A 144,179-nucleotide genomic window follows, 5' to 3' on the forward strand; every position below is an offset into this window, starting at 1 on the left:
AATTGTGAATGCTAGAAAGTGTCCTTACGCAGCAAAGTTGTTAAAGCTGTGGCTGGAAAATAGCAAAACAATCATTAGAATTAATTCCATTTTCCCCACAGGGCTGCACTACTCCTCCACTCTGCTGTTGCTATCTCTCTCCTTAATGGAGTTGGTCTCATTCTGTGGTGCTCAGAACTCAGGCCAAGGCAAGTGAAGAACCCTGAGGATAGTACTGTTCGTAAAAGCACGGCACATATCTACAGCAAACACTCGGGGCAAGTTACAAAGAGGAAAAGAAGTTAAAGTAGATGAAAAACTGGAAATCTGAAAGCAAATTGGAAAATGCTGCCATTAACATCTGTAAACCAAAATAAAATGGGACAATATTTCAAAAACATGCATTTTGTCTGAGTCGTCTGAAAGGTAGACTACGATTTCTTCCTAAACCTAAATCTTTTGTTTCGATAATGGAAATGTTCTGCCATTATCGCCAGAAACTCATAACTACTCGATATGTTTACAAACTAAGTACTTCTTGACTTTCCCTCAAACCATTGCATGATTAAACACCTTGCACTGCGATTGATTAATATATAGCAAAACACATTTAATAATTACTGCTAAAATCAAATCTTATTTCAGAGCCATTATTATGACCAGAATGCAGGCAAAGTACCCCAATTCATTCCATCTCCAGTCTACCCAAAACTATTAAGCTCCCAGCAGAGGAGGAACGGATTGGCTCCCCTCTTCATTCACTCAACCCTTCAGTTGGTGCAAACAAGGTTAATTTAAAAAGTACCCTCTCTCTTGTGGATACCTTTCTCCCAGACTATATGCACTTACGTTTTAAAAGGAACAAATTTAACCAGGGTTTCCTGAACTGGCAAAGAGTTTATCAATTACTAAAAGTGAGCTGAATTAATAATGCAACAGATGTGTAGATAGAGAAGAAATAAGACGTTAATCCAAAAAGACAAAAGTTAAAAAAACACAGATATATGATCAGTCTCTGAATTCTTCATGAAGAGCAGACAGTGGAATGTTACAGCCAATACATTGAATGCCACCAGTAGCGTTGGTGTTGATGGTTGGACAGTCAGCTTCACAGTCCTTTGCTTTGCATATTAGTTGAAATTCTTTGCTTCTGTTTCCTTTCATCTGTGATTGACTTCTTTCATTAAAGGTGAGAGAGAGTCCTTTGTTCCTTTTCCTCTTGTCGGGCAGTTAGCTAACTAACTTCTCTCACTCAGAGTGAGAAATTGTCTTTCCTTGCAACAGAAAGGTGACTATAGTATAGTTCTTTACATATGACCAACACAGCACACTAACATTCAAACCTAGACTGGTGTACATGCGACTGGTCAGTTCCATTGGTATACTCCAGTAGAGTTTAAACTGGCTTTTAACTGCTGTTCTTTTGTTTTCTTCATAGGATAAAATCAAAATTGCCCGCGGTTTGGTAGACAATCTGTAGGGCCTAGCTGCTGCTGCTATTGAGCAGGGCTTCATTAGCTCATTGTTACCTTTGCAGTTGGAGAAGATCTCAGACCAGTCTTTCTCACTTTGACATTCTGTAATCAGGATAGGGTCTCACTTTCCAGACAGCCACTTAGTTTACATTCTCAGCCATTCTAGGCCATGTTAGCACTCATTTAAAACACACTTCGAAATTTTAAGCTAAAAATGTCCAAAGTACTTTGGGGATCTGACCTACGATCATGACATCATTTCATTTCCTATTTGCAGTCCATTGCTAGCAGAGCCTGATTGGGATTCAATGATAAAGTCCGCTGAAATGTTAGAATAAAAAAAATTCTGTGAACTTTTCTGAGTAAGATGGCTCCTGCTTGCCTGCCTACCATCCCTGTCCCATGTTCTGGGGTGGGGACAATTTAAGTGGTGCTGTTTACTGTGCCAATCAGGTCTCTGTCTTGGAGTGATGTCATTGGAATGTAATTCCATTGTCCTGGGAAATAATAGTTATAAAAAAGGCATGAAATCATTATTCTGGTTTTCAAACAATCTTTTAACAATTTTAGACAACAGGGAGAGGCCTTTTTAAAAAGCATTTAGCACTTACTGCACTGAGTTTGATAGTTGTGGATTCAAGTCCCATTTCAGATTGCTTCAGTGTTTGTAAAGCACTTTAAGATAGTCTGAGGTCCTGACTTTTCTTTTTCTTTGTACTGAACATTATTTGGGCACATTTAATAAAATGTGACCAAATTTGTCTCTGATTATAACATATCTGACCATATTTGGCTAGGCAAATTACATTTTCACAATCTCCCACAATAACCTTTTTCCCATTTTCCATCTTATGATTCTGATGAGAAATTGAAGCATTTTTTTCAATTTTTCTTCCTCAGCAAATTGATAACAAATATCACGGGACCAAGCCATCAATATTGTCCAGTATCATATCATCATAATACCAGTACATGGGGTAGCAGAGTGAAACAGAGATGAGGAGAAATTATTTTTCTCAAAAAGTCGTGAATCTGTGGAGTTCACTACCCTAGAGTGTGGTGGATGCTTGGACGTTGAGTAAATTTGAAGAGGACATAGTCAGTTTTAATTAGTAATGGGTCGAAAGGTTGTGGAGAGTGAGCTGGAAAGTGGAGTTGAAGCTGAAGTGAGATCAGCCATGATAGTATCAAATAACAAAGCAGGCTTGAGGGGCTGAATTGTCTACTTCTGCTCCTGTTTCTTATGATTTTACAGAATCAAACATCTTAAACTCTATTATTCCTGCTGGCTTCAGTTAAACTCAGGATTTTAAGCCCTTTGTCTTCAAGTGGTCTTCTTGCTAATCAACATAGGGATTATCATAAAACAATCATAAAGGATTGGCCAAAACTATGCAATACAGTAATGTGCCACTTTAGGTCACTAGTGGACTATGCAAGCTTTATCTATGCTATTTCACCTTTGTCCACAGATTCCCTCTAGTGGTGGTAAATGTTAAAGTCAAATATGTTGTGAAAAGCTATGGCAAATTCCTGGTGAAGTAATATATAGTATTTCTATTAGGGCAAGGTTGCTTGAGAGAAATTTTAAAATTGGTCATGTTATAAGAAACAGTTTTCCTTTGTTCTAAACTCATAGACACAATCTTTAATGATTGAAACTGACATAAAAGTGCCGTACTGAATAAGCATGGAAATGTAGGAAGGGATATTTTGTGGATGAGATGTTAAACTGAGGCCAAGCTGCCACTTTGATTGATGTAAAGGCTCCCATTGCACTATTTCGAAAAACAGCAGTGGAGCTATCCAGGGGTTCTTGCTGTCATATATGCTGAGGAACCGGCTACTATCAGTGAATGGTTGAGATGGAGTGCTGCCTCCTTTCTACTCCTTTAAATCAACATTGAATAGATTACACAGCCCCTTTGGGGCACTGTAACAAAAAAATCAAAAAGTTATCAGAAAGTTAGTAAAATTAAATCAAAATGTCATTTCTGGATTGTGTCAATTGCACCCCAGTCCCTGTGGCACCTATAGGTTCTTAAAGGCCCCTACCACTTTGTGCTCTGCACCTCTACCAACACCCTGACACAGAAAGAGGGACCAACAGTTAGGAGCTATGTCACCACACTCCACTCTCCCTCGCCCACTGACTGGGTCTATTAATGGTCGCCTTGGCAAGGCTCCAGCAGGCCCATGAGGAGGGGTGTGGAGGTGGGGCTTGGGGGAAGGAAGCTGGAAAGACGATAGGTGGATGCATGTGGGAGGTAATTGTGATAGGTTGGAGGGGAGGGTGGAGCGGATTGGTGGGAAGGAAGATGGACAGGGAGCTCAAGTCAAGAGGACAGTGTTGAATTAGGGGGTTGGATCTGGGATGAGGTGGAGGGCGGGGGAGATTTGGCAACTGGTGAACTCAATGTTGATGCTGTATGGTTGTAGGGTCCCAAGGTGAAAGATGAAGACGAAAGCACACGTTACATGGCCTAGTTGGCCATGAGAACTAAGATTTTCAAAAGCCAGTGATATCACACCTGACCCCATCAGGATCTCGAACTAAGACTAAATGCTTGGCTGTATGATTAATGAGGAACAGGTTGGAAGATTGCACGAGACTAGTCTTCTGACCCATGGTTTACTGGATGCTGTGAATCGCACTTGATAAATCATTGTGAGTGAAAACTGGAAAATTCTGATCAGGTAATGCTATGTTGTAATTAAAATGCTTCACATTTTCAGAAGGACAGAAACATTAAAAAAACGAAAGGAGTTCTGCTGATTTGAGTTTCTAAACTAGAATGGGAAGATGGCACAGGGAGACTTGATTGTAACAAAATAGGGTGAGGTCAGAATGTGGAAGGTAGAATATTTCCAACTGAGGCAGAGAATGAGAGCATTTTCAGAGAAATATTTTGAATGGGTTCTTTAATCCTTAAGCTTGAAGTGACTCCCTAACTATTTACTTTCCAATAAGGAATGGTTTAATAGTTAACATCAATATCTCGTGCAGGCGTCACAAGAAATTTCCTATGTGCTCAGCTTGTGACTGATAAAGTTGCGAGACCTTCACATTTCACTGATAGCAGTGGAGGAAATGACAGAAGGCTCTTAATTTCCCTGTGCCAGAACACCAATCAATGGGTAGTATTAGGAACAGTTGCATTAACATTACTTCAGTGATACCAGATGCATTTACAGTTACATTTCCCATATTTTGGAGCACTGAGACCTTTAGTGTCATAGAGATATACAGCACGGAAACAGACCCTTCAGTCCAACCTGTCCATGCTGACCAGATATCCCAACCCAATCTACTCCCACCTGCCAACACCCGGCCCATATCCCTCCAAGCCCTTCCTATTCATATATCCATCCATATGCTTTTTAAATGTTGCAATTGTACCAGCCTCCACCACATCCTCTGGCAGCTCATTCCATACATGTACCACCTTCTGCGTAAAAAGGTAGCCCCTTCAGTCTCTTTTATATCTTTCCCCTCTCACCCTAAACCTATGCCCTCTAGTTCTGGACTCACCCACCCCAGGGAAAAGACTTTGTCTATTTATCCTATTCATGCCCCTCATGATTTTATAAACCTCTATAAGTTCACCCCTCAGCCTCCGACGCTCCAGGGAAACCAGCCCCAGCCTGTTCAGCCTCTCCCTGTAGCTCACATTCTCCAACCCTGGCAACATCCTTGTAAATCTTTTCTGAACCTTTTCAAGTTTCACAACATCTTTCTGATAGGAAGGAGACCAGAACTGCATGCAATATTCCAAAAGTGGCCTAACCAATGTCTTGTACAACTGCAACATGACCTCCCAACTCCTGTACTCAATACTCTGACCAATAAAGGAAAGCATACCAAATGCCTTCTTCACTATCCTATCTACCTGTGACTCCACTTTCAAGGAACTATGAACTTGCACTCCAAGGTCTCTTTGTTCAGCAACACTCCCCAGAATCTTATCATTAAATGTATAAGCCCTGCTAAGGTTTGCTTTTCCAAAATACAGCACCTCGCATTTATCTCCATCTACCACTTCTCAGCACATTGGTCCATCTGATCAAGATCCTGTTATAATCTGAGGTAACCTTCTTCACCGCCCACTACAACTACAATTTTGGTGCCATCTGCAAACTTATTAACAATACCTCTTATGCTCGCATCCAAATCATTTATATAAGTGATGAAAAGTAGTGGACCCAGCACCGATCCTTGTGGCACTCCACTGGGCACAGGCCTTCAGTCTGAAGTCCATAAATATATATCATTAATAACCTTGAGGTTGTAACATTATCCTATGTTATTGATTGGGAATTCTAAGTATGTGATAATGTGGATCAATTCAACACCTTTGGCTTTGGATAGTTTACCTCCTTTGACCTCTGTTTCTTCACAGACCTCAGCCAATTGCATCAACTCTGCTCCATTCCATCCCTGTCAGGTACAGCCTGTATGTCTCCGGTCCAGTTCCACTCTTTGATCTCAGATCAAGACACCCCTCAGTCTCCCTCGGTTATACTCTCTGCTCTCACCCCCATTCTCCCACGATGATGAGAAATGCTTCAGGAATTTAAATGAATAACTAAGAGGAAGTTAACATTTGATGCATAGTTTGAATTTGGTAAGATCTTTCTCCCAAATATAGAACATCAGATATTGGAAGTGTAGATTTATGAATTGGCAAAATTCACAATATGTTTAATATTTTAAAATTAACTTCACAGCCACCCATTCCAACTTCTCTACCAATAATCTCTTGTGTACACTCTTTTTTGACTAACTGGTGTGGCTTTCTTCCTAAGTCTTCTCCCTCTCTGTTCAGACCACTGTGCCAACAAGCAAAGTTAAGACACTGAAAGTGCCAGAGGCATATACAGTCATGTGCAGGTGTCCATTCAGTAGCCTGGTATGGACTGCTATGCAGTTATTTAAAGGATATCATGTAACAAAAAATACAAAATTTGCCCATTACCGAATGAACAAAAGTTGGTCAACACTTGAAGAATTGTAAAGGAGTTGATAAATGTGATGGGAATGCAAACTTTGCCAACCTACTGGCCTTTAATGTCACAGAGTCCTTTTTGGAGAGCCCTAGATCCCCATGTCATCAATTTTGTCATTTCTAGCTCCTGAATGTATTTATAATTATACCTAAGCAACTTGTATCTATTAGCACCAATGGCCTAGCGGTATTATAACCAACTGTTAATCCAGAGACCCAGGTAACATTCTGGGAGATCTCAGTTCGAATCCTACCATGGCAGGTGGCGGAATTTGAATTCAGTAAAGGAAAAATTGGGAATTAAGAGTTTCATGATTACCATAAATCTATTGTTGGAAAAACCAATCTGGTTCACTAATCCCCTTTAGGAAAGTAAACAGCCATCTCTACCTGGTCTGGCTTACATGTGACTCAAGACCCACAGCAATATTGTATGGTTAACTGTTAACTGCCCTCTGGGCAATTAGGGTTGGGCTATAAATGCTGGCCTCATCCAATGAATGAATGTAAAACCACTTCAAAAATACTCATGCTGTCATCCGCTGCTAGCAGTTTAACTGAGAATAAACTGCAAAACCTGTGGAAGGAATGGAAGGGCAAAAGCCATACTCAAGATTAAAATCTTCACCACTGAGCTGATATGAGGCACAGGAACAATGTAGGCGAGTAAGGTAATAAAACATCTAGACATACTTGACAGTTACAGAGTCCGTAGAGAAGGGGAATCTGAGCACAGTTCTGATTCAAGGTTTGGCTAATGTTAAGACGGACCCGCGGGGTCCCGTCTTTGCGTGTTCTTTCGGAAGGAGAGACTCACACTGGCAACTATGGTTAGACGTAGACAGCCGTTTATTCACAGAATCTTAACTGGTACAACGAATCTACAAGCATGCATTCATTGGAGAAGGCGTTCTCCCTTCTCGTTCAAACTTGACACAATTATACTTTGCGCTGCCTGGAGTCCCCGGTCAGTTCGCCTTCCCCATTGGTCCATTCATCTGCGCGTGCTGGGGATCCGTCCTCCTATTGGCCGCATCGAAGTGCCTGTCCAGCTCCTGCTGTGCTTGACAATGGCTCAGCCATCCCCGGGAGCGGTTCCGATCCCGTATTCAATAGTTCATTGTTTCAAGGAATTACTATGCGTCTGACCGGCTAGCCATTTTCAATAGTTTCAGTTTAACTAAATTGACAATTACACTTATCAACTTTAGACTTAAATAGAGCCATTCACACTTAACAGTTACATGTTCCGATAGAGCAATTCACACTTGTCTAACAGTTACAGATTCCGATCGGTTTCTTTATTAATCCCGAGTTTCGATGGGGCAATTGATACTGGCTGGTATTTACAGGCTCCAAGATTTAATTAACATTATGCATATCCCTTACAAGCTCCAGCCAGGTAGTCATGCAGTCGCCAGCAGCAGCTCGCTTGGCTGTTGTTAACCATTTCAGGGCTGGAACTAGAAGTGTCTGTTGCAGAACTAGTGTCACCCTCCCTAGCCCTACATTAAACACCCCAGTGAAATCTCCCCAACACTAAGAAGCAACTATTTTAGAACTCTGGGAATAAAATTAAAAATCCATGCAGCAATGGACAAAGGAAATGTTAAATTAATAGTTCAAAGGACCAGTTTGGAAAGAATAAAGACAAAAAGGAGCACTTACTGCTCACTGAGGGTATTTCCACAATTCAGAACTCATACAACAAGGAATAGCTTCAACAAGGTAGGCATGGACCCACTGTCTTAATTTCTACTGAGGTTGTAGAATGGGGTACATGTGGAGCAGATACAAAGTGAGAAAGGAGCAAGCAACAAAGGTCTTTCCCCAAGGGTTGGGGAGTTCTAAAATTGAGGGCATATTTCTAAGGTGAGAGGAGAAAGATTGAAAAAAGGCGTGAGGGACAACTTTTATACACAGAGAATGGTTTGTGTGTGGAATGAGCTTTCAGAGAAAGTGATAGATGCAAGTACAGTCACCATGTTTAAAAGACATTTGGATAACTTCATGAACAGGAAAAGTTTGAAGGGATACGGGCCAAATGCAGGCAAGTGGGACTAGTTTGGGAACATGATTGGCGTGGACTAGTTGGACCGAAGTGTCTGTATATGTGCTATATGACTCTAAGAAACAAAGTACTGCTATGTAATACAATTAAAGCTTTATTAGCAGGATAAATACAAAAATGTTGCAATACATAGTTTAAGAGCTTAAAGACACTTCAAAAACAAGGGAATTAAAGTAGCATTGTGCTGCTGCAATTTTAACGCAGATTTAAAGTATCAATAATAAACAACAATTTTAAGAAAAAATGACAGGCAAAGTGATAGCACAATAAAGGTTCCATGTCAGATTTGTGAAAATTGAGTCTTGGAATGCCAGTTATCATCCAGATACAAAGTAACCTTTTAAAGATGGCATGGGCCTTCTGCCTGTCTACTTTGGATTCCAGCATCTGCAGTTTTTTTTTTGTCTCCAACCATGGGCTCAAGGAATGTCAGTCTCTGGGCAGATATCCAGTGAATGGTGAATTGTGCTGGGAATGATGCATGGTAAGATGGGGATACGATTGGACAATACATGTTCAGTAAGGGTGAGGTAAATACTTAATAAGGCATGTTTTGTAAGATATGTAAGAAATCTCTCTAGACCTTACAGGAGAATTCCCTCCAAAAAACTTAACACAACTTGGACATAGCCAAAAATGTAAAATTTGCATATTTGACAGTCTTACCTCATTGCTATTGACTGTTTATCATGGTGGATAGAGGTAAGAAAATTATATACCAACAACACAGAAGCATTTCCCATGGTGTTGCATGAAATATTTGCCCACATAGGCTCGCTGCTGCAGTTGTTGTGTGAAAGTAGTTGACAGTTTGCTCGCAAATCTTTCTAGGTGAAAGTGAGGACTGCAGATGCTGGAGATTACAGTCGAGATTGTGGTGCTGGAAAAACATAGCAGGTCAGGTAGCATCCGAGGAGCAGGAAAATCAATGTTTCGGGTGAAAGCCCTTCATCACAATTTTTTCTACTGGTTTGCAGCACCTTCTAGATTTGAACATTTAACTAGCCACTTAGATATCCCTGGTGGAATAGAGAAGCTGAACATGGGGTCCACGCGGTCAAATCTCTTTTGAAGATAAACACTGACGTTTTAAATTACTTTGTTAAATTTCTGATCCACCCCTCTCCTGTGTGTCTCATCAGCCTCAGAATTGTTGCACTCTGTCCAACCACAGTCGATTGGTACTGCAGATGTATGACAGCCTCCACTTGTTGATATACTTAATTTGTAACTGTTATCTAGTAACGGACTCTTTTATTTAAACTGCCGCTTAAAGGCCCAAACACCAGTGAACCTCCTTGTGAAAACATTGGACTTAGTTCTGTAGAAATCACTTTAAATAGGTGCCTTCTGTCCCAGAAGTGGTCCCAATGCCCTAAGAATCTGAAGTCCCCTCTCCTGCACCAATGTTCAGCAATATATTGGCCCTCCCTGTTTTCCTGTTTCTACTCTGGCTAGTGCCCTGCACTGGAAGTAATCCCAGAGATTTCTCCCTTAGCTGCCTTAATTTTTAACTTCATCCTTAGCTCCTGAAAATCTGACGTTAGGAGCTCAATATCTGCTCTCTGTACGTCATTGGTGCCATTGTTTACCACAGTGGGGAGAAAGTGAGGTCTGCAGATGCTGGAGATCAGAGCTGAAAATGTGTTTCTGGAAAAGCGCAGCAGGTCAGGCAGCATCCAGGGAACAGGAGAATCGACGTTTCGGGCATAAGCCCTTCTTCAGGAATGGGGGCTTATGCCCGAAACGTCGATTCTCCTGTTCCCTGGATGCTGCCTGACTTGCTGCGCTTTTCCAGCAACATATTTTCAGCTCTTGTTTACCACAATGTTTGGCTCATTCCCACCCTTACTGTGGAATGCTCTCTGTGATGTCTTTTATCCTGACACCAGTGAGGCAAAACACCCATGTGGGACTCATGGTGATGGCTGTTTGTCTGTCCTCCTAACTGTGGAATCCTCTCAAACATTGTGTCGCTGTGTGCCTATACTCTGTTGTTCCCTCTTGTACAGCCCCTTGTCCCTTGGAGTCAATGTCTGGAATATACTCCTTCAGGTATTGTCACTCCCAGTAGTCTCAAGTTCCTGTTTGAGAGTGGCAGACATCTTGAAGACTCTTGCGCTTTCTACCCTTCCCATTCTTCTGGCTGTCTATTCAACTACTATCCTGATCTCGCACTGCCTTTTGGATGGCTACCTTCCAAACGGCATGATCCAGGAAACACTAATTCTCCCTGACACTCTACCATGTCTGCAGCTGCCAATCAAGTTTGGAAATCCTGAGCTGTACCTTCAGTAGCCGGGCACGTGTCAGATTCGCATAAAGTATCCTTGTTCCCAATGGCACAGGAATTGTATGTAACAGTTCTCAGATGCTCATCATTGATCCAAAAAACTTTGTCATTTATCAGTCTCTTTTCCAGCCCTGCATCTTTATACCCATCCATGATCTCACTGAGCATCCTCCTTTGGATCAGTCTTTTTAACTGGAGGGAAAAACATTGCAAAATTGAAAGAAAGAACTTGGTGTGGGATCAGCTGTTAGAGAGAAACATCAAGTCACGATGGACTCAATGGCCTCCTTCTATTCCATAACCATTTTATAATTCTATAATCACATGGTTTAGTAACAACTAAGCTTAATTTTCAACAAGCTCTTGTATCAAGATAGTGTAGTTAATTATTAATGACGCAATATCTATGATTCAAGGTCTCATTCTGTTTAGCTCACACTGAAAGCGGCGATGATCCCAGGCAGAACTTCATGCACAACTAAAGGAATACAGGGACTTAATAAATAGTTACTGATGTCTGTTGTGATGGAAGTGAATTCAGGTAAGAGTGGAAAAAGTAAGTGGGTCACCAAAAACGGTGCTACTCTGGCTGTTGCACCTCCCCAGGTAGTTACCTATCTGTCTGCCAAGGCATAATCTAACAATGCAGCTTGTGGTCACTGTGATGGGTGCATTGGAGAGGAGAAGCTATAGTATGGGGATAGAAGGAGCAATGAGAAATAATTTCAGATTTAATTCATTGTGAACAAACCATCAAAAGCAATGGAAATTTGAGGGATTCATTTCAGGGCTAGGTAGCTGAGTGCACTGAATGCTGTGATACAACGTTATCTGGTCAAGACTATCAGGCTGGGAAAATAAGCAGCAGCACCCATAAGCTACCCTTGCTATCATTTCATGGGCATCAGGGAGGGTGGCATCTGCCTGTGGCCTAATTGAGGTACTTGAGTGGGCAATTCATCTCTAATTAAGGGTCTCACCATATCGCCATCCAAACTGATTGGTGAAAGGAGTGGTCTGTGCCCGATGTGTAGCCCAGCAAGTTAGACCTTGAGGGCTACTGGTCAAAAAATGTTGGATGGCGTGTGATTCTGTTTACTAATCGCTCTGTGCCAATTGGAGGCCACCACCACTGTTTTAATTCTCCAAGTCCACCCTGCCTCTTGTCCTGTTGAATAAACCAACCCAGCACATAACCCAGTCAGGGCCTGCCAATTCTGGCTTGTCAGGGTCCTGACATTTAGGGACCTTCCATGGTTCCACTTACTCCCAGGGTTCATGCAATCCCAACAGGATAGCATGAACTCTTCAATGATGCTGACTGATGTGGAGAGCTGCTGCCATCTGACTGACTGGCCGCTCCATGAGGCAGGATGTCTTTCTTGAGGTGGGCAAAACTCCAACTTCATAACAATTAAAGAACTAGCATTTACAGCAATAAAGGGGGCTGCCCAGGAAGAGGATACAACTTGCTGTTGTGACAAAAAAATGTGTTCCCTGTTTATTTTGAGGTGAATACTTTTCAGTTTTGAAAATCTCTTTTGGTCAAGGATGGTATATTTATCTTTTTGTATTTTTCTTCTTGTGTATGCTTATATTTTTATATCATACCTGTTTTTATGTGTGTTTACGTGCATGTGTGGATGCATTTGTGTCAGGTTATAAATCCTATTGCCCAAAACATCGAAATATTACCCATTAGAGATACACATAATGACTAGATTAGATTACTTACAGTGTGGAAACAGGCCCTTTGGCTCAACAAGTCCACACCAACCCGTAACCCACCCAGACCCATTCCCCTTCACCTAACACTACGGGCAATTTAGCATGGCCAATTGACCTAACCTGCATATCTTTGGACTGTGGGAGGAGACCGGAGCAAACCTATGCAGACACGGGGAGAATGTGCAAACTCCACACAGCCTGAGGCGGGAAATGAACCCGGGTCTCTGGCGCTGTGAGGCAGCAGTGCTAACCACTGTGACACCGTGCCGTCCCAACCACTGTGCCACCGTGCCACCGTGCCACCCCTTTTTTAGTTGATGCAAAATAAAAATGGCATGAAGTTAATTGTTTAAGAGAGTCAGAGTAAGAATGAGTGAGCAGGTGATCTCCTTCATTGCGGAAATTTGATAGCACTGCAACAATAAAGTCAAAAAGATGTTGGAATCCAAGGTAAACAAGCAGGAGTTTGGGAGAAGACAGCAAGTCAGGCAGCATCAGGAGATGGAGAAGTAAATGTTTTGGGTGTAACCCTTTTTTCAGGACTAGTGGGTGGGTGTAAGGAGAGCTGCAGGTAAAGGTTGTGGGGAGAGGTGAGGGAGGGTCTTGGGTGGGAAGAGGGCAGAGTGGTGAGTTAATGATAGGTGAGCCCAGGTGGAGGGGATAACCTGGTTGGTCAATGGGAGGAAGGAATCCAGTTGGTAGCTGGAAGGAAGGGTCGGTCAGAGGAATCTGGAAGGAAGGGTCGTCAGAGGAATCTGGAAGGAAGGGTAGAGAGCCAGCTGGGTAACAGGTAAGGTGCTGAGTCGGTATGGTGTCAGGTGAGTAGGTTGTCAGGGTGTAAGGTTGAAAGGGGGCCAGGTAAGTGATGGAGTGTTGAAGTGTTTAAAACAGGTCAGAGTTGGTGGGAAATATTAAGTCCAGTCAGGGAGAGGTAGATGGTGTCAGGTGTCATGGGAGCAGGAGAATGTCAAATCCCTCAAAGGTTAGTGAGGGATGAAGTCAGGTCCCATTGAGGGTGGGTATATCCAGTGGACCGGAGGGGATGTGGGCTCTGGTGGCAGGGGAGGGGCTTGCCCAGGACAGTGGTGTGTTGGGCCACAGGGCAGTATGGTGGGGGTTCTGTTCCCTGGAGCAATGTGTTGGCGACACGGTCCAGAGGATAAGGTATGTGTTCGATCTGGTGGCAGGCATTGGGTCCCTAGGGAAGAGGGTACTATTGAGTTCTGGATGAAGAAGCTCATGGAGTGGTCTCTAGGCAGCGAAGAGGGGTCTGATGGCTGTTGGAGGAGCAGTGGATGAGAAGTCTGGTATCAGAGAGGGAGGGGAGTGTTGGGTCGTGGGGAGGTTTATAAGAATGATGAAGGGCTTGTTATATGAGGAGCGGTTGTGAACTCTGGGTCTGTACTCAATGGAGTTTAGAAGGATGAGGGGAGATCTAATTTAAATTTTCAGAATACTGAAAGGCCTGGCCATAGTAGACATGGAGAAGACGTTTCATTAGTAGGAAAGACTAGGACCCGAGGGCACATCCTCAGATTGAAGGGGTGACCCTTTAGAACTAAGATAAGGGGGAATGTCTTCAGCTAGAAGATGGTGAATCCATGGAACTCATTTCCATAGAAGGCTGTGGAGGCCAAGTCATTGGGTGTGTGTAAGACAGAGATAGATAGATCCTTGATTAGTAATAGGATCAAAGTTCATAAGATATGTGGGCATCGAGTCTGCTGGGCCACTCGATCATGGCTGATATGCTCCTCACCCCCATTTTCCTGCCTTCTCTCCATATCCCTTTAACCCATTACCAATTAAAAATCTGTGTAACTCCTCCTTAAATTTACTTACAGTCCCAGCATCCACCATGTTTTGGGGGAGCGAATTCCATAGATTCAGAACCCCTTTGAAGAAGTAGTTTCTCCTCAACTCTATTAAATTTGCTGCCCCTTATCCTAACACTGTGACCTCTCATCCTAGCATGTCCCACAATAGGAAGCTTCCACTTCATGTCCATTTTTTCCACGCCTTTGATCATCTTGAATAGCTCAATTTGATCTGCCCTCATTGTTCAAAATTCCAGAGAGTACAGACCTAAACTGTTCAATCTCTCTTTGTACAACAAATCCCACATCCCTGGGATCAATCTAGTGAACCTGCTCTGAACTGTCTCCAATGCCACTATATCTTTCCTCAAATAAGGGGACCAAAAATGTGCACAAGACCTCCAGCTGTGTTCTCACCAATGCCTTGTGTGGTTCCAACAATACTTTCTTTACCTTTATATTCTGTACCTTTAGCTAGAGAAGCCAACATTCCATTTGCCTTTCTTATTATCTGCTGTACCTGTATGCTAGTTTTCTGTGATCATGAATGAGTATACCTAGATCCCTCTGCACTGAAACACCCCAAAGCCTCTCTCCATTTAGATAATAGGTTGCCTTCGCATTTGTCCAACCAAAATGCATGATCTCACACTTATCCACATTAAGGTTTATGGGGAGGAAGCGGAGAATGGGTTTGAGAAATATCTCAGCCGTGATTAAATAGCAGAGCAGGCTCAGTGGGCTGAATGACCTGATTGTGCTCCTTTATCTGGCTCTGGTTTACAAGACTTGGTGAAGCGATGGTCGTTGAATCTCATGAGGATGGTGGATATGTCAAATGAGGTTCTGAACAGTGTGTAATGGGTCCAGGGAAAGTGAAGTTGGGTGTGTGTGTGTGGTAAGTTGGGGGTTAGTCAAATGTAGGAGAAAGTGAGGACTGCAGATGCTGGAGATCAGAGCTGAAAATGCGTTGCTGGAAAAGCGCAGCAGGTCAGGCAGCATCCAAGGAGCAGGAGAATCGACGTTTCGGGCATGAGCCCTACTTCAGGAATGAGGAAAGTGTGCTAAGCAGGCTAAGATAAAAGGTAGGGAGGAGGGACTTGGGGGAGGGGGGTTGGAAATGTGATAGGTGGAAGGAAGTTAAGGTGAGGGTGATAAGGTGAGGGTGATAGGCTGGAGTGGGGATAGGGGCGGAGAGGTCAGGAAAAAGATTGCAGGTTAGGAAGGTGGTGCTGAGTTCGAGGGTTGGGACTGAGACAAGGTGGGGGGAGGGGAAATGAGGAAACTGGAGAAAACTGAGTTCATCCCTTGTGGTTGGAGGGTTCCTAGGCGGAAGATGAGGTGCTCTTCCTCCAGCAGGCCTGCTGCTATGGTCTGGCGATGGAGGAGTCCAAGGACCTGCATGTCCTTGGTGGAGTGGGAGGGGGAGTTGAAGTGTTGAGCCACGGGGTGGTTGGGTTGGTTGGTCCGGGTGTCCCAGAGGTGTTCTCTGAAACGTTCTGCAAGTAGGCGGCCTGTCTCCCCAATATAGAGGAGGCCACATCGGGTTAGTCAAATGTATGTATGTATTTATTTATTTAACTAACAGACTATTATTTTCTGAGTAACAATTTAGTTCAATGCAGCAGAACTCTTTGAAATCTCCAATTTAAATTACTTTCTGAGAATTCTGGACATAGAGGAACTGTCCATCAGAATCTTATATTTCCTGGCAATTCTACTGCATTCCTCAGGGCTCCAGTGAGCGACCCCCAGCTATACTGCAGAAACACCTCTCCGGCGAGTGAAAATCTGAGTCATTATGTCTTGGTGGAATACCATCACACACAGTAATTTCCAGGACATAATCACTACTTATTAGTAAAACATATCAAACCTTGGTGTATTTGGACAGACATTTATATAATATTTTTATCTTGTCGTTCATGGCATGATAATGATTTTAGTGACATATAAAATATATGGTTTAAACAATGTTAAAATGATACAACTGTGATATCTGTCAATGAAGCAGGAATGTTGCTTATTGCTTTTACAAGAGAACTACCAATTGTTTTATGCACTTCCAATCTGAGAGTTATCAGTTACAATACTATAGCACATTTGCCTTCTGAATTCTGCTGAGCAAATTCTTAGATTATATTAAATCTGCATTCATGAAAACAATACACCAGCACTGCAGAGATTTAAAGCTATCCAATTTATTTCCATTTGCTGCAAACAGTAACAAGAATTTGTTCCTTTGTGTATTAAGTATCAAAGGAGAATTTTTGTTACTTACAGTAGTGAATAGATTTGACTGGACTTCTACGCATCACAATCCATGAAAAATGGTCAACATTAACTCTTACATTATCTGTTTGAAAACAGTTGATCTGTCTGTCATTCTCTTTTTGAACATACTGAAAATTATTTTCTCGTATTTTTTGAATCTCAGAATGTTGGACTTTTAGTTACATGTTAAAGCATCTGTGAAACATTGTGCAATGCTGATGTTAAGGAATGAAAAGTTACAATCTCCATTTTGAAGTATCTGAAAGCTATCTTAAAGCTGACCGAGTAACGATTAGCAATGTCCTACCTGGCTAAAATGAAGCAATTTATTATGATTTATGATTTATTATTGCCACATGTACTGAGATACAGTGAAGAGTATTGTTTTGCATGCTATCCAGGCAAATCATACCTTACATACATTCATCAGTGTAATAGAACAGAATGCAGAATACAGTGTTACAGCTACTGAGAAGGTGCAGAGAAAGACTAACTCCCATATATGAAAGGTCTGTTCATATATCTGATAACAACAGGGAAGGAACTATTTAACAAGTGTCCATTGCACAGGAAATTCAATAGAATTACACTGAATGAACAGCCCAGAAACTACCGTGTGCTGGCATTTATGACCACATAAACTTCTCTCAATTCCTCTTTATCTAATCAAATCAGTATAAGTTTTCAATCCTATCTCCCTCATTTGTTTAGTTAGTCTACGGTAGTTAGAGATCTGGTGGCACAGTGGTTACCTCCCTAATGCTGGGCCAGAATCTCTAGAGACACAACTCCAATATCCTGACATCTTGGCTATGAAAAGTGCTTTTGTAATGTAGCCAGACAAGTTGATTATCAGCCTATAAATCCTTGCTTGATGGTAGGTGTTAAGGGTGGAAGAGTCTTCTGTTTCATCATCCTGCAGATAACAATGACAGACCACTGAAATAATTTGCCCATAAGCAAGCAATAATCAAATGGAAGTCGATAGTCCAGCCCTTGGAAATGATGATGGAAGGAAAGAAACTCAAATATGGTACCTTCATGGATAACTACACCACAGAATCTCCAGCTCCTTTTATGGTAATAATCTGATGGTTTGACTGAAAACAGATGACCTGCTGAAGGAAAACTGTAAGAACTACGGATGCTGGAAATCAGACATGAAAACAGATATTGCTGAAAAAAGCTCAGCAGAACCGTTCTGAGGAAGGGTCACTGTGCCCAAAACATTATCGCTGCTTTCTCTCCACAGATGCTGCCAAACATGCTGAGGTTTTCCAGTATTTTCTGGTTTTGGCACCTACTGATGAGCTGAGACCTTTATATCTAATAGAGGCACACTACTTGTTTTGTTCAACTATGTATTTGAATGACGGCTCTTTCTCAGCTCGACGAGCAATATTAAACTTCTCTTTGCTCACTATCATCTTCGGAATGCATTTGGCTGGCTATCATTTTTAAATGTTAACCTCCAAAGGCAATTTGACACACTTCCATGGATGGTGAAAACGAAGAAGAATCATAGTGCAATATTTACTTTACCTCTCATTTTAATACAACATTTGTAAAGTATTCATTATTTTCTAATCAAGAGCCAGCAAAGCGTAATGGCTGCTGTACAAAATAATTTGCGTATCTGCTTTTTATCTATTCCAATAAACTTGCTGGCAGCGAAAATCTGAGTTAAAAGCTGGTATAATATTATTCTTCCACCTTCAGAAGATCACACAAGAAAACGAGTAACTGAAATAAATTGAGGATGGATTTGTATCCTTCATGAGTGCACTATAAATGTACATACAAGTGAAATATGCTTTTGAAATGGAGCATATGGCTTTTCCTTATGACTGGTTTGAAATATAGAAGCCAAAACAGTCAGGAATAAAAATATTGTTAAAAGAAGCTCCCCTGGAATTTAAAGTTATTCAAACATGCAACTACCATCATCAAGAATTTCATTTGGGATAAAACAGTCTGGAATTTTCACAACTATATTTAAAAGCCTGTAATATTTATTTGTAAAGATAAGAGGCGTTTCTTCATTGCTTACTGTTGTCAACAAAATGAAGCATATTTCAGAGTTTAATTTTCTTAAATTCTGCATCAAAATTTGCTTAGCATATACACATAAGAAGGTCTCCATGGTAATGTGTCAACTGGAATATGCCTGCCAATGTTACAGAAACTGGAAACACAGGAACTGGTTCATTTAATGTGCAACAGAAACTCACAACTATAAATTATTCTAAGACTATGACAGTCTTGAGCTAGAGATCCGTCACTTACACTGTTGCTTTGATTTGTAATTCCCTTCAGTGGCGTCCAATGCAGATCAACACCTGTTAGCAATGACCTTAAAACAATTTAAGATTGATCTGATAAGTTGTAAGAGCGATTGTTAAATTTGATAATTTAGAGGCAGGACCGTGTTTGTGATTAGCAATATGTGAATGCTAAACACTCATACAGAGCACTACTTCAATTATTCATGTTGTTTAAGGCAGTTAGCACCTCAAAGGGTTAACTGACATCATGAGGTAAATTCAGTCTATCAGACCATATTGGCACTGCTCCTCGGAGGAACTAAACCAGTGTTCAATATAATCTTGCTGTAAAAATATTTCTATAACAGTAAAGTGTACTCACTTAAAGTCAAGCCTTTTATCTCACAATATCTCAGATGTAATATTACTAAATATTAACTACCATGTTATAAATCTTTACTGTTTGTTAAGACTGATTAGCTTCTGCTGAAGTCTCCATGTGGGTATCCTGCCTACTTGGCATCAGTAACAAAGACTAATACCAATAAAGATAACATTACTGTTGCCATAGTCCTATTAGACCATAGGACTATTCTCTCATTAGCAAGAGGGCCATGTAGTGGTTTGATTGGTGGGAAACCGCACCTTAGACGAGGGAAGAGGTTGTGAAGAAGAGTCCTTCATGGTGACCTCAGCCAGTGTGGGCAATGAACCCATATTGGTGACATTATTGGTGACAGTTTGAGAAAAAGAACAGTCAGTAAGAAAATTATTAAAATGGCAATACATGTTGATTAATTAGACTGAAGAAAATGAAGGCAAAATTATTTAGTTGGCTGAGTTAGACCAAAAATCGGCTAATTGTCAATATTTGGGAATTTTCATGGAGGGTTACTCAGTCTGTGCTCTAGTGGGTTGTACAGTGCAATTTTATACTGCTGACCTCAGTATGTGTATATTAGATCTCTTTAATCCTCACTCTTGCTATCTGGTGCTCATCAGTAGCAAAAGTACTCACCACGGCTGGGACCTGCTAGGGTTTCCACTTTCGGCCCCCAAGTTAACATCAAGCTGTGCACAGGTTACTCACTGCCTGCAATAAACGGCCCTTTGAAATACATGTAAATGATTGAAGCCAATGATAAAATTTCTGAGGGCACATCAGTGACACAGGTGACCCTTCATTGCAAATAGAAGCTAACATTGTAAATGTGTTAAATCTTTACATCATCACCTGGTTGATTGACTGAAATTGTAATTACAACTACAATAATCAAGCTACATAGCCTGCCAATCCGTAGTGCCTTAAAACACTGTATAAAAGGGTGCTGCCCTTTCCCTAAGGCCCAGCATTGCACAACGTCTAGTCATTTTTCAGGATTCACTATGGCTAAGTTCCTCTGACAGAAGTTGAAGGACATCTCAGATTGATGAGTGACCAAATCCTTTACTGACAATTGTGTAGCCCCCGACCGATATTCCAGAGGTCTCCTACTTGGACTTACAGGACTGGTCATGACCCACTCCCTGGATTGTAATGTTGTGGAACCCTCTACCCTGATTACCCTAACACCAGGTCAATTGTATCCCAAGCCCCTAGACTGATACCAAATGATGTCCTTGACTTATTGCCTTGGTACATCTTGACGGATGACAGTCCCTTTTGTCTTGATTGAGGACTGTTCTCCTTAGACATTGAGACATGGTGATTTGATTGAAGCACATTCACAGTGTTTGCAGCACAACCTGCTGTCACATGACATAGCACTGGGCTGTTAAAATGACATATTCAGCCCGTTTACTGATCACTGCTGACAAACATGACAAGCTGCCTGACTTTGTGTCTGCACTTACAAGCGAAGTAAGACAGAAGCTGTAAATAAGAGGCAGCAATGTACAAAAAGGGGAGGCAAGGTAAAGATATTGTGAGAAAGTGAACATTAAGGGAACAAGCTATGAGCTCTGAGATGCACCCTTGATGCATGAGATGTGCACCCATCCCTGCACACAAAATGCCTGGCAGCAATATTAGAATGAAAGGAGTCATTGTGCTCCAAAATGCAGTGGTTTGATGTGGTAAACTGTATTCCAAATTTGTTTTAAATGTGTGAAGATGATGTGATGAGGCTGGTATGTGTCCAACATTAACTGGCACAATTGCTCAATGTTTAGCGCTGCCACCTCACAGCACCAGGGACCTGTGTTTGATCCTACGCTTGGGTGATTGTGTGGAATTTACACATTCTTCCCATGTCTGTACGGGTTTCCTCTGGGTGCTCTGGTTTCCTCTCAGTCCAAAGATGTGCAGCTTGGTTGGATTGGCCATGGCAAATTGATTGTAGTGTCCAGGGATGTGCAGGCTCAGTGGGTTAGCCATGGGGTATGTAGGGATAGGGTAGAAGGGGTGGGTCTGGGTGGGATGGTCCTCAGAGAGTTGGTGTAGACTTGATGGGTTGAATGGCCTGCTTCTATGCTGCAGGGATTCTATTCTATTCTGCATGGTGCAAATAGCAGCTGTCCATTGAAATGTTATGGATAACCATTGTAGGGCAGCATGGTGGCATAGTGGTTAGCACTGCTGCCTCAAAGCACAGGGACCCATGTTCAATTCCAGCCTCAGGTGACTGTCTGTGTGGAGTTTGCACATTCTCCCTGTGTCTGCGTGGTTTGCTCCGGTTTCCTCCCACAATCCAAAGATGTGCAGGTCAGGTGAATTGGCCATGCTAAATTGCCCATAGTGTTAGGTGCATTAGTCAGAGGGAAAATGGGTCTGGGTGAGTTACTCTTTGGAGGGTCGGTGTGGACTTTTTGGGCCGAAAGGCCTGTTTCCACACTGTAGGGAATCTAATCTACTCTAAAACCTGTCTGAGGTGGCAGTCTAGAGGAGCAAGCAATGAGCTGGAGTCACTAGATCCCTGCTCTGACTTTTATGTTGGGAATTGTTACGGTCTAGTTTTTCTCTGCCACCTGGAGATATTGCAAATAAATGAGCTGAGATTAGGGTTTTAATGCTGTGCCAATGGGCCTCTCCCTGTCCAGTGGAAAGATTTTTATCTCACTTTCAAACCCTCAGCAGAAAATCAGTGTTATTTTTCTCAATGTTAAGAACCTTACTTCTCCCAACTCGTCATATTTTCCCAACAAGCTTGTCTTTGTCTACATTGTTCAGGGCATGGAAAAGTCCCGCCTTCTATTTTGAGAGAAAAAGTTTTTTATTGAGCAACTGACAATTTTCTTTGATATGACAACATTTTCTTCTATCCAAAATGGTGCGAGTATCATACAAAAGAAATAGAAAGACAATGAACTGTCCATGTTAGTATGAAGGATGTAAAAGCATAATAAAAAGATGTAAATTCACAGGCTTTCCCCACCTTGGCAGGAAATAAGAATACAGCCTTTCTTCATTTTAATACACTTCAATGACCGTTAAGTATCTGAAAATTATTTTTCTGCATAACTGGAAACATAATTCTGAAAAGTTTAGAAACCCTTACATTTTAATTACAGTCACAATGAGAAAGGTATTATGCCTTCAAGAAGATTGAAAATTACAAAACTTTCAGACAAGGAATAACACTAGGTTATGTGGAAGAGACAGTCCTTGAGATTCAAACTTGTTTCAGGACTACAGAGGAGAACAAGTGGACACAATTCTTTATTCTGTCGCTCCAGACTCAGATCATGTTTTCAAATGAAGAGTGCAAGAGAAGCGGTAGATACCTTTGATAATATTGCAATAGCATTTGACAATTATTTTACATCAAGTAGCAATCATATAATGGAGAGAACAAGGTATTATAAGATTGCACAGTTTCTAGGAGTGCAGTTGGCAACTTTATTCAAAGTACTTAACACTTTGTCAGAATTTTGTGGATATGGTGATTTATAATCAAAACTAATTCCAGACAGAATTGCTATCGGAATTTCTGATACATGTCTTTCAGATGCGTCACCATCAAGAAGGATCTCAAATTGGGAAAAGCTATCTAGATAATACAAAAGCTAAAATCTAAGAATAGCACAAAAGAATGATGGAACCAGTAAACTGACTTAGATCAAGACGTTTATCAGATTTGGTCTACTTTTTAAAAGTACACAAACAAAGCATCACATGATAAACACATAATGTCTTTAATATCCCTTGATGCTAGATTGTATTGTTCCAGAAATGGAGCTTAAAAACAAACATGAAAACAGCAACAGTGTCTATTTGTCATGTCAATGTAATGCTAGTAAGAAACTTGGTCATTTCAAGCGAATGTGCAAGATTGAAAAACAACGATAGAAAGCATATAACCTCTTTGTGTGAGTGAGCATCTGCTATTTAACACTAACATTGTTAGCTAAGACCAGACCTGTTCATAATGCATTTGTAGCCAGGCTAGCCTTTTGGAAAGCTGAAATATCCTGATAGATTTGGGCCCAGGACCCGTTGGATGTGGGGATGAGATCAGGGATCCTTTGTGGAGCAAAGAGAAGGGTTAGGTAAAGATTGTTAAGACAAGATTTTGTTTAAAAAGTGCATGCACCCCTTGGAATGATCAAACCTGTTAAAGACCTGTTAAGAAGCGTAAAAACTTATCAAGCAGTCTCACTCTTGTCAAGACCTGTCAAGAAGAATCAAAATGTATTTTATGAATGAGAGTGTTTTTTTCAATTGAATATAATCTGCAGTATCGAACTTGAAGTAAAACTTGTTTTTTTTTCCTTGTGTGCATGTGTACTTGCAAATACTCGGTCTGTTCCAATTGGAGGAGCAGGGAAAAGGGATTATGGGTGTAAGTTGGCCTAAAGAGCGGCAAATGGATAGATCGCAATTGGCCAAATAGTTGCCTTCTGTGCTTCAATGTCCTTGTAACCTTCATTAGAACTGAACTGTAAGGATTACACATTCTATTTTCCTATTCCAAAATTTGAATTGATAAAAAGTAATTTCTTGTTAATAATATTCATAGAAAAAAGCTAAAATGGTTATGGTCAAAACTCCATTTCCTCAGTTTATGATGCCAGAAACACACATGATTGAGCACTGTTTAAGGAAAAACTTTCAAAAGACAATTTACAAAATTAAGAGTAATTTACAATTATGTTTTGTTCTGTAAGCAAGGGCAAAATGAATGACTTTTCTGAGGAATGCATTATTCAATGAATAGTAATATATCATTTTTCTTACTTACTGGATTGCTGAGTGGTGCTCTTTTCTCTGTCCCTAAAAAAACACCCTGGATAAGCAATAGAGTGTTTACAAGGATGGAGTTGAGAACATCATACTTTTCCTCGAGGGCTCCTGCTATGTTTTCCAGACGCAAGAGGAGCAAAACCATTCACAATCATTGATCATAAGCAACAGATGTTGAAAGCTATGACTGGAGCTGTACCACCTTTGATATAATGCAAGTTGGCCATCAACATTTCTGAATTATCTCTGGGATACCAGACGATGTACTCACACATTTCATAAAATATAAACTCCTGGAAAGCAACAGCCATGGAGAGAGAAACAGAGGTACATTTTAGGTTGATAACATATCATCAGAATCTGAAATATTAACTCTTTCGCCCTCTACAGATGCTGCCTGAGCTGGTGAATTTCTCTTTAAAATTTATTTAGTTTCAGGATGGGGGCATTGTTGCCCAGCATTTATTGGCTATCCTTAATTGTCCAGAGGACAGTTTAGAGTCAACCACATTGCTGTGAGTCTGCAGTTACATGTTGGCCAAACCAGGTAAGGACAGCAGATTTCCTTTCCCATAAGCAATTAATGAATCAGATGGGGTTTTATGACAATCAGCAGTGGTTACATGGTCATCATTAAGCCAGCTCTTCATTCCAGACTTTATTGAATTCAAATCTCAGTACCTGTTGTTGTGGGATTCTACCTATGTTCTCAGAACATTGACCTGGGATTCTAGAGCACTAGTCATGACATTAAGACTACACCATCAACTCCACACCACACCCCATCCCACCATCCCCTCAACACACACATGCACACACCTTGAATGCTTTCAAACTTCTTATTTTTTCTAATTCAGAATTTTAATATCTGCGGTATCTTACTTGTTTTTTGTGTATTTCAAATATTGTGTATTTCAATTCATTCATGGGATGATAGTGTCACTAACTAGGCAACATTTATTGTCCAGGGGGCAGTTATGAGTCAACCACATTGCTGTGGGTCTGGAATCACATGGTGGCCAGACCAGGTAATGTTGACTTGGACTTTAGTAAAACCTTTGACAAAGTTCTGCATGGTAGAATAATTAGGAAAGTTATATCACTTGTGATTCAGGGTGAGCTTGCTAATTGGACACAAACTTTGTTTTATAGTAGGAGACAGAGGGTAGTTTCTCAGACTGAAGGCCTGTGACCAACAGTTTTCCACAAGGATCCATACTGGGTTTATTTTGGTTTTCATTTATATAAATGATTTGAATGAGAATATAGGAGATATGGTTAATAAGTTTGCAGATGACACCAAAACTGATCTAGAATGGACAGTGAAGAGGTCATCTAAGATCACAAAGAGATCATGATCAGTTAGGTCAAAGAGCTGAGGAATGGCAGATAAAGTTTGTTTGGATAAATGTAAGGTATTGCATTTTGGTAATACAAACTAGGGCAGGATTTATATAATTACTGATAGGGCCCTGGGTAGTGTTGTAGAACAGAGACACCTAGGGATTCGGGTGCATAACTCTTTGAAGTTTGCGTCACAGGTAGGGTGATTATAAAGGCATTTAGCACATTTGCCATCATTGCTCAGACCTTTGAGTATAGGAGTTTGGACATTATGTTGAGATCGTACTCTTCTGGAGTACTTTGTGCAGTGCTGGTGGCCCTGTTGTAGGAAGGATATTATTGAACTGGAGAGGGTTCAGAAAAGATTTGCCATGATGTTGCCAGGAATGAAGGGTTTGAGACATAAAAATAGACTGGAAAGGCTGGGGCGATTTTCACTAGAGTGTATGGAGCGAGGGGTGACCTTATTGAGGTTTATAAAAGCAAGAGGGGTATAGATAAGGTGAATGACAACTGTCTTTTCCCTAGGGTCAGGGAGTTCAAAACCAGGGGGCGTACCTTTGAGCCGAAAGGAGAAAGATTTAAAAAGGACATAAGGGACACATTTTTACACAGAGAGTGGTCAGTGTGTGGAATGAACTTCCAGAGGAAGTGGTGGATGCAACTTTTAAAATGCATTTGGATAAGTACATGAATAGGAAGGGTTTGGATGGATATGGTTCAAGCGCAGGCAGAAGGGGCTAGTTTAGTTTGGGAACGTGGTCAGCGTGGACTAGTTGGATTGAAGGGTCTATTTCTATGCTATACAACTCCTTTGGTATTCACAACTATAGAGTAAATGCTTCCAAGTTGCTCAATTGTAAGGTATAATCCACACTAAAGTATCACTGTATGAACTCTGCCAAAAGTTTCTTCCCAAAGAAAGATAGAATACATCTGTCTGAGAAGTGAAAGGGACGCACCTTGAAATGTTGCTGTGCTGAGTCCATGTTTCAAAGATTTAAAAGGAATCATTGTTATAACATGATTGTTTTGAACTTAAAGTTACATGTAAGTCATACCAGTAATGACTTTTAATCACACTGAAATACTCGAACAGCAAAATCCCATTAACTGTAATATTGAAGCGATGTCTTTAGCATTAGCGTCTGGCAAAGATTTATGGCAGCTTCATACAATCAATCAAATGGCCTCAAGGATAATAGACAATGGCTTCAGGTAATCACTTGTGTTTCACTTCTGAAATGACTTACAGAAAGGTAGTGATTCATTTCCAAACTTGGAAACAATATCAAATGATAAATTTCTGCTAATATCTAGTATCTGATTTCAGTATTTCTTTCTCTGCCTTGGGCTCTTAGTTTCTATAAATAACTTGCATCACAGACATCGGACTGCATTAATACCGGTCGGCTTTAAATGTCAAGTTACAAGATTAGTATCTTTCGACAGCTATGATGGTAAAGATCGATGAACATTGGACAAACTTTTCCAGCCTGGAAATTATTCATCTCAGACTTTTGAGTGTTCACTGTACTTGCTCATTTATGTATCGAGAGACATTTTAAAAACTTATCCATTTGGATGTTATTCAGTGAATAAGAAAACAACAGAAAATTAAATAAAGATTCAGAGAAAACATATGTAGGTAATTTCTCCGTTACTCACTGAGGGAAGGTTGAAGTGTCAACTGAGAAAATGAAGCACTTTCAGCTCTAATGATGAACTTCACAACTTTCATGGCTGTTGTGATGATGAAAAAAAATACAATGGTTCCATAGGGAACCAAAAGGGAACTGTCTCTGGGGGCTAATCAAACAAATTAAAAGAAGAACAAAGAGAATTCCAAAGACAGTTCTGGAAATAAGGAAATGATGACTTCTCTACTAATCTTAGAGTTGCACAAATGTCTTTCTGTGGCTGCTAGTACCACTTCCCTTTCAGCTTGCTGTTGTTCCTCTGCTAACATCTTGGAAACACCACCAGAAAGCAAGAGTGCACTCTCGATTATCCTTGAGGCTATTTGATTGATTGTATGAAGCTGCCATAAATTTTTGCCAGAAGCTAATGCTAAAGACATCGCTTCAATATTACAGTTAATGGGATTTGGACATTGGACAGATTGTGACTCCCTTTGACCTGCATGGAGGTTGGTCTCTATAGGAAGATCCTGCTTAGTGCTGGGAGTTGCAGACTTGTCCGGAAGTTCAATATCAGGATCATATAATCCTTCTACAAGATCCTTACCAGTATTCCGAATGGTAGCCAGTCTTCAGCCACGCATAGTCAACAGTTCCATCTGATATTCTTGTAATCTCGTTACACGTAGGAGAGTATTTGTGCAGTCATTTACCATAATATGGGTATTTCCAGTACTGGAATCTTTGCAATATGTGAATAATGTGGCTTAACATTGCTCAATGACTGTTATTAGCTGGACTTCCAGCTTCAAAATCTTTCATAGACAGACTTTTCCAACTCTTACTTAATTTTAATATTTTCAGTTGACACTTAGCTTTAAGATTCTTTAAGGTACTTTGTAGGTCTCAGTTTATGCCTCTGCATTTAACTGAAAGAAAACTTAATGACTTCCCTGAATTGCTGATTAGTCTTAATCACAGACTTCAGCTGCCACCTAGGCAGTGTAATATCTATCAACATTCAATAATAACTCGATCCAATTTGGACTTGAGCCTTTCCTTTTCTCTGGTTAGACTTTACAAGTTGCTTGCAGTTATTGAACTATATTTCAAGAGTTTTTCATTTTTCTCTGAGTCTAATAAGTTTGTCTTAAAGTTCTTTGCTTTGTTGTAAATGCACTTCATGTAAAATTGATTTCTGCTAACAGAGTGGAACTCTATGAGGCATTGATATTTATGAATCTGTGGTGAAGGCTGAGACATTAATTAAACATAATTGACAATCCATTTTTTAGCCCCGTACAGTGAGTCTTCTCAGATATTGTGGCCACCTTGTGGCCTGCCTGTGGAGAATTCTGAAGTTCCTGTGGTGTTCATTAGTGTTATAACTATTATAAGGTTTTCTTCAACTGCTGTATCTTCATGGATGTCAATAATTTGTGCCTCTTCATTACTTTCATCTCATTTATCTCTAAAGGGTGGAGATGCAGCTGACAGAAGCTAAGACTCATTTGATTCTGGTTGCTGCTGTTGCTGACGGATGACATTTGTGGGTTTTAGTAAAGTAAGCCATTAAGTTACAATTTTGTTACCTTCTCCAATAAAGGGACAGTTCTCTTCCAAAAAGAGAGGGTTCATGCCCAATGCTAGTCCATTCTGAGAGTGTAAGGGCGGCAGTCCAAGGGCTCAGTGGTTAGCATTGATTCCACCTTTGGCCGATTGTCTGTTTGGAGTTTGCACGTTTTCCCTGTGTCTGCTTGTGTTTCTTCTGGTTGCTCTGGTTTCCTCCCACAATCCAAAAGATGTGCAGATTAGGTGGATTGGCCATGCTAAATTGTTCATAGTCCCCAGAGATGTGCAGGCTAAGGGAATTAGTCATGGAAAATGTAGGGTTACAAGGAGAAGGCAGGGGGTGGATTTGGGTAGGACTCTCTTTGGAAAGTCGGTGTAAACTCAATGGGCTGAATGGCCTGTTTCCACACTGTAAGGATTCTATGATGATATTAGTATAGAAAGATCCAGGACCCTTGCTTCCAGCAAATGAATGACAGCTTCATTCTGTCTCATCCTTTCCTGAAACAACAAAGAGTTTTTTTTCAGCTGGTTAGCTTCAAACTTGGTGCCTTTTTATCCCACTGTCTGTACTCTCTCTTCTAAGAGAGAAGAGAGTTCAGCACTATCTTCCTGTGGTTCTATGGCTGGTGATTCTGTGCTCAAGGCTGATACACAGTACACTGAAACAACTTCAGTTTCTGTTCAACAATTAAACAAACAAGATTCATAATCTCACAGCCATATCTGCTTAATAAAGAGAATCTGATTGGGGATGACATACAAAGTCTGTCAGTATAGAATGATTTTGATTCTGATTCGAACATTCCCACCACCCCAAAGCTGAATGGAAAATGGTTGGAGACATCTTAGCCTCAGTCATGAAAGTGAATCTGAGAGAATAAAAGTCATTTGTCCTGTTTCCAGTTATAAAATTAGTTTTCTTGCCAATAACTTTGACATTACATACAAAATTCATGCTGTGGTTTTGCTTTTTTAGGAATGCCATTATCCTGTATAGGATATAATCCTGACATACCCCAAGAATAATTTATCTGGATCTTCAGTGTCCCCAGACTTATAGATTGTTGAGGTCTGGTTTGAATTGTTTATGCTGTAGATCCAGACCTGATATAGTCTCTCCCTAGCACTCATGATCTTCTGGTTAGACAAAGTTCTCACCAATTAGATCATTTAATACCATTGACTGTATCCTTTTTCTGTTGCACTTTTTGCCAGCAGGCACTTCATATGCCTTTTTCATTTCCCATCTCTGTGAGCACCTCTAATCTGCAGTAACTGGGGCTGATTGAATTCTTCAGCTTGTGGTGTTTCCTGCTGTGGATTTTCCCCATGTCTTTTTCAGCACTGCCTGGCAATTCCCTCTCTGTGGTCTGTTGCCCAGTGTGACCTCAAAATCATTCTCACGATATGTCCTGTTGTTGTGAAGATGCTGTTAAAGTTTTTCCTCCTCTTTTATGGCCAGATTTATGGCATGTCTTGGTCCTTCACTCACTGCCCTATACTGCCATAAGGTTTCTTTGAAGTTGCCTCCTCATTACTTACTGCAGTTCTTGCGTGTGTGGTCAAAGCTTGTAGGATTAGGTCTGGGTCCTTGATAGAAGGTTGACCTCACTAATGTGTGAGAAACATAACAGCCCTTATGAAGTAAAGATGATATCTGAGCAATCAGATACATCATAAGCTCTCACATCACCATGATACAGCACCTGACACACATGCTCAGTAGCTCTTCTTAGAGCATGTGTTAACCCTTTACTCACAATGCACTGGGAACAACCCAATACTTTGTGGAAGGGAATGGGTTCCAAATGACATTGCAATCATTACTGGCATTTAATGACTTCAGGATATCAAGGCACCTTCCTGGATATTGAACTTGCTGATGGGGATGCAGCCATTTATGGATTTTGATGTGGGAAAGCCATTAGCGTGGCCCTGTTATGATTCAATCCACACCTAGGCCAGAATTTAGGTTCAATTTCTGTAAAGTGGTTTAAGTTTGTGCATGGTGCTAAATAATTGCAAGTCTTCAATGCTCATACACAGACACACTATTTTTTTTAGTTGGAAAGATAAAATAGTAATAGGTAGGAAGCACTTTATTGCATCTGGAGAAAACAGATAAAAATAACATACAAAATGACACATACAGGAATGGAAATAAGGTATGTGCACGAATATCCTTCAAACAACATTTGTTTAATAAAGAAACCAATGAGTCTAATAGGACTTTTGTTTCCTCCCTGTAAAAAACAAAAAAGTACAATTATTTGCTGTTAACTATTCACAACAGAACAGAAATCGACCAAAGAACAGTTTCACAAATAATACTTCAAAGAGCTTTGAAAGCTGTTCATCAATTTGTCATTTGTTCCAATTGACCAATCTTGCTCAGGCAGAAATGGATTAAACTACTGATGTACTAATAATGAATAGTCTTACGATAAGAAAATCATGCCGTATTGTTTACGTCATATTATGTTTTGGAGCAATCAGTTCCATGCTGCCACATGCTACATCAGAACAGATTGAGGTTGGAGTATATGTTCTGGTGTGATGTTGGTCAGATGGATCATATGAAATCTCATTAGTGAGACGTTGGATTAGCCCAGCCAACAACTGTATTCACGATACATCTTTCAATTTGGCTATAAATGAACAAATACATGTATGATTTTTGATGTCCAACTGTGGCTTGAGAAGTGTGGCGCTGGAAAAGTACAACAGGTCAGGCAGCATCCCAGGACAATCGACATTTCAGGCATAAGCCCTTCATCAGGAATGTGGGGATTGGAAGGGGGCTGGGAGATAATTAGGTAATTGAGGGTGGGGCTGGGGGAAAGGGAGCTGGGAAGATAAAAGGTAGATGCAGGTGAGAGGTAATGGTGATAGGTCAGAGAGGAGAGTGGAGTGGATAGGTGGGAGGGAAGACGGCAGTGCCAAATTGGAGGGTTGGTTCTTGGATAAGATGGGGGTTGAGGAGATGAGGAAACTGGTGAAATTGACATTGACGCCATGTGGTTGGAGGCTCCCAAGGTGCAAAATGAGGCATTCTTCCTCCAGTCATCGAGTGGCTTGGATTTGGCGGTGGAGGTGGCCCAGGACTTGTATGTCCTTAGCAGGACAGGAGGGGGAGCTGAAGTGGTCAGCCACAGTGTGGTGGGGTTGTTTGGTGTGTGTGTCCCAGAGATGTTCCCTGAAACGCTCCGTAAGTTGGCGTCCTGTCTCCCCAATGTAGAGGAGACCACATTGAGAGCAAAAGACACAGTAGATGATGTGTGTGAAAGTGCAGGTAAATCCCTGTCAGATGAGGACGGATCCTTTAGGGCCTTGGATGGAGGTGAGGGGAGAGGTGTGGGTGCAGGTTTTACACCTCTTGCAGTGGCAAGAGAAGGTACCGGGAGTGGATGGTGGTATGGTGGGCGGCTGTGGATATAATGGAGGAGTCGCAGAGGGAATGATCTCTGTGGTATGTTGATAGGGAAATATATCTCTGGTGGTGGGGTCTGACTGTCGGTGGACCAGAAATGGTGGAGGATAATGTGCTTTATCTGGAGATTGGTGAGGTAGAAGGTGAAGACTGGGCAGTTCAATCCTTATTGCGTTTGGAGGGATGGAGTTCAAGGCGGAGGTGCAGGAAGTGAAGGAGATGTGCAGGAGGGCATTGTTGATCACATGGGAGGGAAAATTGAGGTCCTTGAAATAGTAGACCATCTGGGGTGTCCTGGAGTGGAATTGCTCCTCTTGGGAGCGGAAACGTTGGTGGCAGAAGAATTGGGAGTAAGGGACCACTTTTTTACAGAAGAAGGGTGGGAGGAGGTGTAGTCCAGGTAGCTGTGGGAGTCAGTGAGTTTGAAGTGGATGTTTGTGTTGAGTCGGTTGCCGGAGGTGGAGACGGAGAGATCCAGGAAGGGGAGAAAGGTGGCCGAGATGACACTTGAGGTCAGGGTGGAAGGTGTACGTGAAGTTGAGAAACTGTGCAACCTCCTCATCCGACTGGAGGTTGTCCAGTCACATGTGTGGTGACAATGTCTATTTGATTTCAGTCTTGGGTGATTATGTGGTGTTTGCATATTCTTCCCGTGTCTGTGTGGGATTCCTCCAAGTGCTTCAGTTTCCCCACACGGATCAACGATATGCAGATTAGGTGGATTAGGAATGGAAAAGGCAGGCTTACAAGGATAGTGTAGTGGGTTGGGTCAGGGTGGCATGTTCTTTGGAGGGTCGGTGACCTGAATGCTTCCACATTGTAAGGATTCTATATTCTATAATGATTCACTATCATTGCAGGTAATGGAGAAACAGGCCAAATAATGGAATCTTAGAATCTTTACAACGCAGTAAGAGGCGATTCGGCCGATTGAGTCTGCACCAAACCTCCGAAGGACATTCCAATCAGATTCATTCCCTCACCTTATCCCTGCAACCCCACATTTCCCATGGCTAATCCACCTAGCCTGCACTTCTTTGGACTGTAGGAGGAAGCCAGAGCACCTGGAGGAAACCTACACAGACACAGGGAGAACATGCCAACTGCGTGCAGACAGTCACCCAAGGCTGGAATTGAACTCAGGCCCCTAGCGCTGTGGGGCAGCAGTGCTAGCCACTATCTGGGAAGCTAGTGATATATTACTGATAAATGTCAGGAAATTAAGAGTTACACGATGAGTTGTGAAATTCTAGAGCTGGCTGATTGAATAGCTTCCAACCCTTAACTTGCTGCAAGAACCTGCAGAAGTTTCATATTAATTGACCACTAAGCTCATAATGGAAAGTTTGGGCTAATATTTAACTACATAGATATTTCAAATCAACATGTTCAGAGATGTAATGACACACTTCTGAGGCAGATGGGAATTGAAGCTAAGCCTCCTGGCACTGAGATAGGATATTACCACTGTACCACTACAGCCCCTTAATACTTAACAATGTATATACTTTTTATATGACACCATCATTGCACAGAAAGATAAACCATTAAGTCTAAGTTTTTGCTTGAAGTAAATTTCTCAAAGTTCTTAAAACATAAACAATTGAAGTTCTTTCTTACTTTATGTTTCTGTCTCTTTTGTTTCTCACTTATGTATGTTGTGAAGATGGCTCAAATCCTCAACCTCTCACATCAGGAACTGAGAAAATATCTCAACTGACTTTCAATTGAAAGGTGCACCCGAGAGTTTCTTGGGCTCACTGAAATTTGCAGTAAATCAAGTCACAATGAAATCTATATATTTTATCAATCCTAAGTTAATGCTGCAATTGATGTTCTGTTCAGTCTGCTGGGTTTTTTTAACTGACTAATAAGAGACATGGATTAAAAACAAAACCAAAGAACTGCAGATGCTAGAAATCAGAAATGCGGCACGGTGGCACAGTGGTTAGCACTGCTGCCTCACAGCACCAGGGACCTGGGTTCAGTTCCTGACTCAGATGACTGACTGTGTGGAGTTTGTACATTCTCCCTGTGTCTGCGTGGGTTACCTCTGGGTGCTCTGGTTTCCTCCCACAGTCCAAAGATGTGCAGGTCAGTGAATTAGCCATGCTAAATTGCCTGTAGTGTTGGGTAAATGTAGGGGAATGGGTGGGTTGCATGTCGGTGTGGATTTGTTGGGCTGAAGGGCCTGTTTCAACACTGCAAGTAATCTAATCTAAAGCAGAAATTGCTGTGAAAGCTTGGCAGCATCTGTGGAGAGAAATGAGGGTTAACATTTTGGATCCAGTGACACTTCTTCAGAATTTCTGCTTTCTTGTCAGAGTCACAAAGTCAACAGGCTCGGTTTTAGATAAGGTAAGACTGCTCTTCTCCTAAAGAACAGTTGATCTCGAATGGACCAATTTCTAAGAAGCTTGCCCCGCAGCAATAATACATGGGGAGTAGTCTCAAGATAGACTCCCATCGCTTGGTGGGATGAAACCTGTGTTCAAGAACTGTGGCTCTTGCATCTGAGCAGTGACATTACTCAGCAGTGTGCATTGCTGGTACTTCAAGGAGGTGTAGAAGAAGTGGACATGGACACTGGTCAAAGGTGAGTCTGGTGTTTCCCAAAGGGGAGGAATTGGAGATCCTCAGGAGTTGTGGAGTCGGTTTCTTTGGCAGTCAGGCCTGAGGGCTGAAGGGGTGGTGATATCCTCATGTTGGTGCATCCAATAATCACAGAGCACACTCTCCATTGACATACCACTCCCTCCACCCACCTTCCTTCTCACCTTTTCAAAGTCCTTTCAAAAATAGTCTTCATTCTCTGATCCCCCGCTACTGCTGGAGTCTTCTGCCAGTGGAGGCAGACTGAGGCCATTAATTGAGCAGTTAAAGCACTCAATGTGCCTAACGATGGGTAACCTACTGGATGTGTTACCCACTGAATCTCTGTCCTACCTCCCCGTACTATAAGAACAGCTTGGATGAGGGTAGAAAAGAGGCAGCTGGTGTAGCTGACTAACTGTATTGCCTTCTGGAAACATGGTCAATGGGAGGCATAAAATCTAACCATCAAGCACAGAAGTAGTATCTTTGATCCATTGAATCTACTCTTGTTCCCTGTGGAGAAATATTTTCCTCAAGTAAGTCCTAGTCCCTTCTTCGCAAGGAGAACATGTGGTGGCAGTAGACACCCAACTTGAAGAGAAATCATGCCCCTCAGAAATCTCGTCTCAGGACACTCCAATGGTAGCTGAACCCTCCAGCGTTACTCTGCCTGCTCCCTGAGGACAGTGCACTTGCCTCTCCAAGTCGGTGAACCCATTTCGACATAAACATCTCCTTCCTGCTGCCTCTCCCTATCAACTCAAAAGCTTTGCACTTCCTCATTTTCCCACCCAAACTGTTAACTTTAGTTTGCATGAGCTGCCACTTTTCACCTTCCCCAACCCCTCCTTCTCCCACTGCAGTCCTAGCTATAACAGGTAGACATGCATGGCCTACCATTGGATCCAAGCTCATGGTTGATGACTCCCCCCTCCCACATGACACTTTTCCCTCCCATGTTGAAACGTATCCTCTATTATCTGTTGAGTTGCAAATCCCCTTCACTATTTTCATCCCAACATTCAGTCTCAAAATGCACACAATTAAGTTATCCAGCCTCCCTCCCACAGCAGTGGCCCCTGGCAATCTCCTTGACTGTTAATGGGCAGACCGCCCCTGTGCCCCGATCCATTGAGTGACTTGACTGGACAGCCACAAACTCTGAGACCCCAAAACCCTGACTAAAATCTCTAACTATGTTGCTACCACTCCCCAGATTGGTTACACTGGACCCACAGTGCAGACTGTGCCCACTCACTGCACTGTAGAGTTACTGATGCTCTGACCCTGACTTCCCCTGGCACCAAAATGACTGTGTCCAAGTTCCTGTACTGATATTGGAGACCATCATTGATTTACAGCACTAGGGCCCCCTGACTGATGGGTGCCTCCCTGGACTTCTGGGAGGATCACCCCCTTAGTATTTGAGCTGAAATGTGTTGCTGGAACAGCGCAGCAGGTGTTCCAGCAACACATTTTCAGCTCTGATCTCCAGCATCTGCAGACCTCACTTTCTCCCCTTAGTATTTGAGACAAGAGGTGCCATTTTCTTGCAGCACAAGCAGTATGATTGCTGCATATGTTGCCTTCATATGTGAGATAGATATAGCAGTGAGCCATACAGCAAGATGTCTATCCCCTTGACTGATGACTGCTGGCACCCATGAAAAGCTGCCCACTTGGTGTCTGCACTAACAGGCCAAGCCATGCAGGGCGTTATGAGCCTTAAAGTGTGAAAAGACGAGGCATGGATTCTGTGGGCATCTAGATAAGTGCTAAGTAAATAGGCGATGCACAAGCATCCATGTGATGTAGGCTGGTCCAATCCGTGAGCTGGGTGTCTGATCTAAGATGCAAGGCATCCTTGCAGCAGAGCGCACTCCACTGAAATGCAGAAGTGTACTGTAGGTCAAATAGAAATGTGCTGTGATGCTGTGGAGAAACTGGCATGTGTCAGATGCTGGGGTCCATGGATGTGGGGTGTGTGTAGTATGCCCTGAGATGTTGGTAAAATACGCCCAAACAAGATGTCTGGAGGATGAAGTGGTGACCTGGAGGCTCTGGTATTCATGTTGGTATTCTTGGCATTTACTTTTCATCCAGTATCTGGTAGAATAATAACATGCATATTGAGGAGGTGAGATTTGGTGTTTAGTAGGGTGATAATGAGTAATTATCCCTGTCAGCAGGATTCTTGTTTCCCCCTCATGAGAATCGCATCTCAATGTCCAGAAACCACTGCTCCCAATGTTGAGAATGGCCTCACTTGACTTTTCACACAATTTTCCCAACTTTCTTGTTGTTCAGGGCCTTCTCAGATTCTACCCTTTGCCTTTGTGTTTTAATGTTGCCTGAAGCTGACCTTTGGTTTTGAGGCTAATTTCTACTAAGCTGGGCAGGTTGACTAATTGACTAGTAATCTTTTGCAGCCATTCAAATCCTTCTGACAAAACTGTGACTTGGCAGTTGGTACTTTTTCTGCATTTTCCTTCTGTTGTTACCATGACACACTTTTGACACTGCATCCTTTTAGATGAATGAAAGGCTTGAACGGGGGGTTATACCTGCTCTGCCCTTGCTCAACCTGCTTGGACCCTCTTCATTCCAGAATGTTCTTGGGTCAGGTACGGAGGAATGAATTGCTCTTTCAAACCGAAATCCTTCTCTGGTGCTCTCTGCGCCATTTCCTGGAATGTCCTGGTGTGTTTTCCCTTTGCAGTGGTGTGATCGCTGGTCTAACCTGGGACTACTTCACCCACTACTTACAGCGACAGGGATCAACAGATATGGGGAGAAAATGGAAACAGGGGACTGAGTTGGATGGTCAGTCACGCTCACATTGAATAGTGGAACAGGCTCAAAGGGCTGAATGGTCTCCTCCTGCTCCTATTTTCAATGGTGTTACTGGGTTTTGCCTCAGACATCTTGTTGGCATTCACTGCCGTTTTCTGGCTCTGGTCACCACTTGCCACCATATAGGTGCAATGCTTGTGCTGAGATCAGCCAGCTGGACCTCACAGAGTATGAGTTCCCTGAGTGGGGCACTTATTCTGGTCCAATCAGGGGGTTCTGGCTGAGATAAACGAGTCAACGCCAAGGTATTGAGAATAATGAATGCCTGACTTACTGAGACACAGTGCTAATTTCAAAGGCTATGCATTTTTAAATAAAGGATGATGAGTTATTTCAGTAGGAATATCATTTAGAAGCTCAAGCCAAATGCGCGTCTAACACAAGTTTAGTGCAAGCTGTTAGCATTTATTGTCTATAATGTACATACATTAATGTGGTTGAACAAGTGTTCGCTATTGCTTTTTTCCATCATTGTATGCAATTCTGGTCTCCTTCTTATCGGAAGGATGTTGTGAAACTTGAATGGGTTCAGGAAAGATTTACAAGGATTGCCAGGGTTGGAGGATTTGAGCTATAGGGAGAGGCTGAATAGGCTGGGGCTGTTTTCCCTGGAGTGTCGGAGGCTATGGGGTGACATTATAGAGGTTTATAAAATAATTAGCGGCATGGATAGGATAAATAGACAAAGTATTTTCCCTGAGGTCGGAGAGTCCAGAACTAGAGGGCATTGGTTTAGGGTGAGAGGGGAAAGATTTAAAAGGGACCTAAGGGGAAATTCTTTCATGTAGAGGGTGATGTGTGTATGGAATGAGCTGCCAGATAAAGTGGTGGAGGCTGCTACAATTACAAAGGCATCTGGATGGGTATATGAATAGGAAGGGTTTAGAGGAATAGCATCTGGCTTTTTTTATTCATTCAGAGGATGAGGGCATCGCTGGCTAAGCCAGCATTGATTGCCATCCTTAATTGCCCAGAGGGCAGTTAAGAATCAACCACGTTGCTGTGAGTCTGGAGTCACATGTAGGCCAGACCAGGTAAGGATGGCAGTTTCTTTCCCTAAAGGACATTAGTGAAACAAATGAGTGCTGTGTTTGCACTGTGTCTGGTGTGTGGGTTTTGTGATTTCAGACTTTTACTTGGCCAATGTACCCAGCATCCTTTGCTGTTTGGCTAAGTTAGCAATCTATCTGTATTTTAGCAGCCAGTAGGTTGCTACAAGTTCCCAGAGCTATTTTATCCAGAACTACCATGAAGAGACAACAATTAGAGTGAATCCAGAGGGAACAGTTTGTTATATCTATATATTTTAAGGGTTTTCCAAGGGCAATGAAGAGCAAAAGAAACATCTTCACTTCTATTCCTTCTTACCACTTAATGTCCAGATTTCACCTTCTTATGACATGCCCCGCACCAACATCCTGAAGAGGCCACCTCCTGTCACACAAAATTCAACTTTCCACCCCCAAATGCCAGATAAAGATTGACAGCACATTCAGATTGGGAAGTTCATTTGGGACTATGAAATGAGGTCCTGGAATTAAACAGGCCGTTCTCATGTTCCAAGGTTCTAAATTGAGCGGAGATATCTTAATCCTTATTGCCAAACTATTGCTTCATTTTGTGCACAGTAGTGTGAGGGGTAAAATATGAATACTTCAATAGATGGACAATTAATCATTGAACGATAATGACAGTAACTGTTAATAGAAGTCTAGATGTTATTTAGCTCACCATAGCATAGAAACGCCAATATTTATCTTGCAATGCATATTTAATGGTTAACAGATTCATGTTTTACAACAACCAGTTACATGATTTTTTAAATGAAATTTTATTCTGTAATTCATTACATTAGGTTAAAATCCTTTTAGAAATGTGCATTGCTGAATGGAATTCCTGTAAAAGTATTACATATCTGAATGATTGACCTCATTTACTTTTTAAGAAATGAGTTGCTTTTCCCTTTTTGTTTTCATATATCCCACATCGTGTATTCTGTTCTTTTGGTACCAGTTAGTTTATCAGTAAAAATATAAAAGCAATCTCCAACACAGGTCAGAGCAAACATAAGACAAGAATTATATGAATCTGTCAATATTTATGAACTCTTCCTGTTCAAGCAGTGGTAACACGAGCTTTCAAACATTGATCACTTTCCATGAAGGTTCTGGTATCTGATCCTGTCACTAACATTAATTACAGAAGGGACGAGAGCAAAAGCAAGCAGCAAAGGGTGACATGACAAAATAGCCACCAAAGATTGATTGACTCCAGAGAGTTTAAAACTGTGCACTGAGGAGCTGAGACTCAGCAGAGACATCATGTTCACCTGGACGCTCATCTATGCTTTGGCAGTTCTGTCGGCAGCCGGTCAATTGAAAGCTCTCCCAGTTTTTCCTGAGAACTCCAGGATACAAGAAGGTAAGTGGAATGCCTCCAGAACCATGACTGTAGAAGGTAACTTTTAGATATGCTTTTAGTTCTTTTTTTGTCTGCCTTTTGTTACATCAACTGTATCCTATTAATTCATGAGCAACTGGACCAAAGGACACCAGAGTCTGACAAGGCAATGACCTCCATCCAATGTTTGTAGGTTGAATGGAAGTCCGGGTCCTGGAAATGGCCAGACAATGAACACATTTTCCCAATGTCATCAATTCAAAAGTGACAAAATGTACGTAATTCTTTTGAGCAACAAGTGTCAGATAATGTCATGACAGAAAATAAATCTAAGTACTGGAAATTGTAGTTTAATGAGAAGAAGGACTTACATAACAAATGGAATAAACTAACCTAAGATTAGGGATAAAATATTCTTCTGTTAAGAGCGAGCAGCATCAAAGTAGTCTTCTTTCCCCTGTAATAATCTGTGATATATTATACTCCAACCCACATTCAAAAAAGACACATAATCCCCTAACCTTTCCAAAATTCATCACGTGTGTAACCAATTCTCTTTTAAAGGTTACTGTTGTATCTGCTCTTCATCCCTGCATTAATGTATTACAGACCATACCTACACTCTGCATTAAAAATACTTCTTCACTTCTCCCTCTGGTTGTTTTGCCAATGACATTAAATCCATGTCCTCTGGTTGAGCCACCCATGTAATCAATTCCTTCCTATATGCTTTCTTCAAGTCCCTCAAGATTTTGTACAGCTTTATTGAATCTCTCTTTAGCTTTTTCTGCTTTAAAGAGAACAATATCAAAATTTTTAATTTCTCCACAGATAGGAAGCCCATCTTCCTTGGAACAATTCTAATTGTTGCTTTATCTTCAAATATTTTGTTTAATAGGAAAGGGGATTATTGTTGAACCATGTAGACATTCACAAAGTCTTCTCTTATAATTCTTACAGTGTGGAAGCAGGCCATTCAGCCCATACTGATTCTCTGAAGAGCATCCCAGCCAGACCCACCCCTTACCCTATCCAGGTAACTTTGTATTCCCGATATAAATTCCACCTAACCTGCAAATCCTTGAACACTATGAGCAATTTAGCATGACCAATCCACCTAACTTGCATTTCTTTGGACTGTGGGAGGGAACCAGAACATCTGAGAAAATCCACACAGACACAAGGAGAATGTGCAAACTTCACACAAGGGTGGAATCAAACCCGGGTCCCTGGTGCTGTGAGGCAGTGATGCTAACTATTGAGCCACCGTGCCATGTCTGCTGCCTCCATACCATGGCTGCTGCCTCCACAATATACAACTCAGAAGTAGACAATATGCGTGGCTCTATTACACAGGAATTAACTCATATAGACACATACATTTCTTATGTTTTCATACTTCTTTGGTGGAGGCATTGAATTTTTCAAAATACATTTCGCATTGATATTACCTACATGTAGGGGTTCAAGTATCTAAGTTGGCTGGATGGCTGGCTTGTGATACAAAATGATGCCAACAGAACAGGTTTAATTCCCATAATGACTGATGTCAACATGAAGACCCGACTTTCGCAATCTCACTTGAGACATGGTACCCTGAGGTTACACCATGATTAATCATCTCTCTGTAATCACTGAGAAGCTCTATTGTCCAGTAGAACTGTGTTGACCTCACCTTTTACCTACATATCTTATTCCATAAAGCACTAAACAGTGTCCACCACTTCCAATAACCTTATTCAGTTGATACACTTCTGTATAACAAGCATGTTCTGTAATATGTCTGTTCACTTATTATCTGACTGATTTGAAAGTTGATTTTATTCTTCAAACTACAAGTATTCCTCTTGGTTTATTTAATGTATCAACAGAATTGGCAAAGGTTCAGCTCTAAGGTACTGGGATGACGTACACTGACTAGGGCGCAGCCCTCAATTAGAAATTTACTGAACAGTTCCAAACTTGCTCAATATTTGATTTCTAATGTAAAATTCCTCAGAAGTTTAATATGTTAAACACATGACTGCAACTCTACTCATGTTAAGCAACTCAGCATAATAATTAAACCATACTGGAGCACAACTGATAAATTTAGTGATTACATATTTCCATACATTTCAGATTGTGTTTTTCTCTTCATTAACATTTGTGTACAGATGCTTGTGATGATAACGTAGATTTCATCATGTTATACTTGTGTCTTAACTTTCTTAATTAAACTGTCAGATCTGATGTGCTGCTCCATTGACCAGCTAAAGGTAGGTGCCAGGGTACAAAATGTTGTTGTCTTTCAGATCAGACTTTAAATGGAAACCCCATAATCTACCTCTTAAATTGGATATGCATGATGTCCTGGCACAGATGAGAAAAGCACTGATCTCCCAGGTGTCCAAACCAATATTAACTCGCCAACTAACATTACTGTAATAGATAGTTTAGTCATCTATGTCATCATTTTGCATGGGACCCTGTTGTTTGTAAACTGATTGCTTTGTTTACCTACCTCACATCAATGCATACACTTTAAAAGTAGCACATAGATTGTGAAATAATTGGATATGTTAATGTGAGGAAAGACTCCATTATAAATGTAAATAATTTTGATTCCAATAACAGAGTTATTGTACTAAATGATGCAAAATTTTTAAGTGCAGCTGTGTTGAAATTTAACTTGTCCCTTTAAAGCCACAGAAATACATGTAATAGCATCCTCAGTTAATCAACTACAGATTAATTAGTGTTTATAGTCACTTATTTTCTCAGACATTTCTTGACTTTTGAAATCAATTAGAAGTATTTTTCTGTTGATATGAAAGTGTCTGTGAATTTGAAATGGACTGACTGCGATTGCAGCCAAGAAGCTGAAAAATGTGTTGCTGGAAAAGCGCAGCAGGTCAGGCAGCATCCAAGGAGCAGGAGAATCGACGTTTCGGGCATAAGCCCTTGTTCAGCTTATGCCCGAAACGTCGATTCTCCTGCTTCTTGGATGCTGCCTGACCTGCTGCGCTTTTCCAGCAACACATTTTTCAGCTCTGATCCCCAGCATCTGCAGTCCTCACTTTCTCTCTGCGATTGCAGTGAATACAATTTACAGATATTACTTAAATTATCTGAAAATAATTGATGCTGACATGAGACACTTGATGTTAAGTGGTACTTGAGTTGAGCAACATAAATCCATGTCCAACATCCGACAGTTTTAATTCATAAAAAAAGGAAGCGTCCTCTTGGAATTAACTATTTTTCTCTTTGTATTTTGGTGAGGCAGTTTGAAAATAAGCTCAAACCAATTACTTTGCTGTTTTAATTTCCCCATGGCTATTCTATCACAAAGACATTAGGCAGAATTTTGGATTCCCACCAGATGCAGGAATGGAGGTGGATTGTGCCAAGAAATTCCTGCTTTTGCAGTCCGGCCTTTGGACTGTTGTTAAATAGTCAAGTGGAGACAACTCACTATTCACACATGCTGGGTAGCTAACTGAGGCAAGTCAAACCCCAGACTGAAATCTTCCAGTCAGCAGGGCATCCTCCAATCTTCCAAAACACTCTCTGAGGGAGGAGACTGGGAGGCTAGTACTTCCTGAAGAACTTTAAGCCATTCCCATCAGCCAACTTTACTCCTGAAGAATGACCACAACAGTGGCTGCCGACTTACACATGAAGGGGTTTCCCCTCAATATTAGTGGATTTGTGAGCTGTGACCACTTTTTAATTTCAGAAGTGCAGACTGGGCACTTCCATCTTGAAGTATGCACTCTGTCTCTTATCTGTACTGGCAGGTTGCGCATTTTGCACAGTTGGAAGGCTTCCTTGTGGCCGTCTAGCATTGGAAGCTAACCCATCATACTTATCTGAATGGCAAGTGATTATCTTCCAGCTGCTAATTGACGAAACCAACAAAAAAAATTGCATTAGCCATGTCACAATACTGATGTATTTTGTTACGTGGTTCCAAGTATGAATCAGAATATTCAATGGTTAATGAATGGCTGTGAGCCAGTCCGAACATATCCAGTAACCGAGCAGTCCTTGACATGCATATGTTTTCCATTCTATCTTGAATGAAAGTAGCAACAGAGGTATTTACAGTGCACAAGGATTATTACACTTATTTGATGGGTTATTTTTCTAAGTTTATCATTGTTTGACAATTTAGCAACATATGTGACCATTGCTGACATGGTAAGTGGTATTTTCAGTTTATTCAGTATTCCAGAATGGATGGTGTCTGATAGCGAGTTTTGAGAAGATTTGTAGCATATCATCATCCCTCTACCCTCACTCAGAAGGTCTAGCAGAATGTAAAGTTCATACCATCAAATCAATAATCGTGAAGTATTACATTAGAATGCAAGATTTTCACATTGCATTGTTGCATTTTCATACAAACCCATGGAGATAGGGTTATGATCTGCAATGCAACTTATGCACAGAAGGCATATGCAAAGGATTTTGATCAGTAACCAATGAGATTCAGTACATTCTTCTTCAAAAACAATTTAAAATTAAAGAGATATTCAAAAAGCAGGTATTTACACAACTACCAGAACTGTGCACTGGTCAGAGAGCGTAAACAAAACCAATTCCCAAAATTTAGATACCAGCAAGGGTTTCTAAAATATGTAACCAGCCCAGGTGACATGAAGTGTTTTCTCATCACAGTGCTGCCTTGCGAATGAACAGAGACCAGACCTATTGTACAGTATGCACAACGCATGCAGCAAGAGAGGAGCAGCACTCTAATGATGATTATTGTGCAGTGATGTTGAGTGACAGCCCGTAGCAGCAAACCAACCAAATTACTAAACAGGTTCAACAGAAGAAATCATGAACCGTTCAGACAGGTATACAATGTTTCCTAGGATCAGGATGAGTTCAGCGTGAAAGATATTTCATTAAAGTTTGAAATATTAATCTTGTAAACTCTGTTTTACCACTTTGTGTAATTACTGAGTTGACAATATGTACCTATATAAAACCATGTACATCTCTTTGACATATTTTTATCTTTGGAAAAAGGGAGATGCCATTTATGTTTCATGGTAAATATGTCACTATTTCTTTAAGAGATAATGCTAACAATGCAATCAAAACATTTGACCTGAGGGTATACGCCATTTTACTGGGGATCACTTGAAGCATGACATAATACAAGAAGCATGCTGGTCTGTGTAACACAATAGCTTCATGTTAGCACAAAAGCTGAAGTGCCTGAAGAATGTAATGACTGTATGTATAAGATAGCTGTGGGATTCCTCAATTCCACAACATCCATGCCTTGTTTCTCATGTTATGAAGGTCAGCCATAAACCTTTACCACATAAAATAAACTAACTGGAGGTAAAACCCACATGAAAATGTGTTATATTAAAATACTTTGTTTTGTTGGTGGTTTTCCTTTCCTTTAATAAGCATGGTGGTGGTTAGCACTACTGCCTCACAGCACCAGGGTCCCAGGTTCGATTTCAGCCTTGAACGACTGTCTGTGTGGAGTTTGCACATTCTCCCTGTATCTGTGTATGTTTCCTCCGGGTGCTCCGGTTTCCTCCCACACTCCAAAGATGTGCAGGCCAGGTGCATTGGCCATGCTAAATTGCCCACAGTGTTAGGTGCATTAGTCAGAGGGGAGTGGGTTGCTCTTCGGAGGGTCGGTGTGGACTTGTTGGGCCAAAGGGCCTGTTTCCACACTGTAGGGAATCTAATCTAATCAGAAAATTTAGCTTTTAGGAACTTGTCATTTTTCAACAAGAAACTTCCTCCAGGTGAGTGTGAGGCATGAGGCCATAGAGGGACTTGAATACAACCAACTGCAATTATTAGATAAAAAGATGTAAAAATTGTCTGTTTTAATTTGTGTGCTTTGATGATGAAAGTCACAACACTCTCCAACTGATTTGACTGACATACTTCAAGTCCACCATCTAACAAAGCAAATTGACAGCTTTAGGTGTAATCTCCCCTGATGAAAAGAAATGGGTTTTTCCAAGAAATATTAACAAGCTGGTGTTTGGGTTAAGTGTCAGCAGAAAAGACGGACAATCTGTTTTGCAGAAAATAGAATAGCAATCTGCAAAGATGATGCAGCTTATATAGTTGACAGCTGTTAGTTTTACTTTGCACTGATATTCAACAGAATTTGACCCCAAAATGACTGAGGGTGCGGTTGGATTTTTGTCAAATGACATTTCCTCTCTTGGAGCTAAAAGAATGTCCAACCTGTATTCTGTCCTTCCAAAGCAAGAGGAGACGTTGCTTAATCTGGGAGGAGCTGGTCTTCAGCAAGGTAAGAAATACCTTCTTACCAATTCACTGCTACCTTATTGGGCCATTTCCTTTCAATTTCACAGAAATAGTTTGTTTTTCTTTTGAAAGTTATTCTTGCAGAAATAAGTCATGGTGTTTACATTGGCTAGAAACCAGCAAAGAAAACAAAAGACCAGTATGAACCTTCTAATCCTCTCCATGAGTTTTGTAACTCATTTGCCTGAATAAATCATTTTTGTTTAACAAAGTCTTATCCAAGTAAAATTCCCACGAGCATTATTCTGGGAATGACCGGCACTATGCCATGATTTCAGGAACTGCCAGGACTCGGGAACTGATGTGCTCGGGGTCGGAGAAGTGGGCAAGGGAGGTTGCAGCGGGTGTGGCCCAACAATGTCAGGAGGAGAGAGCCTCTGCTGAGAAGTTAGAAGCTACAAAGACTAAGCTCTGGGCGGTATGGTGGCTTAATGGTTAGCACCGCTGCCTCACAGTGCCAGGGACCCTTTTTCAATTCCAGCCTCGGGTGACTGTGTGGAGTTTGGCACATTCTTCCTCCTTGTGTCTGTGCGGGCTACCTCTGGGTGCTCTGGCTTCCTCCCAAAGTCCAAAGACCTGCAAGTTTAGGGTGGATCGGATAAGCAGGTTAGGGTGCGTTAGCTATGGGGAACTGCAGGCCTGCAATGTGAGTGGGTGGGTCTGAGTGGAATGCTGTTCAGAAGGTCAGTGTGAATTTGATAGGCTGAATGGCCTGTTGGGGCTGTATGATTCTATATTGAGAAATGATTGCCCTATGTCTGCTATGGGAGGAGTGAGTTCCAGTTTGTGGAACACTGATACCAGGGTGAATGTGGGATTTGTGCTGTCTCTCACCACCCACTGCCCCGTATCCATTCTCTCCATGCCCCCACCCTGTCCCTCCAGTCTTTCTCTTGCCCCCAACCTCTGTAATCCTGTCTGTTTCCTCTGTCCCCCATCCATTCTCTCTCCCTTCTCTTCCCCACCCCCTAACCTGTCCTTTCTCATGCCTCAAGCCATCTTTGATTGCTGTATCATGCCCTTCTGAGAAGAGAGAGTGAGAATGGATAATGATGACTATACCTGGGATATAGGGGTGCATGAGAAATGGCTGATCTATAAAACTGAGAATAGCTAAAATGAAATATTCAGAAACATCTTTGAAGAGTGAAAACATGTTCAATCTTTTTCATAAAAAAGCTGCAGACTTGGTTCTGAAACTTACATTCAAATATACGCAGGCAAAAGTGAGGACTGCAGATGCTGGAAAGCAGAGTTTAACCTTTGTTGATTTTAACCTTACTATAATCCTCTTGCAAGGATGCCTACCTTGAAGAGGTTCTCCTGTCTCCACAAGAATCTCAGGAGTCTCTCTCTCTCACTGCAACCCCCAGGTCATCTCCTCTGCTCTGAAGCTCTTCAACCATGCACTGAACCTCATTTCCCCTCCCCCCACCGTACCCCAGTTCCAAACTTCCAGCTCAGCACTGTCCCCATGACCTGGCCTACCTGCCTATCTTCCTTCCCACCTATCCGCTTCACCCTTCCGTCCTACCTATCACCTCCATCTCCACCCCCATTCACCAATGGTACTCTTTGCTACCTTCTCCCAAGCCCCCTCAATTTATCTCTCCACCCTGGAGGCTTCCTGCCTCTATTCCTGATGAAGGGCTTTTGCCCGAAACGTCGATTCTCCTGCTCCTTGGATGCTGCCTGACCTGCTGCGCTTTTCCAGCAACACATTTTTCTGCCATGATTTCAGGAGTACTGATGATAAACCTTGCTTCAATAACCCTGAACTAATATATTGCTTTAATTGTTTACAGAAACTGTAGAGCCACTTGGAGATAATACCAAACTGGTAAGTGTTCGGATAAATTCACTTTAATTGGTGAGTTTTTTTTATATTCCTTACTCTGTTTTCCTCCTGATTAATGGCCTGCCACTGCCTGTTCAACCCTTTGATTAAAAATTCACATTTCATCTTCCTCCAACTTCTTGTCTATCCCTATTTTCGTAAACTTATCCAGACAAACAACACTATAAGCCTTCAGATCTGACCTCGTGTTTTCATTGCTGTGAAATTAATGGCTATACATACAGCTGTCTAGGATTTAAACTCTGACATCCTCCTCTCAATTTTTCACAATATCTTTCTCCTCCTTTAAATCCAATGTCTTAAAACCAGCTCGTAGCTTTTGGTCACCTGTTGTAACATCTAATTATGTGAACTATCATCAGATTTGGTCTGACAATGAAGCACAATGGGATTTCCCATTGAGTTCATAATCTGACTAAACCATTCTCCACTGTTTTAATCATAAAATAGCCACCTTGCTTCTTATAGAATGACCAGTAGATGGTGGTATAACATAACTTCACTGACAACTTTAATTTGAGGATCTGTTTAATCATTAATTTACTGCCTATGGACAACCTTAGAGTAAACCTCCACAAAGATCAGGATTTGAATCTATTTGGATTCAGGATGTGCTTTTAAAAAATGTGAATTAAAAGAACGAGTGATCAAATTACTCCCCACCATGCAATGCTGGATGGCATTTTAGCACATGATTAGGAGGCACAGCACTTTCAGACTTGCATTCGTTTGTATATTTAACAAAGGTCCTGTTTGTCACCTCAAGTGGACGTATAGTGATCCTGCAGCACTGTTTTAAAGGAGAGCAGGAGAATTCTTTCTGTTGTCCTGGCTAATATTCATCCCTGAACTAACGCTAAAATAGCATTATCCAGTCATTATCTTTTTGCTGTTTATAGAACTGTTTAGTGTGCAAATTGGTTGCCATACTTCCAAATTTGTAACAACAACTACATTTCAACAAAGTAATGTAAGTGGCTGCATAATATGTCCTGAGCTTATGTTGAAAGGTACACGACCGTATCTTGAATATTGCTTCTAATTTCAAGTTTGATTATTGAGTTGTCTTTCCTAGCATCAGCTTGATATGTTATTAGGCATTTAGTTATTATTACCTGATCAAAAGATATTGAGAACTTTTAACTATCTGACAGGATTTTCAGTCTTCCTAATTAGTGACTGTTTCATTGTTAGTCGTTAAACTGGGTGGTTAACATCAGCTGGATAATGTAGGTTTAAACTGCACTTCAGGACTTCACCATATAATGCAAGCTGATGCTTCAGTGACGTGATTGCAGAGGTGCTGATGGTGCTGCACTTTTAATGAGATACTGGGCACAAATTGGCTGTTGTATGTATTACTAAGTAACAGCATTTCAAAAGTAACTTCATAAATGAGTCGGAGATGCCGGTGTTGGACTGGGGTGTACAAAGTTAAAAATCACACAACACCAGGTTATAGCTGAAAATGTGTTGCTGGAAAAGCGCAGCAGGTCAGGCAGCATCCAGGGAACACCTCTGGGACACCCGGACCAACCAACCCAACCACCCTGTGGCTCAACATTTCAATTCCCCCTCCCACTCCACCAAGGATATGCAGGTCTTTGGACTCCTCCATCGCCAGACCACAACAAAACAACGGTTGGAGGAAGAGCGCCTCATCTTCCGCCTAGGAACCTTCCAACCACAAGGGATGAACTCGGATTTCACCAGTTTCCTCATTTCCCCTCCCCCCACTTTGTCTCAGTCAAATCCATTGAATTCAGCACCGCCTTCCTAACCTGCAATCTTCTTCCCGACCTCTCCACCCCCACCCCAGTCTGACCTATCACCCTCACCTTGACCTCTTTCCACCTATCACATTTCCGACGCCCCTCCCCCAAGTCCCTCCTCCCTACCTTTTATCTTAGCCTGCTGGACAAACTTTCCTCATTCCTGAAGAAGGGCTTATGCCCGAAACGTGGATTCTCCTGTTCCCTGGATGCTGCCTGACCTGCTGCGCTTTTCCAGCAACACATTTTCAGCTCTGATCTCCAGCATCTGCAGACCTCACTTTCTCCTCAACACCAGGTTATAGTCCAACAGGTTTAATTGGAAGCACACTAGCTTTCGGAGCGACGCTCCTTCATCAGGTGATTCACAATTAAACCTGTTGGACTATAACCTAGTGTTGTGTGATTTTTAACTTCATAAATGAGGACTGTTTTGGGGATAACCTGGTGATTGTGTAAGCCACAACTTGAATAGAAGTTCCTGCTTTTTTCACATTATGTTGTCACTCATCAATGTGGGGCAGCAAGGTGGCTTAGTGGTTAGCACTGCTGCCTCACAGTGTCAGGGACCTGTGTTCAATTCCAGCCTCGGGTGACTGTCTGTGTGGAATTTGCGTATTCTCCCTGTGTCTGCGTGGGTTTCCTCCGAGTGCTCCGGTTTCCTCCCACAGTCCAATGATGTGCAGGCCAGGTGAATTGGCCATGCTAAATTGTTGAACATGTGTTGCTGGAAAAGCGCAGCAGGTCAAGCAGCATCCAAGGAGCAGGAGAATCAATGTTTCGTGCATGAGCCCTTCTTCAGGAATGAGGAAAGTGTGCCAAGCAGGCTAAGATAAAAGGTAGGGAGGAGGGACTTGGGGGAGGGGCGTTGGAAATACGATAGGTGGAAGGAGGTTAAGGTGAGGGAGATGAGTGGGAGTGGGGCTAGAGAGGTCAGGAAGAAGATTGCAGGTTAGGAAGGTGTTGCTGAGTTCGAGGGTTGGGACTGAGACAAGGTGGGGGAGGGGAAATGAGGAAACTGGAGAAATCTGAGTTCATGCCTTGTTGTTGGAGGGTTCCTAGGCGGAAGATGAGGCGCTTTTCCTCCAGCCATCGTGTTGCTATGGTCTGGCGATGGAGGAGTCCAAGGACCTGCATGTCCTTGGTGGAGTGGGAGGGGGAGTTGAAGTATTGAGCCATGGGATGGTTGGGTTGGTTGGTCCGGGTGTCCCAGAGGTGTTCTCTGAATTTGTGGCGGATATGGAAGGATCCTTTGGGGCCTTGGAGGGAAGTAAGGGGGTAGGTGTGGGCGCAAGTTTTACATTTCTTGCGGTTACAGGGGAAGGTGCCGGGAGTGGAGGTTGGGTTGGTGGGGGGTGTGGAACTGAAGAGGGAGTCACTTCCGAAAAGTGGTCTTTTCAGAATGCTGATAGGGGAGGGGCGGGAAATATATCTCTGGTGGTGGGGTCCGTTTGGAGGTGGCGGAAATGACGACGGATGATGCGAGGTATATGGAGGTTGGTGGAGTGGTAGGTGAGGACCAGTGGGGTTCTGTCCTGGTGGCGATTGGAGGGGCGGGGCTCAAGGGTGGAAGAGCGGGAAGTGGAGGAGATGCGGTGGAGAGCATCGTCGACCACGTCTGGGGGAAATTGCGGTCTTTGAAGAAAGAGGCCATCTGGGTTGTACGGTATTGGAACCGGTCCTCCTGGGAGCAGATGCGGCGAAGACGAAGGAATTGGGAATGTGGGATGGTGTTTTTTACATGGGGCAGGGTAGGAGGACGTGTAGTCTAGGTAGCTGTGGGAGTCGGTCGGTTTATAGTAAATGTCCGTGTTGATTTGGTCGCCCGCGATAGAAATGGAGAGGTCTAGGAAGGGGAGGAAGAAGTCTGAGACGGTCCAGGTAAATTTGAGGTCGGGGTGGAAGGTGTAAATAAAGTGGATGAACTGTTCAACCTTCTCGTGAGCTCTGATCTCCAGCATCTGCAGTCCTCACTTTCTCATTTTTCATACTAAATTGCCCATTGTGTTTGGGGATGTGTAGGTTAGGTGCATCAATCATGGATAAATGTCGGGGAATGGGTTTGGGACGGATACTCTTCAGAGGGTCAGTGTGGACCTGTTGGGTCAAATGGGCAAAAGTGAGGACTGCAGATGCTGGAAATCAGAGTCTAGATTAGAGTGGTGCTGGAAAATCGACATTTCGAGCAAAAGCCCTTCATCAGGAATGAAGACAGGGAGCCTCTGGGGTGGAGAGCTAAATGGGAGCAGGGGGTTGAGGGTAAGGGTGGGGCTGGGGAGAAGGCAGCCAAGAGTAAAATAGGTGGATGGAGCTGGGGATGAAGGTGATAGGTCAGAGAGGAGGGTGGAGTGGATAGGTAGGAAGGGAGATTGGCAGGTAGGACAGGTCATGAAGATGGTGCTGAGCTGGCAGGTTGGAATTGGAGTAAAGTTGTGGGAGGGGAAATGAGGAAACTGGTGAAGTCCACATTGATGCCCTGGGGTTGAAATGTTCCGAGGCGGAAGATGAGGCGTTCTTCCTCCAGGCATGCGGTGGTAAGGGAGTGGCAGTGGAGGAGGCCCAGGACCTCCATGTCCTCGGCGGAGTGGGAGGGGGAGTTGAAATGTTGGGCCACAGGGCGGTGGGGTTGATTGGTGCGGGTGTCCCGGAGATGTTCCCTAAAGCGCTCTGCTAGGAGGTATCGAGTCTCCCCAATGTAGAGGGAGCAATGGATACAATAAATGACATTGGTGGGTGTGCAGGTAAAACTTTGATGGATGTGGAAGGTTCCTTTGGGGCCTTGGATGGAGGTGAGGGGGAAGTGTGGGCATAGGTTTTGCAATTCCTGCGGTGGCAGGGGAAGGTGCCAGGATGGGGAGGGTGGGTTGTTGGGGGTCTTGGACCTGACCAGGTAGTAACGGTCTTTGTGGAAAGGGGTGGGGAGGGAAATATATCCCTGGTGGTGGGATCCATTTGGAGGTGGCGGAAATGTCGGCGGATGATTTGGTTTATGCAAAGGTTGGTAGGCTGGAAGGTGAGCACCAGGGGCGTTCTGTCCTTGTTACGGTTGGAGGGGTGGGGTCTGAGGGTGGAGGTGTGGGATGTGGATGAGATGCATTGGAGGGCATCTTCAACCACGTGGGAAGGGAAATTGTGGCCTTTAAAGAAGGAGGCCGCCTGGTGTGTTCTGTGGTGGAACTGGTCCTCCTGGGAGCAGATGCGGCGGAGGCGGAGGAATTGGGAATACAGGATAGCATTTTTGCAGGAAGTAGGGTGGGAAGAGGTGTAATCCAGGTAGCTGTGGGAGTCGGTGGGCTTGTAGAAAATGTCGGTGTCAAGTCGGTCGTCGTTGATAAAGATGGAGAAGTCCAGGAAGGGGAGGGAGGTGTCAGAGATGGTCCAGGTAAATTTAAGGTCAGGGTGGAATGTGTTGGTGAAGTACATGAACTGTTCGACCACCTCGCGGGAGCACGAGGTGGCACCGATGCAGTCATCAATGTAGCGGAGGAAGAGGTGGGGAGTGGTGCCAGTGTAACTATGGAAGATGGACTGTTCTACGTAGCCGACAAAGAGACAGGCATAGCTGTGGCTCATGCGAGTGCCCACAGGTATCCCTTTCATCTGGAGGAAGTGGGAGGATTTGAAGGAGAAATTGCTAAGGGTAAGGACCAGTTCAGCCAAACTAATGAGAGTGTTCAGTGGAAGGGTACTGTGGCCTATTTCTACACTATAGGGATTCTGTGAATGTTGGCACACTCAGAAGGAATTGTTGAGAATGCCACAAACATAGCTTAATGTGGGACTCATGAAGAATGTGTCAGTGGAACACTTGATCATTTTAGCAGGCATGTCTAAACTGCATCACTGAACTGTATTATAATTCTTTATATAACTGACAATTTATTCCATTGTTATTTTTGCTGCACGTTTCCCATGTAGATCGATAACATGATGATGCTGCTGTGGAAGCTTACTTCTACTCAAAATCTTCAACCACACAGATTCACAAAACCTGCTCAGGCTGCTCTGAAATCCAGTAAGAGAGGTGAGGCTCTGAACAATCAGAAACAGATTCTCAAATTCCTGCCTCAGAAAACCTTCACCACTCATTGAATTCATGGGAAATTAAGTCCATCATTTATTTGGTTAATTATTCTCCAGTGAATCCATTGCCTCTGCCCTCCTGATCTCAGTTTCTTCCTTCAGGATCTCTACATTCTTCCATTTCTGATCTTTTATGCATTCCTGATTTTCTTCACACACCTGAGGTGGCTGTGGCTTCAGCTATCAATGTGGCTTCAGCCATCAACATGGCTCAGTGGTTAGCACTGCTCCCTCACAGCGCCAGGGACCAGGGTTCAGTCCCGGCCTCAGGCAACTATCTGTGTGGAGTTTGCACATTCTCCCTGTGTCTGCGTGGGTTTCCTCCGGATGTTCCGGTTTCCTCCCACAGTCCAAAGATGTGCAGGTTAGGTGAATTGGCCATGCTAAAATTGCCTGTAGTGTTAGGTGCATTAGTCAGGGGTAAATGTAGGTGAATGGGTCTGTGTGGGTTGCCCTTCAGAGGGTCAGTGTGGACTTATTGGGCCGAAGGGCCTGTTTCCACATGGTAGGGAATCTGTCTATAATCATAACCTTTCTCCTCCTTTGCTGCGCACTACAAAACCGATCTCTTTCACCAAACTTTTGATCAGCCACCCTAATGTTAGGTCTTATCTGTGTCAAATGTTGATGATAATGCTTTCTGCACCAGTAGCATTACATAAATCTAAATCATTGTTAGCCAGAAATTGTGAATGACCTCAGTGTTATCTGTCCTTTCAATCATTAATTTAGTGGCATGTTGTAAACAAGGAGATGGGGAACCTGCAGAAGGTTTGCAAGGATGAGACCAGAACTAAAATGTTATAACAGTTAGGGAACACTGAATGAGCTGGGACACTTTCCTTCAGGAAAGGAAAAAACTGAGGGGTGATTTGCAAGACATCCTGAAAATTATGAGCGGTGTTTGATAGGGTAGACATAGAGAAAAGGTTCCTGCTCCTGGGTGGAAACCAAAACTTGGGACTAAAACTATACAACTATATAACTGATAAATACAATAAGGAATTCAGGAGAAATTTCTTAACCCATTAAAAATTTCTTAAGTAGTTAGGATATGGAACTTATTACCACAAAGAATAATTGGGGTGAATGGTGATAGGTGTCGTAGAGTCATTGAGCACAGCAAAAGATCCTTCAATCCAACCAATCCATGCTGACCATGTTCCCAAACTAAACTAATCCTACTTGACTGCATTTGCCCAATTCCTTCCAAACTTTTCCTATTCATGTACTTATCCAAATGTCTCTTGAATGTTGTGACTGTAACTGCATCCATTGCTTCCTCTGGCAGTTCATTCCACACACGAGCCACTCTCTCCGAGTAAAAATGTTGCCCCTCAAGTCCTTTTTAAAACTTTCTCCTCTCACCTTAAAAATAGCTTCCTAGTTTTAAACTCCCCTACCCTCGGGGAAAAGACCATCACTATCACCTTATCTATGCCCTTCATAATTTTATAAGCCTTTATAAGGTCATCCCTCAACCTCCTACACTCCAGTGAAAGAAGTCCCAGCCTCTTTTTATGTTTCAAACCCCCAGTCCCAGCAATATCTTGGTAAATCATTTCTGAATCCTCTCCAATTTAATAGTATCTTTCCAATCATGGGGAAGGTTGGTGAATACATAAGGGAGATAAGATTGGAAGGTTGTTTTATGGGACTGACTTTGACCAGTTGGGCTGAATGGCCTGTTTCTCAGCTATGAATTCTTTGTGATTCTGTGTAATTGACTCCAATGATGATAACCCAAAGCTTTTGGAAAATTATGTGCTGTGGTATGAATGAGACATGTGGTTGCACTGCACAAATCATGTCAACAGCAGGAGAAAATACAAACCAGTCATTTTTCGTCAAAAACAGTACTTAAGCTTTTCAAATTAAGGTTGAAGTTTTCAAGTTGAACTTATTTAAATTTAGAAATGAATTTTGTTATTGAACGTTAAAAAAAAAGAGACATTTATGGCAGACATTTGTATTTTGGATTTTCTTTGGCTCATAGGGATTATGAGGTTAATTGGCTCATAGGGATTAATGGCCCACTCTTGTTTCTATATTCCAAAGTCAAAGTCACTTCTTTGAGCAAGCAGCAATTGTGATGTCTGTGTTGTCTTTCTTCTCTCCCTCAGCCTGTTTCTGGAAATACTGTGTTACCGACTGACCGACCTACTCAACACCATAACATCCAGTCAGCTCTACAAAATGCCAAAGCCAATCTCTCAGTAAAATTCCTATCAAACAGACCCTGCCTTATCCAATGAGAGGCTGCAGCCCAGAGGATGTGTAAATACTTCTGTAATTAAACATCTATGAGCACAATATGAATAAATGATACTTTTGTACTGAATTAAGTTCTGTCGTTCCCTGTGAATTGGAGTGGACACGCTACCCAAAGATTGCATAGATATGACATGTTTGTCAAGCTTGTCATCTATTAGAATCAATGAAATGGTCGCAAAATAAAATATAAGTGGCGATTAAGGACTGGCACTTAGTTTCTGTGATTTGTTTGATTCATGTTACATAGATAGCTGGAGAGAGTTTGGGTGCTATAAAGAGATGATGTGGTTTTGAATATTTTGACAGGGAATTGAAGCTTTACCTACAGGAAATGAATTAGAACTTTCATAGTGCAGGTAATTGTGTATGTGGCTCAGCAACTTCAAATTTATTTGGTATTAAGGAGCACTAAAATAATAACCCCAATCTGACCACACACCCCCACCCCACCAACCCACTAAGGAATGGCTAATATGGTTGATGGAATGCATGCTGGTATGAAGTTTGGAGCGTCTTCGCAGTGGAGCAAAGGAGTTGGGAATACCAGCCTCTGGGCACCTCACCTAGCAAAACATACTGTCACCAAGGCGAATTTTTTTTTTAGATTACTTTACTTGAATCAGCAGAAGGATTCTCCAAAAACATTAAATGAAAAGGAAATATTTCGATTTGAGTTTGTTGCTCAGCCTGTGGTAATTCCCCATTCTGCTCTGTGATATCAACCAGAGAGGAGAAAGTGAGGTCTGCAGATGCTGGAGATCAGAGCTGAAAATGTGTTGCTGGAACAGCGCAGCAGGTCAGGCAGCATCCAGGGAACAGGAGAATCGACGTTTCGGGCATAAGCCCTTCTTCAGGAATCCTGAAGAAGGGCTTATGCCCGAAACGTCGATTCTCCTGTTCCCTGGATGCTGCCTGACCTGCTGTGCTGTTCCAGCAACACATTTTCATATCAACCAGAGAGTCTTACTGATCTTAAAAAAATAGCATTATTGCTCCTTATTTTACTCAGCAAAAACCTTATACACATCCTTACACTCTCCGTCACGGATAAATTCAATCCTGCAGACTCAGTGCACCAGATTTTATATATCATCTGCTTGAAATTATACTCAAATCTTTTAGCTCCAGTACTTATTGAATTAAGAAATATTAAATTCAAAAGGAAATAAGGATGCAGTTCAGCAGGAGATGCATTAATGCACACCAATAAAGGATATCAAAAGCATACAAATATGTTGACCATATTAGAAAGAAAAAAAACAATGTAATTCTTTAATATTGTACAACAAGATAGATTCAGGGTCTTATTAAAGAACCCGCGACATGACAATAGGGTTCTTCTACATTTGCACAATATTATCGCAATATGATATATGTTTATGGTTCCTTAACATTAACAGAGGAACAATCTTTGCTCAGGATACATTCATCTCATTCCTAGGTTAAAAAATCAGGATTATGTGACATGCCAATCTAAAGTAGATTTAATTTTACAAGACATCAAAATTTCATATCTCTATCTATTATTTGCAGCTCTCTCTATCAGCAATTCAAGGTCAAACAAATTGCCTTCATAAATTACTAGCACATTTTGAAAATACACATTTCCAATTTTACAAATTAGTAATTTCAGTTTCACTTCTTTCCTTTTGCCCAGTTTGTTTTGTTTAATGGATTAATCTGGGTTGGGGGCTCAGTCAGAGTGGGCAGTGCCAGTCAGATTTGTTGGTTGATTAGTTGCTGCCAAATTGCTGGCTGTCCCACATATGGAACTCTGATTTAGATGTACAGGGATGACCTATCTGTGGAGTTGAATTATACTACAGCTCAGGGCTGTACCTCAGTGGTTGAATGCTCCATAATTTACTGTAGAGAAATGGACTTCATGATAAACTTCGAAGTTTGTTTACAAATGTGCTCTTGCCAGTCCCTGGTTCTTTGTGGGTCTGATTAACTTCACATTTTCCATGTTAGAACAGATGAGATTTTTTTTTGTCTAAAATGTCACCAACCTGGGCTGATCCATTTTCCAACAACACTTGAATACTAAGAATGAGCAAGACCATAATAGGTCACATTTCAACATTCGAGGAATAGCCACTGTGTTTGCAAGTACTTTGAGTTCTTTAAAAAGATAGAGTTTATTTCAACCAGTCTTATGAGAGCATTGTCTGTGGATTATCTATGTTGAACTAATTGTCGACTAAATGTTTTTTATAAGCTGTCAGCTAAAATTCGGTGATTCCAGTAGCTTAATGGTATACAACAACAACTTACATTTATGTAGCTCGTTTACAACACTAAAAACTTCAAATCACCATAAAGGAGTGATATCAATAAAAACGTTTTTGACAGTGACACATTGAGGGAGAAATCAGGAAAGAAGATGTAAAGCTTGTTCAAGTTTTTCGGAGTACCTTAAAAGAAGCGAGAGACATAGAGATGTAGAGAGGTTTAGGTGAAGTATTCCAGAGTTTCGAACCAAGATAGTTAAACATATGGTCACCGCTGGTTGAGTGATTTAGGCGTAGGCCAGAATTGGAGAAGCAAAGAGATCTCGGAGAGTTGTAGCACTGAAGGAGGCTACACACACAAACAGGATCAAGATCATGGAAAGATTTCTCGATAAAAAATGGAAACATGTTGGAACAGTTCCTGGGGGAGGGAGTGGAAAAGCTATAGGTGGAATGTTTTAAAAAGCTTTCTTCATGGGACATGGACGTTGCTGGCAAGGCCAGCATTTATTGTCCATTTGTTGTGAGTTAGCCCATGATGCTGTTCGGGAGTTCCACCATTTCGACTCAGTGAAACTAAAGGAATGGTGATATGATTTTAAGTAAGCATTGTGTGGGATTTGAAGGGAAATTTGCAGGTGGTGGTGTTCCCATGTATCTGCTGCTTTTGTCCTTTTAGATGGTAACAGTTGTGGACTTTGGAGGGCTCTGTCTAAGGAGTCTCAGTGTAGTTCTGCAATCCACCTTATAAATAGAACACACTGCTGCTACTGAGCATTGGCGATGGAGGGAGTGGATGTTGTGGATGTAGTGCCAATCAAGTGGGCTGATTTATCCTGGATGATGTCAAGTTTTTTCAGTGTTGTTAGAGCTGCACTCATCCAGGCAAGTGGGGAGCATTCCAGCACAGTCCTGACTTGTGCATTGTCGATGGTGGACAGGCTTTTGGGAATCAGGAGGTGAGTAACTTTGCTGCAAGATTCCTAGCCTCTCTCCTGATTTTGTAGCCTCTGTATTTATATGGCGAGTCTAGTTGTGCTTCTGGTCAATGGTAATCTCAAGAATGTCGATAGTGGGGAGATTCTGTGACGCTAATGCCACTTAATATCAAAGGGTGATGGCTAGACTCTCTCTTATTCGAGATGGTCATTGCCTGGCATTTGTGTGAGATAAATGTTACTTATCAGTTGTTAGCCTAAACCTGAATATTATCCAGATCTTGCAGCATTCGGACATGTATGAAGTGTTTCAAATTATGCTGAAGATTGTGCAGTCATCAGCTAAAATGCCTACTTCTGTTGGAGAGAAGGTCATTGATGGAGCAATTGAAGATGATTGGTCAAGGGTGTGGCTAAATGAGAAGACATTTCGGTGTGTTATTGGGCTTCAGCTCCCATCTGAAGCAATTGTGAACAGGACTACTCTTGAAGCATTTTGACAAGACTATTGACCATCAATGGACTTTTCATGGTGAATCAGGCAAGCTGTTGCTTTATAAATACAGGCAGTGCAAATGTGAGGCACTGTTATCGAAAAGGAATTCTCCACCTTTAAGGCCTGAAAATCCAATTACCTAACAACAGATAGGGTTTAAATGTTGTGTGTTAAGGAAGCTTTCAGGCTACAAAGTGCTTATGATATTTAGGCCCAAGAGTGATGACTGTCTTTATTTCTCTGTTTCATTTTTAAGACCATTTTGTATTTGTGCAAACTGGGTCTAATGTGTCACTTTGAAGTGCAAGACTGTAATAGTTGAACAATTCATTACTATTGAGACACCATTGAATAATAGAATAGGAACGGTAGCAATGACGAGCATTAAAGCAATTGAATGGGCCTCACACTAGAACAGCACTGCGAACAAATCTGAGCGAGACAGATTTCCTTGTTACTTGTCTGTTTAACAAATAATGTATGGGTGTTTGAGCAATGACATTGGAACGCTCATGCATGAGTCAATTTATCTTCATTCGAGGTTTTTGGCAATATCAGCATAGGCTCGTTCAATTTCCTCATTAGTTGGACAAGTGTGGCTGAACTCATTTCGCTTATATGCATTGTTCAGGTAACGCCAGAGAGCACACATTTCCACAGGGATCTCAAAATTACGGAACTTCTTTGCAGCCACCTGCAGAAGAGTCCGGACAGACAAGGTGCATTACTTTCACATTGAAGACAATAAACTAAAACACTGAGAGGCATGTAGATTACATTACCAACTTTAATATGGTATGAAATTTCAATGCATCATAAAGGTTAGTTCCTCAACAGTATTAATCTGCAAAATTTACTCCACAAAAGCATACAAAGAAATAGCAAGCCCGATTTTAGTTTACCATGTTTGAGTTAGACACCCAATTTAAGCCCGTCAGATTTTACACACTATTGTTGATTGTCATTCAACAGTTTGAGTTAAGATTGGGTTTCTTGAACTAATAGTGTCAGAAGTCACACAATACCAAGTTATAGTCCAACAGGTTTGTTTGAAATCATAAGCTTTTGGAGTGCTGTTCCTTCGTCACTAGTAATTTCAAATAAACCTGTTGAACTATAACCTGGTGTCATGTAACCTCTGACCTTGTCCACCCCAGTCCAATACCGGCACCTCAACATCTTGAACTAAGCTAAATTAAAAATTTATATTCAATCCAATTGATGAAGCATATAACTTTTTTTAATTTCAGAATTCATTAAGTAGTTTAAAAATACTTCTTGGCAAATTTCTCATGGTGTTGCTTATGGTAAACAAGATTATCTCTTATTTCAGAATGACAGAATGTCAGACCTGGTCAGCACAAGACCCCCTATAACACGTACAATGCATAGACATTTACAATTCCAGCTGCTCCTGGCCCTGAGTCAACAATTATGGTCCAGAGGAGGTTACCTCAATGGAATAATCTAACATGTACTATAGGTGCATGTTAGACACCTGTTGAAAGTGTTGTGGCAAGGTGCAATAATAAAACTAGCCACCATTCATTCAGAGGTCTGCTTCATTAGCTTACAAATGCTTACTCCTGCAACAGGATTAGCTCTTTTGGAATGGGACCTTGTTTAGAAGGAAATGGTCCTGAAAGGCTTAATTTTGCAGATTGCATTAAGTGCCATCCAATCTGACATTATCCCCACCCAAACCAATGTGACAAGGTAAGGCACCTTAGGGTTTCCTGGAGTGCAGACCTGTATCCATACATCTCCTCATAGTCTTACTAACAATGTTTATTTTACTAATATAACTTGTACCTAGTTGGTATCATGCAAACACAATATTTTCTGAAGAAAGGAATCCCTTCCTGCTAAAACTCACTTGTGGTTGTTCCTCTACCAAAGGAAATCAAAATAGGCCCTTAGACCCAGTCAGGGAAGGAGGAATGGGAGCAGCATCCTTCTATCTACAAATACCACAAGCTGATCAGTGATGGGCATCAATACTTCATACTGCATGGTATAAAATCTACTGGATTCTGGAGAAGAACTTTTCCAAAGACACAATGCATTTATAGCTTTGAAAACTGAATTGCTTTAAGAACTGCTCATACAGACAGTCAACAGTTACATGAATGTGAACAAAGAAACAATCTGCAGGAATTTAAGGCAAGACCAACAAGGGAGAAACAGGACTCCACAGAAAAGCTTTTGCTGAAGACCTGCTTCTAAACTGTATGCTTCTGCTAACAAAGACAAGTATCCTAAATGCCTTGATAACCACTTTATGTGCCTGTCCCCCAACCTTAAGAGACAAATGCATGTGCACACCTAGATCCCTCTGATCCTTGATATGCCCCAGGATCTTACCATTCATCACATATTCCCTTACTTTGTTGTCCTGCCCAAGACCATCACTTTACACTTATCCAGATGGAATTCCATTTGCCAATGATCAGCCAATCTGACAAGCCAATCTAGATCCTCCTGTAATCAAAAGCTATCTTCATAACTATTTACTATGTCACCAATTTTTGTATCATTCATAAATTTACTGATCAACCCCCCTATATTGAAGTCTATATTCAAGTGGCAGATTGCAGAAAGTTCCCAGAACACTAGCCAAAAACTGACACTTGAGAATGAGGCCAAGCTAATCTCATGACCTCTTAGAACATCGGGCCTAACAACTGCAGAGTTTAATAAGATTTCTTGTTAATTATACCTTGATGATGTGCAGTTTAGGTAGTAGATTGCAGTCTGCCAGCGTCAGCTCATTTCCATCGAGGTACTTGCGCTTGGAAACAAGGATCGTCTCTGAACTATTGGCATCAATCTCATCAGAAAGGGGTTCTTTCAGGTAGTTGTCCAGCCTTTTCAGCTCCTTCAGCAGGGCCTTTTCAAACTCTGGAGTAAATCAGGGAGAGCATCATTAGCCCTGCCAGCAACTATGTTATGGAGCTTGTTGCTATCCTCAAGGTTAAACCATGTTAATAATAAACATCTGTTAGTACATTTACAAGTTGATCATGTTGCATAATTTAGATTAACCAAATGTCAGCTCTCCCACTTTTGGAAACCAATTGACAGTCAGAAAATAGCAACTGCAAAATCTCATCATTACTTGTACAAGGTTTATTTGTCAACAAAACAAAAAACGTGAGTTTAACTTGCAGGGTGTTTCGCAATGGATGTGCCATGATCTTTGAAATCTTCTGACATCTGCAATGAAATTTGGAGTTATTTTGATATTGCAGAATAAGTCTTGTGCGGTATTTACTAGGCTTGTAAACCTAAGGATGTATGAGGATGTTCATAGTCTTCAAAAGTGCTAAATATTGAAGAGGAAAGGGAAATGTTTGTGTATGTCTTAGAAATTCCCAGTTTGCCACCTGAATAAGTTAACTTCGAGCAGGAATGCATAACATGAATTAATTTTACTTTCTCGATTATTTCATGTCCATTTTGAACTAATTGTACCTTATATATTAGACACAGAAAGATATTTTTGGTAAATGCTAACATTGCATTGATATATTTGGTCTGTTTCACTGCAATACTGTCTTGAGCAGAATCTTACAGGGACCTGAACAATGTGGACTATGTCGAGAAATCTGGGTGAATCATGTGAAAAATTGGGCGAGGATTCCCTTGTTGTTGGGAGCAATGGCGGTGGTTGTTGTAGGGAATATAAGGGGCTATGTAGATGTATGGGGGATGGGTGGCATGACATGATTTGCAATGGTTGGCACATGGCTTTGGTGGGCAGACTTGGTTTAACATTGGAAGTACTGGGGGCATCAGAGGTATGAGTATGGTCATAGGTTGGCATGAGTTGGAATGGCTGAGGCATAGGGAGTTGATGGGGAATATAGGGTGTGTGTGATGAAGGTTAGAAAGCCTAATGTTTAAGAGCTTGCATTAATTCCCTCCACCATGCGTACTCAGTAGCAGCAGTGTGTACTATCTGCAAGAAGCTCTGCAAAAATTTACCAACGATTCTTAGACAGCACTTTCCAAACTCATGACCACTTCCATCTAGAAGGACAAGGTTGGAGAACACAGCCACCTGCAAGTTCCCCTCCAAGCCACTCACCATCCTGACTTGGAAATATATTCATTCACTTTCACTGGGTCAAGATCCTGGAATTCTGTCCCTAATAGCATTGTGGGTCAACCTACAGCATATGGATGCAATGATTCAAGAAGGCAGTTCACTTCTACCTTCTCCAGGGCAACTAAGGACAGACAATAAATGCTGGCCAGCCAGCGACACCTATTCCTATCAATGAATAAAGAAAGACCTAACAGGGACAAAATCACAGAGAACTGAAACAAGCCTTTCAAACTGACTGCCAACGCATGCTGCAGCCCCTGTTTCTGCCTTCAATCTGCATTTGTAAGTGGCGGGTCCAGTTTCAGCATGAGTAAACACTAGTGGGAATGAAAATCCCACCACTCATCGCACTTTTATCTGAGACAGATGTGGCAAGCTGATAAATATCCCAACTCTGCGTATCTGCCTCAGATTTTAATTGGAATACATTTTCAAGTACATCCTTGCAAATTAATTACACTCTACTTGGCCTTGTGTAAGACAGCACAGTCTCCCAACAATTAAAATGATCCTTGAGGGTTTGGCTTAATCCAAAGTAAATTAACTCCCATTCCATACAATCTGTGAAAATTGCTGGTGGCAGGGTTGACAACTAATTCATTGTGGTGGCAGAACTTACTTTCATTGGCATCTTTCCTTGCATTCTTGATGTATGCTGAAAATTTGGCAAAGAGGTCACTGCCTGCAGCATAGGATTCTGGCTGTCGTGGAGTGAGATGTGGGTATCTGGTGACAAGAAGATAACATGAACTCTCTCTTGTGTACATATAAATTCATGTAAAACATTCAGACCAGAGTTTATTGATACAATGCAATCGTTCAAAAGGATCTATTCAATTTCAAACTTGAATTTGAGCCCTAGGTTTCTATCTTTACATTCATCTTGGAATAAAATCCACAAACGTTTTACAATTGCAGATTTAGAAAATATATCTGCCTACTTTCCTTCTCACATTGCAGTATGACTGTACCATCCCACCTGCTTTTACCATTGGATCTTTTCCTCTGCCTCCCCCCCCTCCCCCAAATAAAAATCTCAAATAAAGTGCCCTCTTTTTGACCTGATCACCAGATTTAAATAATCCTCGGAGCTGGAGCACATAAAACAAGGTGCATCTCTCTGTCTTCCCACTACAGCAGAGCTAGCTCCAGGAAAGAATAGAAGAAAGGTGCCAATATAGGTTGTGATAGCGATGGGAAGTTCACCATGACACTTGGAGAAAGAAAGAACCTGTCTGTGGCCACTTATCCCTTTCCCTCTAGTCTTCCTCACATTGTTTCATATCTCAAAGAATTATTGGACTGCAACTTTGTACAATCTGATTGAATTGATGATTCTGAACAAAACATCAACATGGAAACAAGTTGAACAAAAGGATCTTGGTCAGAGTATTGAGTACAGGAGTTGAGAGGTCATGTAGCGGCTGTACAGGACAGTGGTTAGGCCACTTTTGAAATATTGCGTGCCATTCTGGTCTCCTTCCTATCAGAAAGATGTTGTGAAACTTGAAAGGTTCAGAAAAGATTTACAAGGATGTTGCCAGGGTTGGAGGATTTGAGTCTTTTCCTTGGGGTTGGGGAGTCAAGAACTAGAGGTTTAGTCAAGAACTAGAGAGGGGAAAGATATAAAAGAGACCTAAGAGGCAACCTTTTCACTCAGAAGGTGGTACATGTATGGAATGAGTTGCCAGAGGAAGTGGTGGAGGCTGGTACAATTGTAACATTTAAAAGGCATCTGGATGGATATGTGAATAGGAAGGGTTTGGAGGGATATGGGCCAGATACTGGCAGGTGGGACTAGATTGGGTTGGGATATCTGGTCAGCATGGTGGACTGAAGGGTCTGTTTCAGTGCTGTACATCTCTATGACTCTAGACAGGTGAATAACTCATGTACTGCCTATACCCACATGCACTCCTAGAACAAAGTGCTGTCAGATCTTATGTCCATCCAGGCACTTAAGGGAAAACCACTGGGTCTGTATACAAACTGAGGACACAGGAATAAAACATCCTGTCTGCCTAGAGTTGCTGGCCAATCAGAGGTCGTGCAAGGTGGGGTTCACAGGACAGGGGATTCATGGGGGGGTCAGACCAAGGGCGGCACGGTGGCTCAGTGGTTAGCACTGCTGCCTCACAGCACCAGGGTCCCAGGTCAATTTCAGCATTGGGCAACTGTCTGTGTGGAGTTTGCACATTCTCTCTGTGTCTGTGTGGCTTTCCTCCGAGTGCTCCGGTTTCCTCCCACAGTCCAAAGACGTGCAGGTTAGGTGAATTGGCCATGCTAAATTGCCCATAGTGTTAGGTGCATTAGTCAGAGGGAAGTGGGTCTGGTTGGATTACTCTTCGGAGGGTCGATGTGGACTGGTTGGGCCGAAGGGCCTGTTTCCACACTGCAGGGAATCTAATCTAAAAAGCCCATCCCTGCTCCCTGTCCAGGCCCTTAATCAGGCAGAAATAACTGAGGCACGTTTGCATCCATATCCACCAAATGACAGGCAGCCGGCCCAACCTACTTGAAGGGCCAGCTATGACTTAGACCTCCTGGACGAAAAGGTAATGACAACCTTTGTAGGAATAGGCCCTTAAGTGATTGTTAAGTGGTGGTTATTTGATCTGTTAGGGGCCTTAAGTGGAGATGGGGCAGGAAGTTCCACTGTGGATCTTCATCTGTAAAACTTACTTGAGCAGAGGCAGGAAGTCATTGGCTATCTGCATTGATAATGACCCCTCTAATTTTTCTGGGCTCCTCCTTCCTCATCTCCTGTAGGCCTGGAGGATTTCACCTGTTTCTCTTCCCACAGACACTGCCAGACCTGAGAACTTCTAATGGCCCTTTGTTTGAATTAAATGTGAATTACCAGTATTATCATTCACATATCATTTATAGGACATCTAATCAGCAAGCTCCTGTTCTACAAACCAAATCCAGATTGTAATCTACATCCCCAAGGAGGGTATTAAAGAAAGCCCAGTCTCCAGCTATTAATTGTCATCAGTAAATAATAAATGAACAATCCTTTCGTCAAAATGTAACAATAGAGCACTTTCAATTTCCTTAATCTTTCATTAAGCTTCAGGGCTGTTTATTATTGAAATTATTCCGACTTCAGTTGGGTAAATGTAACAAGTTTTCTTATCAAGTAAATAATGTACCCATATATAGAAAGTGATACCATTCATTTAAAGGTCTTTTGAATTGTGCTTTTAGTCAATTTGAACACAGCAGCTTTTGGGACCAGTGACAGGAAAGGTTTGGTTTGCTCTGCGTCTTTTTTCTCCCCAGCTGATAGTGTTTGAACAATAGTGTCAAATATTACAAGACTAAGAATTGAGAATGTTCCGATTCTTTCAAAAGTTTTTAGCATCTCACCCATGTATGTCAGGTCTGAAAAAAATGCCCATTCAAAGGATTGACAGGCAAAATGCCAATATGACAATACATTGGGACTGCTTCAATGATATTGATTTTGAAAGGCAACAAATCCATGTGAATTGAGTGATCTTGCTGGCCTCAAAATGCATTCATGTGACTGTCTGGCAGAATAACAAGGTATTATTGACAGCAAGGAGAACATGCTTGAGATGGAACTGGAATGTCATACAGTCAGCCAGTCCAGAGGCCCTTTGGCCCACTGTGTCTATGCTGGTTATCAAGTATCTTTCTAAACTAGTCCCATTTTCCAGCACTTACTACATAGACTTGTATGCTTCCGTAGTTCAAGTGATCCTCAAAATACTTATTAAATATTGTGATGGTTCTTATCTCTATCACCCTTGCAGTCAGTGAGTTTAAGATATTCTGTAACTGATTAGTGCTGTAGCACATCACAAAAAGGCAGGAGTATTACCAGAGAGCAATCAATGACCAACAAAGAACAAACAACATGCACCACAAAATCAACCATTTCAATATTTCTTTCAAACTCTTTTCAGTGGCAATCTTGTTTGCCTATTGATCTTGGAATTTATCTGTAAAAATAAAACTAATGACATGGTAAATAAATAAGAACAAGATCATTTACATTGGAATCATTAAACTAACCGATACAGCCTCTTCAGAGTTTCAAATCAAATCAACAAAATTTCTGAATTGTATCGAAGGACCTGAGCTAATTTTCACTCCTTCAAACAACCACTAAACCATCACTTTCCAGATTTCTGGGTTGTATGTTCTTAAGGATTTAGAGAGGGTCAGTGATCATGGTAAGACTGTATTTACTGTTCCTTGCCCTAGAAAAGAGAATCGATGTGCCTACTCCCTGAAGAGACTTGAGTCACTGAGGCCATGATCTTACAAAATGGTTCACAGGATCAACTGGCCTACTCCTCTTAATTCATATGTTTTGTTGTTGAAAAGAAAAAAAAAGATCAGAAAATAGTGTTCTGACTCTTAACCCCAGATTCCTCCTTCTGGGTTAACAATAGGAAGATGTCCACTGTAAGCCCTAAGACCATCCCTAACCTATTCACCAGGCTCCAGGTTTCTGTCACTCAGTTGGCAAGTAACAGGAAATAGGCTCCACTTCTTAGTGAAATCCATTCAGGTCTCGCTATCTATCTTCTCCTTTATTGAACTTCTCTAGTCTCTGATTTCACCCAATCCTGCCATTTGGTTTGCTTGTATTCCAAACTGTGCCTGAATGATGCAAGAGGCATTATACCAGCAATTTACCATGTGTTTATGTTATTATATTATAATAATAGTGACAATTCCATTCTGATCTATATGTTATACCTGGGTGGAGCAAGTGTCTCCTCAAGAAACTCTTCAATCTTGATGAAATCAGTTTTCAGCTCTCCATTGTAGATGAGGAATGGAGGATTCGTGCCAGGAGCCAAATCTTTCAGTTCTTCTGGTCTCCTATGAGAATGAGAACTGTTGTCAGAAAATAATGGAATTGCATGTCACCAACCTGACACAGAAATAAGTTGAAGGTGGGGTCAAGTTTAACAGGGGTTTTATCAGATGTTAAAATGTTAAAAATCTGAACTTGAACCGAACATATCCTCTTCTGAGATTTAATTGGTTGGATTGAATTGCATGAGCAGCCAATCCACTCCCAGAGAGTTTGACTAATGAGATTGGCAGTCTGGGATTTGATCTAATTTGCAGGTTTAACAGTAACTAGTGCCATGTGGAACCCAGCTGCTGAAGGGTGGTGAGAAGAACATGGATGAAGGGACACTTGCTGTTATAGCAATGTGGTTTAGTCAGGAGGAGTAGGAGCGCTCCAGCCTCCCCGCAGCTCTAATTCCATATCAGACCCCCAGCTACACAGAGAGCTCAGTAGCTGGGGATTGGCCCCACCAATATCAGGCAGCAAAAAGCATCTTTCCTCTGATTAGACACCCTATCCAGGCTCGGGGAGCAGATTAACTCAGGTTGAATACCTCCAATGTCATTAGCAAGCCTCCCCTAGCTTCTGCAGCCTGTTCTGGAGTCCCTGTCTGACTGGAAATGCAGCCTACTGATTTCCAGGCATGGAGTCTGTCAAGGACAAAACACGCACACTGTGCTTAGAGTTAAAATGTTATGGCATGTTGACCGTATTCCTGGCCTGCCCAGTTCAGTTAGGACATGGCACTGGTCTGGGTTGTAATCCTTGTCCAGGCTGGCATGGTCTGATTGGATGGCCTCCAACTGTGGTCCACAGGATAAAGACCTGGTGAAAGATTTCAGCCTGCAACATTGACTTTCCTGCTTTTAGGATGCTGTCTGACCTGCTATGCTTTTCCAGGTCTACATCTATTGAATTTGACTTTCAGCATCTGCAATCCTTACTATCTCCCAGTCCACAGGATCGGTCCTATTCATCACTAGTGCATCCACCAGCCCTTCCAGGTCCCTGTGAGTGAAGTAGTGAGTGAACTTTCCTCTACTCTGGGCCATAATGGTCAAGATCCACTCTGTGAGGGTCTGTTTCTTGCTTGCAGCATCTAACATGGCGCACAATATGGCAGCAGGGGGCATGTACCCTGGAAGATTTCAGCAGTGGTGAGTGATTCCACCTCTTCCCATCATGCAACTGAGGTGAAGATTGTGTCAGGAAAGTGGCCATGAGGCATGGCCGAAGGGCACATGAGTCTCACTCGAAAAAAGGTTTTAACTGCACATGGTAACATTTCACCACCAGAGATGTCACATTTTAAAATCCTGAGTTAGATAATCCCTACTGCTGCCCTGGTCTATGCAAATTAGGGCCAAGGAACTCAGACCAGAAACCATCCTCCTTGTGTTGAGCTCTATTTCAAACTGCTCCTTCGGTGTCCAACTGCAAACACACTTTCATTCCATAAAACTAGAAGATATGGGAACTGAGTTAGGCCTTTCACTCCATCGTGTCTGTTCCACCATTCAATCATGGCCGATACGTTTCTCAACCCTATTCTCCTGCCTTCTCCCTGACACCCTGGATCCCCTTACCAATCAAGGACCTATCTATCCTTTTTGTAAAAGCAATCAACAACTTGGCCTCCACCAATCTTCTGCAGCAATGACTTCCACAGACTAACCACCCTCTGGCTGATGAAGTTCCTCCTCAATTCAATTCTAAAGGGCCATCTCTTCACTCTGAGGCTGTGCCCACAGTTCCTAGTCTCTCCTACTAGTGGAAATATCTTCTCCATGTCCACTCTATCCAGGTCTCTCAGTGTTCTGTAAATTTCAATCAGATACCACCCCCGCCCCCCCCATCCTTCTAAACTCTGTTGAGTACAGACACAGAGCCTTCAACCACTTCTCATAAGACAAGCCCCTCATCCCTGCGATCATTCGTGTAAATATTCCTTGAATCAAGCTTTCTCAATACACGTTAGAGCTGTGTTTCAATGATGCTCAACTACCAATACATTTCTAGACACATCCTTACCATTCTGTCTCCCCCTCACTGCTTTCACTCCATTTCCTGTCACTTCACTGTCTCGAAAATCACCACACAACCCCCCGAGCTCAGAGCTTTTAGGAAAAGCCTTTCAGAATGCATTATGTTTCAAACGACGTGTAAAAGGAGAATATACTTTTAATTTATCTTCCAGAGCCTCAACATCTGCTCTGGCTACTTCTATTGAGTATCCTGAGTTGATGCTCCATTCAGTGTATTATTTAAATACGTCTGATGCCTTACTTATGTGAATAGTTTAGATTTATGAATTAGTCACCTAATTATAATGGCCATCCAGGTAAACCAGATGTGGGGGCAGGAAAAGGATGGGAAGTAGACATCTTTCATTTTATTTCCTGTTCAGCACACAGTAAGGGTGGAGGTAGTGAATTTGCATATTTTAACAGCACAGAATGGATTTGTAGCAAATTGGCAAGCAATTTTTCACCATATCCAATCCTCTATCCACTGAAGCTCACAGAACAATCACTCAAACTGTTCCTGGACACTTTCCTCCTAGACTTATTGCTGATTTTGCTTGGCTTGTAAATGTAAAAGCTTAGCAATATTTTCCAAACCTATTGAAAAAAACAAATTGTAATAAAGAATCTGCCCGTTTTAGACAGTCAGTTTCATACAGCTGGTGTTCATCAATTTCCATCACAGCATCTCTTATTATCATTTGAATTCTGATCTAACTTTATTAATTTACAGTTACATTGATATCTTGTAGTCTGTCAAAGTTTGCGGATGATGCTAAGATGTGTGGTGGAGCAAAGTGTGCAGATGACCGTGAAACTTTGCAGGCGGACATAGATTGTTTAAGTGAGTGGGCAAAGTTCTGGCAGATGGAGTACAATGTTAATAAATGTGAAGTCATCCATTTCACTAGGAATAACAGTAAAAGAGACTATTATTTGAATGGTAAAAAACAATGCAGCATGCTGCTACGGGAGGGACCTGAGTATCCTTGTGCATGAATCGCAGAAGGTTGGTCTGCATATGGTCTGCAACTTCCATTGAGAATGCAAATGGAATTTCGTCCTTCATTGCTGAAGGGATTGAGTTTAAAAGTAGGGAAGTTATGTTGCAACTGTACACGGGGCGGGTGAGGCCACACCTGGAATACTGTGTGCAGTTTTGGTCTCCTTATTTGAGAAAGGCTGTACTGGACTGGAGGGGATGCAGAGGAGGTTCACTAGATTGATTCTGGAGTGGAAGGGGTTCGCTTATGATGACAGACTGAGTAGACTGGGATTATATTCATTGGAAGAATAAGGGTTGATCGTATAGTAACATATAAAATTATGAAGGGAATAGATAAGATAGAAGTAGGGAGGATGTTTCCACTGGTAGATGAAACTAGGACAAGAGGGCATAGCCTCAAGGTTAGAGGGAGCAGAATTAGGACCAAATTAAGAAGAAGTTTCTTCACCCAAAGGGTTGTGAATCTATGGAATTCCCTGGCCAGTGAAGTAGTTGAGGCTCTCTCAGTGATTTTTAAAGCTAAGATAGGTAATCTTTTGAACAGTAAAAGAATTAAGGGAGATGGCAAGAGAGTGGGTAAGTGGAGCTGAGGCCATGAAAACATCAGCCATGACCTTATTGAATGGTAGAGCAGGCTCGAAGGGCCAGATGGTCTACTCCTGCTTCTGATTCTTACGTTCAAAGGTTTTGAGAAAAAAATCTTGCACTTATAAAGCACTTTTTACAACGTCAGGATGTTTCTAATCACATTACAGCAGTGACATACTTTTGAAGTGTAGTCACCAAGAATCTGTCCTGGTCCACCCATGTCGACGCAATGGTCAACAAAGCACAACAATGTCTCTACTTCCTCAGAAGGCTAAGGAAATTTGGCGTTTCCACAAGGATTCTTACCAATTTTTACAGATGTAACATTCTATCTGGCTGCATTACGGTGTGGTTTGGCAACTGCTGTTCCCAAGACCCCAAGAAACCATGAAGAGTCATGAGCACAGCCCAAACTATCAAGCAAGCCAGCCTTCAATCTATTGACTCCATTTATACTTCCCACTGCCTTGGAAAAACAAACAACATAATCAAAGATGCCTCCTAGCTCGGTTATATTCTCTTTCAGCTTCTTCTGTCGGCAGAAGACATAAAAGTTTGTATACATGAATGAATAGATTCAAGAACAGCTTTTCCCCATTTTATCAGACTTCTGAATGGACCTCTTAAATTTTAAATTGAATATTGATCTCACTTTCTGCAGCTGCAACATTGTATTCATTGCTCTGTTCTATTACCCTAATGTACTCTGTATGGTATGATCTGCCTGTATTGCATGCAAAACAACATTTATTTCTGTACCGCGATACATAAATCAAATCAAATCTGAAATCTGGAATATCTGAAATGTGGTAGCCTATTTGTGCACAGCAAGATCCCATAAGCAACAAGATGATAATGACCAGATAGAAATATTGATTGAGAGAGAAATATTGGGCCAGAGCACACAAGAGAACATCCCTGATCTTCTTCAGAACAGTAAAATACTCCCACCTGAGAGGAGAGGGAGGAGTTTGGAGTGATGCTTTATCTGCAACACAGCGCACCAAATAGTGCAGCACATTCCTGGTGCTGCTTTGACTCTGTTCATTCAATCTTTGCACTATGACCTTGACTCATAACCTCTAACTCAGAGGAAAATGCACTACCCCCTGAGCTACAAAAGCAAAACAATCTTTTCATCTGGCATCCTTTGCTTTCAAACCACAGAAACCAGTATATTTCTGATAGAGTTTATGGATAAGCCTTCATGACAGATTGACTTAAAATATGATAACCATGCCTTAACTCTCACTGCAATGCTGCAAAGTGATAAAGTCCCTCCCAGCTCTATGGGCCTTACTTTTTCATATCCACTGTCGTTACATTAAAGACAACTCCTTTCAGCCAGAGAACCATGAAGAGACGTTGGCAAAAGGGACAGTTTCCAATGTTCTCTCCATCGAAACCAGCCTGGAGAAAAGGAAAATGGAATAACAATCTTAGGTTCTCAAGTAAATAATCTGCGGTATTCTGTTTTAACAAAGCTAATGTCAGAAGCTGCATACCATGTTTATTACATATACATTCAAGTGAGAACTGGCAATGATTGCATAACTTCAGTTGTAAGGGTTTGGTAGAAGTGTTCATTTAGAACTCCCTGTTTAGATACCCTCGTCTATAAAGATGGAAGTAAAAACCATCCATAAAGTGTTTTTCCCAAGGTCAAGATGTTCCCACCAAATTCACAGCCAATGAACTATAAGAAGGATTTTAGCATCTGTGTTTGGTCATATTTACCCAAAATAATGTAAAATTCACAATTGCTTGGTTTTATTTTTCACTCCTGCTTCTTATGTCAGCCCATAAATGGGTTAACTGGCTCAGGATAGGGAAGATCTGGAAACAGGTGAAGTCATAGTCTGCAATGTAATGATCACGGTCATTACTAATAACAGTGTTTGAAACTCAAATTGCAGAATGCATTAAATATTAACAACTTACTCTTTGGAATCCTAATACTGCTTAAGAAATTCAATGTTGTCTAATCCAAATTTGTAAATTTCAAAAATGAAAGTAACTTACTAAATATCATGCATGCAGAAGGGTAGTGATATTATCTCAAATATGTGTTCTTATCAAATCCCTCTCTGCCATAACAGAGGCAGTAACAATTTATTTTAATGTATTTTTAGGGAGGAAGGAAATAAGTTTCTGTACATTTGAATTTGAGCACTCCAATTTGAGTTTGTAACATGATCTTGCCACGTGACTTGTGATTATATATATCTGAAATAACGTTTCATTTTCAAAGAGCTTAGAGTTCATTTTCTGACACCCTGTTTGTTTTAGATAAGACTTCCGTCCTAGGGATAACTGAAAAATTGTACCATCAGGAAATGGCTGATAAAGTTCACTGATGACTTCTCAAATATATACTGGCAGGACAGAACCAGCAATATTTAGAATTAAACTGTTTACCCTGTCAGTTGAGGGTGAGTTTATTCTGCAGTTGTTGGTTAGATTCTATGCCAGGAGGATACTCTCCATGGCCTGGCTCCTGTTTAGGAGAGTCTATGACACAGGCCTAAATATAGTAAGTTACAGAATGTTTGAGATGTATGTACTTGAAGGGTCTGTCACTATTTACTTTATGATGTAGTGGGTATACAGCACCCAAAAAATGTTCTAAGTGCTTTGGTAATTGGATTTGCACTCAATAATTCTCCAAAAGGAAAGACACACATTTATGTAGTGATTTTCACAATCACTGGATGTCCCTCAGTGTTTTAATTTTGAAGTGTCACCCCTGTTGTTATATTGGAAGTGAAGCAACCAACGTGCGCACTTCAGAAACACTCAAACAGCAATGTGAGGATGCCCAATAATTTGTGATATTGCTTGAGGAGTAATATTTCTCAGGACATCAAGGAGAACAACCTTGCTGTTAAGTGGCTTTGGGAACTTTTGCATTCACGCAAACAGGCACCATGGGATCTTGGTTTAATGTTTCATCCAAAAGACAGCATTGCTATCAGCGCAGCACTTCTTCAGTACTGCACTGAAGTGTTAGTCTTCAATTATATGCTCAAGCCCTGGAGCTGAAGTTGAACCCAGAACCTTGCAGTTTGCAGGCACAATTGTTTCTAACCAAGCCACTCTTCACTTGGGAGGCAGTTCGGATCATGCCTGCAGACTTACACTGCTGCTTTAGCATCTGTGTACGGTGCAATAATTTATTATTAAACTTGTAGCATGAATGTTCTAAATTGTGAAAAAATGAAACAGCAAGTCTAAGAGGAGTAAGAAAAACAAATAACTGATTATCACTGTTACTGCTTAGCTCATGCCCTTGCATAGAGAAACTTTACCTACATTGCCAGAATATTGAAACAATAATTCTTTCTCAGGGTTCAGATCCAATAGTGTTTGGTAATTATCTGAAGTTATCTACAGTATGATTTCTATAGTCCTGATAGATGGGTGCTACAACTTCCAGTCTTTGTTGGACATAGTAGAATTGCATGAGTGATTTAGTTTGTTGCCATCACAGTCTCAGCTGTGATTTTTTTTAAAGTATGCTATTTCTACGCAGAGAAGATCAATACTGGTCTCCAAAAGATCTGATTAATTCAAGTTGTATCTCAGAAAAGAAGATGCATGCACTCTTAGTTGGGGAACTGACAAGGAATATTAAGTTAGAAAAGAACAGGAGGCAGTCAATGCCCACTGCGGGAAAAAAAACACAAAAAGACAGGAAAGGGTTATTATATTATGGGAAGTGTTACATCAGCTCATTTAATAATGGTAGAGGCAGTGAAACAATGGGGGATTTTCTGCTGTTTTGCTATTGGCTTGCGTCTCTTTCGGATTCAAGGAGTCAGTCCAGTTCCTTTCCCTAACTCAACATCAGGCTCAGTTTCAACAGGATTTGCTTGCCACGCTCTGTAGTCCTTTTAACACTGGTGCACAATCAAGAGATAGCGTAGGTAGACAAATAGATTACAATCTATTTAATACTGTCAAAATTTCAATTTGTTTCATAACGCAATCAGCAATTTTACTCTAGTGGCTGTTAACTTCTTTATCTCTCAAAAATGTGAAGTAAATCTCAAGCTTGGTAAACATAACATACCTCAACAAAAGAAAATACAATGTTGTCATTCCTTATGTAATATTCAAGCAATATTCCAATTCATTTTACTGCTCATTGATATAGAGTCAGTCTAACTTACACCACAATTCAGTATTCATAAAACAATGGTTACTTATTTGAATCAAGAAATCATTCAATTAACAAATAAACTCACCGAATGAAACAAAAACAAAATCCCCTCAATCTTTAACTATAGAGATAGGTTTTATGCAATTTTCTGATATGAAAAAAAAATCAGTTTTATTTTACCTTAATGAAAAGTTCGATCTCTGGGTTTTTCCTGCCAGATCCTTGTTTGGCCATTGCTGGAACAGATAATAGTCAAACAAGCAGACCAAGTTTAAAGACCGTTTTCATAAGGAGTCTCAGAGGTAACAAGAAGCACCAAACAAGTATGGCAGTCTCTTTGCTTAATCCGCTTTTCTGAGAGCTTCTATCAAGGTACAGGATACTGCAGACACCTCAGCAGCAACAAGCCTCCACAAGGCACGCAAGAGTTCTGTTTTCCCTTTAGTTAGGGTGTAACGTCCTGCTTGTCTCAACACTGTGCTTCCCTCTTACAAAGCAGAGGGTGGTCTCTAACTTAAAAAGGCAGCTAGCAACAACAATGACACAGCAATATCCCAATGTTAATTACAGCAAAATACAGGAAATAAAATTCAAACAACAGGACAAAAAAAAACAGTCAAATGCTAAAGTCACAAAAATAAGATATTCCAATTAATATTGTGTAGAATTTCTGACATCAATGGGCAAACACAGAAGCAGAAATTTAAATTTCACAAACCTTAGGTTTGAATATAGCACACATTATGACCTGTCAATAGAAATTGGTACCAGAATTGAAAGAAAGAGATCCATTAAATCCCTAGATATCTCCTCTCACACTGGCTCAGGTCCACCAGCAGTGGTATACTCTTGGGACAGCTCTGAAAGTTAACAACATTGAGTTCAGATCCATGGGGTTTTATGGAATCAAAGCAAACATGGTCAAGAAAACTTGCTGCTGATTACCATCTATTATCACCCAGCTATTGATGAACCACCTTCTCTCCGATATGTCACATGTTATCTCAGCTACTGTACCCAATTCCCATTAAGGCCCATGCTCTACCATTTGCACTATCACATGCAAAGTCTTTTCTCACTCACTGTTATTCACCACAGCACCAGACATCATTGACATGGATGCTGTCTGCACTGCCTACTCACTCCCGTGGATCACCTCTCCATCTACACCAAAAGGAACAGGTATGAATCTGGCTAGAGTCGATGGAGCCTGCCCTGAGATTTTGGTGCTCAGTGTCTATGTGGAGATCCTTTACAGCAAGTGATCATTTGAATTTGCCAGGTACCCCTCTGACTGCTATGTTCAGTTGTCTTGACCTCTAGCTTGTTTGGCAAGTTTGGCCAGGTAGAAAGCGGAGTTATAATAAGGGACATCAACAAGGCATTTAGCAAGCAATAAATCCCTTTAGGTGGAAACTTGCTGCTGCCCAGTGTGCTGATTATTGAAAACATAAAAGATGGAACAAAATATTGATATTGAGATCAGCCTTCCAAGATTTCTGAAGAAAGGTCACTGGACTGGAAATTTTAATCCTGCTTTCTCTCCACAGGTATTACCAGACCTACTGAGTTTTTCCAGCAATTTCTGAATTTGGTTCTGATTTCCAGCATCCAGAGTTCCTTTGTTATTTTTTTCTGGACTACCCACTTGATTCTATCACAAATCCTGCTATCACCCATGTCACTCAGAGCCCTATAAGATTTTGTCCAGAAAATAGTAATTGAAGCAGGATATGCAACTCATCAATCCATCATTCAACATGATAATGGCTGATCCTCCATCTCAACACCATATTTCTGTCCTCTCCCCATACATCTTTAGCGCTTCTTGAAATCTATTTCTTTCTTAAATATATTCATGACTTCACCTCCACAGCCTTCCAAGGCAGAAAATTACACAGGTTCACTACCTTCTGGGAGATGTAATTCCTCCTCATCTCAATCTGAAATGGTTTTCTGCAGATCTTGAGATTGATTGTCTTTACTCAGTCTGACCTACATGGGACTTCAGACTCATAGCAATTAACCCTCTGATTAGGTGTGGCCAATAAAGACTGAAATTGTCAGTGCTGCTCACATCCATTGAAATAAATTTTAAAAATGTTACATCCTGTCCATACCGTTAAAGTGAAAATCAGCATTTGGCAGAAACTACTTTTGTTTTCACCAAGAAGTTTATAAAACCATGAGGGGCATGGATAGAGTGAATAGTTAAGGTCTTTTCCCCAGGGTAGGGGAGTCCAAAACTAAAGGGCATAGGTTTAAGGTGAGACGGGTAAGATTGAAAAGGGACCTGAGGGGTAACTTTGTCATGCAGAGGGTGGTGCATGTATGGAACGAGCTGCCAGAGGAAGTGGTGGAGGCTGGTACAATTACAACATTTAAAAGGCATCTGGATGAGTATATGAATAGGAAGGGTTTAGAGGGGCATGGGCCAAATGCTGGCAAATGGGACTAGACTAATTTGGTCGGCATGGGCGAGTTGGACTGAAGGTTCTGTTTCCATGCTGTACAGCTCTATGACTCTATGACTCCAAGCATTTTATCTAAAACTCACTCTTTCCATAATCATGCACTAAAATTCCAAAACACAAAGATCTGCTTGACACCAATAAGGCTTCCTCCCCTAAATAATTTAAATATTCTTCAACACTTCTGATATCTTCAATTCATAATTATTTTAGATTAGATTAGATTAGATTACTTACAGTGTGGAAACAGGCCCTTCAGCCCAACAAGTCCACACTGACCCTCCGAAGCGCAACCCATCCAGACCCATTCCCCTACATCTACCCCTTCACCTAACACTACGGGCAATTTAGCATGGTCAATTCACCTAACCTGCACATGGAAACCCATACAGACATGGGGAGAACGTGCAAACTCCACACAGTCAGTCGCCTGAGGCGGGAAATGAATTCGGGTTGCTGGCGCTGTGAGGCAGCAGTGCTAACCACTGCGCCACCGTGAAAAGGTAATAGTATAATGCAACATGCATATAGATAACTGAACATTGTAATGCTAATTTTGCAAGGCTTGTGGTATAGAGTTGGTTAGAGAGAAAAAAAACTACAGATTCTGGAATCCAAGGTAGACAAGCAGGAGGCTGGAAGACCACAGCAAGTCAAGCATGATACTGCCTGGCTTGCTGTGTTCTACCAGCCTCCTTCTTGTCTTCCTTGTGGTATAGAAGCCAGTTAGATGGGAACTCAACTCTATAAGATTGGGGTCAAAATATCTTAGTCCTTCCTCAAACTTTCTGTCGAGCGAAGGTTTAACACAGCCATTATTGTTACTCAGAAAGCAAGGTAGTTCATGTCCTTTAAATTTGCCATTAATTCTGTAGCATTTTCAAGCATAAGACGGAGGGGGATTTTACCTACATTAGGCTGTATCTAATGTAACTGGAAGCGTGCATTAATTCTGCCCTCCTTCTTCCTTTTTCACTGACAATTACAATTAAGATTTAAAATGCCAGTAATATTCAGTGGAGCCATTTTTATGCCTTGCCTTGTATTTTGCTGACTTTATTTTGTACATAAAATCTTTTGTAATTTCATTCTATGTTAATGACTATTCATGACATGTATATGTATCACAACAAAAACCCATACAGGCTGGTGTGAGTCACAATATGCTGACTTTATTTCTCATCAGAACTCCCGCTGCCAGGAAATTGAGATTTGACATTCCATTGAAATAAAATTTCACTATTTCCACTTCGATTATCTGTAGGCCATCAATTTTTGTTGAGACGAGCTTTGTCAAATGGCTGTCTGGTAGTTGGGAAGCATTGTTGTTTCAGAGTCCTTTACTGTAGAAGAAACATTATTGTGCTTTCTTTCACTCTTTATTGAATGGTCATGTTTGCATCCCATGGTGTGTTGACCATTCAGTGGGACATGGCTGAACTTGCAGTTTCGGCTGGTCTTCCATACATTGGAAAGGACATTGTCCGAGATCACCATCCATAGGGATAACTGAAATACTGAAGGTGAACTCAAAGTCTTTAAGCACTCTGTCAGCTAACACCCTGAGATAGATACACATTTGTTCAGTCTGGACACAATGCTTTAGGATTCTCATTTTCATACTTTAATTGACCACCCTTTTATGACAAAACACAGGATGCCAAATGCTTCCCATTTCACTTGTCCATGGACCATCTGGGCTGGCCCTGGATTCCCCTTCTACTTCTTCATGACCATACTGCATGCTGCTGAAACTCTTCCCCATCTTTATCAAAGGAAGGATACAAATGCTTTGGAGGGAGTTCAGAGAAGATTTACACCATAAATATATATGGAATCGGTGGGCTATCCGATGAGGAAAAGTTCGACAGGTGATGCTTGTACCTGCTAGAGTTTAGAAGAGTAAGAGACAACATGATTATAACAAACAAAACCCAAAAGGACTTAACCTGCCAAGATGTGGAGAGGATGCCCCCTTGTGTGGGTGAACTAAGGGTGCTGGTTAAATATCAGGGCCACCTTTTTAGATCAGAAGTGTTTTCTTTCAGAGGGTTGTGAGTCTTTGGATGTCTTTTCTTGAAGTAGCAGTGGAAACAGAATCCTTGAATATTTTTAAGGTACCGGGAGATATATTTCAGTTAACCAAGGGGTTGAGAAATGATCAGAGGTAGGCAGGAATGCAGATTTGAGGTTACATTCAGCTCAGTCATTATTGTATTGCTGGAGATGCTGAAGGATGTACTCCCATTATTGATCTGTATGTCTGCATGTAATTAAAAGCTTTGAATTGCCCATGACCACCATTATGCTCAACAAATGGGAAACTAGCAGAGTGTGTAACTGTTGCTGGAAAAATGACAATGTTGTTTACAAGCTATTTATTGAATGGGCAAATTGCTTCGTTCAAAGTTCACCAAGAGTATGTCCAAATTGCCACCTGAAGGCCAGTTTTGGTCTTCTTATCTGCGGAAGGATGTTCTGACTATGGAGGGAGTGCAACAAAGGTTTACCAGACTAATTCCTGTGAAAACAAGACTGAAAGCAGGAGAGACTGAATCTGTTCAGTCTATATTCACTGGAGTTTAGGAGAATGAAGCAGAGTCTCATAGAAATTTATAAAATTTGAACAGGACTAGACAAGCTACACAAAGGAAGGATGTTCCTGATGATTGGGGAGCCCAGAGCATGGATCACAGTCTAAGAAGGCAGGGTAGGCCACTTAGGGCAGAGGCAAGGAGCAATGTCTTCACACAGAGAGTGGTGAGTCCGTGGAATTCTCTGTCATAAAAAACAATTGAGGGCAAAAGAGCAAACGTTTTCTCGTGAACTAAGTAACATCATCAGTGAGCCTCTGGATGAAGCACTGGTGGTACAGCCCCCTTTCTATTTATGTGTTTGGGTTTCCTTGAGCTGGTGATGTCATTTCCTGTGGTGACATCATTTCCTGTGGTGATGTCATTTCCCATTCTTTTTCTCAGGGGGTTGTAAATGGGATCCAAGACAATATGTTTGTTGATAGAGGTCCTGTAGGAAAACAACGCATATGGACCAAATACTGAACTACAGAAGCAATCATCCCAACATCCACAAACAAAGCTGTATTAGAACATTATTTCAATGAGCCACCATACACTGCAGCACAGAGGAACTATGAAGAGCAGAAGAAAGTCACCTATAGAGTATATTCAAAATGAACTGGTACCCAATGAACACAGTCTGCCAATTTCTCAACAACAAGCTCAAACAAGCAGACAAAACATGCCCAGAAATCTTTGCCATTCTCCCCTAGATCAAAGACATCTTGGAAATGACTGCCAGGCTACTCAGATGTCTTGGCATCATGGTAGCCCACAAACCCACCAACACACTAAAACAGCTAAAGAACTTGAAAGACCCTATACAGGCAATATGCAAACCCAATGTCATTTACAAAATACCTTGCACGAACTGTAACAAACACTACATTGGACAAACAGGCAGAAAAATAGCCACCAGGATACATGAACATCAACTAGCCAGAAAATGCATGACCCACTCTCACTAGTATCCTTACATACAGATGAGGAAGGACACCACTTCAATTGGGACAACACATCCATCCTAGGACAAGCCAAACAGAGACACACACAAGAATTCCTAGAAACATGGCATTCCAACCGGAACTCTATCAAAACAAACATTGACTTGGATCCCATTTACCACCCCCTGAGAAAAAGAACAGGGAAATGACATCATCTTAGGAAATAACATCACCACAGGGAATAATATCACCAACTCAAGGAAACCCAAACACATAAATAAAATGTGGACCATACCATCAGTTTTTCAACCGAAGGCTCACTGATAATATTACCTAATATGGTGACAAAACATCTGAAGACGAACCTTCCAGCTCAGCGAGCAAACCTACATCCATAGATATTTATCTTTGCTGAACGTATGACTGGTGGAGTGGATCACAGTAAAATCCACTTCTGCTGTTTCTCTCTCCATGGATGCTGCCAGACCTGCTGAGTATTTCAAGCATTTTTTGATTTTATTTCAAACACAAAGTGTTCCACACTATCCACTGGATTCCCTGCAACAACTTGGCAAGGTTTCTTTTTGGCAGCACATCCCAAACCTCTGACCTCTGATCTCTGCTTCCAAGGAGCACAAGCAGATGTACAGGAGGTTGATCATTTCCGAGTTCCTCTCCACTTTGCACACTAGCCTACCTTGGAAATATACCAGTACTGATTCATCGTCACAGAGTCCAAATCACAGAATTCCAGGAGTAGCTTTGTAGGAGCATTTTTACCTCATAGACTGCTGCAAGTGACAAAGGTGACTCACCACAAAAACCAACAAGGGATAGGCAATAAATGGTCACCTTTCTGGAAATACCCATTTCCTAGGAATTTCTCTTATCTAAAAATGTTTATTGTAATAGCTAGTTTTGAAATTACTTTAACAGACCTGAAGAGCCAAATATAACATTCTAGTTAAGGGAATCAGTCAAATAAGTGAGATGGTGACCCCTCCCAGCCAGATTCTTAGCAGTGAAATGAACAGCGGAAACAGTGATGATGAGAGGTCTTGGGAGTTAGCAACAGGAAAATGGAAACTTTGATGAAGAAATCTTAGAAAGTCAGGGGAAGTAAGATTCCTGTAATTTAGATAATGTTTTGTGACAAACACATATTTCAAAAGCTCCAAAAGGATGAAACCATTTGCTCAGGAATGCAAATGTGCCAAATCCATTTTCAATGCAATTCAGGTCCATACAAAATGATGCCTGAGCTTTCAGTTCAGGAGATAGCTTGATACATTTGTGCTCAATTAATATCTATGGTGAATGGTGCAGCATTTGCAATACAGATAGAAGCCATTTGATCTGTGTCATCTATATTTGGAGTCATGAACACATCCATTCTGCAATTTAACGTTGAAAAAGCCTCCTTCCACTTTGTTTCATCTCATTCTATTACCATACCTCTCTATTCCTTTCTGCCTTGTATCTTTATACAGCTTCTCATTAAATGGATTTTCATTATTGGCCTCAACTGCTCTAAGAGGCAGCAATTTTCATGTTCTAACCAACTTGAAAAAATTCATTTCTACTGGATACTATCTTCAACTTATGTTCCCTGGTTGTGAAAAGATCTTGGTGTTTAATCTATCAAAATTATAAAGACCTCCAATACTCCTCAGCTTTTTGTTTCCTTGAGAGTAGAGCCACAACTTGTTCAGTTTTGTCAAGTAGTTATAATCTTTCACTTCTGGTATCATGCTTATAAATCTCTTTTGGATCTTCTTTTCAGTCATGTGGAGAATAGGGTGTAATAAATTGGGATGGATTTTGTGCAGGAGCATTGAGATTCATGATTTGCCTGTGCCCATAAAGATGGAGGTAAAAGCCAGGCAATGTTTATGTGCCTACCTCATCTCCATCACTGTAGCATTGACCCAAGATGGTCCAGCACTGCTTCTCTGTCCTCCAATATTGTCTGCTAGCAATATTGAGCTGAATTTTATCATTTTGGCTAATTCCGAACTGTGCTGAATTGTTTAGAGGGATTTACATCATGAAGCCGAATTAGCTTTTTTTCACCCTATCTTTTCAAACTCACCTCATTAGCCAGTTTAACCTGAATCTATGGTGTCTGTCATATCCAAAGCCCCATCAAAGCCATATACCGGAACAGCTCGCCACTCAGCGGATATTTGCAGAACGATGGGTATTGTTGAAAGGCTACTGTTTACCTAGTCAAGAGTTGGGAACCTAGTGTTGCCTCTCATTGGCAACATGATAGCACAAAGTCACGAAGTCACATTGCAAACTGGCAAGTGACCTGAGCTAACATGAGCTTTTATTTACAGACAGCAATGCAAACACAAAGAAAACTGGTAGCAGCTGAAGTTCATTCTGATAATGCAAACCAGATTCCAGCAGCTTGAGCACAAATATTTTACAGTCCACAATTGCTTGCTGCTCTCAGCTCCTGTCTGTTGGAAGCAGGTATTAATGAAGTTCTGTCTTGCTCAAAGCACCTGGCTCAGTTGAGCTTTGTCAAGGAAAGGACAACTTCCTACTCTCCAATGTCCTTATCTTCTTCCTTGAAAGACTGCTCCTGCTCTCCGCGTCCCTCAGAATTCAGCACATCACCTTGTTGCCTACTCCAATTGTGCAGAGTACGGCACGCCAGGCTGATGCAGTATGGACTATATGAGAGGCTCCCATACTAGTCCAAGCAATGGGACTACATCTTCAGTTGCCCTATCTCCTGCTGGCCCTGATTCAGGCACAGGCAGCATTAAACCTGGGCACCACATCAACCAAGGGATTGTACAATGGTGTGGTGAGCCAGTGTCACGGTGGGTAGCCCTTGCCCACCAGCCCCCACCCCCCCCCCCCGCACTTTTTCAGGCATCAAGTATCTGAGAGTACTCCAGGATGTGGGAGTAATGGCAGCTGCCAGGGTAGTGAACATACGCTGTGAGGAAGTGGTAATGGTGATCGCAGATCAACTGAATATTAATAGAACAGATCCCCTTCCTGTTGATGGATTTCACAGTGTTAACATATGGACCTCTTAGTGTGTGCAGTTAATGGCACAGTTTCTACATTGAAAATGTGCCTCATTCATCCCCAGGAGTTGGAATCTTGCGCACCCCATGTATCCTGAGTGTGTTACAGCTGTGAGCTGTCTCTGAGCTGAGGACTCCTCGTTCTCCCTGACAGCACATTGCTGCTCCTAGGCTTGCTGTTAGCCCTCATCCTCCTGTATTCACCTTCACCTACTTAGGAAGGCAGCCGCAGTGACCGACATCCACCAATAGCTGGGGCACAGATCACTTTCTGGAACTTACCAACATCAGCATCTGAAGTAGTGAAAGAGGTTCGTAGATCTTAGAACGTTCTTCATTGGCAGATCAGAGGTGTGCACTATACAGTGAGATAAGCTACACTGTGATAACTAGGGACATGTCTCCATCATCCATTCACATTTAGCCTCAGCATGTGCAGCAACTTGAGGATGCTGCTGTGCTAAATGAGTGACCAATGCTATTTAGAAGGGAGTGACTGCAATGCTCCCACAGTTTACGGACTCTGGAACCACACCAAACCTTCAGCTTCTCACTGCATTCAGTACAGACCATCGTTAGACTCTCATGACTAATGATGAAGCGACGTTGTTCGGTCTCATGATGATCATGAGGGTTTGTCAGATGCCAGTGTCTATAGATGGCAGGTGCCCATGGGTCGAGCCCTGAGATGTTGTTCAGTCATAAACAACAAGGAGACTCTTTGGAGTAAGGAGCTCTGAAATACCCGCTCTGACCTCCATGTTGAGTTTTCTAATTGCCCAGCTCATTTGGTGAGACGGGAAGCTGAATTTTAATGAGGTGAGTTGTGCTGATAACAAAGTGTTGAACAAACAATAACCACCCCCACCCCAAAATTGGCAACTCACCATTGCCAGGTGGCAATCGTTCCACGGTACTTGTGAAAAGCATGAAAGCAAGAAGCTCATAAATTTGAGATGGGACTGCCTGGACTTCTCACCATAGCCAATATTGTTCAGGCTTCTATAAGCCTTCCATCCATTATGTTTACATAGCCCCTTGAACATGCTGAAAGTATCCCAGGGTGCCTCACAGGGCCATTAGACAACAGAGTTTTGACACTGAGTTACATGAGGAGGTATTAGATTAAATACCACAAAGCTTGGCCAAATTGGTAGATTTGAAGAGTACCTGAAAGACACCCAGAGAGGATGAGAGGACTGTATCCAGAGCTTGGGCCCAAGGCAACAGCAGAAGCAGTCACCAGTGGTGCAGCATTTACAATTAACAATGCCCAAGATGCCAGAATTAGACAATGGACCTGCTCGTCTACTGCGTGTCACCTTGTTCTTCAAGACAGAGGGATGAACTGGATTGTTTATTCAGCACGGCAGCTCAGTGGTTAGCACGGCTGCCACACAGCACCAGGGTCACAGTAATAGAAAGATAGCCCAGAAAATAGCAGAGGTACCATCGCTTGGTCACTCACACAGACACCAGCTCAGACATTCACACAGACACCAGCTCAGACACTAACAAAGACTTCAGCTCAGACACTCACAGAGAATCGGGCTCTGACACTCACAGAGACTCCGGCTCAGACACTCACACAAACTCGGCTCAGACACTCACACAGACTCCAGCTCTGACACTTCACAGACTCCGGCTCAGACACTCACACAGACTCCGACTCAGAAACTCACACAGACTCCGACATAGACACTCACACAGACTCCGGCTCAGACACTCTCACAGACTCCGGCTCAGACACTCACACAGACTCCGACTCAGACACTCACACAGACTCTGGCTCAGACACTCACACAGACAACAGCTCAGACACTCACACAGACACCGACTCAGACACTCACACAGACTCCAGCTCAGACACTCACACAGACTCCAGCTCAGACACTCTCACAGACTCCAACTCAGACACTCACACAAACCCCAGTTCAGACACTCACTGAGACTCCAGCTCAGACACTCACACAGACTCCGACTCACACTCACACAGTCTCCGACTCAGACACTCACACAGACTCCGACTCACACTCTCACAGACTCCGGCTCAGACACTCACACAGACACCGGCTCAGATACTCACACAGACTCCGTCTCAGACACTCAAACAGACTCCGACTGAGACACACACACAGTCTCCGACTCAGACACTCACACAGACTCCGGCTCAGACACTCACTAAGACTCCGGCTCAGACACTCACACAGACACCGGCTCAGATACTCACACAGACTCTGTCTCAGACACTCAAACAGCCACCGGTTCAGACACTCACACAGACTCCGGCTCAGGCACTCACACAGACACCGGTTCAGACACTCACACAAACTCCGGATCAGACACGCACACAGATTCCGACTGAGACACTCAAACTGCCACCGGCTCAGACACTCTCAGAGACTCCGACTCAGACACTCAAACAGACTCCGACTCAGACTCTCTCACAGACACCAGCTCAGACACTCACACAGACTCCGACCCAGACACTAACACAGTCTCCAACTCAGACACTCACACAGACTCCAACTCAGACACTCACACAAACTCCCACTCGGACACTCAAACAGACTCCGACTGAGACACACACACAGACTCCAGCTCAGACACTCACACAGACTCCGAGTGAGACACACACACAGACTCCACCTCGGACACTCACACAAACTCCAGTTCAGACACTCACAGAGACACCGGCTCAGACATTCATACAGACTCCAGCTCAGACACTCACACAGACTCCAGCTCAGACACTCACACAGACACCGACTCAGGCACTCTCACAGACTCCAGCTCAGACACTAACAGAGACTCCGGATCAGACACGCACACAGACTCCGGCTAAGACACTCACACGGACTCCGACTCAGACACTCACACAGACACCAACTCAGACACTCACACAGTCTCCGACTCAGACACTCACACAGACTCCAGCTCAGACACTCTCACAGACTCAGACTCACACTCTCACAGACTCCGGCTAAGACACTCACACGGACTCCGACTCAGACACTCACACAGACTCCAGCTCAGACACTCTCACAGACTCAGACTCACACTCTCACAGACTCCGGCTAAGACACTCACACGGACTCCGACTCAGACACTCACACAGACTCCGACTCAGACACTCACACAGTCTCCGACTCAGACACTCACAGAGACACCGGCTCTGACACTCACACAGACTTTGACTCACACTCACACAATCTCCGACTCAGAACTCACACAATCTCCGACTCAGACACTCTCACAGACTACAGCTCGGACACTCACACAGACTCCGACTCAGACACTCACACAGTCTCCGACTCAGACACTCACAGAGACACCGGCTCTGACACTCACACAGACTCCGACTCAGACACTCACACAGTCTCCGACTCAGACACTCACAGAGACACCGGCTCTGACACTCACACAGACTTTGACTCACACTCACACAATCTCCGACTCAGACACTCACACAATCTCCGACTCAGACACTCTCACAGACTACAGCTCGGACACTCACACAGACTCCGACTCAGACACTCACACAAACTCCAGCTCAGACACTCACACAGACTCCGACTCAGTCACTTTCACAGTCTCCAGCTCAGACACTCACACAGACTCCGGCACTGACTCTCACACAGACACTGTCTCCATCACTCTCACAGACTCTGGCTCAGACACTCGCACAGACTCCGAATCAGACACTCACACAGTCTCGGACTCAGACACTCACACAGTCTCCGACTCAGACACTCACACAGACTCCGACTCACACTCTCACAGACTCCGGCTCAGGCACTCACACAGACACCGGTTCAGACACTCACACAGACTCCGGCTCAGACACTCACTAAGACTCCGGCTCAGACACTCACACAAACTCTGGATCAGACACTCACACAGACTACAGCTCAGACACTCTCACAGATTCCAACTGAGACACTCAAACTGCCACCGGCTCAGACACTCTCAGAGACTCTGACTCAGACACTCAAACAGACTCTGGCTCAGACTCTCTCACAGACACCGGCTCAGACATTCACACAGACTCCGACTCAGACACTAACACAGTCTCCAACTCAGACACTCACACAGACTCCAGCTCAGACACTCACACAGACTCCAGCTCAGACACTCACACAGACTCCGACTCACACTCTCACAGACTCCGGCTCAGGCACTCACACAGGCACCGGCTCAGATACTCACACAGACTCCGTCTCAGACACTCAAACAGCCACCGGTTCAGACACTCACACAGACTCCGGCTCAGACACTCACTAAGACTCCGGCTCAGACACTCACACAAACTCCGGATCAGACACTCACACAGACTCCAGCTCAGACACTCTCACAGATTCCGACTGAGACACTCAAACAGACTCTGGCTCAGACTCTCTCACAGACACCGGCTCAGACACTCACACAGTCTCCGACTCAGACACTAACACAGTCTCCAATTCAGACACTCACACAGACACCAGCTCAGACACTCACACAAACTCCCACTCGGACACTCAAACAGACTCCGACTGAGACACACACACAGACTCCAGCTCAGACACTCACACAGATTCCGAGTGAGACACACACACAGACTCCAGCTCAGACACTCACACAGACTCCAAGTGAGACACACACACAGACTCCAGCTCAGACACTCAAACAGACTCCGACTGAGACACACACACAGACTCCAACTCGGACACTCACACAGACTCCGAGTGAGACACACACACAGACTCCAGCTCAGACACTCACACAGACTCCGAGTGAGACACACACACAGACTCCCGCTCGGACACTCACACAAACTCCAGTTCAGACACACACAGAGACACCGGCTCAGACACTCATACAGACTCCAGATCAGACACTCACACAGACTCCAGCTCAGACACTCACACAGACACCGACTCAGACACTCTCACAGACTCCGACTCACATTCACACAGTCTCCGACTCAGACACTAACAGAGACTCCGGATCAGACACTCATACAGACTTCAGCTCAGACACTCACACAGACTCCGACTCAGTCACTTTCACAGTCTCCAGCTCAGACACTCTCACAGACTCCGGGTCAGACACTCACACAGACACCGACTCAGACACTCATACAGACTCCGACTCAGTCACTTTCACAATCTCCAGCTCAGACACTCTCACAGACTCCAGTTCAGACACTCACACAGACTCCAGCTCAGACACTCACACAGACTGCAGTTCAGACACTCACACAGACTCCAGCTCGGACACTTACACTGACTCCGACTCAGACACTCACACCGACTCCAGTTCAGACACTCATACAGACTCCAGCTCAGACACTCACACAGACTCCGGCTCAGACACTCACACAGACTCCGGCTCAGACACTCACACAGACTCCAGCTCAGACACTCACACAGACTCCAGCTCAGACACTCTCACAGACTCCAGCTCAGACACTCTCACAGACTCCAGCTCAGACACTCACACAAACGCCAGTTCAGACACTCACTGAGACTCCAGCTCAGACACTCATACAGACTCCAGCTCAGACACTCACACAGACACTGTATCCATCACTCACACAATCTCGAGCTCAGACACTCACAGTCTCCAGCTCAGACACGCACACAGACACCGGCTCAGACACTCACACAGACACTGTCTCCATCACTCACACAGACTCTGGCTCAGACACTCGCACAGACTCTGGCTCAGACACTCGCACAGACTCCGGCTCAGACACTCACACAGACTCCGACTCACACTCACACAGTCTCCGACTCAGACACTCACACAAACTCCGGCTCACACTCTCACAGACTCCGGCTCAGGCACTCACACAGACACCGGTTCAGACACTCACACAGACTCCGGCTCAGACACTCACTAAGACTCCGGCTCAGACACTCACACAAACTCCGGATCAGACACTCACACAGACTTCAGCTCAGACACTCTCACAGATTCCGACTGAGACACTCAAACTGCCACCGGCTCAGACACTCTCAGAGACTCTGACTCAGACACTCAAACAGACTCTGGCTCAGACTCTCTCACAGACACCGGCTCAGACATCACACAGACTCCGACTCAGACACTAACACAGTCTCCAACTCAGACACTCACACAGACTCCAGCTCAGACACTCACACAGTCTCCGACTCAGACACTCACACAGACACCGACTCACACTCTCACAGACTCCGGCTCAGGCACTCACACAGACACCGGCTCAGATACTCACACAGACTCCATCTCAGACACTCAAACAGACTCCGACTGAGACACACACACAGACTCCAGCTCAGACACTCACTAAGACTCCGAGTGAGACACACACACAGACTCCAGCTCGGACACTCACACAAACTCCAGTTCAGACACTCACAGAGACACCGACTCAGACACTCATACAGACTCCAGCTCAGACACTCACACAGACTCCAGCTCAGACACTCACACAGACTCCAGCTTAGACAATCACACAGACACCAACTCAGACACTCTCACAGACTCCAGCTCAGACACTAACAGAGACTCCGGATCAGACACGCACACAGACTCCGGCTAAGACACTCACACGGACTCCGACTCAGACACTCACACAGACTCCGACTCAGACACTCACACAGACTCCGACTCAGACACTCTCACAGACTCCAGCTCAGACACTCTCACAGACCCCGACTCACACTCACACAGTCTCCGACTCAGACACTCACACAGACTCCAGCTCAGACACTCTCACAGACTCAGACGCACACTCCCACAGACTCCGACTGAGACACTCACACAGCATCCGATTCCGACACTCACAGAGACACCGGCTCTGACACTCACAAAGACACGGCTCAGACGCTCACAGAGACTGCAGCTCCGACACTCACACAGACTCTGGCTCAGACACACACAGACTCCAGCTCAGACACTCACACAGACTCCGGCTCAGACACTCACACAGACTCCAGCTCAGACACTCACACAGACTCCAGCTCAAACACTCAAACAGACTCTGACACAGACACTCACACAGACTTCGACTCACACTCACACAATCTCCGACTCAGACACTCACACAGACCCCAGCTCAGACTCTCACACAGACTCCAGCTCAAACACTCACACAGACTCCGACTCAGACACTCACACAGACCCCAGCTCAGACTCTCACACAGACTCCAGCTCGGACACTCAAACAGACTCCGAGTGAGACACACACACAGACTCCAGCTCGGACACTCACACAAACTCCAGTTCAGACACTCACAGAGATACCGGCTCAGACACTCATACAGACTCTGGCTCAGACACTCTCACAGATTCCGACTGAGACACTCAAACTGCCACCGGCTCAGACACTCTCAGAGACTCCGACTCAGACACTCAAACAGACTCCGGCTCAGACTCTCTCACAGACACCGGCTCAGACACTCACACAGACTCCGACTCAGACACTAACACAGTCTCCAACTCAGACACTCACACAGACTCCAGCTCAGACACTCACACAGAATCCGACTCACACTCACACAGTCTCCGACTCACACTCTCACAGACTCCGGCTCAGGCACTCACACAGACACCTGCTCAGATACTCACACAGACTCCATCTCAGACACTCAAACAGACTCCGACTGAGACACACACACAGACTCCAGCTCAGACACTCACACAGACTCCGAGTGAGACACACACACAGACTCCAGCTCGGACACTCACACAAACTCCAGTTCAGACACTCACAGAGACACCGGCTCAGACACTCATACAGACTCCAGCTCAGACACTCACACAGACTCCAGCTTAGACAATCACACAGACACCAACTCAGACACTCTCACAGACTCCAGCTCAGACACTAACAGAGACTCCGGATCAGACACGCACACAGACTCCGGCTAAGACACTCACACGGACTCCGACTCAGACACTCACACAGACTCCAACTCAGACACTCACACAGACTCCGACTCAGACACTCTCACAGACTCCAGCTCAGACACTCTCACAGACTCCGACTCAGACACTCACACAGTCTCCGACTCAGACACTCACACAGACTCCAGCTCAGACACTCTCACAGACTCAGACTCACACTCTCACAGACTCCGGCTAAGACACTCACACGGACTCCGACTCAGACACTCACACAGACTCCGACTCAGACACTCACACAGTCTCCGACTCAGACACTCACAGAGACACCGGCTCTGACACTCACACAGACTTTGACTCACACTCACACAATCTCCGACTCAGAACTCACACAATCTCCGACTCAGACACTCTCACAGACTACAGCTCGGACACTCACACAGACTCCGACTCAGACACTCACACAGTCTCCGACTCAGACACTCACAGAGACACCGGCTCTGACACTCACACAGACTCCGACTCAGACACTCACACAGTCTCCGACTCAGACACTCACAGAGACACCGGCTCTGACACTCACACAGACTTTGACTCACACTCACACAATCTCCGACTCAGACACTCACACAATCTCCGACTCAGACACTCTCACAGACTACAGCTCGGACACTCACACAGACTCCGACTCAGACACTCACACAAACTCCAGCTCAGACACTCACACAGACTCCGACTCAGTCACTTTCACAGTCTCCAGCTCAGACACTCACACAGACTCCGGCACTGACTCTCACACAGACACTGTCTCCATCACTCTCACAGACTCTGGCTCAGACACTCGCACAGACTCCGAATCAGACACTCACACAGTCTCGGACTCAGACACTCACACAGTCTCCGACTCAGACACTCACACAGACTCCAACTCAGACACTCACACAGTCTCGGACTCAGACACTAACACAGTCTCCAACTCAGACACTCACACAGACTCCAACTCAGACACTCACACAAACTCCCACTCGGACACTCAAACAGACTCCGACTGAGACACACACACAGACTCCAGCTCAGACACTCACACAGACTCCGAGTGAGACACACACACAGACTCCACCTCGGACACTCACACAAACTCCAGTTCAGACACTCACAGAGACACCGGCTCAGACATTCATACAGACTCCAGCTCAGACACTCACACAGACTCCAGCTCAGACACTCACACAGACACCGACTCAGGCACTCTCACAGACTCCAGCTCAGACACTAACAGAGACTCCGGATCAGACACGCACACAGACTCCGGCTAAGACACTCACACGGACTCCGACTCAGACACTCACACAGACTCCGACTCAGACACTCACACAGTCTCCGACTCAGACACTCACACAGACTCCAGCTCAGACACTCTCACAGACTCAGACTCACACTCTCACAGACTCCGGCTAAGACACTCACACGGACTCCGACTCAGACACTCACACAGACTCCAGCTCAGACACTCTCACAGACTCAGACTCACACTCTCACAGACTCCGGCTAAGACACTCACACGGACTCCGACTCAGACACTCACACAGACTCCGACTCAGACACTCACACAGTCTCCGACTCAGACACTCACAGAGACACCGGCTCTGACACTCACACAGACTTTGACTCACACTCACACAATCTCCGACTCAGAACTCACACAATCTCCGACTCAGACACTCTCACAGACTACAGCTCGGACACTCACACAGACTCCGACTCAGACACTCACACAGTCTCCGACTCAGACACTCACAGAGACACCGGCTCTGACACTCACACAGACTCCGACTCAGACACTCACACAGTCTCCGACTCAGACACTCACAGAGACACCGGCTCTGACACTCACACAGACTTTGACTCACACTCACACAATCTCCGACTCAGACACTCACACAATCTCCGACTCAGACACTCTCACAGACTACAGCTCGGACACTCACACAGACTCCGACTCAGACACTCACACAAACTCCAGCTCAGACACTCACACAGACTCCGACTCAGTCACTTTCACAGTCTCCAGCTCAGACACTCACACAGACTCCGGCACTGACTCTCACACAGACACTGTCTCCATCACTCTCACAGACTCTGGCTCAGACACTCGCACAGACTCCGAATCAGACACTCACACAGTCTCGGACTCAGACACTCACACAGTCTCCGACTCAGACACTCACACAGACTCCGACTCACACTCTCACAGACTCCGGCTCAGGCACTCACACAGACACCGGTTCAGACACTCACACAGACTCCGGCTCAGACACTCACTAAGACTCCGGCTCAGACACTCACACAAACTCTGGATCAGACACTCACACAGACTACAGCTCAGACACTCTCACAGATTCCAACTGAGACACTCAAACTGCCACCGGCTCAGACACTCTCAGAGACTCTGACTCAGACACTCAAACAGACTCTGGCTCAGACTCTCTCACAGACACCGGCTCAGACATTCACACAGACTCCGACTCAGACACTAACACAGTCTCCAACTCAGACACTCACACAGACTCCAGCTCAGACACTCACACAGACTCCAGCTCAGACACTCACACAGACTCCGACTCACACTCTCACAGACTCCGGCTCAGGCACTCACACAGGCACCGGCTCAGATACTCACACAGACTCCGTCTCAGACACTCAAACAGCCACCGGTTCAGACACTCACACAGACTCCGGCTCAGACACTCACTAAGACTCCGGCTCAGACACTCACACAAACTCCGGATCAGACACTCACACAGACTCCAGCTCAGACACTCTCACAGATTCCGACTGAGACACTCAAACAGACTCTGGCTCAGACTCTCTCACAGACACCGGCTCAGACACTCACACAGTCTCCGACTCAGACACTAACACAGTCTCCAATTCAGACACTCACACAGACACCAGCTCAGACACTCACACAAACTCCCACTCGGACACTCAAACAGACTCCGACTGAGACACACACACAGACTCCAGCTCAGACACTCACACAGATTCCGAGTGAGACACACACACAGACTCCAGCTCAGACACTCACACAGACTCCAAGTGAGACACACACACAGACTCCAGCTCAGACACTCAAACAGACTCCGACTGAGACACACACACAGACTCCCACTCGGACACTCACACAGACTCCGAGTGAGACACACACACAGACTCCAGCTCAGACACTCACACAGACTCCGAGTGAGACACACACACAGACTCCCGCTCGGACACTCACACAAACTCCAGTTCAGACACACACAGAGACACCGGCTCAGACACTCATACAGACTCCAGATCAGACACTCACACAGACTCCAGCTCAGACACTCACACAGACACCGACTCAGACACTCTCACAGACTCCGACTCACATTCACACAGTCTCCGACTCAGACACTAACAGAGACTCCGGATCAGACACTCATACAGACTTCAGCTCAGACACTCACACAGACTCCGACTCAGTCACTTTCACAGTCTCCAGCTCAGACACTCTCACAGACTCCGGGTCAGACACTCACACAGACACCGACTCAGACACTCATACAGACTCCGACTCAGTCACTTTCACAATCTCCAGCTCAGACACTCTCACAGACTCCAGTTCAGACACTCACACAGACTCCAGCTCAGACACTCACACAGACTGCAGTTCAGACACTCACACAGACTCCAGCTCGGACACTTACACTGACTCCGACTCAGACACTCACACCGACTCCAGTTCAGACACTCATACAGACTCCAGCTCAGACACTCACACAGACTCCGGCTCAGACACTCACACAGACTCCGGCTCAGACACTCACACAGACTCCAGCTCAGACACTCACACAGACTCCAGCTCAGACACTCTCACAGACTCCAGCTCAGACACTCTCACAGACTCCAGCTCAGACACTCACACAAACGCCAGTTCAGACACTCACTGAGACTCCAGCTCAGACACTCATACAGACTCCAGCTCAGACACTCACACAGACACTGTATCCATCACTCACACAATCTCGAGCTCAGACACTCACAGTCTCCAGCTCAGACACGCACACAGACACCGGCTCAGACACTCACACAGACACTGTCTCCATCACTCACACAGACTCTGGCTCAGACACTCGCACAGACTCTGGCTCAGACACTCGCACAGACTCCGGCTCAGACACTCACACAGACTCCGACTCACACTCACACAGTCTCCGACTCAGACACTCACACAAACTCCGACTCACACTCTCACAGACTCCGGCTCAGGCACTCACACAGACACCGGTTCAGACACTCACACAGACTCCGGCTCAGACACTCACTAAGACTCCGGCTCAGACACTCACACAAACTCCGGATCAGACACTCACACAGACTTCAGCTCAGACACTCTCACAGATTCCGACTGAGACACTCAAACTGCCACCGGCTCAGACACTCTCAGAGACTCTGACTCAGACACTCAAACAGACTCTGGCTCAGACTCTCTCACAGACACCGGCTCAGACATCACACAGACTCCGACTCAGACACTAACACAGTCTCCAACTCAGACACTCACACAGACTCCAGCTCAGACACTCACACAGTCTCCGACTCAGACACTCACACAGACACCGACTCACACTCTCACAGACTCCGGCTCAGGCACTCACACAGACACCGGCTCAGATACTCACACAGACTCCATCTCAGACACTCAAACAGACTCCGACTGAGACACACACACAGACTCCAGCTCAGACACTCACTAAGACTCCGAGTGAGACACACACACAGACTCCAGCTCGGACACTCACACAAACTCCAGTTCAGACACTCACAGAGACACCGGCTCAGACACTCATACAGACTCCAGCTCAGACACTCACACAGACTCCAGCTCAGACACTCACACAGACTCCAGCTTAGACAATCACACAGACACCAACTCAGACACTCTCACAGACTCCAGCTCAGACACTAACAGAGACTCCGGATCAGACACGCACACAGACTCCGGCTAAGACACTCACACGGACTCCGACTCAGACACTCACACAGACTCCGACTCAGACACTCACACAGACTCCGACTCAGACACTCTCACAGACTCCAGCTCAGACACTCTCACAGACCCCGACTCACACTCACACAGTCTCCGACTCAGACACTCACACAGACTCCAGCTCAGACACTCTCACAGACTCAGACGCACACTCCCACAGACTCCGACTGAGACACTCACACAGCATCCGATTCCGACACTCACAGAGACACCGGCTCTGACACTCACAAAGACACGGCTCAGACGCTCACAGAGACTGCAGCTCCGACACTCACACAGACTCTGGCTCAGACACACACAGACTCCAGCTCAGACACTCACACAGACTCCGGCTCAGACACTCACACAGACTCCAGCTCAGACACTCACACAGACTCCAGCTCAAACACTCAAACAGACTCTGACACAGACACTCACACAGACTTCGACTCACACTCACACAATCTCCGACTCAGACACTCACACAGACCCCAGCTCAGACTCTCACACAGACTCCAGCTCAAACACTCACACAGACTCCGACTCAGACACTCACACAGACCCCAGCTCAGACTCTCACACAGACTCCAGCTCGGACACTCAAACAGACTCCGAGTGAGACACACACACAGACTCCAGCTCGGACACTCACACAAACTCCAGTTCAGACACTCACAGAGATACCGGCTCAGACACTCATACAGACTCTGGCTCAGACACTCTCACAGATTCCGACTGAGACACTCAAACTGCCACCGGCTCAGACACTCTCAGAGACTCCGACTCAGACACTCAAACAGACTCCGGCTCAGACTCTCTCACAGACACCGGCTCAGACACTCACACAGACTCCGACTCAGACACTAACACAGTCTCCAACTCAGACACTCACACAGACTCCAGCTCAGACACTCACACAGAATCCGACTCACACTCACACAGTCTCCGACTCACACTCTCACAGACTCCGGCTCAGGCACTCACACAGACACCTGCTCAGATACTCACACAGACTCCATCTCAGACACTCAAACAGACTCCGAGTGAGACACACACACAGACTCCAGCTCGGACACTCACACAAACTCCAGTTCAGACACTCACAGAGACACCGGCTCAGACACTCATACAGACTCCAGCTCAGACACTCACACAGACTCCAGCTTAGACAATCACACAGACACCAACTCAGACACTCTCACAGACTCCAGCTCAGACACTAACAGAGACTCCGGATCAGACACGCACACAGACTCCGGCTAAGACACTCACACGGACTCCGACTCAGACACTCACACAGACTCCGACTCAGACACTCACACAGACTCCGACTCAGACACTCTCACAGACTCCAGCTCAGACACTCTCACAGACTCCGACTCAGACACTCACACAGTCTCCGACTCAGACACTCACACAGACTCCAGCTCAGACACTCTCACAGACTCAGACGCACACTCCCACAGACTCCGACTGAGACACTCACACAGCATCCGATTCCGACACTCACAGAGACACCGGCTCTGACACTCACACAGACACGGCTCATACGCTCACAGAGACTCCAGCTCCGACACTCACACAGACTTCGACTCACACTCACACAATCTCCGACTCAGACACTCACACAGACCCCAGCTCAGACTCTCACACAGACTCCAGCTCAAACACTCACACAGACTCCGACACAGACACTCACACAGACTTCGACTCACACTCACACAATCTCCGACTCAGACACTCACACAGACCCCAGCTCAGACTCTCACACAGACTCCAGCTCAAACACTCACACAGACTCCGACTCAGACACTCTCACAGACTCCAGCTCAGACACTCACACAGACTCCGGCTCTGACATGCTCACAGACTCCGGCTCAGACCCTCACACAGACTCCGGCTCAGACATTCATGCAGAATCCGACTCAGACACTCATACAAACTCCGGCTCTGACACGCTCACAGACTCCTGCTCAGACACTCACACCGACTCCGGCTCTGACACACTCACAGACTCTGGCTCAGACACCCTCACAGACTCCGGCTCAGACACTCACACAGACTCTGGCTCAGACACACACAGACTCCAGCTCAGACACTCACACAGACTCCGGCTCAGACACTCACACAGACACCGACTCAGTCACTCACACAGCTCCAGCTCAGACACTCACACAGACTCCAGCTCAGACACTCTCACAGACCCTGGCTCAGACACTCACACAGACTCCAGCTCAGACACTCTCACAGACTCCGGATCAGACACTCATACAGACTCCGACTCAGTCACTTTCACAGTCTCCAGCTCAGACACTCTCACAGACACCAGTTCAGACACTCACACAGACTCTGGCTCAGACACTCACACAGACTCCGGCTCAGACACTCACACAAACTCCAGCTCAGACACTCACACAGACTCCAGTTCAGACACTCACACAGACTCCGGCTCAGACAGACACAGACTCCATCTCCGACACTCACAGAGAGTCCGGCTCAGACACTCACAGAGACTCCGGCTCAGACACTCACACAGACACCGACTCAGTCACTCACACAGCTCCAGCTCAGACACTCACACAGACTCCAGCTCAGACACTCTCACAGACCCTGGCTCAGGCACTCACACAGACTCCAGCTCAGACACTCTCACAGACTCCGGCTCAGACACTCATACAGACTCCGACTCAGTCACTTTCACAGTCTCCAGCTCAGACACTCTCACAGACACCGGTTCAGACACTCACACAGACTCTGGCTCAGACACTCACACAGACTCCGGCTCAGACACTCACACAGACACTGTATCCATCACTCACACAATCTCGAGCTCAGACACTCACAGTCTCCAGCTCAGACACGCACACAGACACCGGCTCAGACACTCACACAGACACTGTCTCCATCACTCACACAGACTCTGGCTCAGACACTCGCACAGACTCTGGCTCAGACACTCGCACAGACTCCGGCTCAGACACTCACACAGACTCCGACTCACACTCACACAGTCTCCGACTCAGACACTCACACAAACTCCGACTCACACTCTCACAGACTCCGGCTCAGGCACTCACACAGACACCGGTTCAGACACTCACACAGACTCCGGCTCAGACACTCACTAAGACTCCGGCTCAGACACTCACACAAACTCCGGATCAGACACTCACACAGACTTCAGCTCAGACACTCTCACAGATTCCGACTGAGACACTCAAACTGCCACCGGCTCAGACACTCTCAGAGACTCTGACTCAGACACTCAAACAGACTCTGGCTCAGACTCTCTCACAGACACCGGCTCAGACATCACACAGACTCCGACTCAGACACTAACACAGTCTCCAACTCAGACACTCACACAGACTCCAGCTCAGACACTCACACAGTCTCCGACTCAGACACTCACACAGACACCGACTCACACTCTCACAGACTCCGGCTCAGGCACTCACACAGACACCGGCTCAGATACTCACACAGACTCCATCTCAGACACTCAAACAGACTCCGACTGAGACACACACACAGACTCCAGCTCAGACACTCACTAAGACTCCGAGTGAGACACACACACAGACTCCAGCTCGGACACTCACACAAACTCCAGTTCAGACACTCACAGAGACACCGGCTCAGACACTCATACAGACTCCAGCTCAGACACTCACACAGACTCCAGCTCAGACACTCACACAGACTCCAGCTTAGACAATCACACAGACACCAACTCAGACACTCTCACAGACTCCAGCTCAGACACTAACAGAGACTCCGGATCAGACACGCACACAGACTCCGGCTAAGACACTCACACGGACTCCGACTCAGACACTCACACAGACTCCGACTCAGACACTCACACAGACTCCGACTCAGACACTCTCACAGACTCCAGCTCAGACACTCTCACAGACCCCGACTCACACTCACACAGTCTCCGACTCAGACACTCACACAGACTCCAGCTCAGACACTCTCACAGACTCAGACGCACACTCCCACAGACTCCGACTGAGACACTCACACAGCATCCGATTCCGACACTCACAGAGACACCGGCTCTGACACTCACAAAGACACGGCTCAGACGCTCACAGAGACTGCAGCTCCGACACTCACACAGACTCTGGCTCAGACACACACAGACTCCAGCTCAGACACTCACACAGACTCCGGCTCAGACACTCACACAGACTCCAGCTCAGACACTCACACAGACTCCAGCTCAAACACTCAAACAGACTCTGACACAGACACTCACACAGACTTCGACTCACACTCACACAATCTCCGACTCAGACACTCACACAGACCCCAGCTCAGACTCTCACACAGACTCCAGCTCAAACACTCACACAGACTCCGACTCAGACACTCACACAGACCCCAGCTCAGACTCTCACACAGACTCCAGCTCGGACACTCAAACAGACTCCGAGTGAGACACACACACAGACTCCAGCTCGGACACTCACACAAACTCCAGTTCAGACACTCACAGAGATACCGGCTCAGACACTCATACAGACTCTGGCTCAGACACTCTCACAGATTCCGACTGAGACACTCAAACTGCCACCGGCTCAGACACTCTCAGAGACTCCGACTCAGACACTCAAACAGACTCCGGCTCAGACTCTCTCACAGACACCGGCTCAGACACTCACACAGACTCCGACTCAGACACTAACACAGTCTCCAACTCAGACACTCACACAGACTCCAGCTCAGACACTCACACAGAATCCGACTCACACTCACACAGTCTCCGACTCACACTCTCACAGACTCCGGCTCAGGCACTCACACAGACACCTGCTCAGATACTCACACAGACTCCATCTCAGACACTCAAACAGACTCCGAGTGAGACACACACACAGACTCCAGCTCGGACACTCACACAAACTCCAGTTCAGACACTCACAGAGACACCGGCTCAGACACTCATACAGACTCCAGCTCAGACACTCACACAGACTCCAGCTTAGACAATCACACAGACACCAACTCAGACACTCTCACAGACTCCAGCTCAGACACTAACAGAGACTCCGGATCAGACACGCACACAGACTCCGGCTAAGACACTCACACGGACTCCGACTCAGACACTCACACAGACTCCGACTCAGACACTCACACAGACTCCGACTCAGACACTCTCACAGACTCCAGCTCAGACACTCTCACAGACTCCGACTCAGACACTCACACAGTCTCCGACTCAGACACTCACACAGACTCCAGCTCAGACACTCTCACAGACTCAGACGCACACTCCCACAGACTCCGACTGAGACACTCACACAGCATCCGATTCCGACACTCACAGAGACACCGGCTCTGACACTCACACAGACACGGCTCATACGCTCACAGAGACTCCAGCTCCGACACTCACACAGACTTCGACTCACACTCACACAATCTCCGACTCAGACACTCACACAGACCCCAGCTCAGACTCTCACACAGACTCCAGCTCAAACACTCACACAGACTCCGACACAGACACTCACACAGACTTCGACTCACACTCACACAATCTCCGACTCAGACACTCACACAGACCCCAGCTCAGACTCTCACACAGACTCCAGCTCAAACACTCACACAGACTCCGACTCAGACACTCTCACAGACTCCAGCTCAGACACTCACACAGACTCCGGCTCTGACATGCTCACAGACTCCGGCTCAGACCCTCACACAGACTCCGGCTCAGACATTCATGCAGAATCCGACTCAGACACTCATACAAACTCCGGCTCTGACACGCTCACAGACTCCTGCTCAGACACTCACACCGACTCCGGCTCTGACACACTCACAGACTCTGGCTCAGACACCCTCACAGACTCCGGCTCAGACACTCACACAGACTCTGGCTCAGACACACACAGACTCCAGCTCAGACACTCACACAAACTCCAGTTCAGACACTCACAGAGATACCGGCTCAGACACTCACACAGACTCTGGCTCAGACACACACAGACTCCAGCTCGGACACTCACACAAACTCCAGTTCAGACACTCACAGAGATACCGGCTCAGACACTCATACAGACTCTGGCTCAGACACTCTCACAGATTCCGACTGAGACACTCAAACTGCCACCGGCTCAGACACTCTCAGAGACTCCGACTCAGACACTCAAACAGACTCCGGCTCAGACTCTCTCACAGACACCGGCTCAGACACTCACACAGACTCCGACTCAGACACTAACACAGTCTCCAACTCAGACACTCACACAGACTCCAGCTCAGACACTCACACAGAATCCGACTCACACTCACACAGTCTCCGACTCACACTCTCACAGACTCCGGCTCAGGCACTCACACAGACACCTGCTCAGATACTCACACAGACTCCATCTCAGACACTCAAACAGACTCCGAGTGAGACACACACACAGACTCCAGCTCGGACACTCACACAAACTCCAGTTCAGACACTCACAGAGACACCGGCTCAGACACTCATACAGACTCCAGCTCAGACACTCACACAGACTCCAGCTTAGACAATCACACAGACACCAACTCAGACACTCTCACAGACTCCAGCTCAGACACTAACAGAGACTCCGGATCAGACACGCACACAGACTCCGGCTAAGACACTCACACGGACTCCGACTCAGACACTCACACAGACTCCGACTCAGACACTCACACAGACTCCGACTCAGACACTCTCACAGACTCCAGCTCAGACACTCTCACAGACTCCGACTCAGACACTCACACAGTCTCCGACTCAGACACTCACACAGACTCCAGCTCAGACACTCTCACAGACTCAGACGCACACTCCCACAGACTCCGACTGAGACACTCACACAGCATCCGATTCCGACACTCACAGAGACACCGGCTCTGACACTCACACAGACACGGCTCATACGCTCACAGAGACTCCAGCTCCGACACTCACACAGACTTCGACTCACACTCACACAATCTCCGACTCAGACACTCACACAGACCCCAGCTCAGACTCTCACACAGACTCCAGCTCAAACACTCACACAGACTCCGACACAGACACTCACACAGACTTCGACTCACACTCACACAATCTCCGACTCAGACACTCACACAGACCCCAGCTCAGACTCTCACACAGACTCCAGCTCAAACACTCACACAGACTCCGACTCAGACACTCTCACAGACTCCAGCTCAGACACTCACACAGACTCCGGCTCTGACATGCTCACAGACTCCGGCTCAGACCCTCACACAGACTCCGGCTCAGACATTCATGCAGAATCCGACTCAGACACTCATACAAACTCCGGCTCTGACACGCTCACAGACTCCTGCTCAGACACTCACACCGACTCCGGCTCTGACACACTCACAGACTCTGGCTCAGACACCCTCACAGACTCCGGCTCAGACACTCACACAGACTCTGGCTCAGACACACACAGACTCCAGCTCAGACACTCACACAGACTCCGGCTCAGACACTCACACAGACACCGACTCAGTCACTCACACAGCTCCAGCTCAGACACTCACACAGACTCCAGCTCAGACACTCTCACAGACCCTGGCTCAGACACTCACACAGACTCCAGCTCAGACACTCTCACAGACTCCGGATCAGACACTCATACAGACTCCGACTCAGTCACTTTCACAGTCTCCAGCTCAGACACTCTCACAGACACCAGTTCAGACACTCACACAGACTCTGGCTCAGACACTCACACAGACTCCGGCTCAGACACTCACACAAACTCCAGCTCAGACACTCACACAGACTCCAGTTCAGACACTCACACAGACTCCGGCTCAGACAGACACAGACTCCATCTCCGACACTCACAGAGAGTCCGGCTCAGACACTCACAGAGACTCCGGCTCAGACACTCACACAGACACCGACTCAGTCACTCACACAGCTCCAGCTCAGACACTCACACAGACTCCAGCTCAGACACTCTCACAGACCCTGGCTCAGGCACTCACACAGACTCCAGCTCAGACACTCTCACAGACTCCGACTCAGTCACTTTCACAGTCTCCAGCTCAGACACTCTCACAGACACCGGTTCAGACACTCACACAGACTCTGGCTCAGACACTCACACAGACTCCGGCTCAGACACTCACACAAACTCCAGCTCAGACACTCACACAGACTCTGGCTCAGACAGACACAGACTCCATCTCCGACACTCACAGAGATTCTGGCTCAGACACTTACAGAGACTCCGGCTCAGACACTCACACAGACACCGACTCAGTCACTCACACAGCTCCAGCTCAGACACTCACACAGACTCCAGCTCAGACACTCACACAAACTCCGGCTCAGACACTCACACAGACTCCAGTTCAGACACTCACACAGATTCCGGCTCAGACACTCACACAGACTCCAGCTCAGACACTCACACAGACTCCGACTCAGACACTCACACAGACTCTGTCTCAGACACTCAAACAGTCACCGGCTCAGACACTCACACAGACTCTGACTCAGACACTCACTGAGACTCCGGCTCAGACTCTCACACAGACTCCGGCTCAGACACTCACACAGACCTCAGCTCGGTCACTCACACAGACACCGGCTCAGACAGTCACACAAACTCTAGCTCAGACACACACACAGACTCCAGTTCAGACACTCACACAGACTCCAGCTCAGACACTCACACAGACTCCAGCTCAGACACTCACACAGACTCCAGCTCAGACACTCACACAGACTCCGACTCAGACACTCACACAGACTCCGGCCCAGACACTCACACAGACTCCAGCTCAGACACTCACACAGACTCTGGCTCAGTCACTCTCACAGACTCCGACTCAGACACTCACACAGACTCCGGCCCAGACACTCACACAGACTCCAGCTCAGACACTCACACAGACTCTGGCTCAGTCACTCACACCGACTCCATCTCAGACTCTCACAGAGACACCGGCTCAGACACTCACAGAGACTCCAGCTCAGACACTCTCACAGACTCCGACTCAGACACTCATAGAGACTCCGGCTCAGTCACTTTCACAGTCTCCAGCTCAGACACTCTCACAGACTCCGGCTCAGACACTCACACAGACTCCGGCTCAGACACTCACACAGACTCCTGCTCAGACACTCACTGAGATTCCGGCTCAGACACTCACACAAACTCCAGCTCAGACACTCACACAGACTCCAGTTCAGACACTCACACAGCATCCGGCTCAGACACTCACACAGACTCCAGCTCAGACATTCACAGAGACACCGGCTCAGACACTTACACTGACTCCAGCTCAGACACTCACAGACCCCAGCTCAGACACTCACACAGATTTCCGCTCAGACAATCTCTGTCACTGGCTTCGACACTCATAGACACTGGCTCAGACTCGCATTCAACAGCTGAGATACTGCTATACTACTAACCTTGCATTTAATAGATTGATGTGCAGCATATGGTGAAATTCCCAGACATTTACGGCTCTGTCAGGCCAACGTTAAAGATTGTAGTCTTTATGTTACTTCTTCAAAATATTCCATACGGCTTGACAGCATGAATTTCTTCTCCAGTTCCAAGTCAACAACTGTTGATTGTACATTTCAGTTATACATTTATGCATTGTTTTTCTTGCCACAGATCTTGGATTGAATTCAGTGCAGTAAATTAATTATTACCAACATAGGCCATGGATTTTAACAGGGCTCCTTCTTCCACAAGGTTAAACTGACAGAGTTTACAAGGTCATCACGTTTCTGTCATTTTGTTATTAGATTTCAAGCGTTGTTGACTTGCCAGTGTAGAATTTTACCATACTCTATAAATTTAAGCCACTTCTGCAATGATATCACTATCTTTCAGAAGCTAAAATACAGGACTATTTCAATCCCCACCAGTAATCTCAACTCTTCCTACATATCATTTCAGTGAGGGTAAGAAGTGTAAAGGCATTTTCATGCCCCTTAGTGAGACCTGCTGACTTATCTGTGCTGAAGGCTAGGTTTTGGGTCACAGACAACAAAACTGCAGAGGCTGGAATCCAAAGTAGACAGGCAGGAGGCTGGAAGAACACAGCAAGCCAGGCAGCATCTGGAGATGGTGGATTCAACGTTTGGGGTTTAACTCTTCTTCAAGAATAGGGGTAGCTATAGGGGGAGCTGCAGATAAAGGGGAGGGATGCAAGACGGTATTGGATGAGAAGAGAGGCAGAGTGGTGAAGTAGTAATAAGTGAACACAGGTTGAGGGTACAGCCTGGGTGGTCAATTGGAGAAATGAATCCAGTTGGTAGCTGGAAGGAAGTGCCAGTTAGAGGAATGGAAGGGAAGGGGAAGAGCTGGCGAGGGAGTTGGGGGATGGGAAGGGATGTTATTTGAAATTGGAGAACTCAATGTTGAGTCGTCTGGACTGTCGGCTGCCCAACCAGAAGATGAGGTGTTGTTCTTCCAATTTGTGATCTCACTCACTGTGGCAATGGAGGATGGACATGTTAGAGCGGGAGTGCGAAGGGAAAGTGAAATGAGTGGTGACCGAGAGGTCAGGCTGGCCCTTACAGGCCTGGCTGAGATGCTTGGCAAAAAGTGCCCTGAGTTTACATTTGGTTTCACTGATGTACGGAAAACCACATCGAGAGCACCAGATACACTAAACTAGGTTGGAGGAGAGGCGGCTGAACCTCTGTCTCACCTGGAAGGACAGTTTGGGGCCCTGGATGGAGGTGAGAGTGGGTGGTGTGCTGGCAGGTTTTGCATCCTGGGGGTTTGGGAGGGGTGGGGAGGGTTTGGTGGGGAGAGTGGCACAAACCAAAGACTGACCAAGGAATTGGTCCTTACGGAAGACAGGAAAGGGTGGGGAGGGGATCATGTTGTTGGTGGAGTCCAGTTGGAGTTAGTGGAAGTGTTTGAGGATGATGCATTGGGTGCAGAGATTGGCGGGATGGTAGGTGAGGACAAGGGTGACTGTCTTTATTATGTTTGTGGGGGGTGAGGTTTAGAACAGAGGAGAGGGAATGAAGGAAGCATGCTAGATGACTGTCTGGATGACAGAGGGGGAGAAAGTTTAGCCATATCATCTGGTGGTTCTGTTATGTTGATCATCAACTTGGTGCCAATCCGGCTGTCATTCTCTACCTGCCTCTTTCGGTTAACAGCGGCTGTTCTTTCTTGTATAATGCAGTTAGGAACTGAAAAGGCTAACTGATATCATGTAATCTGCACTCATCAGGATATAGGCCACTGTCTCCAGGAAGACCTGGCTGGTTTTGTAATGCAGAGTGACACCAACAGTATGGGTTCAATTCCTGCACTGGCTGGGGTTACAATGAAGGACTGTCCTTTGCAATCTCTCCTCCTTGTGGGAGGTATGGTGACCCTTAGGTTAAACCAGCACTAGTCATCTCTCTCTGATGAGGGAACAGCCCTGTGGTCTGTTGAGACATTGGTGACTTTACCTTTTATCAATACTCCCACTGGTACATGAATAGGAAGGTTTTAGAGGGATATAAGCCAAACACAGGCAAATTGGGCCAGTTTAGGTTAGGAAACCTGATCAGCATGGACGAGTTGGATAATGGGTCTGTTTCTCAGCTGTATGACTCTAAAACTCTAATCTATCTCAGCCTGAAATATGTACAAGGTCTCTGCCTCTGCAGCTCTATGTGCCAAAGTGTTCCAAACACTCATAACCCTCTGAGAGAAGAAATTCCTCCTCATCTCAGTCTTAACCAGTTGCTCCTATATTCTGAGACTATGCCCTCTGGACCTAGACTTTTGCAAAAGGGGAAACATTTACCCTGTCAAGCCCCTTAAGAATGCTATATGTTTCATTGACATCAGCCCCCATTCTCCTAAATTCAGATGAGTAGAGCCCCAACGTGTTTAACCATTGCTCATAAGACAATCCCTCCAAACCAGGGATCATCCTACTGAACCTTCTCTGATTTGCCTTCAATGAAATAATATCTTTCCTTTAATATGATGACCAAAACCATGGCAAAAACCATAAACATACTCTGTTTTACTAACACTTCAACCTAGCTTCTACCTAAGACATTCTGTGGGCAAGCTTCTCCATGTTGTATCCGAGACTATTACAGGTAAGGAGGATTTGTGGCAGTGAATTGACCCCAAGACATCCTTGATGCTTCACCTAGATGGCGATGAATCTATGTGAACCATCTAGGTTGCAGGAGTGGACAGTACTTCACACATAAGATGATGAATAGAAATTTGGACTTTGACTGGACAGCGCCAGCTTGAATACATCTTCAGTTATGCAAAAATTACACCCATTCAAGGAGAAGAAAGGATAAAAAAGTCCAAACAGAAAACCTAATGTACATATTGCAGCTATAAGGGCATTGGTTAGGCCACTTGTGGAATACTGCGTTCAATTCTGGTCTCCCTGCTACAGGAAAGATGGTGTGAAAGTTGAAAGAGTTTAAAAAAAGATTTACAAGAATGTGGCCAGGGTTGGAGGGTTTGAGCTTTCGGGACAGGCTGAATAGGCTGGGGCTATTTTCCTTGGAGTGTCAGAGACTGAGGAGTGACCTTACAGAGGTTTATAAAATCATGAGGCACATAGACTGAATAGTCAAAATCTTTTCGCCAGGGTGGGGGTTCCAAACTAGGGGATATAGGTTTAGGGCGAGAGGGAAAGCTTTAAAAGAGACCTAAGGGGCAGCTTTGTCATGCAGAAGGTAGTGTGTGTGTGTGGAATAAGCTGCCAGAGGAAGTGGTGGAGGCTGGTTCAATTACAACATTTAAAAGGTATCTGGATGGGTATGTGAATAGGGAGGGTTTAGAGGGACATGGGCCAAGTGCTGGCAAATGGGACCAGATTCATTTAGGTTACCTGGTTGGCATGGACAATTTGGACTGAAAGTTCTGTTTCTGTGCTGTACACCTCTATGACTCTATCAAAGTTCAGCAGCTCAAAAATACCGAGTCTGTCAGCTTCTGTGGATGCAGTATTCAACAGTACAAAGAGCAGTGGGAGAAAGTGAGGTCTGCAGATGCTGGAGATCAGAGTCGAGAATGTGTTGCTGGAAAAGCACAGCAGGTCAGGCAGCATCCAAGGAGCAGGAGAGTCGACGTTTCGCGCATAAGCCCTTTGTCAGGAATTCCCAATGAAGGGCTCATGCCCAAAACGTTGACTCTCCTGCTCCTTGGATGCTGCCTGACCTGCTGTGCTTTTCCAGCGCCACACTTTTCTTATCCGTTTACAGGTCATGTTTTTAAAAAATACAGAATCTGACAGAACAGAAGGAGGTCTTTGATCATACTGTAAGAGCATCTGAAAATTATCTTAAATCAAATACCAATTGTGTAATGGAGTGAAGTGGATCTAATAAAGGATTTGATTTATTGTTGTCACATAAAGCTAAGTACAGTGAAAAGTTTTGATTTGCAAACAGTACAAGCAGATTATACAAACAAGGACATTTAGATCGTAGGGAGTTTAGACAGAGCAAGGCATACAAAGTTATGAGTGCACTGGAGGTGCACAAAAGCAAGATCAACGTTAGATTTGAAATTAGAGTGGTCTGCTCAGCAGTATAATAACAGCAGGGAAGAAACTGTTGTTGAACCTGTTGGTGCATGTGTCCAAGCTTCTGTAACTGCTGCCTGATTGAAGAGATTGGAAAAGAGTATTCCAGTTACCGAGACAACCTGCTGTGGCTTTATGATCTTCACACATTGTCAGAATTTTGTAAAGATGTTGTTTTAATTATTAATTACAAAGTTGCAATTCGATTTTCTGATACATCTCTTTCAGATTTCAGACCATCAAAAAATGATCACGTGTCCAGATGGGGCAGATACTGAAAATTGCAAACAATACAAGATTGATGGGAACAGAAAACCAATTGAGTCCAAGATCATCAGGCTTGGTCAACTTTTGAAGGTTTGAAAACATCACCTCATAGACCAGAGCAAAACATTGTTAAATCCTTTAATGCTGCAAATGCTGGATTTTCTAATCCAGATGTGGATTAGAAAAGCACACAAACAGAAACAATGACCAGCTTTATTGCATCAATGCAACTTTTGTAAGAAAGTGGGACATTTCCAGAGAATGTTAAAAACAACCATTGAATCACAGAACCTATAATGCTTGCTTGTACAAAGAAGTTAACATCTTCATTGTTGGAAGATAATCCAGAATGCCAAGACATATCTTCAATAGTACACATAACATTATATGGTAATATGGCATCTTTGAAAGATATCAATCAATCTTCATTAGGAGTAATAGATGGCCCATCTGAACTTGATATAACACAGATCAGAGTCGAGAGTGTGGTGCTGGAAAAGCACAGCAGGTCAGGCAGCACTCGAGGAGCAGGGGAATCGATGTTTTCGGCAGAAGTCCTTCATAAGCCCTTCATGATTCCTGATGAAGGGCTTATGCTTGAAACTTTGATTCTCCTGCTCCTCGGATGCTGCCTGACCTGCTGTGCTTTTCCAGCACCACACTCTCGACTCTGATCTCCAGCATCAGCAGTCCTCACTTTCTCCATAACACAGATCACACAGGTTAACTCATTTCAACTTGTCAGCAGAGCAAGTATTGCTGTACTGTCTGAAAAACACTTGGTTGAAGTAAAAATGGTTGTAACATCCTGACTTCATATTACATAGGGTGGGTGGGACAACTCCTGAAATTATAGAGAATTCAACAGCACATTTGAAGCATAAAGATTATTCTTATTCAGAAAAGGTACATCTCATCCATAATCAGCAGAGCACAATATTGAGCAAGAAAGCATGCTGTTCTCTGCACTGACTCTGCCAAATGCAAGTGCTCACAAACTAAGAAAAGAGTCATTTTGAGCAAGAACTTGTCACTGGTTTTGGAAAACATAACACAGAATATAGCACATGTTGGAAGATTCCGCATCCTTTAATGGAATGAATGATTTTGAATGATTTTTAAGAATTTTCACTTGTATTTTACAGCGAGAAAAACAGTAAAATAGAGTGAAAAGCTTTTCTATTGTTGCCACTATCCGGCACTATTTTGAATAGTTTCAAAAATAAGAAAAAAAACTGAAAGAGCTCGCTTGAAGAGAGTCCATCATCAACAACACCTGTGCCACCATCCCTCCTGCACTGCCTCACCACCATCTACACTGGAACCAAGCACTGTGGTGGGAGTCATCACTCTTCAGGCATCATCTTTTGCCTACCTTGTCGATGTTGCTGTGATGCCATTCCATACTATTTCGCCGTCACCAGCACTGCACCCAACCAGTGACCAAGTGGCCAATCCTCAGGCACCATCCTGTGCCGCTGGGCCTAAGCCCCCAACGTTGCCTCCGTCAATGTGGCTGGGGCTGATCCTGATGCCAGGTCCCGTGTTCGCTCTGGGAAAAAAAAAGTAGGGGCTCACTCGCTGCCACTACCATGCCCACGCTGGGCTCACGCATATCTGTGCTGGAGTTCCTCACCATCGCCTATGCTGTCTCAGCTCTGGACAAGACATAAGTAAAAAGAAAAGAAAAGCAATCAAAGTGAATGAGCCCCGGCTCAGGAACCCTACTCTGCCACCTTCTGGATGCCTTGTAAGTCACAGTTTCAGGAGATGACCAACATAGTCACCATCTCACAGGTGTCGCGCCAACACAATGGTGTTCAAGCATGGTCATTGGGTCAAAACCTAAGCATTCTATCAGAATATGTTGTGACGTTACACTTCTCAAACGCACAATAGATAGAGAAATCTATCCCATGATTACTGTCGATGAAAGCTTCCAGATCTCTAACAGCAAGCTCTTCAATTAAGCTTAATGCGAACAGTGGATCTTGGAAGAGTTCATTAGGTGAGCCTTACCCCATTCAGCATTCCCTTTGGATGATATTATGACAACAGATTTGCCTCAGCTCCAGAGAATATGTAACATATGATATAAAACATCCTGCAAGGACTGGACAGTGATCTATGCCTACGGATATCCCAATCCATGCAGAACTGACAGAAATTCATAATCAGAGAGTGCATACAATTTTGAAATGACTACTGGCAGCAGGCCTTACCTTCAATGAATAATGTGTGTTCGTCGAGGACTATCTAATTTCCAGGACATATCATCAACAAGGATGGCATTAAATGAAGCAAACAAGGACAGTTAAAGAGCTCCATGCTCTAAAGTCACTACCTGATTTGCAAAGTTTTCAGAGAATGGTTAACAATTTCTTTTATAAAAGAAAAGACTATAGATCCTGGAAATCTGAAACAAAAAGAAACAGAAATTGTTGGAAAAACTCACCAGGTCTGACAGCACCTTTGGGAAGAAAGCAGAATTAACATTCGAGTCTGGTGACTCTTCATCTGCAATTTTTACATCAGACGTTGGTAAAATATTTACTTGGCACCCATTACTGAATCCTTGAAATACTTAAATTGTTTCAAGTATGGCATAGACACACATCAAGGGGAAGATCAAAGTTGTGTTGACCTTTGCAGAATCTTTACCCACTGGAAACAATCATTCTTGACTTTTATTGCTGTAGATGCCTCAGACAGAGTTATTGGAACAATTCTCTTCTAAGAGCAGCTGAAGAAAACAGTTGAAGTATTAACAGATGCAGAGACTTGGCATGCAGTTATTGAAAATGAAGCACTCTTAGTTATATAGACCTGTGAGAGATTTTCAGGTTACATAAAGTGTCTGACACTTCTTATAGAGACTGGTCATAAACTGCTAATCTCATTGTTGGAGTAAAAACAAATTCGCAAAAATGCTTCTGCAGATATAACAATTTTGTCTTCATCTCATGTGATTTGCATACAAGACCAATACAAGCAAGCAAGCTTCTATATATCAGCAGATACCATCTCCAGTTCAACTGTTGACAACCTTACACTGGTGGATCAAGCACAGAGAGGATGCCCATTGATACCCATTGATTCCCTCGCAAAACTGGAATCAATGGATATTAGGGGCACTAGTTGAGTCATACCTGGGATATAGGAAGATGGTTGTTGTTGTTAGAGGTCAGTCATCTCAGCTCCAGGGCATCTCTGCAGGAGTTCCTCAGGATAGTGTCCAAGGCTCAACCACCTTCACCTGCTTTATCAATGAGCTTCCCTCCATCATAAGGTCCAAAGTGGGGATGTTCACCGAGGATTGCATGATGTTCAACACCATTTTCCACTCCTCAGATACTGAACCAGTCTGTGTTCAAATACAACAAAATCTGGACAATAATTAGGCTTGGGCTAACATGTTACAAGTGACATTCATGACATACAAATGCCAGGCAATCACCATCTTCAATGAGAGACAAACTAACCACTACCCCATGATATTCAGTGGTGTTACCATTATTGAATCCCCCACTATCATAAGTCCAAGAACTATAATTGGCCAGAACTCAATTGGACTCACCACATAAACACAGTGGCAACAAGACCAGGTCAGAGACTGGGAATACTGTGGTGAGTAACTCACTTCCTGCCTTCCCATAGTCTGTCCACTGCCTACAAGGCACAAATCATGAGTGTGATGGAATAGTCCCACTTGCCTGGATGGGTGCAGCTCCAACAAAACTCAAGAAGCTCGATAGCATCCAGAACAAAGCTGCCCGCTTGATTGGCACTACATCTACAAACATCCACCCCTTCCATCACCCACGCTTAGTAGCAGCAGTGCGTACTACCTACAGATGCATTGTAGAAATTCACCAAAGATCTTTAGACAGCACCTTTCAAACCCATAACCACTTTCATCTCAGAGGACAGGGGGCAGCAGATACATGAGAACACCACCACCCAGAAACTTCCCCTCAAGCCATTCACCATCCTGACTTGAAAATATAACACCATTCCTTTACTGTCCTTGAAAGTCCCTCCCTAACAGCATTTGGGTCAACCCACAGCACATGCACTGCAGTGATTGAAGAAGGCACCTCACCATTATCTTCTCAAGGGTGACTGGGGATGGGCAATAAATGTTGGCTCAGCCAGCCATGTCTACATCCCGGAAACGAATTTTAACAAACGCTGGAGAAATTCAACAGGTCTGGTAGCAAAGAAAAATAGCAGAGTTAACATTTTGAGTCTGGTATACCTCTTCAGGAAAAAAAGAGCTGGAATATTTCACCACAGGTCAATATTTTGCAGATGACTGGACAGAAAAGAAAGTTAGTGGCTTAAGTTATGAAAACCTATTTTGAACACAGACAATATTGCACTATTGTTGATGATTATTGTTTTGAGTTGACAGACCCATTATTCCTCCCTCACTTTGAATCAATATCGTTGACAACAATATCAAGGTCACCCTGAGCTCGATCTCAAACGTCAGCCATAATGGTCAGGAATCACTAAACAGGAGGAAGATGGAACAAGAAAGAAGGAACCCATTGACTCTCGCTAATTCTCTTGCCAAGCTCATGAGAATGAGTTGGGAGTGTCCTGTTTGTGTTTGAAGGCCCCTCTGAGCACATAGTGGTTAACTATTTCTCTCCATAGATTGGAGTAACTAGCTGCTAACTAATACGTCATGGACATGATCTGTTTAACTAAGACCAAGCTCTCTTCTATTGTCTGGGCATTCTTCCTCTCCTGATATAGGTTGCTGTGACCAAGTCCAGCAACACAGATTGGCGACAGTGACTCCAACCATGATACCTCACTTGGTTCAGCTGGGTTACCATGATAATGTAAGATTCTCCACCTACTTTTAGTCCTCTGATAGATTTACTAGGAAAGATAAAAGGCCTTCTTGAAAAGTCAGGCATTCGTGTTTCTATGCTTCATGCCATACTGTTCTTATCAGATACAATGATCCGGATCTTTGAGGATTACTGAACAGCATCAAGCCTGATAACAAGCATTCCTTATCAAATCCCTCACAGATTGTGGACAGCATGTGAAAACATTCCGCACCTCGGAATCAAAATGATTAACCACGACAGACACAGTATTGACAAGTAAAACTGCATCAGTTCTTGGAGACTTATCAGAGTTCACAAACCTCTTATAGACTTAAACAGATGACTGGCCATTCTGTGCAGACAGCTTTAAAGATTTGTTAAGGTCTCCATGAAGTGATTCAGCCAATTCACAACACAGCTCGGGAGAGAAGTTAACTAGCCTCCCCCTTTGCCTCATCCTGCTGCAGCTGTTCTCCTGCCAACTCCAGCAGCTCCTCCCCTTAGTTGCTCAGTTCCCCGCCAGATGCTTCCTGCTGATTTCCTTCCATCTGATTCTCCCAGATGTGAGTCCGGAGTTCTTGATAGGGTTCTTATGTGACACGACTGCTTCCTGCTGCTGCCTGGTATCAGGCATGTCACCTTCATGCAGACCCGGAGGAAGAAAAGAGAGCACGTTGAAACAAAGTTGCTGTGAAATTCCTGAAGTTGGTCCTGGCAGCAGAAGTGCCGATGTTGTGGCCCTTTAACAGTTAATTAATTGTTAAATAGAAGGGAGAAGAGGAAACTAAACTCTGCTTGGCTGGCAAGGATTCAATTAGCACTCCCTTACTTATCCTCCCAGTGGCCTCCATGCAAATTACTTGGAAAACTTTCCCCTCAAGTGCCTTGAGATCAGACAAGTTTACTGGTCTGCTATCAGTGAATGTGATTGTTGTGTAACTCTCAACTCTCAAAACAGAGTATGGAAATTCCTAAAACCACATGAGAGCAGTTCTGAAGAAAGGTCAACAGACTCGAAACGTTGATTCTGCTTTCCCTGCACAGTCAGGCCTACTGAATTTCTCCAGCGATTTCTGCTTTTATTCAAGATCTGCATCACCCGCAGTTCTTTGTTTTATCATGGGAGTTCTTCATTAGAAATGAAACGTGGGGGGCTAAATATTTGTGTAAAAAAGGCACAGGGATAGGCGACCAAACTAAAACCGCTGGAAACATAAAGTGCTGGACATCATAGCAGGCCAGGCAGCATTCATGGAGAGAGAGCAAGCTAAGAGTCATCTGAACTCGAAATGTTAGCTTGCTTACAGATTCCAGCACCTGCACTAATTTGCTCCTGAACTGAAATGGCTGATGGCTTGTATGTTAGTCCGTTATGTTCAATTTAGAGAAGAGGTTTCACAAGTTAGGGTTGTATTCCCTGGAATTTAGAAGGCTTAGATGGGGAGACTTCCAATATATTAAGGGGAACAGATAGAGTATATTGAGAGACATTATTTGTGATGGTTTGGGAGTGCAGGATTAAGGGATAGAATCAAAACCTGAGCCCCAACCTTTCAGGAAGAAAATAAGGATGCCTATGCACCTCTGCACAAAGGGTGATAGTAATTTGGAACTTTCTTTTGCAAGCTACCCTTGACGCTAAATCCATTTTCAATTTGCAATCTGTGATTGTTAGGCTTTTGTTAAAGGTTTTAAGAAATATAAGGACACGGAATTAGGTTGCAGGTCACCCATGGTTTCAGTGTACTACAGAACAGGCCGGCGGAACTAAGCAGTGTATTCCAGTTCCCATGTTTTAACATTCCTATGTTTGTTCCTGTGAGGTCAACAGCACTGATGCCAGACTGAAAGACGCGAAAGGTAAAAAAAGGTGAGTGCAATGGCATTTTTGTTCTGGAGTGCCTATTATCTCTCTCATTCTTTCTGCTTGTGTTCATTGCAGCCATGATGTGTACTCATCCTTGTCAAACCATGCAGTTCCTCATTTCCCCAACTGTTCATCCATCACTGATATCAACCCTTACATTTATGTAATGCCAACCTTCCTTTCATAGCCTCCAAATGGTAAATGTTCTTCAATCATCCATCAACATGTGACATGACTCTCACCCATAAACATCTTTTCCTTCAGGGCAAGATAGATCACAAGGTGGAGGCATTGGTGTTGCTTTGCACCCCTCTCTCAACTGGCAGCTGCAAAGCAGGATATCCTGGACACCGGTGAAGTCCTTGTGTGTATGGCTATCTAAGCTGAGACGGTGGAGACTTCCCAGATAGCTCCAGGATGATTGAACAATGCAGTGAAAGGCAGCCTTGGTTATTTTCAGGACTTCTTTGCGCTGGTGTCATCGAGGTTGGGCTTATGGCTTCTCCATTGTCAGATGAGTAGACTGTTGGAATGTTTGAAGTTGATGCCATTTGTTTCCCAGCAGCCAGCTGTTATGTCTGTTTCCAGGGACAACAATATCAGGGAGTTGATGGCTTAGTGGTATTGTTGCTGACCTGTTAATCCAGAGAACCCGATAACATCTGGGGACCTGGGTTTGAATCCATGGCAGATGGTAAAATTTGAATTCAATAAATATCTTGACCTAAGAGTGTAGTGACTACCATAAATTCATTACCAACTGTTGGAAAAATCCATCTGGTTCACTAATGTCTTTAAGGAAATGAAATTTGCCATCCTTGCCTGGTCTAGCCTACATGTGATTCCAGACACACAGCAATGTGGTTGACTCTCAACTGTCCCCTGGGCAGTTTGGGATCTGCAATAAAGGCTGCCCAGCCAGTGACACCCTCATTCCCTGAATGAATAAACTCCAAGAAAAAGAAAGTATCATGACAGCATTCAGGGTATCCTGCACACTCCCACTTCAGTGTTTTAGTGGTGTTTGCAATGAAGCTGCACAGTGATGGAGTGTGACCTCTTGCAGTGGATGCATCTCCCAAGGTAATCTATAGATCCCTTATTTACCCAATGCATGCAGTTGATGACATCCTTCACCTATGGGAGGCCAGCCGCAGCCATACAGCTGCAAGTTATCTCATTCTGACTGTGTCGACTGGTAAACAAATCACCCCTCATGTGCATCCTGGTGGCAATTGGAGAATCCTGTAAATGTCTTTGGTAAAGCCCTGAAAAGATGTAAAGGAAAAGGACATCAAGAGCTGTGGTTACTCTGACAGTTGCTGCTAAAGCATAGCCACCAGGTTTGGATGATGGCAGGTTTTGTACCAGCAAGTTGCCACACCCTGAGCCTCCAGAAACATTGAACTTGAATACATAAAGGACATTTCTCTCTGTGGATGGTATGTGTCAGATAGGATTTTCTGCAAGTTGTATCTCTTAGCTTCTCGGTCATCTTGTGTGGAGCTTCAAGTCTGTGGGCACTAGGAGGTTGCTATTTTATTCCTCTTTCCTTGTTCATTTTAGTTGTCAACTGAAGTCTAAAGCAACACAGAAACAGTGACACTCATGCTGATTTGATAGATCAGCTCCTTAGAGTGAAATGGCCTAGTGGCATCATTGCTAGACTATTAATTCAGAGAACCAAATAATGTTCTGGGGGCCTGTATTCAAATCCCGCCATGGCAGACTGTTGAATTTTAATTCAATAATTAAACAAAAAGCTGGAAGTAAGAGTCTAACAATGACCATGGCCAATTGTTGGAGAAAGCCATTTGGTTCACCAATGCCTTTTAGGGAAGGAAACTGCCATCCTTACCTAGTCTGGCCTATATGTGACTCCAGACTCACAGCAATGTGATTGACTCTTATCTGCCCATGAAGGTTCCTGGGATGCTAGAAAAAGCAGGAGCTCACAATTTTGGAAAAAATTTCAGAAGTGGGTTTCGCTGGTTTTCTGCATTAGGAGTGGGATCCGAAACTTTATGAAAGATTGGGAAATTGCAAGATAGACAGGGTCCGTCACCTTCCCACTGATCGTATACTCACGTAGGAGCTTGGATAGATGAGATGATTGACATCTTCGGTTCTGTACCTTGTTCTATATTGTCCAATGATTTCTTCTTCAGACGTTACCACATTTCACTGTGCTTTTTTTAAAATAATCAACCATTGCTCAGTGGAGGTTTCTGCCTCTCCATATCTCCCTTTCTATGTTGATTTTGGAAAAGACTGGTCATCTGGACAAAGTGACTTGGCAATGTATGTTCCACATGTTTTGAAATACACCGAGTGAACAACTAACAATCCTAATGCAATATCAGAGATGGACTATTGCTCAGCTAATAGCTGCTGAAATAATTTTAACTGTTGCTCTGTTTTGACAGCCTCAGTGAAATAATTGAACAATTGTAAACAGCAAATTGTACAAAGGTGCAATTTACATATTAATGTCTCCCTGGCAGATGTAACAATTTTACCATTTGTTAAGTGTCGAAAAGATTGGTTTAATTTCTTTAGACGAATCTGGTTCTCATCCCGAAGGTACCATGACGAAAATAAAATTGAAAAAGAAAACAATACAAAATTAAGCTACTTGGAAATCGAGTCATTTAGAATGAAGCAGCAGCAATCATGTATTCATAAAGTGCCACTGGAACAATGCTTAGTTCATGCTTGAAAGAGGAAAGTTGGCTAGGAAACTTGAACTATTGCCTTCCCCCCTTTAAGAAAATGTACCCCTGGAGGCTTAATTTTGACCATATACAGGACATCATTTTATGGCTCTATTTAAGCTGATCATGGGAGGGTGATGATTACAAAGATAAACGTCAGCCATTTTGGATTCAATCATAATGGTGAAATGTATTTATTCCATACAATATAAGATTTCAGGACCACTGAGAATGGTTAATAGTAATCCTGAAATACTTCTTTCTCTTAGTCTGTCTTGCGAGAACCAAGGATGACTTGATTCTGGGATTCTGGGTGAAGTGACCAGATAGTGATGGGTTGAACTTCCTGCCCCAGATAGGGCAGTTGGTGTTTGAAAAGGTAGGTAGGCAGGATGCTTAGGGTTTCTCATGATGTTTCCACTGTTTGCAGATGGCCTCTAGCTGAGCTTGTTGGAGATGCTCAAGATGCCCATCACCTTTGTCAATGCTCCTTCTTCAGTCTGGGAAGTCTCATACAAGAGATTTCCATGAGATAGTGGGAATATTGTAGTTTTAAAGGGCGGCTTTGAAAACATCATTGAAGCTTTTTCTCTGGTCTCTTGGTTACCACTTGTCATGACAAAGCTCAGATTGAGAGCTTGTTTTGGAAGTCTTAAATTTGACATGCTAACAATGCGCCCACTCACCCACAGTGCAGCTGATCAACAATAAACAATTGGGATGTTGGGCTTTGCGAGGACACTTATAGTGGAGTGCTGTAGCCTTTACAAGCTTTAGCAGATGCTTCACTAATGGTATTTATCTTGGGATTTGGTGTGCCCACTATACATTATTCATGTCTCTGATGCATATAAAAGGTCAGGTAGCAATACTGGCCTGTGGACCCTGAGCTTGGTGCAGGGCTTGATGATGATCTTCAGATGGCCAACGGTGATGCTGGCACACTGGACAATCTTTAATTGCGTCATCAAGGTTTGTGCTCACTGGGATAGGTTCTCCAAGGTGTGAGAATTGACCCATGCTTTCCAGTGACTCACCTAGGATCTTGGACAGGATGTGATATGGAGCAGGTTAATAGAGGACCTTTCACTTGTGGTTGTTCAGCCTAAGGTCTATTCTTTCATACACCTCTGAATGTATCAATGTTGTCTTGGAACACCACATCGGAGTGTGCTTTCATACAAGTGTCATCTGCAACTCGATGACAGAGGTGAGGTTGGCCTTGGTTCTATGTCCTGCTAGCCCAGTTATAGAACAGGAGGGTTTTAACCTCAGGGTTGTGGTTTTGAGCACCACATGCAGTGCTACTATTTTTAGGCACCTAAACATCAGTTCATATCATCACAACCTCAGATAAAAGCTTGGTATGCTGTTAAGAATCTCAGTTACATTATAATCAATAAGACATAACTTGTCCAGGCAGTTAGAACTCAAAGTTAAAACCTGAAATAATTTTTTTCCCAAATTATTTTAATTTACTAAATGATCTGTGTTCAGCAAAAGATTTGGTTTCATCCCATTATGTCTGCACCTCAATGAATTTTGGGCACAATGTGATGTTGAACTCTTGATCCATTAGTTTCACCTCTGTGCTCACTTCTTTGGACAAGAATTGTCTCCCTGCTCCATGAATCTTTTAACCCATCTCCAATACTCTCACGCCACCTAGACCCTATTCTTTGGCCTTTTACTTCCACTGGATCTTTTCATCGAGAACTGTCAACATGACATCAACTGTCTCAATTCCTTGACTCCACTCACCCACTCTAAACTGTCTCCCTCTGAACTTGCTGCACTTCATTCTCTCATGTCTAACCTTAACTTACAGAGGCTGAGCACCTCTCTGACACTTCCTCCTATCTGCCCCTCTAGATTATGACCACACCATTGATATCAATCAATTATTTGCAGACTGTCACTGACCTCAGATCTCTGGAGATCTCCCCTCCACAACTTCCCAGCTTATAGTCCTCCAATCCCACAGAGCCTGCTTCTATCTCCTGTCCAAAATCCACAAACAGGAGTCCCTAACAGACACATCACTCCAGTCTATACCTTCGCCATAGAACTTATTTCTTCCTTTCTGGATTCTATTTTCTTTGTCCAGTCTCTCTCCACTTACATTTGTGATTCTTCAGACTTTAGCGGTTCCACTGCTTCCTGTCACCTGGTCCTAGCCACTGGCTCTTCATCATGGAAGTGCAATCCACACCTCCATTCCCCATCAGGATTGTCTGAAAGCTCTCTGCTTCTTGCTAGAGAAGTGGCCTGAACTATCTCCATCCAACAGCACCCTATCTCTCCTGGCTGACCTTGTCCTCACTCTGAACAACTTTTCCTTTCACTTGTCCCACTTTCCTGTCTCTATGTGGGGTATGGGGAACATTTCTTGTTCCAGTCCTGCTTGTAAACCCTTCTCCAACATACTGACAACATCATTGATGTTGCTTCCAATTCTTTTCTAGAATTGGCAAAATAATAAATTTCCTTCCAATCGCCATCCACCACGCAATCTTCACTTTTATTTTGTTCACTCCTGACTCTTCCCTTCTCTTTCTTGACTTTTATATTTCAATTTCTGGAGCCAGGCCTTCACAGAACCACTGACTCTCCCTGTTACCTGGAAAACATCTCCTCACACTCTACTCTGTGCAAGGATTCCATTCCATACTCCCGGTTTCTCTATCACATTGGTTTCCAACATATTCTCCAACATAACTTCCTTTTTCTCCAGTGTGTACCTAAACTGCATGACTGACAGTACTTTATCTGAGCGGAAAGTGGGACGGGACATCATGATGTACCCTGTTTTCACCTAAGATTCTGTACCAGCCTCCCAATACTTTATCCGTTTCGAATATTTGACTAATAGAATACCAACAGTGCAGAAAGAAGTCATTTAGCCCATCATGTCCACACCAACTCTCCAAAGAGTATCACACCCAGACCCTCCCACCCTATCCCCGTAACCTCACATTTCCCATAGCTAATCCACCAAGCCTGCATATCCCTGGACACTACGGACAACCATGGCACGTCTTTGGAGTGAAGGGGGGGAAACCGGAGAACCTGTGCAGACGCAGGGCGAACATACAAACTCCACACAGACAGCCACCTTAGGCTGGAATTGAACCTGGGTCCCTGGTGCTCTGAGGCAGCAGGGCCAGCCACTTAGCCACCTGCTTAAAGTACATGAAGCTTGACATATAAAACTGATTGGATTCCAGTACAATAATGATGAAGAAATATTTTGTTAACACACTGATAGCAATCAGGGCCGGAATGGCTAAGGGTGCTCCTTTTAGAAAATGACCAATTCTGTTTGGGTGTGGTTTAGAGTCATAGAGTCATAGAGATGTACAGCATGGAAACAGACCCTTCAGTCCAACCTGGCCATGCCGACCAGATATCTCAACCCAATCTAGTCCCACCTGCCAGCACCGGCCCATATCCCTCCAAACCCTTCCTAATCATATACCCATCCAAATGCCTCTTAAATGTTGCAATTGTACCAGCCTCCACCACTTCCTCTGGCAACTCATTCCATACATGTACCACCCTCTGCGTGAAAAAGTTGCACCTTAGGTCTCTTTTATTTATATCTTTCCCCTCTTACCCTAAACCTATGCCCTCTAGTTCTGGACTCCCCGATCCCAGGGAAAAGTCTTTGCCTCCAACTCTATCCATGTCCCTCATAATTTTGTAAACCTCTATAAGCTCACCCCTCAGCCTCCAACGCTCCAGGGAAACTCTTGGAAATAGATTTCCATTGACACCAGTAAGGGAATTTGCACTTCCTTTTTCAAAATAATTAAATGGACTGTACATTTATAAGACATTTGGTAAGTAGATGGTGGAATCTAAGTTATCTAAGGAAAGTAAGTCTTCTTTACATAATTATGTTCAATTATAAACAAAACTACAGAAAAAATATCGCTACATGATGTTGATTATCAGCACAAAGTTGGGATCAACCACATTGAAATTATCTCATATTAAACTATAAATATAATTAGTCGCACCAATGTGCTCTATTTTTGTTATGTCACATCATCTTCGTACTAAATAATGGAATTTTGTACACAATTGAACAAACAGCATGTTTCCTGTTGATAAGTCTGTGACTAGTGTAGTCATTCATTCTGTATGCATTTGTCATGGATATGACACAATATACTCTCTTTATATAATAAATATTGTCGACAACTTTTATTTCAGTCATTCAACTAAAAACTAACATCAACATTAATGTCAGCAATTATACAAAAACAGCTGGAAAAATCTCAATAATTTCATTGGTCTTTAATCAGAGGAATAGTTCCATTTACTGGACATTTAAAGGTATGAATTTCCAGTTGATGCTCTCCTCTGCCCATACCATGTGAATGAATTAAAGAAAAATAAAAGTGCATAGCTTTGCATCTATGCTTCTAAATTGGTTGGTTGTGGGTCCATTTTCTAAACTAGAGGCCAGTGCTGTATGATAGATTCTCACCACAGCTCATTTTGGTATAAGATGTATTTGGTACATTTGCTGCAACCATTCTCTTTCCTGGTAAGGACTTACCTAATTGGTAGTGGGTTGTCTGGTTTCATGAAGGACTCCCCACTTTGTAGATTAACAAGAAGAACTCTTCCTCCATAAAGAAGATGTAGACTATGGCATGAAAGCAACTTTGTTCAATTTACATTTGTATGTTAGACAATGTTACATGTCCATGAGGGAAGACCTCAGTGTTAGATCTTACTCTGTCAAGGTCCACAGTTGTTCTTTTCCAGCCAAGTTCTATTGGGTGCTACTTAATACACATCTCAACGTTAACCTTTCAGACCCTTACACCCTTGAACAACAGCTCGAGCACATAAACTGCACTGATGTTTGCAGATCAGTGCTATCGAAGTGCTGCAGTAGCAGAAGTTCCATCTTTTGAATGAAATATAGCATCATCTCTAAGATTCCACATAGCTCTCTTGATGAAAGTTAAAAATCACACAACACCAGGGTATAGTCCAACAGGTTTAATTGGGAGCACTAGCTTTCGGAGCACTGTTCCTTCATCAGGTGATTGTGAAGGACACCATTGTAAGGCACAGAATTTATAGCAAAAGTTTACAGTGTGATGTAACGTTGATTGTCTGTTGAGTCTTTCATTTGTTCAAATACCACAATAGTTTCACTTCTTTCATGTGTAAATCATAAAACTTTTTTTTTTAAAGTTACATTCTCAGGTTAACTATAACAATTGGTGTTAGCTAGACAATATGTTGAAGGTGTTAGCCCCCAGTCCAACACCAGCATCTCCAACACTTGGTGAAAGGCACTGGAATTCTCTCCCAGTCATCTCGTTTGGTCAATGTGGATATCCACCTTTCTGGTATAAATAGAAGAGTTTTATTGGGTTGCTGCAATAATTTCTAGATTAGCTGAACATGACCTACATTACTACAGGGTCTGTTAGGAGCACACCAGCTGCAGAACTGCCTCCGCCTTTATTCTGAATTCATCCACATGACATCATCACAGTGCTAACTGCACTCAATCAAAAATGAACCTTTTAGACACTTTAAGATGAATTTACAATCTCTCCCAAGATCTTGGGATGCATCCCATCCAGACTCAGATTCTCAACTTTTTAAAGAACAACTCTGCCTTATGCCTTTCTGTTCTATATAGTATTAATCCTGACCCCTCCTTTACCAGCAGTCTGAAGCAGCTGTGAAGTACTCATTAATGCCTCCAACTAATTGTTTCACTCTGCCTTTTACTACCTTTTACTGTGTTTAAAAAAACCCAAATTCCTATTCTATCTCTTTGGCATTCCTTTCCTTAGACTTTCACTGTATGTTTATATTTAGCTTGTTTCTCCATTGTATTATGAACCCTACATTATTCCAAAGTGCCTTTGTTTCTGCGTCACAGTAAAATTATTATCTTTCGATCTCCAGGGAGCTCTGGATGAATGTTCTTCCCTTTCTTCCGAGTGGAAATGGAACTACTCTGTACCAAAGCTATCCCCACATTGATGGCCTTCTATCGTTTAATTAATAGTTTGTTTCTCATTCTGGGATTACAAACTGCCTGAGCCAAATCTCTTTCTGACTCGATGAAGTTCAGCCTTCTACCAATTAGATATTTTAATGTTAATTGTCCTTCCCATTACTATTCTAAACCTAACATTATGGCTACTGTTCCTCATGTACTCTCCCACTGAAATGTACCTGACTTGCTGGACTTTGTTCTGATTTTGCCACTTGAGACCATTCTCACACGCAGTGGAATGAGAACTGTCCCTTCCTGAATGGCAGAGAGCTGAAAGCTGGGTCCAGAATATTTACTTAATTTAGTCTGTGCCGAAAATGTGTTGCTGGAAAAGCGCAGCAGGTCAGGCAACATCCAAGGAACAGGAGAATCGACGTTTCGGGCATAAGCCCTTCTTCAGGAATGAGGAAAGTGTGTCCAGCAGGCTAAGATAAAAGGTAGGGAGGAGGGACTGGGGGAGGGGCTTTGGAAATGCGATAGATAATTTAGCCTGTGCATTGATTAAGGTCCAGGTTCTTCTACTAATTTCATGGTGCCAGAACCAGAAACAGAACACTTTCATTTTTAGAGTCATAGAGATGTACATCACGGAAACAGACCCTTTGGTCCAACTCATCCATGCCGACCAGATATTCCAAGCTAATCTCGTCCCACTTGCCTGCACCTGGCTCAAATCTCTCTAAACCCTTCCTATTCATATACCCGTTCAGATGCCTTTTAAAATTTGCAATTGTGTTAGCCTCCATCACATCCTCTAGCAGCTCATTCCATACATGTACCACCCTCTGCGTGAAAAGGTGCCTCATAGGTCTCTTTTATATCTTCCCCCTCTCACCCCAAACCTATGACCTCTAGTTCTGGACTCCCCCATCCCAGGGAAAAGACTTTGCCTATTTATCCTATCCATACCCCTCATGATTTTATAAACCTCTATAAGGTCACCTCTCAGCCTCCGATGCTCCAGAGAAAACAGCCCTAGCCTATTCAACCTCTCACTATACCTCAAATCCTCCAACCCTGGCAGCATCCTTGTAAATCTTTTCTGATACCTTTAAAGTTTCACAACATCCTTCCGATAGGAAGGTGACCAGAATTGCACACAAAATTCCAACAGTGGCCTAATCAATGTCCTGTACAGCTGCAACATGACCTCCCAACTCCTGTACTCAATACTCTGACCAATAACGGAAAGCATACCAAACGCCTTCTTCACTATCCTATCTACCTGTGACTTTCAAGGAGCTATGAACCTGCACTCCAAGGTCTCTTTGTTCAGCAACACTCCCTGGGACATTACCATTATGTGTATAAGTCCTGCTAAGATTTGCGTTCCCAAAATGCAACACCTCTCATTTACCTAAAATAAACTCCATCTGCCACTTCTCAGCCCATTGGCCTATCTGATCAAGATCCCTCAAAGATAAATTTTAGTACATTACATTATGTTTGAAATTTGATACATACGGATCAGTTTCCTTCAACTCAGTATGTGACATGACTCATGACACTTATGATTGAGGGATTGAATCGCAATGTGCATTTGCATGTCATGTCAAATATCCTCTTGTACATATAGCCTCAGGATTTTATGTTTCTGCCCTATTAGTGCTCTATGGCAGGAGGGCTTTAGACAATGGGCTTTCACCACTTTGCCTTTGAGGTGCCTGCTCCAAGATTTGACACATCCCTTAACCCATAACCCTGGACTTTCGAATGTGCCAGTCTGCACCACTCAGTTGTCAATAACTCTTTACACCAGAAGATCAGCAAGTTTTAAATGGACCAAAGAATACCGTCATCAAGTTGATCATCCTCTAGCTCATCTTATCTCAGTGTGCATTCCCAGGGACCACACATAAACCATAGGACCAGTATGAACATTGAAAAGAAAATACTGGGAGAAATGTTCCCAGGCATTGGACAACATGGGCATGGGCAAGAAAGTTGGGACAACTCTGGGACATTGGCAATGATGCAAATCTCATTGTTGGGAGCAAAAAGCATAATTTCTAAAGTAAGTGCTGAATGGTGAGTAGAGACTCTCATTAGGGATTACTGAGAGACCTATTTGCAAGTATTAACATCCTATTATTGGTTAGTCTTGCCTCATTGATATGTTGTTTCCCATTCTTCCTTGAATCACATGGAAACTGCATGGTGACAATTCCCAACATGGAAGACAGGTGTTTGGTATCTCCAGTTCGTCTCTTGTTCATCCAGGACTCCACTGAACATCAGTCAACAACACTTCAGGGTATTCCCCACAAGCAGTGACTGCATGAAATCCCAACCAAAGATAAAGGCATCCAGCATGTATCAGCCTCTGACTCACATTCTCGCTGCACTTTAGAGTGCACTGGCACTTTTCGTTGCAATGTTGCTGGACATTGCACAGGCCAAGCAACCAGCTGATGGAGACGACTATGCTGCATCGGTCTAATTAGGATATTTGATGTTCCTGTTATCACTGCCCTGCGATTCTTGCAAGGCCACTTAACAGCCTATAAATTTGCTCATCTATCTCCTCACAATTTCGTGCAAGTTAGATTAAATAAACGGTCTAAAGAGAGATATGGGGAAAGAAAAGTCTATGAATGGGTATATTTACATGAAATTAATGATTGAAATGTATAAACTTTAATGCTATGTTTTTTAAACATCCCTACACTTCTCAGTTTATGAAATGAATAAAGATATTTTGAATAGGAAGGATTTAGAGGGTTATAGGCAATGGGGCTAGATTAATTTTGGATATCTTGTCATTGCAGGCAAGTTGGACTGAAGTGTCTGTTTCCATGCTGTATAGCTTTATGACTCTATATTCCTTGTTTCCCTCTTTAGGACTTAAGATGTTGGGAGCTGAGCTGCTGAAATTCAAATGTTGTGATGTTGCATGTCTGTAATTCATTAGCTTGAATATTTTGTCAATCATCCACTTTTATTTCCTCACTTTCAACACCTGTTTATAAACTCACTTGGATCTTTTACAAACATTCATGTGCAAGATAACTGTTTTTATTGACCGTGTGATCTTTGTTGCTTCAGGGAAACTAAATGCTGTCCTCGTTTAGTTGGAATTCTCAACATACTTTTCGAAAGAGTTACAGCCTTGCTATACATTTTAATGGGAATCAGCCTGCCTTGTGTTATGTTTTTCCACTCACCCACATCTTGTTTATCAGTGTGCTTCACCGTCCAGTTCTGGGATTGGCCTCTTCCTGCGCTTCCCGTAAAAGCCATGTTATTTCCACATTGTTGTTCTTTGTATATTCCTATTTGGCTGCAATGATTCTGCAATGTTTGGTTCTGACAGATTTTAAACAGACCTTTGCAGCAACGTCACTCACAGCCTTATCGCCTGTTACCTGAGTTATGAACCGTTCTCGCATTTTTGATTTGAATCCTTTCAAATTATATACCTTATTTTCATCAAGCACAGGATAAAAATAAACCTGCAGGTTTGCTAATGACCAGCTTGTTGAACTTGTGCTTTCTGTATCTGCTCTTGTAAAACAGGACATGCCAGTTAATTAATGAGTAACTTTCAGTTCGATCTGATGTAATGCGAATGCCCCAGTGTTTAGCGATATCTCTATACAGTACTTGTCCCACTTCAGAATTCTAATCTGGCAAAACTCCATGCCTTGGCAAGTTTCCAGAAACTGCTGGATCCAACAAATAAATACATTCAAGTTTTGATTTGAATCGCATCCTTTTAGAACATTGTTTTTTGGAGAATAGAATTCAACACAATTCATTGTTTTATTGTTAAAGACTGCGTTTGGCATAATAGGATTGAAAATATTTCATTAACCGTTTCCTGGCAGTTGATTGAAATCCCAGTAATTTTTTGAACCGTTATAGAGGAAAAGGTATCATACTGATGTCAGCCCTTTGAACACAGTTAAATGCCCTCTCCCCTTTTCTCATAACCCCGCAATATATTTCCTTCTTAAGTATGAGTCCAATTTGATGGTTATCATTGAATAGGCTCTAACCAGCCTTTTAGACAGTGCATTCTCTCCCATTTTGTTGCAGATGAACTCACAAAACACCCTGTGCACATATTTAATGTCCTTGTAAATGTCCACAGATTGTGACTGACATTCATGCAATTATCACTGATCTCTGTTCTATCCAATCTCTGTTAACAGTTGACTACCACACAGGAGCATGGAGGTTTGATTCTATGTGCAAGGCTACAAAAGGCATAGTGTGATTCATACAGATCCAGTACCAATGATTTCAAATCAAACTACCAACATATTAAGGTGTAGAGAAAAACGGTGAATGGAATTGACTTATGTTTTGCGTTATTTACACCTTAAGCTGTTGTCACGCCTAGAGTTCCATTTAATTGCACAGTTTACGTGATTTGAGATGGAGTTTTTGCCTGATGGTTATCTGACAGATGGCGCTGTTAGAACTACATTGTTGTATTTGTGTGAAAGTAAACACAGTGGTATTGCTGCCTTGGAGGCTCATTTAGATCTGTTCACAGACATATCTCATCTCTAGGCAGTTGCATAAACACTGGACCAGACTTTGCTGTCAAAATAGCACTCAGCTATTTATATGAAAATGATACCATAAAGTCAGGTGAGGAGCAGATATACTGGGGCTGAATCTTACAGCTTTTAGTTCAATCTGAATTGCATCAAGTTTATTTGGAAGGTTCCTCGTTGAGTGAGTCCTGTCACCATGTCCTACCAAAGTCACCTCACTAATCACTGACACTGCTTCCATAGCATCCACCATGTCTGATTGGTGCAGCATCTTCATATGCATCATGCCTGAAACATCCCGCCTCTCAGTGGATATCTGCTAAAAGTCCAGCATCCTTTGCACTGCTGCCATCTTTAAAAACTGGTTGTGTAACCAGACACGCACTGAGAGTTTGGAAGTGCCCTACACAATCGCTGACAGTTGCATTGGATGTTGCAGACAGTGGGCACTCTCCTGGACAGACTGGTGCCAATGCTGGACTGCCTCCTCTCACAGGGTCAGCAGTGGAGACCATGATACTACACCATGCCAGTCCGGTCTGAGGATAAAGCAGTCTTGGTCATCTGGAGGAATGCCCAGAAAGAAGCTCAATGTCCTTTTGCACACCGCCTGGGCAATTACCATCATCTTCACTCTCTGACAGCACGCACTCACTCTACCTGAACTACTAGAACCACTTCCCACTAAGGCTCATGCTCTACTGCTCTCACTATTGTCTGCTGCATCTTCCCTCATTCACTCTCACCCATCCCAACTCCTGACATCACTAACCCAGACTGCCCTCCGCGCTGCTAACTCACTCATTCGGGACATCTCCCCTCCTGCATCAACACTAATACCTGTGCCACTCACTTTCAGTTCCCATAATACTGCTGTCTCATTCCAGGTGGGAAAGAGGGCAGAAAGATTCAGGATGGGGTCCTGATGCCTGTCATTTGGCTCTTCGCCTCTTATGAGGATAAGAATCAGGCTCTACCACCCCAAGCAGCTCCTGAACTGGTATCAGAGAACACCCTTGACTTATTGTGCTAAGACTCCTTAGGAAGAAACGATCCCCTTTAGCTTGGCTGAGGTCTGCTGACAGCTACACCAAACTTCCTGGCTTTGTAGCTGAGCCTAAAATGGCAAGGAAGAGCAAAGCAGCAGTAATGTAGACCTGGTATCTCTGAGTGAGGGAGCAAAAAAGCAAAGCAAGGCAGGGTTGCCATGAGCGTCCAGGGAGGCTCAGAGTAAGTGAGTGCTACGACAGTGAATCAACAGCCTGGAGCTGAGGCCTGGTCCAGTCCATGAGCTGGGAGTGTGTCCCTAAGCACATGCTGTCCTCACTGATGCATGTCGCAGGACGGTCTCTGTTGATGCAGGGTGTGCGTGGATGGTGCCCTTGGAACAGGCCTGAGATATCAGTGGCCACTTTCCAACATGGAGGTTACTGGGAGCGATGGAGAGTTGGATCTGCCAGGAACATGCTCTGGCTTCCTTCTGGTGAGGTTTTCTGCTGTGTAGCTTGTTTGGTGGGTTCAGTAAAATGGTGTAGTATCTCACTTCTGCCTAGCGGGAATCTTGCCACACTGTTTGTGAGGAGCATAATACTGCTGCCAATTCATCCTGACGTCAAGGTGGGTTTTCAAAGAACTCAACAGAGGCTGCTATCCTGTCACCCAGTCCCCCCTTTATTTACATGTACCAGCTCTCAGAGTGAACAAAACCTATGACACTCCTCTTTATTTCTTTTTTCAAAATAGAGTTGGAGGGGGAAGTAATGCACTCCACTCCCTGCGGCACCCACCTCTCCCTGAACAACTCCAGGGTGTTGGTCGACACCGCGTGCTCCTTCTCCAAGGACACCCGGGCCCTAATCCCTAGAGTTTCTTTTTTTTTTTTAAAATTTAACCCCCACACTACCACCTAACTGGGGTAGTGCTTATTTTATCCCCAGCACCTATGGTGTGTGTGTGTGCAGGTGTGAGACACAGTGAAAGACACAAAGTGCACGAATCTTTATTCAAATTCCACCACCAGGAAGATAGGAAAACACCCGGGTGGCCAGTGATAAACACTGCCCTTCACATCAAAGGGCAGTGCTGTGTGATCAAAACAGTGAAGGGGAGGGTAGGGAACTAAATCAAAATAGAGTTGGAGGGAGAAATGATGCACTCCACTCCCTGCGGCGCCCACCTCTCCCTGAACAACTCCAGGGTGTTGGTCGACATCGCGTGCTCCTTCTCCAAGGACACCTGGGCTCTAACGTAACCGCGGAAGAGGGGCAGGCAGTCGGTCCTAACGACCCCCTCCACAGCCCGCTGCCTGGACCTGTTGATGGCCAGTTTGGCCAGGCCCAGGAGCAGACCCACGAGGAGGTCTTCAGACCTGCCTTCCTTGCTCCGTACCAGGTGCCCAAAGATCAGGAGCGTGGGACTGAAGTGCAGCCAAAAAACAGAGGAGAAGGTTTTTAAGGAAATCAAAAAGGGAGTGCAAACGCCCACACCCAATATATACACATGGTCCACGGACTCCACAGTGCCACAGAACAAGCAGTTGGGCTTGGAGTCCGTGAACCACCGCAATCTGCAGTTGCAGGGGTCTGCTGTGTGCAGCACCCTCCACCCCAGATCCCCGAGAGAAAGGGGGAAGACTCCCACGTAGAGAGCCCTCCACTGGGGATCCCCACCGCCCGGTGGCAAATGGGCACGCCCAGGCGTGTCCGGACGGTGGATGAGGGAGAAGAGGTGGACGGTGTGCAGCAGCAGTCGGTACAGGGCTCTCCTTTTCACCTCCCTAAACAAAACAAAATTAAAGTCTCGGAGGCGGCTCAGGTTGTGGGGCACAGGCTCCCGCGGGAAGTACGGGACCTTGGGGCCAATGTGAAATTCCGTCCAGGCTGGGGTGAGCGCGGACGGGATCCCACCGCACACCTGAGCGTCCTCCGACTGGTGCACTACGTCGGGTCCGAGCACCGCCGTTTTAAGGCGTCGGATGGCGGTGGCCACGTACCGGACGTCTACCGCTGCCCTGCCTACTATGTCCTGCGGCAGCGTCCAGCCCAGGCCCCCGGCACGCCCCCGACCCTGGTCACCCTCGCCGCCACGGCCCTCCCCTCCGACAGCTGGCCGGACAGGGGGTAGCCTTGACGCACTCCTCTCCCGAAGCGAAGGGCGCTGTCAGGGACCCGTTAACTTTAACCAGACACTCTGCGGCGGCGTACAAAAGTCGGATCTGGGCGACGAACCGCGTCCCGAACCCGAATGCCCGTAGAGTCCCGAGCAGGTACTCGTGATCGACCCTGTTCGACCCTGTCGAACGCCTTCTCCTGGTCGAGAGACAGGAAGGCGCTCAGCAGACCAGCCCGTTGACAGAAATGGATCAGGTCCCGGACCAGGTGGACGTTATCGTGTATCCTCCGGCCCGGGACCGTGTAGGACTGGTCCGGGTGAATCATGTGGGCCAGCACGGAGGCCAGGCGAGAAGACAACACCCTGGCGAAGATTTTGTAATCCGTGCTGAGGAGGGAGACCGGACGCCAGTTCTTTAAAGAACGAAGGTCCCCCTTCTTTGGCAGCAGGTCGACGACCGCCTTGCGCCAAGAAAGGGGCAGCTCTCTGGCATTTAGACACTCCCCCAGGACCTGTGCGTAGTCGCTCCCCAGGACGTCCCAGAACGCCCTGAAGAACTCCACAGTCAGCCCGTCCAGCCCCGGGGTTTTGCCCCTCGAGAGCCGGTCGAGGGCGCCGGTCAGCTCCTCTAAGGTGACGGGAGCGTCGAGCCTTCCGGCGTCCTCCGGGCTGAGCTGCGGCAGGTCCTCCCACAGAACTCTGCGAGCATCCTCGCTGGATGGATCCGGAGAGAACAGAGCCGTGTAATAGTTTCGGACGTGGGCCCTGATGCCCTCCGGATCCGAGACGAGGGACCCGTCATCGGCCAGCAGCACAAGGAGCTGCTGACGGGTACCATGCCTTTTTTCCAGCGAGTAGAAGAAGGGGGAGCCGCGGTCCAGGTCCTGGAGGAGCTGGATCCACAATCTCACGTACGTGCCCCGAGCCCCGACGAGCTGCAGGTCCCGGAGCGCGGCCTTCTTCTCTTCGTACGCCCCGCGCAGGGCCGGGTCCGCATCGGGCTGACCGAGGCGTGACTCCAGGTCGAGCAACTCCCTCTCTAACTCCCCGATCCTGGATTTCCGCCTCTTCGTCGACCCCCTCACGTACTCCTGACAGAAGACGCGGACGTGAGCCTTGCCCACGTCCCACCATAGCCTCAGGGAGGGGAAGCATCCCTGCTTCCTTCTCCAGCCGGCCCAGGAACGACAAACGAGTCCCGGAACCGCTCGTCCTCCAGCAGCAGGTTGTTAAAGTGCCAGTACGCGGAGCCCAGCCTGGCGCCGAACGGAAGGAGTTCCGCCCACACCAGGTGATGGTCCGTGCACGACACCTGCCGCTTGGAGGCCTTCGGAAAACAGGAGGCGTACGCCCGTGAAACGTACAGGCGGTCGATTCTGGACGCTCCGACCCCAGGCCTCACGAAGGTGAAGGCGATGGAGTCGGGATGGAGATTCCGCCAGACGTCCACCAGGTCGAAGGACTTGACCAAGTCCCCCAACCTCTTCCCCGACGCCCAGCCAGTGCGGGCACCGCCGTGGTCCCTGCCCTCGAGGACGCAGTTAAAATCTCCCCCGAGGACGACGCACTGGTTCTCGTCGATGGAAGCGAGATGAGCGGACACTTCTTCGAAGAAGCTCGCTTGCCTCAGCCCGGCCAGGGGAGCGTAGACGTTCACCAAGTGAAGCACCGCGCCCCCCCCAGCCGAACCGTCAGGTGAAGCAAACGGCCTGGCACTGGCTCCCTGACCCCCAAGATCTCCGGCTGAAAATGCGGGGTCAACAGGATAGCCACCCCGCCAGATCTGTGGGTGAGGTGACTCATGTAGACTCCCCCCTCGCCACTCCAGGAGCCCGGTGGCTTCGATTCCGGGGTAGTGTGGGTTTCTTGCAGGAAGCACACCGCATACCTCCCGTCTCGAAGGACCGAGACGATCTGGAAACTGCGCTGCGACTCCCTGCTGCCGTTGATGTTGAGGCTGGCTACAGTTGTCTCCATGTCGGAAGCTTTGTGCAACCACCACCAGTACAATTAACAAACCTATCTACATATTTACAGGGAGGACGAGGGAGGGGCACTGAAGTCCCTCGCCCTCACCAGGAGTGCCCCCAGGAAATTCCTGACTCGCTTTCGCTCATTAATGTCGAGCCCAGGCGCCTGGCGGGCAGCGTGGGCCGACCAGTAAACTTTTTCAAAAGAGCTCCAGCGGTCGAGCGCCAGTTGGGCTCTATCCCGGCGACCCCGAGTTTCCTCGACAAATTCCCGGAGTTCCTCGAGGGGGGGGGATGAGGGGGAGATCGGTGGGGGGCACCTGGGACTCAAAAATGTCACTGCAGACGGAGTCCGCCACCGATCCTGAACCCTCCTCCAGGAGGTCGCCCTCGGTCACTGACCCCTCCCCCACCAAGAGGATGGGGGCTGGACCGACGCCACCAACCGCCCTCAAACCCCCGGCGACCCCACCCCCAGGGTCACCAGCGGTACCCTCCTCAGCGCATCCCTTCCCGGAACGCCCCGAGTTCGGGTCGTCCGGCGGCAGAGGCTCGGGGCCCCGCTCCTCTCCCGACACCTCAGGGAAAAGGTCATCTCCCAGGGTCAAGGCCCCTGGAAAAACAGTCTGGGAGGGAGGGGCGAGGATAACACCCTCCTCCCCTCCACGACCCAGCAGAGGGTCCTCCGTCGTCGCCTGCACCACGGCCCTCGTGGTTATTGAGGTCCTCCCCAGGGGCCGGAGGAATCGAGGCAGCAGGAAGCCCTGCTGCAGCCCCTGGGGGTTTTGTTAAGTTGGGCCACGGGGCAGGACAGTCGTGGGGCACCGCCAGTGCACTGCTGGACTGTCTCTCCCCTCCAGGGGCCAGTGCCTCTTCCCTAGAGCGACCGGGGGGTATTTATAGGCCTTCTCCTCCCCTCCTGCCTCGGTGGTCATGGGGCCCGAGGTCCCTCCCCCCAGCCTTTCCCGGAATACGAATGGCTGGGGGAAGACAGGGGGCGTGGCCAGGGTGGGGAGGGCCAGCCGTGTCACTTCCTGCCCCACTCCCGGTTTATCAGGTGAGGGGGGGGGGCAGGGGCCCAGTTCCCTCTCCGGGGCCTGGAGACACGGTTGCTGCAGGAGGTGGAGCAGTGGTGGTTCCCCCCAGGTTAGTGCCGGGGCGGGGCGGGGCTGGGTTGGGCAGGGCTCGGGTGCCCCTGGGCAAGGTGTTGCAGTGCCAAGGGCAGGCGTTGTATCCCGAGGGGTTTCTCCATCGGGGTGGGGAGTGGGTGTGGGGTCAGGGTCAGGTACGGGTTTGAGGGTGAGGGTTCCCGTGCCGGGGCGACACTGGCACGGCCGCAGGGGCATTGTCGTGCCGGGGCGAGGCAGGTCGTGGGCTAGGTGTCGGGGAAGGGGATAGGGTGGTCTCCCTGTGGGCAGGCTTGATGCGCCGCGTCTTTTTCTGCGCCTTCTGGCCGGCCGGCCGGACGCTCACCCCCCTCCCTGCCAGAGGCTGAAGTGTTGGAAGCCTCTGGCTTAGCCTCCGGTGCCGGGGCCTGTGGTGTTGGCTTCGGGGGAGGGGGAGTATGTGCGGCGGCACCACCATCAGCCATCGGCGCGGGCTGGGCAGCCTTCTGGGTGGAGCAGTTTTTTCTTATGTGCCCCACCTCGCGGCACAGGTGGCACCGCACGCCGTCCGCTGTCCAGAAGGCGCGGTAGGCCACACCCTCGTGGAGGACGGTAAAATTGCCCTCGGTGACTTCCTCCCGGGCCAGGCAAATAAGTACCTGGCGTCGGAAGGAGTAGATGTGTCTTAGGGCAGGGTCCTTCAGACCAAGCAGGAGCGGTTGGACCCCTGACCGGATCTCCCCCAGGGTGTTGAGGTGGGGGAGAAGGAGCTCACTCGAAATAAAGGGCGGGACATTGGAGATCACGACCCTCTGAGCCGTAACCTCCAGAGGGTCGACGGGCAAATGTGTCCCGCCCACAGTGAGCCCCCTCTCCACGGCCAGGTGGACCGCCTGCTCGGTCTTCAGGAAAAAGACAGCTTTCCCGTACATCCGGGCCGCAGCGACAATGGCCAGTGGGCCGACCACACTAGCCATGGCCTTGCTGCAGGCCTTGATGGTCATGTTAGGGTGGGGATAGGCCTTGACCCCCAGGCGTTTGGTCAGGTGCCTGAAGGGGTTGACGTCGCAGCCGGGGTTGGGACAGCCGAGCCCAAGGCAGCGGCTACCCCAGCGTAGGTGCGGCTGGGCCCCGCGACCTTCAGGCTCACCATACTCTGCTGCTGAATGTTAGGCCCCAGGCAGCAGCAGCGACGGTGGAGGCAGGCCTCGGACAACAGTAGCGGTGGAGGTAGGCCTCAGGCGATTCCACGGTAGGCCTTCGGTCACAGTTGGTGGGCAGACCTGCTGGGGAGAGTCCCCAAGGCAAGGGTCCCAGGCAGCCCCAAAATTGAGTCCCAGGCAGTAGTGGTGGAGGGGCCCAAGGTGAGTCTCAGGCAGCGGCAGCAGTGGAGGCAAGCCTCAGGCAAGTCCAAGGTAGGCCTTTGGTCGCAGCGGTGAGGGGGCAGACCTGTTTGGGGAGGGTCCCCAAGGCAAGTCCCAGGCAGCCCCAAAATTGAGTCCCAGGCAGCAGCAGTGGAGGTCCTGGGGAGGGGCCCAAGGCGAGTCCCAGGCAGCGGTGGTGGAGGCAGGCCTCAGACAACAGCAGCAGTGGAGGCAGGCCTCTGGCAAGTCCTGGGCAGGCCCTTGGTCTCAGTGGTGGGGGCAGACCTGTTGGGGAGGATCCCCAAGGCAAATCTCAGGCAGCCCCAAAACTGAGTTCCAGGCAGCAGCAGTGGAGGTGGGCCTCTAGTAACAGCAGCAGTGGTGGAGGTCCTGGGAGGGGCCCCAAGACAAGTCCCAGGCAGCAGCAGTGAGGTAGGCCCCAAGCAGCAACAGCTGAGGCAAGTCTGGGCGGGTCCCAGAGACCAGCAGTGGGAGTGCTGGTCTCTTCTTCTCCTTCTCCTTCTTCCTCTTTCTTCATCTCTCTGTAGGGCAGCTAGTCTAGGGATAGTCCCCTTCAAGAAGAGTCCTTGCACATACACTCACAATAGGCAAACACCCGAGTGGCCAGTGACAAACACTGTCCTTCACATCAAAGGGCAGTGCTGTGTGATCAAAACAGTGAAGGGGAGGGTAGGGACTAAATCAAAATAGAGTTGGAGGGAGAAATGATGCACTCCACTCCCTGCGGCGCCCACCTCTCCCTGAACAACTCCAGGGTGTTGGTGGACACCGCGTGCTCCTTCTCCAAGGACACCCGGGCCCTAACGTACACTCCTCTTTATTTTATTTTTTTATTATCAAAAAGGGAGTGTAAACGCCCACACCCAATATATACATGGTCCACGGACTCCACAGCGCCACAGAACAAGCAGTTGGGCTGGGAGTCCGTGAACCACCGCAATATGCGGTTGCAGGGGACTGCTGCGTGCAGCACCCTCCACCCCAGATCCCCGAGAGAAAGGCGGAGGACTCCCACGTAGAGAGCCCTCCACTGGGATCTCCTGTTTGTTTTTTTTTTAATTTAACCTCCACACTACCGCCTAAGTGCGGTAGTGCTTATTTTATCCCCAGCACCCATGGTGTGTGTGTGCAGGTGTGAGACACAGTGAAAGACAGAGTGCACGAATCTTTATTCAATTTCCACCACCAGGAAGATAGGAAAACACCCGGGTGGCCAGTGACAAACACTGCCCTTCACATCAAAGGGCAGTGCTGTGTGATCAAAACAGTGAAGGGGAGGGTAGGGACTAAATCAAAATAGAGTTGGAGGGAGAAATAATGCACTCCACTCCCTGCGGCGCCCACCTCTCCCTGAACAACTCCAGGGTGTTGGTCGACACCGTGTGCTCCTTCTCCAAGGACACCCGGGCCCTAACGTACACTCCTCTTTATTTTTCTCTTTTTTTTCGTGATCAAAAACAGTGAAGGCGGAGGGTAGTGACTAAATCAAAATCCCTCCTGTTTATTTTCTTTTTTTTTCTTTTTTTTTAATCTTTTTTAACATCCGGGTGGCCAGTGACACCAGCCCCTGTTTATTTATTTATTTGTTTATTTTAAAAAATAATTTAACCCCCACACTACCACCTAAGTGCGGTAGTGCTTATTTTATCCCCAGCACCCATGGTGTGTGTGTGTGCAGGTGTGAGACACAGTGAAAGACACAAAGTGCACGAATCTTTATTCAATTTCCACCACCAGGAAGATAGGAAAACATCCGGGTGGCCAGTGACAAACACTGCCCTTCACATCAAAGGGTGATCAAAACAGTGAAGGGGAGGGTAGGGACTAAATCAAAATAGAATTGGAGGGAGAAATGATGCACTCCACTCGCTGCGGCGCCCACCTCTCCCTGAACAACTCCAGGGTGTTGGTCGACACCGTGTGCTTCTTCTCCAAGGACACCCTGGCCCTAACGTACACTCCTCTTTATCTCTGTCAACCAGGGCTCCCTGATTGGGCCAGGTTGACAGACCCAATCAGGGAGCTTATATTCTATGGCATCCACCTGGCTGACCCTGTCACAGTTACTACATCCCTCGCCCTCTAAGCCCAAGGATATAGGCCAGTTCTTTTTCTTTTTTAGTTCCTCCTGGGGTGTTTTAGCACTTGGTCAGGATTCTCTACCTCTGCTTCTAGAGCATTCTCCTCTTCAGGCGGCAATGATGTCAAGGTGGCAACATCCACTGTGTCCATCTCAGATTCCAAAGTATCTTCAATGTTTGATGAAGAGGGATAACCCACAGATTTGGGAACAGTTGGAAAGGCTGTCAAGGAGCTGGAAATGTGTTGCTGGAAAAGCGCAGCAGGTCAGGCAGCATCCAAGGAACAGGAGAATCGATGTTTCGGGCATAAGCCCTTCTTCAGGAATGAGGAAAGTTTGTCCAGCAGGCTAAGATAAAAGGTAGGGAGGAGGGACTTAGGGGAGGGGCGTCGGAAATGTGATAGGTGGAAAGAGGTCAAGGTGAGGGTGATAGGTCAGACTGGGGTGGGGGGCGGAGAGGTCGGGAAGAAGATTGCAGGTTAGGAAGGCGGTGCTGAATTCGATGGATTTGACTGAGGCAGGGTGGGGGGAGGGGAAATGAGGAAACTGGTGAAATCAGAGTTCATCCCTTGTGGTTGGAGGGTCCCTAGGCGGAAGATGAGGCGTTCTTCCTCCAACCGTCGTTTTGTTGTGGTCTGACGATGGAGGAGTCCAAAGACCTACGTATCCTTGGTGGAGTGGGAGGGGGAATTGAAATGTTGAGCTACAGGGTGGTTGGGTTGGTTGGTCCGGGTGTCCCAGAGGTGTTCTGTGAAATGCTCCGCAAGTAGCCGGCCTGTCTCCCCAATATAGAGGAGGCCACATCGGGTGCAGAGGATGCAATAGATAATGTGTGTGGAGGTGCAGGTGAATCTGTGGCGGATATGGAAGTTTCCTTTGGGGCCTTGGAGGGAGGTGAGGGGGGACGTGTGGGCGCAAGTCTTGCACCTCCTGCGGTTGCAGGGGAAGGTGCTGGGAGTGGAGGTTGGGTTGGTGGGGGGTGTGGATCTGACGAGGGAGTCACGGAGGGAGTGGTCTTTACGGAATGCTGATAGGGGAGGGGAGGGAAATATATCCTTGGTGGTGGGGTCCGTTTGGAGGTAGCGGAAATGACGGCGGATGATGCGCTGTACATGGAGATTGGTGGGGTGGTAGGTGAGGACCAGTGGGGTTCTGTCTGTCAAGGAACCTTGCACATATTGCTCCCACACCATTTGCAAGTTTGTAGCTTTTATACTATCCAGGTGCTTGTTAAGACTGTTGCACCTGCCCCAACTTTATACATCGCTGAACCTAACATCACATCGACCATATCTCTTACCCATGCAGGGGCATTCCTGTTCCTCCACTCAACTTCGTCCCCTGAAGTGAACTGCATCTCTTGCTTAGCAGAGTCTTATGTCTGTCATTGCCGTTCGTGATGCCGTTTCACCCTCCCCAGGTCCGGGAAGATCAGATTTAACCTGGTGCAGAGTCTTCTCCCCATTAGCTGGTAATGTCCTTGTAGTTGTGTGAGGGATGGTCCTATAATCAAACAGGAACCAGGGCAGTTTGGTATCTAGTGAAGCTGTAGGCTATTTCTTTAAGCCTGCCTTCAAAGTTTGGACTGCTCTTTCTGCCAGACCATTGGACGGTGGATAGAATGGAGCTTTCCATATGTGACAAGTACCATTTGACTTTCGGAAATATTCAAATTCCTCACTGGTAAATAATGGTGCATTACCTGTGACCTACACTTCCAGGTGTCTGTGTATTGCAAAAGATCCGTGCAGTTTCCTGTTGTTGTCCCCACCTTGACAAATGAACTCTATGCATGTTGAACCACTTAGAATGGGCATCCACAATGACTAAGAATATTGAGTCCATGAAGGAACCTGAACAGTCGATGTGTAGCTGAGTCCCATGAATATGGGGGAGCTGCTGGCAGTAATTATTGAGTTGTTGGTCTTTTGGCTCGGAATACGTGTAGTTCCTGAGGACCAGATTCTGCTCGAGTGCTGCAGGTTCGACGCAGCGGACGTGTGCTGGCGGGGGAGAAACCACGGGGATCGTGTTGCAAGTCGTCGGAGCTGCTGGAGACCATCGCTGGATCGTGATTGGACGTTGGAGGATCGTTTGGTTATGCTGACCTGCTCTTGGTGGATCTTTCAGGTACCAGTCAACCTCAGAG

General features: G+C 44.7%; 2 protein-coding genes across 4 annotated transcripts; one reads left to right on the forward strand and one right to left on the reverse strand.

The window, feature by feature from the left end:
* The first annotated feature begins 11,284 nt into the window (after positions 1-11,284).
* Positions 11,285-56,420, forward strand: urp1 (urotensin-related peptide 1). 2 transcript variants are annotated; one of them, XM_043704478.2, is made up of 6 exons: positions 11,287-11,365; positions 39,729-39,947; positions 46,063-46,212; positions 48,035-48,069; positions 53,778-53,883; positions 56,066-56,420. In XM_043704478.2, the coding sequence occupies exons 2-6, from the start codon at positions 39,848-39,850 to the stop codon at positions 56,095-56,097; spliced, it is 423 nt and encodes a 140-aa protein (XP_043560413.2). In that variant the 5' UTR covers positions 11,287-11,365; positions 39,729-39,847; the 3' UTR covers positions 56,098-56,420. The 2 variants fall into 2 exon arrangements, with proteins under 2 accessions (XP_087847911.1, XP_043560413.2); XM_087991785.1 differs by lacking the exon at positions 39,729-39,947 and having other exon boundaries at positions 11,285-11,365.
* A 1,027-nt stretch (positions 56,421-57,447) lies between these two features.
* Positions 57,448-108,185, reverse strand: clic2 (CLIC family member 2). 2 transcript variants are annotated; one of them, XM_043704476.2, is made up of 7 exons: positions 108,021-108,185; positions 76,796-76,851; positions 73,754-73,863; positions 68,733-68,858; positions 64,615-64,721; positions 62,604-62,785; positions 57,448-60,578 (listed from the first exon to the last, which is right to left on the reverse strand). In XM_043704476.2, the coding sequence occupies exons 1-7, from the start codon at positions 108,025-108,027 to the stop codon at positions 60,417-60,419; spliced, it is 750 nt and encodes a 249-aa protein (XP_043560411.2). In that variant the 5' UTR covers positions 108,028-108,185; the 3' UTR covers positions 57,448-60,416. The 2 variants fall into 2 exon arrangements, with proteins under 2 accessions (XP_043560411.2, XP_043560412.2); XM_043704477.2 differs by lacking the exon at positions 68,733-68,858 and having other exon boundaries at positions 108,021-108,178.
* Positions 108,186-144,179: the final 35,994 nt, after the last annotated feature.

The sequence above is a fragment of the Chiloscyllium plagiosum genome, unplaced genomic scaffold, assembly GCF_037043375.1.
Source record: "Chiloscyllium plagiosum isolate Xiang-an unplaced genomic scaffold, Cpla_swu_hap1 HiC_scaffold_11, whole genome shotgun sequence".
Classification (NCBI taxonomy): Eukaryota; Metazoa; Chordata; class Chondrichthyes; order Orectolobiformes; family Hemiscylliidae; genus Chiloscyllium; species Chiloscyllium plagiosum.

Excerpts from the sequence above, each read along its gene's own strand:
- urp1 (XM_043704478.2), top strand. The coding sequence starts at position 39,848 with ATGTTCACCTGGACGCTCATCTATGCTTTGGCAGTTCTGTCGGCAGCC. Across the intron at positions 39,948-46,062 it reads GAACTCCAGGATACAAGAAG|AATTTGACCCCAAAATGACT; the intron begins GTAAGTGGAATG and ends GATATTCAACAG. Across the intron at positions 53,884-56,065 it reads TCTGAAATCCAGTAAGAGAG|CCTGTTTCTGGAAATACTGT; the intron begins GTGAGGCTCTGA and ends TCTCTCCCTCAG.
- clic2 (XM_043704476.2), bottom strand. Across the intron at positions 73,864-76,795 it reads AGATCGAACTTTTCATTAAG|GCTGGTTTCGATGGAGAGAA; the intron begins GTAAAATAAAAC and ends CCTTTTCTCCAG. Across the intron at positions 62,786-64,614 it reads AAGGAAAGATGCCAATGAAA|AGTTTGAAAAGGCCCTGCTG; the intron begins GTAAGTTCTGCC and ends GATTTACTCCAG.